At 33.5% G+C, this 117,078-nt stretch overlaps 13 protein-coding genes and 3 non-coding genes across 23 annotated transcripts; 15 read left to right on the top strand and 1 right to left on the bottom strand.

Annotated features, from left to right (window-relative positions):
- Positions 1-4,742: 4,742 nt before the first annotated feature.
- Positions 4,743-21,132, top strand: LOC141535710 (zwei Ig domain protein zig-8). Of its 2 annotated transcripts, XM_074255799.1 has the most exons (6): positions 4,743-5,510; positions 5,611-5,986; positions 12,078-12,283; positions 16,848-17,076; positions 17,432-17,731; positions 19,411-21,132. In XM_074255799.1, the coding sequence occupies exons 2-6, from the start codon at positions 5,926-5,928 to the stop codon at positions 19,509-19,511; spliced, it is 897 nt and encodes a 298-aa protein (XP_074111900.1). In that variant the 5' UTR covers positions 4,743-5,510; positions 5,611-5,925; the 3' UTR covers positions 19,512-21,132. The 2 variants fall into 2 exon arrangements, with proteins under 2 accessions (XP_074111900.1, XP_074111901.1); XM_074255800.1 differs by lacking the exon at positions 4,743-5,510 and having other exon boundaries at positions 5,598-5,986.
- Positions 21,133-54,400: 33,268 nt separating this feature from the next.
- LOC141536394 (uncharacterized) lies at positions 54,401-65,557 on the top strand. Its single transcript, XM_074256874.1, has 6 exons — positions 54,401-55,150; positions 55,215-55,352; positions 59,907-59,969; positions 60,173-60,240; positions 60,674-60,712; positions 64,016-65,557. Exons 1-6 carry the CDS (start codon positions 54,904-54,906, stop codon positions 65,474-65,476), a joined length of 2,016 nt encoding a protein of 671 aa, XP_074112975.1. The 5' UTR covers positions 54,401-54,903; the 3' UTR covers positions 65,477-65,557.
- LOC141535726 (tRNA N(3)-cytidine methyltransferase METTL6) lies at positions 58,483-60,883 on the top strand. The gene is made up of 7 exons (XM_074255823.1): positions 58,483-58,850; positions 58,920-59,065; positions 59,151-59,458; positions 59,649-59,697; positions 59,907-59,969; positions 60,173-60,240; positions 60,674-60,883. The coding sequence occupies exons 1-3, from the start codon at positions 58,494-58,496 to the stop codon at positions 59,449-59,451; spliced, it is 804 nt and encodes a 267-aa protein (XP_074111924.1). The 5' UTR covers positions 58,483-58,493; the 3' UTR covers positions 59,452-59,458; positions 59,649-59,697; positions 59,907-59,969; positions 60,173-60,240; positions 60,674-60,883.
- LOC141536717 (small nucleolar RNA snR60/Z15/Z230/Z193/J17) lies at positions 59,498-59,583 on the top strand. Its single transcript, XR_012480784.1, has one exon. It is a non-coding gene; the product is annotated as a small nucleolar RNA snR60/Z15/Z230/Z193/J17 (small nucleolar RNA).
- LOC141536718 (small nucleolar RNA snR60/Z15/Z230/Z193/J17) lies at positions 59,755-59,841 on the top strand. Its single transcript, XR_012480785.1, has one exon. It is a non-coding gene; the product is annotated as a small nucleolar RNA snR60/Z15/Z230/Z193/J17 (small nucleolar RNA).
- Positions 60,009-60,095, top strand: LOC141536714 (small nucleolar RNA snR60/Z15/Z230/Z193/J17). Its single transcript, XR_012480781.1, has one exon. It is a non-coding gene; the product is annotated as a small nucleolar RNA snR60/Z15/Z230/Z193/J17 (small nucleolar RNA).
- A 1,792-nt stretch (positions 65,558-67,349) lies between the features above and the next one.
- LOC141536119 (uncharacterized) lies at positions 67,350-69,474 on the top strand. Its single transcript, XM_074256382.1, has 2 exons — positions 67,350-67,418; positions 67,494-69,474. Exons 1-2 carry the CDS (start codon positions 67,410-67,412, stop codon positions 69,003-69,005), a joined length of 1,521 nt encoding a protein of 506 aa, XP_074112483.1. The 5' UTR covers positions 67,350-67,409; the 3' UTR covers positions 69,006-69,474.
- Positions 69,475-74,117: 4,643 nt separating this feature from the next.
- LOC141535942 (uncharacterized) lies at positions 74,118-77,132 on the top strand. 2 transcript variants are annotated; one of them, XM_074256118.1, is made up of 7 exons: positions 74,118-74,404; positions 74,910-75,176; positions 75,253-75,454; positions 75,535-75,794; positions 75,876-76,160; positions 76,258-76,460; positions 76,534-77,132. In XM_074256118.1, exons 1-7 carry the CDS (start codon positions 74,399-74,401, stop codon positions 76,622-76,624), a joined length of 1,314 nt encoding a protein of 437 aa, XP_074112219.1. In that variant the 5' UTR covers positions 74,118-74,398; the 3' UTR covers positions 76,625-77,132. The 2 variants fall into 2 exon arrangements, with proteins under 2 accessions (XP_074112219.1, XP_074112220.1); XM_074256119.1 differs by having other exon boundaries at positions 74,120-74,404; positions 75,876-76,154.
- A 937-nt stretch (positions 77,133-78,069) lies between these two features.
- LOC141536195 (uncharacterized) lies at positions 78,070-81,022 on the top strand. Its single transcript, XM_074256535.1, has 2 exons — positions 78,070-78,157; positions 79,060-81,022. The coding sequence occupies exons 1-2, from the start codon at positions 78,137-78,139 to the stop codon at positions 80,965-80,967; spliced, it is 1,929 nt and encodes a 642-aa protein (XP_074112636.1). The 5' UTR covers positions 78,070-78,136; the 3' UTR covers positions 80,968-81,022.
- A 2,450-nt stretch (positions 81,023-83,472) lies between these two features.
- Positions 83,473-86,957, top strand: LOC141536395 (uncharacterized). Its single transcript, XM_074256875.1, has 2 exons — positions 83,473-86,536; positions 86,617-86,957. The coding sequence occupies exons 1-2, from the start codon at positions 83,473-83,475 to the stop codon at positions 86,628-86,630; spliced, it is 3,078 nt and encodes a 1,025-aa protein (XP_074112976.1). The 3' UTR covers positions 86,631-86,957.
- A 586-nt stretch (positions 86,958-87,543) lies between these two features.
- Positions 87,544-89,782, top strand: LOC141536108 (uncharacterized). 2 transcript variants are annotated; one of them, XM_074256362.1, is made up of 4 exons: positions 87,544-87,566; positions 87,651-88,560; positions 88,623-89,072; positions 89,152-89,782. In XM_074256362.1, the coding sequence occupies exons 1-4, from the start codon at positions 87,555-87,557 to the stop codon at positions 89,649-89,651; spliced, it is 1,872 nt and encodes a 623-aa protein (XP_074112463.1). In that variant the 5' UTR covers positions 87,544-87,554; the 3' UTR covers positions 89,652-89,782. The 2 variants fall into 2 exon arrangements, with proteins under 2 accessions (XP_074112463.1, XP_074112464.1); XM_074256363.1 differs by having other exon boundaries at positions 88,626-89,072.
- Positions 89,783-90,688: 906 nt separating this feature from the next.
- LOC141536396 (uncharacterized) lies at positions 90,689-91,777 on the top strand. The gene is made up of 5 exons (XM_074256876.1): positions 90,689-90,706; positions 90,774-91,013; positions 91,084-91,280; positions 91,340-91,577; positions 91,682-91,777. Exons 1-5 carry the CDS (start codon positions 90,689-90,691, stop codon positions 91,775-91,777), a joined length of 789 nt encoding a protein of 262 aa, XP_074112977.1.
- Positions 91,778-92,663: 886 nt separating this feature from the next.
- Positions 92,664-93,803, top strand: LOC141536183 (uncharacterized). Of its 2 annotated transcripts, none has more exons than XM_074256517.1 (4): positions 92,664-92,709; positions 92,779-92,831; positions 92,908-93,125; positions 93,260-93,803. In XM_074256517.1, exons 1-4 carry the CDS (start codon positions 92,698-92,700, stop codon positions 93,601-93,603), a joined length of 627 nt encoding a protein of 208 aa, XP_074112618.1. In that variant the 5' UTR covers positions 92,664-92,697; the 3' UTR covers positions 93,604-93,803. The 2 variants fall into 2 exon arrangements, with proteins under 2 accessions (XP_074112618.1, XP_074112619.1); XM_074256518.1 differs by having other exon boundaries at positions 92,684-92,709; positions 92,929-93,125.
- Positions 93,804-94,621: 818 nt separating this feature from the next.
- Positions 94,622-98,882, top strand: LOC141536397 (uncharacterized). Its single transcript, XM_074256877.1, has 8 exons — positions 94,622-94,713; positions 94,797-95,178; positions 95,237-95,535; positions 96,933-97,047; positions 97,139-97,308; positions 97,372-97,473; positions 98,395-98,613; positions 98,739-98,882. Exons 1-8 carry the CDS (start codon positions 94,690-94,692, stop codon positions 98,880-98,882), a joined length of 1,455 nt encoding a protein of 484 aa, XP_074112978.1. The 5' UTR covers positions 94,622-94,689.
- A 612-nt stretch (positions 98,883-99,494) lies between these two features.
- Positions 99,495-100,565, top strand: LOC141536342 (uncharacterized). The gene is made up of 2 exons (XM_074256807.1): positions 99,495-99,506; positions 99,654-100,565. The coding sequence occupies exons 1-2, from the start codon at positions 99,495-99,497 to the stop codon at positions 100,461-100,463; spliced, it is 822 nt and encodes a 273-aa protein (XP_074112908.1). The 3' UTR covers positions 100,464-100,565.
- Positions 100,566-101,853: 1,288 nt separating this feature from the next.
- On the bottom strand, positions 101,854-115,045 carry LOC141535837 (1-phosphatidylinositol 4,5-bisphosphate phosphodiesterase). Of its 4 annotated transcripts, none has more exons than XM_074255985.1 (20): positions 114,613-115,041; positions 111,344-111,396; positions 109,893-110,186; positions 109,710-109,769; positions 109,373-109,510; positions 108,561-108,640; positions 108,239-108,374; positions 107,978-108,078; positions 107,671-107,837; positions 107,222-107,432; positions 106,803-107,061; positions 106,372-106,566; positions 106,053-106,254; positions 105,801-105,958; positions 105,406-105,612; positions 104,952-105,324; positions 104,748-104,891; positions 104,468-104,645; positions 103,792-104,242; positions 101,854-103,376 (listed from the first exon to the last, which is right to left on the bottom strand). In XM_074255985.1, the coding sequence occupies exons 3-20, from the start codon at positions 110,061-110,063 to the stop codon at positions 103,308-103,310; spliced, it is 3,300 nt and encodes a 1,099-aa protein (XP_074112086.1). In that variant the 5' UTR covers positions 110,064-110,186; positions 111,344-111,396; positions 114,613-115,041; the 3' UTR covers positions 101,854-103,307. The 4 variants fall into 4 exon arrangements, with proteins under 4 accessions (XP_074112086.1, XP_074112089.1, XP_074112087.1 ...); XM_074255988.1 differs by having other exon boundaries at positions 103,792-104,206; positions 114,613-115,037; XM_074255987.1 differs by lacking the exon at positions 101,854-103,376 and adding an exon at positions 103,383-103,577 and having other exon boundaries at positions 114,613-115,045.
- Between the last annotated feature and the right edge of the window lie 2,033 nt (positions 115,046-117,078).

The raw sequence follows: 117,078 nt of genomic DNA on the forward strand, positions 1-117,078 counted from the left end.
TATTATTATTATTATTATTATTATTATTATATAGAACACTGGGAAGAAACGAAAATAGAGAAGAACGGTTAACGGTTAAGGTTTTGATCGTCAGCCACGAGTCATGACAAAACACGAGTAGATAAGCTGCGATTATAAGTCTTTGTGAAGACGTCAGCGAGTGTATTAAGCTTTCCGGTTAGCAGTTAAACCCTCCGGCAATTAGACTGGCAAGAAGAGTATTGTCAAGATGACGGCTGATAGAGAAACTGTTGAGTAATTTACCGTCTTCTCTTTGTGGCGCAGCTTAGTTAACTTTTTGCAACACGCTCTGTCTTACTTGCTCTAGATTAAATTCGAATATAACGTAGGTACTAGGAAATAAATTTTCTTTATAATTCAATCTTTAATTAATCATAAAAAAAAAACATAATCCAGAGAACGTATAATTGCTTTACTATTTATTAGCAAAATAAAAGCACTGTTATTTTCTCGGTAATTTAAAATTAATAGTTTTACTCTCCTCCCTTATCTTTGCCTCAATCAGGTTGTTATTCTATCTTTTCAGTAAAGTATTAACAAGCAGCCGGAGAAAACAGAGATCAAACGTAATCGAATTCTCATCCTCGGTCTATTCGAAAGATAGTTTGGTTGTCGAAGGTAGTTCACGTTATATACATACCCGGCAGAAAGTGCAGCGGCAGCGGTTGCGGGAACGGTGAAAAGCAGGGCAAACTATTCGCGAGTTGGTTGATTGGCTAACAAGCCCATCGAGGGCGCCATCCACCCACCTACTGTAGACCAGACTATAGACGAGTTAAGCAACGGAGCCAACTACTGAGTTGTATCGAGGTCTTTCCTCAGGCAAGTTCATCCACCATCCACGGAATCTCCGATTAATTTATACACTGGAGGTTACACACGATTATCCCGCATAGTTTCCCAACTCATTCGCTTTTAATTATTTTTTTAATTAATTTTTCCCAGTCTATTTGCTTTTACTGCCTCTCGAACAATTGTTAGTTTAATTTTTAATATTTTTTTCGTTTAAACTCCCCATGGACCTGGGCAATAAACATAATTAAACTTTATTGCTGGGAGCTCGGAAAATTTTGGAGAATTAATTAACCTCGGAGTTGATTGTTTGGTAATTATTAAAATCATATTACAATAACTCCTCGAAGCTCGCCGGTGATTTAATGCCGGTATTAATAAACACTACACAGGTTATTTAGAGTTAATTGAACTTTTGCAATAATTCTGGCTGTTAATCAACGGATAAACATCCGTAGGTGCGTCACGTAGAATTGCTTCATATATATTTAGAGAAAGAGAAATGTGTGCTCAGGTAGTTATGTGCGATGTGCGATGTGCTATGTACAAGCCAAAATAGTGTCTATTTGCACTTTACGTCAAACTTGATAATTAAACATTAAATTATGATTCTGCGGATGATTTAATGTACAGAGTAATTTAAGGGAAGCTCATGCACCCGCACACTCTGCGTGGACCCGGTAAGCGACATAGAGTCGCCGCTTTCACCCGTTACCCGCTACACCAAAAACAGCTAACTCAAGTCTCCTGGGATATAGAGCTTTCTGGTTCCTTTACCACTAAGTAACTCTTCCTGATTTTCTCTCACACATTTATGCACTTATACACTCACACCCCTACACAGAATCTTATTATCCTTGAGTACTTTGTTACTCTGTCGTGGATTTTCCCAAAAGTTCATTACTTTTACTTGCTAAAGCTCAATTTTAAACTGTGCACCTATTACAGTTTTCAGATTTGAAAAAATTTATAATTAAAAAATCAAATTATCTTCTTTTATAGTTAAAAAAAAAATAAATAAATAAATACAATGAGCAACTAATTGCAACACAATTACATTTCTAGCATCAAAAAAATTTTTTAGAACAACAAATAAATTACAATGTAAAGCTTTTATACAGCAATACAAGCTTTTATGATAGATTTTACCGGAAAAATTACTTTTTTTTTCTATGTCATTCAATAAAACTGGAACTAATTGACGTATTCAATTAAAAAAAAAATCGCAATCGCAGTTTAAAGAATGGGTTTTTATCTGAATTTATCACAATAGATCAAAAAACTTTTTTTTTTTTCATGTAACAGGTTTAAAAAAAAAAACGAAAAATTTCGTTTATTTATCAAAAAATATGAAACAAAAAAAATATTTCTCAAGCAGTCAATCATGGAAGATTTAAAAAGTACATATTTCAAGCTCGGAACGATATTTTTTTTATCGTGCCCTGACATTTTTCATTGAGATACCAGTGACATGTTTCAGACACTGGGAAACAATTTTTGAAAATAAAAATTCCGTGCAAAGAAAATTCAGGTTCAGTTTTAAATTTATATTTTGATGAAAAACAAATATGGCTCTGTACTAAATTTATCAAAGAAATATTTAAATTTTATTATAAAAATACATGAGAATTTTTTCTTTTGGTTCTTTGTAAATATGATACCACAAAATTGCACTTTGCGTATAAAAATATTATTTTTATACACTTCAAACATTAGGCTATAAAAAATTAATTTTTTAAGAATAAAATAAATCATGAGACAAAATTTTTCTTCAATTGTCCAAGTAAGACGACTTAAAAATGTTTTCTCATTGACATAAAAAAGAATAATCATGATGAGAATAATCTGATGAGCTGAGCAAGCACGTTACTGTCTGTCTGTGTGTTGTGTGTTGTACGTAGGTCATTATATTTGATGCGCCTAGCCTTTTGCCGACAGAAGAATATAATATACCTTTTTCGCAGACAAAACAGAAGCAACACACAACTTAGCAGAACTAGTATTGTGTACATTTCTATTTATACATATAAAGAGAGGAGAGTATAACTATCCGGTATAAGCTTCGCCGTTTATCGTTATCTTCGTTACGTGCCAGTTATGCACAGCTGATGAATGGCTGAATCCACGAACAGAGAAGGCACGAACGTCACGCGAAGCATTATTTACAACCGAGCAAGTCGCGAGTTGTCACGCGCTTAAATTTTTAGGTAATATAATTTTTTACTTTTTAAACATTTTTTCCTCGCTCCCGCTCCCAATTCCTTTCCAGTCTCTCATTTTTTTTTTTTTTTTTTTTTTTTATTTTCTCCTCCAGTAATATAAAACGTTGCCACAAGCTTGTACTGCTCCATCCGTACAAGCTAATTCTCCGCAGATTTATTTCCAAAAATTTTATCCGCTTCCGTATAATAACATAATTACGTAAATTTATCTTTTCTACCACTCGTATAACTTTTCTGCAATGTGAATGAAATTCACCCACCCTCTCTATATTTTCTTCGATCCATTAATAAATTTACAAACTCAACTATATTATTTATAAACAATGTTTCATTATTTTATTCCCGTTTGCTTTTTATTTATTTATTTATTATTTTCTTTTTTTATAGTCGAGTGTTTTCATTCTTGTTCTCATCGCACGCTATGCTTATCAATATTATCATCTTTATTATTGTTATTGTTATTATTAATTTTTTTTTAATAGACGGTTTAATATAATTTTAGACAGACAAATAATTGTATTTTTTTTAAATAATTCACAATAATGATAATGGTAATAATAATAATAATTTGAAAGACAATATCAAATATCACGACATAATAATGTAAAAATAAAATAAAAAAGTAAAAAAAAAAAAATCAGACAAAATTCTTGTCATGAGAAAGGAATTTACGGGTGTTTCGTGATAACTCGGCTACTTAAATAATCCCAGGATAAATTTTTAGCATTCTATGTGCTTAGGGGCATATCCAGGGCGTCATTGGCACCCAGCCCGATCCAGTTTCCCGAGTATATACCTCGAGCAAAGTGTCAAAGAACTCTGCTTCTGGTAACTAGAGTCTAACTGTGTAACTGGTATAACTATATTAAGTATTAATCCGTTAATTCGTTGATCCGTAGATCCGCGGCGTGCATGTTCCGATCCAGGTACAGTGACATACTAAAAAAGCTTAAAGTAAAACGAAAAAGGAGTTTAAACAGAGGAAAGTTTATCTGGATTGGAGGATTTTAATCAAACTAGAATAGATTCTGCGCAGCCAGCTTTGACTCGATAACATAATTTGTCTTTAGTGCCAAAAAATCCCGTCTCAATTATTCGTAAAATAAAACGAATTGGGAATAAAAATAAATGGAAATAGTTTCGAGGGTACAAAAGAGTCGATACGATCGAGAAGCAAAAGTCTGAGAGAAAAAGAGAAATAGAAAAAAACGTATACAACTTTAGTATCTAACACCTAGCACTACCTATCACGTTATTCTGTTTCTGTTCGGAAATTTAGGAAATTCGATCAACAGTCACACTAATACCGTTCCGGACCGCAATTGTTCTCCCGCAGCTTCCGATTCCCCGTGTAAAGCTTTAGAGCCGGTTCTCGGAGCTTATAAGGCCGTGGAACCCGTCATGCTTTCTGCACATATATATTCACTAACATAACACATAAATAGGACACACGTAGCAATGTGTCCCGTATGTCGAATTGTCTAGCTTTTTCGCCCCCTCTATTCACCCTTGCGTCGGTGTGTGGTAGGTCAGATGATTTTGTGTAAGCCACCGTGTAGATGCTGGTGCTCCTGCCTGCCTGCCTACTTCTCTGTTCTCTCTACTATCTCTGCTCTTTCCCACTCCCACTCTACCAAGGGATGGAACGGAAGCGCGCATGCTCTTACGTACAGGATTCATCCCAGTCAGGGTAAATCTGCCTCGGGGTCGAGACGTCGTGCGTACTCCCGCTATGTATACCTTCTTGTGGATATTAAGCCGCTGAGAATATATTTAATAATCATTTTTTAACAAATAAATTAATTTTTTTTTTCATTTTCAAATGTGCTGATTTATTTTTTTTTTTTAATTTCAAGTGGAAACAAAATTTCTTCAAGTGAATTATTAATTTGTTAATTAAAAATCACATTAGAGTGCAAGTTTTAATTTATTAGTGAAATTATGTACATAAAACTAAAAAAGGAATAAAAATAAAAAATAAGTAAAAAAAAGGATATAAAGTGGAGTGAGAATTGGTTTGAGTTGCCAGACAGTATATACTAAGTAACAACAAAGTTTGGCAATAACCATTCACGTGTGACAACCACCGTTATCGTATGTGAGGACACACCAGTTACTGTTACTGTTACAGTTAAAGTTACGCTTACATTTATAGGATAATATACTGTTATTGCTTAGAGCATTCTGTTAATGTACTCACACTCATACTCATTTATTGGGCCAAGAGCTGAAAAAAGTAAACCGAAACCCCCGAGGGAATACATATAAAAAATAAATCGAGTTTGTTATTTTTATTACACTTGAGTAACAGCAATAGTTACCCGTGTAAATGCAATCAAGTGTGCTCGGGTACACGGGGGCTGAGACAAACTTCCCGTGAGTGATCTACGGGCTTAACGACTCCACCTCGGATAATATATTCCGATTCCGTTCAAACGCCGCCGGGTTATCGATGTACTCGGTGTGATCTTTCAGGTGATAGTTTTTTTTTTTTTTTTTTTAATTTGTTATTTGAGAAAAAGGAATAATATATTTTTTTTTTTTTTTTTTTTTTTTTTTTTTTTTTTTTTTTCAGTGCGGTGTGTTTTGCTAAATGTGAATACTTTGCATTAAAAGATGACTCTGAAAATGCTCAAGTGCTCTCGAGACACTCGTACGAATGTGTTGTCATTTCTCGGTAGTTTGTAGTCTTGTTAAAGTTTCAGTTTTATAGTTTCCGAGTTGAGTTCTAGAGAGAAGGAGGAGGAGCAGGAGGGGGGAAGAGCTAAGTACTGAGCCCGTTATTCAGAATTGGGGATGAAGAAAATTATCAAGAGGATGTGGGTCATTTGAGTATTGTTGTGTTGTGGAATATAAAAGAAAGTTTAGAGATCATCCTAGTTGTTGCGAAATGGCTTTGAGATGGCAAGCGAGGCTATCTATTGCCGCTATACTTTTTATGTGTACTGAAGGTAATTTTTATCTTTCATCATCTCTGCTCTTTTTATTTCCATTCATTATGCTTCCCATTATTATTATTATTATTATTATTATTATTATTATTATTATTATTATTATTATTATTATTATTATTATTATTTTGTTATTAAATGCTCAGGGGGGTTATCCCCGGAGTCCGATTCTCCGAGGGCCCAGCCTGAGCTCCGTCCGTTACTGCTGGACCACTCCGCACAACAAGGCGGTTAGTGATCACAGCAGGCCAAAGTCATTTCCCTTAAGAGACGGAGAGAACCAAGTAAAACAGCCTTCTGCATCCTAACTGCCAAGAACTCAGCTTTTGATGAGCAAGCTGGAACTATGGCAAGTGAGGATACAAAAGACTGCTTCATCCCTCCTAGGACGCCAACAATCAGGACGACAAGCTTGACACGGTAACCTGGGTAAAGTTTACCAATTTCAAACAGGAGATCCTGATATATTTGTCTTTTGTGCTCTTCTTTGGCTGAGATGTTGTATTCAGCCGGGGCCGAGAACTCAATGACATAAATGTCATGAGTGGCCTTGTCGAAGAGCACAATATCAGGTTTGTTGTGATCTATCCGCCGGGTTGTTGCAAATGGCATGTTCCAATAAATTTTGCAACTGTCATTCTCAACAACCTGGGGAATATCTCCTGGCAAATAAGGCAGCACTGGTGTCACGTCAATACCGTAGCAATGACGAAGATAGTAGTACAGTACTCTCAGGGCAGCATTGTGACGCTGGATATATGCACCTTATTATTATTATTATTATTATTATTATTATTATTATTATTATTATTATTATTATTATTATTATTATTATTACTAAAGTTTCTTTCGTCCATTAGCTGTTATAAAATTAAAATATGCTAATAAAATGACTTTGATGTTTATATATTTTACAAAGATCCCTCTGAGAGTTTAATTACACAATGGTTACTGAAGTTTTACCGGGTAAACAGCTACAACGAGGATTCTTTGGCTTTATTACAACCAATTAAATGCTGTTACTAATTATTTAAAGTTGCTGACGTCAGAAGCGAGGAGGATCTGCGACAGTTAATTGTACCAGAACGGAAAAAAAAAATAAAATAAATTCGCGTTATTAAACCTTTGTTCAAGTAAATAGAAATTAAATACTCAAAACAAAACTTGTTGCTACTAATTGTTAGTACATTAATAGAACGATTTTTTTAATAGTTAATAAACTGTGTTAAATTTTTCATTATTCAAAATAAATAAATTCCTAAAAATCATAAAACCTTTTTTCTTAAATCTATTTAATTTTTTATTCTGTCCAATTATTATTTCACGATAAATAATACATCTTTTTTAATAAACTCTTATTAAAAATTAAAAATAAATAAATAAATTTTCGAAATAAATTAATTTATAAATTTTTTTATCAGTATATGCATTAGTAGATTAAAGAGTTCACTTTCTCAGCATCATTTATTATAATTATAATTATAGGGTTAATTTAATTTAAACGGAGCCAATTTATAAACTGTCATGAAATTTGTTATTGTCGAGATAAAGATTCGAGACGAATTAAACAGCGGATTTAGTTTTTCAGTGAGTTGAGGCGAGCTTTATCGGACAAACCTCTGAGAAAGGGGCTCGAGTGTATAAGCACGTTATTATTGAGCCTGATTACAGACTGCATCGACATTTTAGTGGATAAAAAAAAAAAAAAAAAAAAAAAAACCAATTGGCGATTGCGTGCACGAACCTTTTTAAATTTCCACGGTGAAATGGAATGGGAACGCATCTTGATAACGAGTTTATTAAACGGCTAGATTTATATTACGATAAATGTACATTTAAAGGTACTACAGAAATTTATCAACTAGGAATTTTATTCTATAATTTTTTTTTTTTTACATCACTCACTATTTTATCTTCCACTCGGAAATTAAAATTTTTTTTATTAAATCTAATTTTTAGTTGATTGCTGAACGAAAATTTAATTAAAACATTTTTCCACCATAGAATAATTTACAAAATATTACTCTGATTTTAGTAAAGAATTTTTTAATTTATTTATATATTAATGATTGGACGCAGCAATTAAACTCGCAAATTTTTTAACAGCTTTCAATGAATACTGTAAAATAATAAAAAGCCCTTGGAAAAATAAATTTCAGTGGCGACTGCATCGCAATAAAAATCTTTGATGTAAAAAAAAAAAAATAAAAATAAAAAAAGAAATAATAAAAGATGCTTGTAATAAAATAATTTGCTCTCATTAACGAGCAAATGAATTTACGACACAACTAAAAATATTGCACAGAGTTTTTTTTTAATTGCATTGCTTTAAGTTAAAAGAAGCACCCTCGACCTGCTTACGCATTTATCCGGACACTTTTACAGAAATAAATTATAAATAAAACTTTAATATATATATATATATATATATATATATATATATATATATATATATATATATATATATTTGGATAAATGACATAATTTTTCGATAAAACCAGTCTGAAGCCGAACAAGAGTTTTATATTTATTTAACAAAATGTTTCCTCAGTTCATCGGGGATGAATTTATCATTTATATTAAAAAAGTAACGAGTACGAGGGTGAAGGGATTGCCGGTGAAAATTTCAATAAAAAATATTGAATAATAATCTCCTTTAAAAGTTTAGTATTTTTTTATAAACTTTATTTCGGGCAATCACTTGAAAGAGAAAAAAAGTTTGTCGCGAAATCTCAGCGCGATCTAAATATTCAAATCCTCGTCATGGTAACGACGCGCACCGAAGTAGAGCTTTGCTTGTAAAGAAGAGAACCAAAGAAGAGCTCCGATAACTTTATACATATATATTTAAAAGTAGATAGCAGATAGTGTAGGTCCTGAGGGGCTTATCCTCGAAAATCTCTTCCCTCGATACTTTCTCTCCAGTTTTCTTTCTTTTTTTGCGCCGGGGTATTTAATTTTGAAATTTCTGAAATACGCCCAAAGTGTTTTTTTAGCGTATTAAGTCTGTAGATACGAATTAAATCGATGGAACGATCGTTTCTACTCGTAGAGCAGCGGGAGAATCCAACAAACTAAATGGAAGATTTACGAGCGGGTCTTATGACCTCGTCGATGTCGGTGAGTCGAAAGCTCAGGTGTAATTGTTTATGTGTTGGTCCTGGTGTCGTACCATCGTCATCGACCTAATACTCTCTGCTTTGTATGATTCGGTATTCGCTCTATTCTCTATTTCTCTATTTATGTGCCCCTAACAAATGTCCGACATTTACGAGCATGTCAGCGCACAGAATAACGTGATCACGACAATCTAAATAGTTAAATATAAATTTAACAAATTATTCACTATTATTTTTAGTTTATATCCCCCCGAGCTCAGCGCCGTTATTTATTTCTTGTCAACTTCGTGATTAACAAATTTTATTTACTGTTATCGCTACTTTTTTATCTCCGTCTTTTTATTTATTTTTTTTTTAACGCTAATTTCAAATAATTACCTTGACTTTCAACCGAATTATTTTGTTCTCCCGTGATAATTTAACATAAATTTTTGTTTTTAAAAATCATGAACTTTATTTCACTTGTCACGGATAATTTATTTTAATAATTATACCACTTGGGGATTTAAAAATCAAGGGGCGAGCCCTTGAGACATTCAAAAATGAATCATATTTTTTTTTTTTTTTAATAGTTCATGAAATAATTTTTTTCTTCGAAATGGCAATTATTTTTATATTAAAATAAAAAAAAATCTATCTATTTGAATAAATAATTAATTTAAGTTAAAGTATTTTAATATGTAAAATAACTTGATAAATATTAACTACTTTTATGATATTGAATTTATAAAATATGAAAAAAAGATTTTACAAAAAATTCTTTAAACAACAATGTAAATAAATTTAAATAAAAAATAAATTTCCTATAAAAAGCTTGGACGAACTTTTTCCAGTCAATAGTTGGCCGCAATTTAAATAAAAGGAAAAATAAAATAAAAATTTAGATTGATTTATCCGAGGCCTAATTTCTCTTGCGGTATTGCAATAAATAAACTCAGGTGTTTTTTTTTTTTTTTTTTTTTTTTTTTAATTATAAACGCTAGCTAATAATATTCCGAGGGGTTAGAAATGTGTAACATGGATATGGAGAGATATAGATATAGATATAGAGAAGTAGAGAGTGGAGCGGGAGTTAAATGTCCCATGTGTGTGCCAAGGTTGTCAAGCTCCAGGATCCTAATGTTAATTTATGTTAGCTGGCAGCGCAAATTATTCTCCGCATCCCTGATGAGACTCGTGCAATTATGCTTTCTGTAATCGATACTCTCTGACTCTCCGGTTTATGAGTAATAAGGCGGTCAGATAGTACACCGGATATCCATGTCCAGAGATAAAAAATACTCGGTTCAATTACTGAACCCCTTTTTAAATGATATCCATTATTCGTTATCTGTGAAACCGAACCGAACCGAAACCGTACCGGGAAAACATTGTTAAATGTTATTCCATCTTTCCATCTACATTATTAATTTTATTGAAGCGACGCCGAAATACAAATAAACCAATAGCACTCAAAAAGTCAATCATAAAATTAAATGTTTGAATTATGTTATAAAATAATGAATTAATAAAAAATGTCAGGGCTCCCTTTATTTTCTCTGTTCTCGATAGGATGGACGATCAATCAATTCGCCACTTGAAAATTCAAATTTCATCGAATACTCAATGACGTATTGCGATCAAGTGCATGTGATATTGACTCTTATAATATTAAATTGCTGTTTAAAAATTTTTATTCACTCAAAAAAATTTATTTGCTGAAAAAACAGTTTAACATTCTTTCTCTATTCCTCCCGTCTTTTTATCAAATAAATTACTATTATAAAAAAGATAAGTCTTTTAATAATAAAATATTTTTAAAATATTTATTACGTTGTCGGATTTAATTTTTAAAAGCTAATAAATTATTATTGTTAAAAAAATATCTAGATTTTATAAAAAGTCTTTTTAAACAGAAACAAAAAATGTTGTTGTTATTAAATATTTTTAATTCTGTAAATAAACTATCATTCTTTTTACTAAAGACATTTTTTAAAAATTATTTTATATCTTACAAATACTTTATTACTGTAAAAAATTCTTGAATATAGTATAACTGAAAGAAGCTTATATTTTATGGGCAAATAAATACAGATATTACTGATATGTAAATATTTTTCATTTAAATAAATTTCACTTGATAAATTATTTTTGTTCAAAGTAAAAATAGCAATAATTTTTTATTAAATTCTACTTTAGATAAATAAATTTATTAAATTAAAAGTTGAGTAAAAAATGAAATTCCCTTTGTCCTTAAAATCGATGAAATAATTTAAATAAAAATGATTTTAAATCAAAAATATAAAATATAAAATAATTTTATCAATAAAAATGAATTTAATCTGATAAAAGCATAAAGCTAAAGCTTACTGACCTGTAGAAAAACTAAAATCTCATTTAATACAATCAAGTATAGGTTGGAAGAGTTGGATGTACCCAACGATTATTATTTCATGCGTCTTCGTCAATATATTTTTTTATTTAAAAAATTTTTTATTCATCCCGTAGCGTAGAGACAGTTGTGGAGAAATAACGTATGCTCGTTATCCATCTCCACTTCGGTCTCTTTCTATTTCTATTTTTTATCGTTACCAAGTAAATTGCTTGGAGTATCCTGGAGCTTTGGCCGATCTCCTCGAGTCTCCCCCTCGCGTTCTCTGGTCTGCTCTTAAACTCGAATGCGAATCGCGAACTCGACCTACTCACTGGTGGTGCTCGTTGGATCAGCGATTTTCTCGACAGTAACTCTTGCGACTAATGAGAATTCTGGTTTTTCTTCTGGTTTCAAGTGTCGAGCTTGTCGACCTTGCTGAGCAAACACATGTAGGCTTTTATTTGATAATATAAAATTTTATTTTTGACCAGCACCCAGCAGCCAGCGCCCAGAAGATTCTAAAGAACTCTAATAAAATATTAACCCTTTGCTTTATTTGTCTGTTCAAAGGCAGTTTCCGGGTAATTGAAGCTAACCAGCTCCGTGTTCTCTGTTTCAGACACGCTGAGCCTGAATGATGGGATGGAGAAGCTCGAGCGACACCCCGGACAAGGGAGGCCACGCCAACAGATGATTGATCACTCGATCGGCATCAAAACCAAACCCGAACCCACTTTCGACTTTAACCAACCCACTAATGTCACCGCGCTCATAGGCAAGACTGCTTATCTCACTTGTCGAGTCAGACATCTCGGGAATAAAACTGTGAGTCTTTTTTCTTCTTCATTTATTTTTAACAGAGTTTATTTGGAAGTCAGCCTATTTTTTATTTATTAAAATTAAATATTCATGCTAATTAGTCAGTTAAATTAAAACCGGCACGCTGTTTTATTAATAGAAATAGTATTCATTAGTCTTGAAATAAAAAAAATCTCCAAGGGATAATTTAGTTGCAGAAGTAAATTATAAGAATTTTCTTTTCGAAAGTAAATAAAGAAAAATTACAGAAACCTATAGAGAGGTTTATTCGCCGGTGTTTCGAACTTTTCAAACCTTCGAAACAATTCGAGGGTAATAAAATTTTATAGCCTAGTTCGAGTTCAGGATCAGACTGCCGAAGGGTTTATCGGTTAGAAAATTTATTAGTATTAATGAGCTCATTACTCGACTACGTGAGGAATCGGGCGGACGTTGTTCGCTTTTACGAGTTGAAAAGTTAATAGAACCGATTTTTTTTTTTTTTTTTTTTTTTTTTTTTTTGTTGAATAGTAGCTGATTGAGAATTTTGTAAAACATACTAATTATCTTTTTTTTTTTTTCTGGCAAATTTATTTTAAAGAAATTAAGGACACATTTTCCTAATTATTTTCTCAAATTTTCTGATAAAGAATTATAATAATTACTTACTTAAAATACTAGTAAAGATTTTTGTAGACGAATTTATAAATTCACGGTAATGACAGTTTTCCTAAGCAGACAAATAGTTTAATTATTTTTCCGATAAACCAGAGTCGTCTCGACCGCGACAACTTTTTTTCCGACCTCACGATTTCCGACTTTAGCGGCTAGACTATCTTTAAAAAAAAAAATCTAGCATTTTTTTTTTTTTTTTTTTTAATTACATGAAGTACTATGAACTCGTAACTAAACATTTGATTAAAAGACCCTATTAAATGACAGCTCGGCTTTAAAATTCAGCAGCGAGTGTTTGTCACTTCAAAAAACAAAGTAAACCAATTAAATGCGTAAAATAAGCGTCAAAATGAAATTACCCTTTCAATATAATATAATTGATTTAGTATAACTGCAGAGTACTCGGCAGAGTAGTAAAGTGTAAAGTGAAAAGTAATTATCTAGAAATAACAGTATTACATCAACCCAATTGGACATTTATCGACGCTCGGGTCTGTTGCTACAATTCTATTTTGTCAATACTCGGTTCTCGGTTTCGTTCCGGCTCAACTTGACTCGACTAATCCCAATAACACTCTCCATAAATTCCGAAAACGAAATTCCCGCTCCGATTATGTATTAAAATTAATTCACCGCTAGCTTTACTTTCTTTTTTTTTTTAATTTATCACCAGCTCATTAAGTTCCGAGCTTTTTTTTTTTTTTTTTATAAATGGCCTTTGGAAAAATCTTAAAGTAAAATTAGGTGTAATAAGAGTGGAGAGCTAAAGATTACTTAGTGGTAACGGCCTTGGGCTTTCTAGTAATAGTTATATATATATATATATATATATATATATATATATATATATATATATATATATATATATATATATATATATATATATATATATATATATATATATATATATTTATATACATATAGTTAATGATAACTCTGCTCGGGGGCTTAACTTTACGGCTGAATGAGCCGCGTAATCCATTGACTATCCTCTATTAAATACTCTGGTTAGTTACAATAGGTTATAATTTAAATAAAAATTGCTCTTCATAATCAGATTTCACGCACTAAAACTTTGTTTAGTTTTCTGTTTTTATTCACCAGTTTAGTTCATATTTTTACGAATAAAATGAAACAAACAACTGAACAGTAACTGCGAATAACAATAAAAATAATAGATTTTTCGAGAGGCAAAAATCAACACATTTATGCACCATCAGTTTATTTTTCGACATTTATCGATTCAATGTAACTAATGTACCGTTCGTCAACTGACTATTGATATAATAATTTTTTAGATTTTAATATACAAAGTGCAAAAAAAAAAAAAAAATTTGATTTCCATTTTGATTATTAAAAAAAAAAAAAAAAAAAAAAAAAAAAAAAATACAGAAGCAGATCGAAAAGCCATCATATATGTTAACTTATAAATAACTTTGATGTCAGATTATTTGAAATAAAAAACTCTCGATTTAATTTATTCGGCATGTCTCTGCTGTCGGGATTGGAAAGCTCCGCAACCTGGGTTTAAAGCGAACATGCGAATTTAAATACTATATATGTATATAATGGATAATGTTAATAAAAAGTTTCGATACACGAGAACGAAACACCCGGACTTTATTCAATTATTTTTATACTTTATAGTATATTTCAATTAAATTTTGTTTGTTATTATTTTAAATACTGAGCTTAATGGTGTTTCATTTGGAATTTACTGAAATAATATTTTGCTATCAATAATTTCTCTTTGGTATTTATATTTAAAGTTTAATATTGTAATTGTTCGCCGATTTTGAATGAATAGGAATAACAGAGTTATAATCGGTTCATGAAACAAGTAAATAGTTTAGTTTGTTGCCAGAGGTTATGTAACTAAAAGTGTATAGGTCACTACTAAATAATGAGCAGCACTGTACTGATGAGATGAAATTTGAATTTACTGAAATAGTAATATCACGTACATTTTGTAATAACGAGACAAATACTCTTGATTTTGTATTCAAATTTTACTCTCGAATTCACATTCGAGAAATATTATTAGTATTTAAAATTTATTCTAAGTGTCAGCTATAATTTTTTATAATAAAAGAAATATTTTTCTGCTCTAGATTATTTTTTTAATTGATAATCTATTTGAAATGAAAAAAAAAAAAAAATGGTTATGGCTCTACACCGGATTTTCGAATAAAAAGTAAATAAAATAAAATATGTAGTTATTTTGCAATAAAAAGATAAAGTTAATAACTAGTAATAATATAACGATCGGTCTATTTATCCATGGGTTAATAATACATATTTTTAGATAAATAACGAAACGAACGTATAAATATTGCGTCGAATTTGGTGTCCGAGTATTATTTAAATAATAAATATTTAAATAAAATGAGAATGAAAAAGTGACAAAATATTTGCCATCGATGGTTAATTTACACTAGTGAGTGTAAAATTTAGACCATTGCGGGAAGAGCGGCTCTGCAATATTACGTATTTATGAATAAATATGTACATATTTATTTAATATTGATATGAAAGAGAGAAGAAGAGAATGTGAAGGAGAAGAGAAGAGGATTGGGCTCCGCATGAATTCATTGATCGAATCGGTTGAATTTTTGTCGCCCAACACCCGACACCCGACTCGTATTATCCATTTAAAATCGGATTGCGCACCAGTCGCCAGTCACCAGTCACCAGGCAATATACAGAACGCCGTGGAATATTAATGGCCGGTGTGTTGAAAATGCCCCAGAGGTGAGTCTAGTCGCAACTGGTATATAAAGGCTCCTCTGATACTGGCAAAGACTCTGACGCACGTCCTCAATGTGGAAAATACTTGAAAATCCTGAGGGGTTCGTCTTGACGCAACGTTCCTCGATATTCGACCTCAAGAGCACTCGGTATGCATCGATATTTCAAATAGTTATTCGATGGGTACCGAGCGAGCCGTACTCTCAATATTTACATCTTCTTTCTCCTTCCCTTTATATTTTTAGATTCTTAAATTCTTAGATTCTCACTTACAGCCAATTTCACCCCCGTTATTTTATTTGTATAATTTGTTGTATAATTTCATGCGGATAATTCTCCCGCTGCTCGTTGGAATATAAAATTAATTCTCTCACCCCCTTTTTCCTTACCCTCGTTAGATATAATATTATTCTGAGCGTACAGAGCGAGAGAGTTTAAAAGCGTTTATCTGAAAAATTTATCGCGAATACCGGTGTCACGCCAAACTATTTATCCCGTCATGATCAAATTTCAAATCGGTATCCTCGAGATATAAATTACCAACTAATATGCTAATAACCAATTACTCTTTTAATATTTATAAATCTTTTACCATTTAAATACTATCCTTTATTCATTTATCAAATATTATAATAGTTGGCTGATAAACTACTCGAGTTACGTCAAACTGTTTGAGAGACGTACATTGACGTATTAATCCATAATTATTGACTCTCATATTCATAATCATAATTATTAAATTCCGAGTCATAACCCGGAGTACTTAGTCGGGATAATACTTCTCAGCTACTTACTGTTCGAATAAAATATTTATTATCCTATTTAACTAGATCATTTCAAATTAATTTCACTTCTGGGATGCTCATTATCATTATTATCATCTCTCTTTAATACATATTTGCTTTTAATTACAATTTAATACTTGCTCACGTTTTTTAACTAGCAAATTTCCTCGATATTATTATTAACAAAGTTACATTATATTATCTACATTTAGATAATATGGTTATACAATGTTATTTTAAGTTAAGAGAATATTTAAACTTGATTTAATTGAGAATAAATTTAATAAGTTTTTTATTTTTTTATTTTATATCTTATCTTTTATAAAAAAATTGCTAATTATAAATTTTTGTTTTAACTTTATATGAATTTTTTTTCTGTTCAGGTCTCGTGGGTGCGATTAAGAGATATCCACATTCTAACAACGGGAGCGTACACTTATACGAGTGACCAGCGATTCCAGGCCCTGCATAGACAAAATACGGGGCATAACAGCGAGTGGTCTGAGTGGACATTGTGCATAAAATGGGCCCAAGAGCGCGACCAGGGTATTTACGACTGTCAAATATCAACGATCCCGTTAAAGTCCCACCAATTTTACCTGAACGTCGTCGGTGAGTAAATGCAATAGACAATAAAATACAAAATACACACAACACAATATAATATGATATTATAGAATATACGATAGACGATACAAGACAGAAGACAGAAGATAGGGGCTAGGGGGATGGGATACTATAATATCGTATGGTATGATGTTTGATGTTGTGTGTATTGAACGAAAACAGAAACAGAAACAGAGATACACAGATCAGTAGTTTACTAGCCAGAACACAATAGAGTACAAGACAGTACAATGTTAGAGTTGACGAGACTAGATGACATTGTGATAAAGCTTTAACCGTGATAAAACAGCGTTGTTTACTTGATGACGTAAACATGAAAGCGGGTTGTTTGTTGATGCAGTTCCCACGGCAACGATTCTCGGTGGTCCGGAACTGTACGTGGGTGCCGGGAGCACGATAAACCTGACATGTGCAATACAGTTCAGCTCAGAACCCCCAGCCTACATATTTTGGTACTACGACGGCAACGTCCTTAGTTACGACAGTCCTAGAGGAGGTGTCTCTGTGATAACGGAGAAAGGAACTGATGTTACCACCTCCTGGCTTTTAATACAGACGGCACAGCCCTCCGACTCGGGCGAGTACAGCTGTAAGCCCAGCAACGCCAACACTGCGTCCATCCGAGTTCACGTTGTCAATGGTGAGCTTTTTCTTTATAATTATCTTTAGAAATAAGTTATATATAACATGTATAGTTTTTATACTAGAATTTTCACTACTATAAAATATTTTTCACTAGTTTTATTATCACTTTTTTTTTTTTTTTTTTTTTTTTTAATAAAGTAGTTAAAATAAATAAAGTCAGACACGAGTCTATTGTGATCGAGTAACCCAGTGAGGGATAAAAATGCTGAGTCGAATGTCGAAAGTCAAAAGGCGTTTAAATAAAGGGAACATAAAGAGAGTAGAGCAGAGTATAAGAATCATCGGATTTACGGGCTAGGAGTTCAAGTACTGCTCGTAGATATGGCACGAACGTGAAGGAAATTGCATTTCGATTCATTTTATGGAGCCACGCGGCACGGACCTAGGGTTGGGTTGGGCCTTACCTAACCTAACCTACGCTTTATAATATTATACTCTAAGTGAAGCCGAGGCTACTACGGCGTGTAGTTGTGAGAGTCTTTGGGTTTATATTCGACAATGCAGGACTCTGACTCGAGAAGATCTGCTGTTGGTAGTTGCTCTGTGTGTGTGTGTGTGTGTGTGTGTGTGTGTGTGTGTGTGTGTGTGTGTGTGTGTGTGTGTGTGTGTGTGTGTGTGTGTGTGTGTGTGTGTGTGTGTGTGTGTGTGTGTGTGTGTGTGTGTGTGTGTGTGTGTGTGTGTGTGTGTGTGTGTGTGTGTGTGTGTGTGTGTGTGTGTGTGTGTGTGAATCTGGGGATACAATAAAGGATAGAAGATGGAGGATGCTTTATGCAATTCCCCACGGTCTACTACTGGCGCTCTTTCCATTCTCCATTCTCGGAACCGTAGATCTTCTGTGGGTACCAGTACTCAGTACTCACTACTCACTATACTGGACTTAAGAAATTTCCTCGGAGAATATATTGATAAAAAATTTATAGAATCCGTGTGTGCTGCACATTCCTGAATTACTTTTTTACATTTTAAAATTGCTTTGCCCGGTTCGAGTTCGGGTTTATATTCTTTCTGTCATTTATCGTGGTTACTAGGCGTAATATAACTACCGGTGATCCTTCGGGGAGAGAGAATCAACAATATCTTTGTTGGGATTTGCGATATCCTGATATCATATGCCAATAAAGGTGATATTGTTGCAACGAAATTGGTAATACATGAATATATATTGTGGGATGGGCTCTTTTATGTGATTTATTCCTCGAAAATGATACAGTAAATCTCAAAGCTTATGTCTCTTTGTGTTGTGATTGCCTGGGATTTATCGGTACCAAAACATCATCCAAACTCTGTTTTATTTATATGAATATATATTTTTTTTAATTTGGCTTATCCTTTTTTTATAAAAATATTTTTAAGGATCAAAATTTGAGCCCTTGATTTTTATATTTAAATTTTTCCATTTAAAAATGATGTAGCTTTTTTGGAAATATTTAAAAAATGGCTCCAAAAAGCAGCTCGTCTTACCAAAAAGAGTGCAAATAAATAAAAAATAAATTTTATCGGTAAGTTGCGTAATTTCGAAGATAAAAATAGTTGAATATTTTAAAATCAATAATAATTGTATTTTATAGAACTCAATGAATTATAAAATGCGATGAAATTAATTACTTATTAAAAAATTAAAATCAAGAGAAAAAAAAAACTAATATCTAATATAGATAAAAACGATTGTTACAGGTGAACGTCCAGAAGCGATGCAAACAGGAACAGCAGGGCCTATTTTATCCTCAAGCTGCCTCCTGGTATCGCTCATCATTTTGTACATATCTTCAGTGTAATACGACTGGCACAAATAAAATAAAAAATAAATAAATGCTATATATAAATAATAAATAATAAGTAAAAAGAAAACCGATGAGGTTAAGTACTAAATAAAGTAAGTAAGCTCGTGGAAGGCATTAAACGACTTGCCGTCGATGTCGATATCCTGGGTAACAAATAAACTATATAATAACACACGTGTGGTGATACGAGTCTCGGCTTATGAGAAAAGCGCCAGAAATAAATAAGTTAAGAGCAAAAGTCTCAGGTTAAGATGACAAAGTACCTCTTGTATTATATATTTATCCGTTGTCTCTACTGAGACAGTTTATCCTGTTGATTGATTCACGTAAGCCTTTCAGTGCAAAATAAAGAGACACTTTTTTAAGAATTATCTTAATCTTAATCTGGATTATTTTATTAATATGAGTTTAATAATCTAAAAATTCGTGTAGCGGTTGAATCTGACATTTAGTAATATAAATTAAATAGATTCGACTAAAAAAAATAATAACAGCCTTTTATTATTTTATATTACATCTATATATTTTATAAACCGGCGGTTTTATTATATTTTTTATCATTTTAGTTTTATTTCTATTGGCATGTTGGATAAATTGAACCGACAATCGGGGTTTTTGCAGCAACTTTTCCATCAATCATCAAATTGAATCGGGGGTACAAAACATAACACGTTCTCATTCCCGTTCCCGTTCCCGTAACTATTACTGTTTTATAGAATCGCTTGGAGGACAGAAAATACAAATTTCCCAATAACCCTCGACACGACAAGTTAAATTATGATATCGTAGGTATATATAGATCCATGAATGTTGTTCCCATTGTATCGCTTCCAATTTATTCCGTGGAATAACGATGGCCCGTCACTCGTTACAAACTCGTTAATCGGTCTTCATGACGTCCGTGCACGCGTCCCACTCTCTGCTCCTTCTCTCTGCTATTCACAAAATCGTTTCCACGTAATTCAGCTCAACTAGACGGAACACGATAAGATATCCAGATCTAGGAGCTGGATAACGAGCAAAGATACCGAGATTATCATCATCATCATCATCATCATCATCATCATCAATCAATCAATCGATAAACTCCAACTAATCCCATCCTACATCCTTCTTCCTTCTTCTTTATACTGCCGATCAGCATCAGCAACCTTCGTATTTGTATATAAAATGTTAACTAAATACAAACAAGACCATAGACCGTAGACTGAGAACAAGCATTATCTGATATTGTATATACCTAGTTAAAGTCTTTTATATTTGTACGACACACTGCTATGTTGGCTGTATTGTATAGAGCAATTAGCGATAACACAACTAAACAGATCGATACTATCCAGCTGATATGGAGGTCCTCAATATGTATTCGTGTATGTAATAGTTAACCGCATTTGCTCCAGCCTGGCTCTACGCGTGTTAATATACACATTCGACACGTGTTGAGTCTGTTAACGATGATAACCAAGCACAACACATTCCATATAACACTCTCCTTCTCTGTTATTAACACTTTTATTAATGCCGTATTAATTTTCCCTTTTTTTAGTTTTTTAATTATAATTTACAATTTTCAGAAATTGTTAAATATTTGATAAAAAAAAAAACTATTAAAAAAATTAAAAGCTTGACAAATATATATATATATATATATATATATATATATATATATATATATATATATATATATATATATATATATATATATTATAAGCTAAACAGGTCCTCAAATTTTGGTTAAGCTGAAAGGATGCTCTGGTGAGTAATAATAATATAACATAAATACCCGGTATTGACATTGAATGCCCGTCATTTAATAGATAAATTGTAAATAATATTTGTATCATAAATATTGAGAAAGGAAACGTTACGCCGGTGATAAAACTGCATGTCAATCTTTCTAGACCGTCAGCACTACACATTTAAATATAAATATAAATATAAATATAAGCATAAATATAAATATAGATCTAATAAGAGTAAAGGGATGAAGAGTATATGCATAAGTGATAAAAAATAGAGGTTTAAATCATGCGCTTCTCATGACACTCATTTTATATCGCGGAAAATAAAAACATTGGAATTACATTGGACACGAGGCGATCGTGGTGTGCATTACGAGTTTAAATAAATAAATAAATGTTAACTTGTACGTATGTATGTATGTATGTATAAGTGTTGGTATGTACGATAAAGGTGTCCTGTGGGTTTTGTTTTATTATATAGTGTTACATATTTGAATTTAAAACGTGTATTACAGATTTTTCCGGGCTTTGTTTGAATAAATAATTCTGTTGTGCATTATTTAGCGTGATTGTGTATTGTTTTACGTGGGGCTGTGATGAAGTTTCCATTTTTTTTTTTGTTTTTTAAACTATCCCGTGATGAATGAGATGAGTTTCGTGTTTTTTTTTTTTTTTTTTTTTTTCCAACTCTCTAGTGTACGTATGAGTGCTGGTGCAGATGAAGAATTTACATTGCGAATTCGATTTGCGCTTATGCTCATTGTAGAGCAACTTTTTAAATAAGTTCGTGCTCAAGCAAAAATTCTCCCTAAGTGGCCACTTTAAGAAACACTTTTATTCTCTTAAAAAGTACGCTTAATGCTGTGTTATTTTTTTTTTTTTTTTATTCTTTAAATTTGTAACAAAACTACTAAAATTTTTCATTACTTTCTTTGATTGTGCAAATAAATTTTTTATAAATGCTAAAGTTGACAGACATTTTTTTATAAATAATTTTCCGACCTTAAAGTGTTAAAAATAAAATCGCGGCTTTGAGCAATTGAAAAAAAAAAAATTCAATGACTTTATTGTAAAAAATGTGGATGAAAAAAAAAAAAAAAAAAAAGTAGAGCTTTGTCTAGAGTGAGACGAAAAATCTTTTCGTTGTTTTTAAGAAAAAGGATGAAAAGAGTGTACAAATGTGAGGATATCGTGTTGTAAGGAACAAAGCCGTGATAATAACAATAACAACAACAACAATAATAATCGTGTCAGATAAGATATGGCGAAATGTAAAAAGAAATAAAGCAAAGACATTGCAGAAAAATATGAAAGTTTTTTTTATTTTTTTTTTTTTCGTAATTTTCACGTTTTCCAAGTGGAAAATACACTGATAAAATAATAATATTGATTTAAGAAAAAAATTTTAGCTAAAAAATTCTAGAATTTTTCTCTTCAATAAAATAATTTTTTTTATCAGTGTAGAGTAAGCTTTTGTGTCGCGGCGTAACGTCACCACTAATAAATAATATCATATATACACAACGAGTGTGTTTTCTGTGTCGTGTCTAAATTCAAGAGTTAATAAAAATTAAAAAAAAAATATAAATATAAATATAAACATACTAGACTTAAGTATAAATATAAAAAAAAAATTAACAATTGATGGTAATGGAATGGCATACATTTATTGCTGATAAGAGTATAAGAGATATCGTTAGATTAGATAGGAATAATTTATTGTACATAATAATTATCACCGACAATGTTTACTAATAAATGAAATGAAAAATAAAATAATAATAAAAAGTAAACCTACAGTAAACAACTAAAAGTTTATCACCCAAAGTACTGAAAATCCACTCTTTTATTTCTCCAGCAGCAAGATCGACGTTTCATTTGTGCTCGGATGGCTTTTGATTCTTCGCAATTGTTCTTTTTGTTCATTTTCCAGGACTACGGCTCCTCTGTTACTTTTATTTATTATTTTTCAACGATAGAATAACGGAAAAGCTCATACTTTTACTCCTACTGCTTATTATTTCAAAACTCGATATTTATAATAAAAGTTGATGCTTCTGGTATTGTTATTACTGTTTGAGGATTCTTGACCAATAATAATGTTTTCATAGCTGCAATATTTTCCCTTTTTTTTTTTTTTTTTTTTTTTTTTTTTTTTTTTTTTCATAAACTTTATTAAAAAGTAATTGAATTAAAGAAAATAATATTAAATTTGAAATTGAATTTGAATTTGAATTTGAATTGGTAAAAATACCTTTGAGAGGAAATGAGGATTTAATGCATGTAGACAACGGAAATTATTTTCATTCGCCTCTCATGGGTAGTACGGATGGTAGTAAGTAGAAGGCAGAAAGTAGAAAGTAAATAGAGGAATGTAATAATATTGATAACGGCAATAAAAAAAGGTCTTGGCAATTCGCGTCGTCTCCATTCTCGAGTCGAGTTAACGACTTTAGAGTTTAGTTTTCGCGGATAGGGCTGGGGCGACCCAACAACTTTTTAGAGTCCTGGATAAAGTGGGAGTAGAGATCGAAAAGTACGTTCACGTGGTCGGCTAGCATTTAATAACCGCGTTTGGCCAACTTCCAAATGAACGCTAACCAACCGCGTAGCCCTCATCCAAGTAAGCAAACCTTTGCTTCTTCATACTCACCTCCTTCATCCTTTATCCTTTATTCTTTATTCTTTCTACCGTTGGCTACAATTCACAAGAGTTTAATTGCCACATACATTTACCCTGAAAGATTTACAGTAAACATTGTTTCGCAAAAGCTTTTTCATTTAATTCAAATATCCACGAAATACAACCCGGCTCGAAAAAATACTCATGAGAAATCAGTTCTTCTCGCTCTTACGAAGAAAAAAAAAAAATAACAGAACAAGGAGTATTATCAAGGACAGTTGAAAAGGAAAAAAAAAAAAAAATGCTTTCTTGTTTCAAGTCTCGAATACGAAACAAAGAAAGGTAAGTGGAACAAGATACTTCTTGCGCATTCCTACCTATAAACACTGAGTAACCTTCTTTTCTCCTCTTACAGTGCAACCCAGCACTCCTTAGAATCCTAATTTCGCAAAACATTCGGGTTGTAAGCAATCAAGACTTTTTTTTTTTTTTTTTTTTTTTTATATGAATTAACTCTTTAAATTAATTTTATTTCTGATACTTTTTATCATCAAATACTTTCAATTGAATAATAAAATATCAAAGTTATTTAAAACGAATTAATTATAAAAGTTTTTCCCCTTAAAGCGACAAAATTTAATAAAAATTTATAAAGCTATTAAAGATTTAAAATTATAAAATTGTTTTAGAGGTAAAAAGTATCTGAATTTTTTGTCTGTTTTCATTTTGGATGAGTTTGCACTTTAGAGAGCAAAGACTAGAGGCTACTCCAGCACGTGTACACAAGAACTGTGTAAAAAAGGATGTGTTGAACCTACACACGTCCTCAAAGATAAAGGACCCGTACATACAAGCACACAGGCACACAGGCACACAGGCACACAGGATCACAAGAAAGCTTGAAAAAAAAAAAGGTAATAATAAAAATAAGGAAAAAGGGAAAAGGGAGCAGAGAAGGATAGACGATAGACGATAGACGTCGAGAGCCAGAAGAGGTTTTATAGTCCTGGTTAGATGGCCCAGAACCTGCAAAATAAAATAATAAAAAAGAAAAAATACGAGGTAACGGTACATGTATAGCTGAGAAAATGCTTCGACGCATTACCGTTACGCTCTTTCCATTAACCCCTTCGTATCAGAGACTGTTGGTCACTTCAGGGCATCAAGTACTTTTTTTTTTTTTATATTATACTCTAAACTATAATATATTTCATTATCATTATTAATATTATTATATTCTCAAGCGATCAACTCTCTCTCTCTCTGATATTTTATTATTTAATGTCATTTAAATTTTTTAATGTCGTTATTAAATCCCTGGACATTTAACGGGACTCTTTTAGTATTTGTTTACTATTATGCTTGACTTTATGTCAACTTTTTTACGCCCAACATTTATTATCGTTTTTATTAATACAATAGTTATGTAATTTTATTATAGATATATAAACTATATATAAACCGGCAGTAGCGCTGTGGTGTGTACTGAATATAATTAAAATCCCCGTTAAAACACGTCGCGACGTACGATAATAAAACGACGTTATATCAGAGCGTGAGCTGTAGACCGCCATATCGTGTCTACTTTCAAGCTCTTTGTGGTTTTGGTCATGTTAATTATTCTCATAATAATTATCTAATGAATAATGGCCTCTGGGACTTGTTTCGTTCCTTCTTTATAATTTATTTATTTCACAATGTTATTATACACTCCTCGTTCCTCGTTGTTGTTGTTGTTGTTGTTGTTGTTGTTGTTGTTGTTGTTGTTGTTGTTGTTGTTAAATATTTTTATTTCCAGCCTATACGAGTTTATGTTTATAATTATATTTACTTTTTTACTCGGTTAAAGTAATTTTAAAATAAAATATATTTCAATAGAAGAATTAGCAATGATTCTAATTAGAAGTATGCTCGTATTAAACTTTAATTAATATTGAAAAGAAAGGAAAGGAGTAACATATACGCAAGTGTTGTAATTATCAAAATTGCCAAGTTGAATGTGAATTTAGCAGCTTCAAAGGTACCAACCCAAAGATATTACCTTCTAAACTAATTCAAACTCTGGCTTTTACGCAATCCCTTTTGCATTAGACATCCTCATTTCGATTATTTAGTCATTATATATTTCTATAAATTATTACCGTAATTTATTATTTCATTCTTCGAAAAATAATTACAAACATTTAATTCGACAGATTTGTGAGATAATATAAAATGTTTTCTCTAAGTTAAAAGTTTCCCCTTATGGTTGTATTTCCAAGGATTCTCACGTCCGGATAATTTATGAATTTAATAGAAGTCTCGAGGTGAAACAGAGGAGAGACTATATATCATATCAAATAATAGAATAATAGAATGTCTGTGTATCTAATGTGATGACACTGAGGTTTTAAACTCTGAAAAGTAATTTTCAAAAGATATATTTAAAATCTACCGTAGTGGTTTGAAAAAGTTTCAATGGATTTTTATCCTTATCATAAAAACTAAACAAACAATTTATTTTAATTCGAGATTGTCGCCAAAGGACTACGACAATAAATATATTTTTTATCGTTCCGGGACAGGAAAAAGTGTAGAGTGGTAACGGAAGAATTGACAAGTGTGACAAGTGACCGTAGACCGTATGGGAATTCTTATTCCATAGGTATAAGATACATTGTCCCTCAGCTCTTACCGAGTAGGGATTTGTCGGATTTGGAAATACTTTTTACGGGCGATTCACGCACCGGCATAGGGGCTCTTAGATGGGATAGCGCTGAACGTGTGTCTCTGCTCGGAGAACCGGACAAAAAAGACAGACATTTTTTTTATAGCTCCTCGGGGTCTCTTACGGATATATCGGCCCAGCGACTTCTCATGTCCCTTGTTATCGTTTGCCGAAGCGAACTTTTTATTCCTATCAGCCATCAGCCATCAGCCATCAGCCATCAGCCATCACCGTTTCTTCTTTTGGCAACATCCTAAAGGACACAAGTTATTTCGAAATTTGATTCCTGTCCTCGTAAACTTACACCAGTCACACTAGACCTTTACGGCGGAGTCAGCATGTCAAGAAAGATTAACCTGGTTCTGCTCTTACACACCGACTCATCTATATCTAGATTACTAGAACCACAATCAAATTCCTGAGTAAAACGACTTACCCTATTTTAACTGGCGATCGAGTAGTTAGAGTTGATAATGTTTTATTAGTTTTTTATTAAAAATTTCCAACAGATGGCGCATGATCGGTAAATCTTCTCACTGTAAGAAATTTAAGTTTGAGAAAATGAGTTATTTTGTTTGTCATTAATCAACTAAAATTTGTATTAATATTAAAAAATTTGTACTCAGTTAACTTAATTATATAAATAAAAGAAAATGAAATGTCGTGTTTAAATAAACATTTTGGAGTTGATAAGGAGTTTGTTTATTTAAAAAAGGTAAGAAGGTAAAATAGCTGGTAGCGCTTTAAAATATAGTGAGAGTAAATAAAGGTCGTATAAAATAAACAAAGAGAATAAACAAAAATGTGTATAAAGTTATATTGTATGTTTGTTTAATCCTTGAGAAAATGGAATCGGAAAATGAAACAAATAAACAGGGAGCGCGTGGTGTGTACACGCTATTTCTATCTTTTTGAGCGTATTGATTTAACATAGAAACTAATCCTTATCGAGACAGTAGCTGGTGATATCTGGGGGACTAGACTGGGAGTGGCTGGCCCTGAGCCTGAGTGTGCGAATACCAAGCTCTCGTGGATTAAAGTTATATAGAACTATCACGAGCAGAGAATTCAGTAGGTTCCAAGCTGCTCCCGCGTGCACGACAGTTAGTAGTTTACCCATTTTCGAAACGTACACTAAACTAATTCCGACCCGAATGTTCACTGTCTTGGTCTTGGTCTTGGTCCTCGCCAAAGCCCTGGGAACCTGTAAATCTATAAATCCCAATTTGGAGAAGTGGACGCACAACTTAGATTACGTCTTCCATTTGAAATTGCTATCTGCCATCCATGGGCATAATTCTTACCTACAAACAAAATAACATCTTCTGAATTATTTATCAAAGCAATACTACCAGTATACTCTTGTTCAGCTCAAGATCCAAACCTCCAAACCTCCAAACCTCCAAACCTCCAACCTCCAACTGGATTGCTTCAGAATATAAATATGCACATGTATTGTAGATGTGTTTATTATACGGCATCTAGCTGACAATTTAAACGACGTGAATTCAATCAGTGATATTTGATGCAGAAGCCATTTAATTTTACCCTCTCTCTCCAGTCTACTCCAGTCTACTCCATCCAATCGTTTGTAGTGTTAGTGTTTGTGTTTGTTTGTGCTTGCTAATCTTCCGATCCTCTTGAAAAAAAATTCATTCACTTCTTCTTTTCTTCTTTACAAGTTCTATTGAATCTGATCAAATAAATAAATTTAAACTTTTTCCCCGTTCTACTTTTTCTTTTCATACTCATTTAATTATTTATTTCTCGTGCTTCCTCCTGAATATTCATACGAACAATCAGGGGTAAAAATCACCTCTACTTATTGACTTTTGTGCGACAGACAATCGATGGCAATCGGCTCGAAAACTAATTATCGATCGTCCCGTTACAAAATAACAAGCACTCCCAGTGCAGATAATTGCGACTGATACCACGCTTTTTTCACCCTGATAAGCTAAACTTGATAGTAGTTTTATTTCTATGAAAAAAAAAAAAAAATTAATTGTCGAAAAATTCCGAAAATTTAGCATACGAGCAAAGACGCGGGTAAAAGTTAGCTTATTAATAAAGGAGTCAATTAGATTTATTATTTCGAAACTACCAATAATACTTGAGTTCATCAGAGAGGATTGTTTATTTGAAGATAAATCCTCGACATAGTATAAGAAAAAAAGTCAAGAAAATAAAATAAATAATATCAGTAATAAGAGACTAGTGAGAAATCCGACTAAAAAACAAAAGCCTATTACCCCGTATTACCTTAAAAAGACAACTTAATAGATATACGGAAGTGGACATGGAATATAGAATCAAAGATTATTCTGTTCAATCCTCTTTTTTAGTTAAATAAAGCAATTTAAAAATTTTTAAATTATAAAATTTTCTAATTAGTCCAACAGTAGGAAGGTAAAAAAAGCTATATACTACGCAGTGTAAAATATAACCTGGAGGTTTATTGAGCTTAAATAATGAAATTTAGTCTGTTGCTCGTAGTAAGTACGTAAGAGCTTTTTGCGCGATATACGTAAATTAAAGAGAAAAACTGGTAGCACTATAAACCTCTGGTTTTCATCAAGCTTATGCGCTTATATTCGAGAAGAATAAAACTTTAAAAAGTGTAATAGCTGTAAAAAGTACAAGAGCAACAGAGGAATGAAGAAACCAGAGGAACATACAGCTGTAACTAATAAAATTTTTTGAGGAAAACTACCGCTTTCATCACTAGAGAGGTTTAATTCGAAAATTTTCAAAGTATATACTCGTATAATGCCAAAGTATTAACAACTCACGTTTCGTACGTCCAAAAGAAAAGAGAGACCCCGGGTGAAACCCAAACCCAACAGTACTTAGGTATTTTCCATGATAGTCGGCTAATAGAAAGCACCAGCACAATTTAATTTTCAGTACTTCAACAAATTGTCTGGGTATAACTAGTGAATTTTCATCGCACCGGGAACTAACTACACGCTCCCCACAAAATATTATATTATATCATCCTATTACTCTCTTACACTCTTACCCTTACTTTTATAATACAAACTCTGTACATATATCGTATATCGTATTGGAGAATACTCGCAACTGGAGAACGACAATTTTATCCTTAACTTGTATGTGGGAGGAAAATATTTATACTCCCATAAATCCGAGAAACCAACAGCTAACGTCAGGTATATATTTATAAAGAAAAAACTCGGATGATACTAAAGTAGAAACAAAGGAAAATTCTCAGCAGAGTCTCAAGCCTAAGGTAATCTTTCGATAAAACTTCCTTTCAAGTTCCCCAAAAATAAACCCCAAGTTTTTAATTTTTCTCCGACAAAATATTTAGCTCTTATTGATTTCACCCGAGATTTACAGCTCCGGATAACTTTCCATTTAATTAATTCTTTCGGGTAAAAAATTAATAAACTTTTTCAACGATGGAGCTCGAGTATATTTAAATTCTTTAAATCCACAAGCTTCGCATTCAACCGACAGCTTGGTTATTTTTAAAAATATATCGTATAATTCGTTGCTGTGAATTTCATAATTTTTTGCTACCGCGGTAACGCAAAAAAACCTTTTCGTCAATAATACATAACCGAGACTTTTATGTGTAATATTTTTTTACATCGCCCTGAGTACTCTTAAAACTCTGCGGTGGGTTTATGTTTTCTTTTTATTTATTTATTTATTTATTTTATTTTTTTTTTTTTTTTCAAGGTTATGTCGTTAAACACGGGGTTGTATTTTAAGAATATTAAAGTCAATTTTCGGTAATATTTTTTTTTATTGCCGCGGTTTTATTTATTCAAGGTTTGATTTACGGGTTAGAGCGGGCTAATGGACATTTATTTGATTTTCAAGATGAAAAATACTGGCAATATTTGTGAAGAGAAAAATCCGAGGTTGGATTATATACTGAAGGATAAGTTGAGTAAGCCGAGTTAACAGATAGCGAAAGGGGTTACAGTATTGCCCGTGAATTAAGAAAACTCACCCTCGCGGAATGATGAGGCGCTGACGAATGTTTGGGTTTGTGGGTCAAAACGTTGCAGAGAATTTTTATTCAATAAAACAGTGGAATTTTTCTCTTTAATTTTTATTTTTATGTTGGATAAAAAAAAATCTAAAAAAGTAAATTTCTCTGTACTGAAAATAGAAAACAAAAAAAATACTTGACCGAGCGTAGAATTCCGTCCTCGGATGTTTGTTGTAGATTGATGCGCTCGGAAATTATAACGACAACGATAAATATGTGTAATAGATAGATAGATACAGGAGCAGTATCAACACATTATTAAGTAGAGTTTCTCGAGAGCATACGAAACGATTTAATTACAGTAATCAATCGCGGATAGTTAAGCAAACAGATCGACTTGGATGATATTGAATGCCTTCCAGTGGATTTATATGGATCTATAGCGGCGGCACAATATGCCGGATATGCTCCAGTCTCTTTGAGTGATCGAATAACTAACGAACCAACACAGTATTATCATAATAAATTGAAACTATATCTCCGATTGTACTTGATTAATTGTTCAATATTCCAACTGCTAATGTGTTTGTTATAACTCACGGCAAATATTTTAATTACTGGTTAATATTTAACCCTAAACTGACACTAGAAACAAAAACTCAAAGTAATAAATCAAATCTTTAAAAGAAAATAACAGTAGCAGAAGAAGAAAAAATCTATAAATTTTTGTATATTCCATGACGACAAATGCAATTGTTAGATTTATATGGAAAATATTGATAATAATTAAATTGAGAATTGAGAAAACTAGGGCGGAAAAAGTATGAAAACGAAAAGATATTCGATTTCATGCTCTCCGAATTCTGCCTCCCTTTCAAGTTTGCCGTGAAATTCGGGTTGAGTTACATATGAGTATAGTTATTGCTCAAAGTATCCAAGTAGAGGGAAAATTTTCAGTTCTTCGGAAAGTAGAGTTTGACCTGACAACAAAACATCCCGGAGATTCCAAACATTATTGGCATGACAAGCATTATTCGGGATTTGAAAGTATAATTTTTTAGATTACCGTTTTTGTTCACTCAATGGCGTTACATTAGTATCTTTTTTTTTGTTGATTCACTTTTCACAAGAGGTAATTTCGATGATAATGTTACGGTTTTGTTTATTCTCGCCCGAACAAATAAATCAAAGCGAGTACTTTTAGTTTGAACGTGTTTTTCAAGGCTTGCTTTTTCATTTTTATTTAGTTGTGTTCATTAAGCATTTTCGCGGCGTCTAAAGTCCAACTAAAACTTTTTCTTTGGCCAGTTCCTCCTGTGAGTTTTTAAAAAAAGTTTTATCAACCACATTCTAAATATAAAACGAAAAATTAACGTGTTTCCTTCCACGTTGGCGATGATTAAAGTCCTCGAGAATTTCGAATCAATTCCGTATAAAAATTTAAGACCTGGAAAAATAAACTCAAAGAAATTATTTAACGCCCCGGTGATTCTCTACTCATATTTATATTTATAAATATTAATACCGCAGCGATATATTAATACTTTTGAGGCGTGCTATTTACATTACCATCAGTTCGTCGAACAAACAACAAATAATTCTCGAATTTTTTAAAAATCAACATCTAGTTCTTCTTTCAAAGGACTAATTTCCAGCTTGGATAAAATCTTACAAAAAAAAAAAAAAAAAAAAAAATTGCTAAATGATATTTCCAGCAGATGAAATTAATTTAAGTACGTCGAGAAGGCATCAAGCCGAGCAAAACCCACCGGAGGGTTACAATCGAGGACTAACCGAGAAATCATCAGTTGCCAAGAGGCATGTAATGTCGTCGGATTTGCAATTCCATTATATAACAGTCTCGGTAGGTGGATAGGATATACTTCCAAGATCGACCACCATCAGACATTTCTCTCCACCATCACTTTTTCCTTTTCCCTTATTCATGCATATCTACATCCTATCTTTGTCTCTTACCAGGATTTATTTACTGACGCATCCAATCATCCACTCACCATTTTATCCTTTTTTTAAAACACTCTGCGTCAACGAACACTATCTCCTACTATGGCTGGCTCCACTTCTTTCTATCCACGTTTACATTCTGCAACGAAAAATTTCTCTTGCTCTCTGGGGCTCACTCTACTTCTTTGTACACTTTCCGCCCTTCTGCAGTGTACTCATACGGGCAATATTATATCTACATTTTGTCTCTTTGGTTGATTTTTTTTTTTTTTTTTTTTTTTTTTTGTCATCCATCTCTTCCATTTCTTTCTATTATTTCTATTCAAAATGTGGATCTTTCTTTATCTTCACATCGCTAGATACTACTATACTGAAGATTTGAAAAGTATATTTGCTTTTATCTTCTATTGATCATAGAAAGCTTAAATGTGATCTTGAAATTATAAAATTTTTTTTTTTTTTTTATTTATTTATTATACTCTTGAGAGCGTATTAAGGAATAAATAATTGAAATGATTAAATTTTTAAGACATGCGACAGTAATATATATTAGTGTAATATTTAATGGAGCGTCAAAGAATATGAAAGCCATTGAAATAGAGTAAATCAAGAGAAATGTCTAAGTTGGTGGGTAAGACCAAGAGGCTGGGATGGAGGAGTTTGAGTGGTATATCAGTAGATTGGCGTACTACATAGGTTGAATATTAATATGCAGAGAGACATGTATGTTAATAGAAACCTCTCTGGAGATAGTTGACATTCAACACTTGGAATTGGGTGCTCCTGCTGGCTAATGCAGTCAATATCATTCGACTATGCTCCTATAATATATATAAATTATTTCAGCCAATCAACAATTAATTTCACTTTAATTTATTTCTCTCAGGAAAAATATTGAAGAGTTAAAAAGCCACAAGAACAGCCCCATGTTGCCCATCAAAAAGGAATAATTTTGAGTAGAGGATTACATTTTTAGTAAGAGTGGTACAAACAAAGTGATAGGGTTTACTATTGTCGCGCCTTATTGTGTGCAGTTTGCATAATTTTTACGAACGCACAAACCAACAAACCTCAGCTGGGCTGGCTCGGGTGCTTATTGCTTACTGCTCGGGTCTCGGGGCTTGAAATACCTAAGCGAAATTATATTTCAACCAGTTTTAACAGCAAGTACTTTCAGCGTCTACAAATAGAAGTTTCCAGGCAGCTATATGCTGCACTGTACATCCGTCATGTAAAGTTATGCTAAATGAAACACACCCGCACCCGGTTAGTCGCTTCGCTACAAAACTTCTGACTACTTAAACTCGGAATAATCGAGTACAATAAGCCACTCATTTGCATTTTAAATAAATAGATTGATACCATCTCTGTTATTATATTCTCATATAAATAAATACTTGTATTACACCGATTTAATCCTGTAAATTATTATTATTATTATTATTATTATTATTAAAAACCTCCAAGATACTTAAAAGTATCAAATCAAAATAAAAATATCTCAGATTCTCCATTGACTGAAATTGCAACATGTGGTATTATACGTTTATCGTATAAATACTATTATGGAGTTATATGAAGGACGCTCGAGTTAATAAGTGTGTCATCTCTTGGCCACAAAATGGTAAGTAAAACAAAATTAGTTTATAAGTCATTTACCAGTTCCCAACATCCTTTATGGTGTATTATATTCCAAGACAGTCCATATAAATAAATATATAGGTGTATATAAATTTGATAAACTAGAGAAAGAAGGAAGAAACAAAGATCGTATCATTCCGACTTTTATAACATAATTTCGTTGTACGAGTCTCTAGATTAAATTCATCTAAAAATTTTACGTCTAAGTAAAATTATTAACTAGTTAATAGACCGGTTAAATGTATTAAATAAAAAGTATGGATTTATTTAATTGAACCGAGGATTTTTAAAGTTTTGTTTTTTTTTTTTTTTTTTTTTTTTTTTTTTTTTCAACGTTTGGTTGACAGAGCTGAGTGCCGCGTTCTCAGTTGCTAAAGTACAAACTTAACACATTTATTTTGGTATCTCAGAGAAAAATAAATTAATATATATTTATTTGAGAAAAAAAAAATAAATTTGTATGACAATCGATTAAAATTGTCGACAAAGTCTTATTTAATTATTTTGGATACTTCCGATGGCTAATAAAACAGAATAAAATATAATAAAATAAAGAATATATATCTAACGAGACATATAAAATAAATAAATTAAGTAGGACAGTAAAAGCTTGGAGCTCGTAAAACATCAAGAACTCACTGACGTGCGACCTCAAATGAAGCTTTTGTAGCCATTTTCCTCGCGCTACTCTATGACCCGGAAAGTGTTTCACCAAAGGTTCAAATAAGAGAAGAGAAGAGAAGAGAAGAGAAGAGAAGAGAACTAACTAACAGCTCACAACTGCATTTCTCTTTCGCTGGGTGCCTTTTTCGACCTACTCCGACTCGAACTCAACTATCCACTGTACTGCTGTTCCGCAACTCGAAGTAACCTTAAAAAAAAAACCCTGAAAATAAAAACTCGAGTCGAAAAATTCCTTTGTTACACCACCGCGAATTCGCAACCAAAAATAAACCTCTCTTTATTTTCCTCTTTCAGAAGAATTAACCTAACCGATTAAATTTACTTACCACCACGTATATAGAATTATGTAGATGATAATAATAAAAATAGCAGCAGCAATTAATTGAGTTTGGTTTCTTATTAAAGCGACGAAAGCTCGAGGCTAAATCAAAACCAGGAATTTGTGTATCTAATGATAATGGAAATGAGCTTACGACGAACCAACGAAAACTAATACTACCAGCATCGCCTCCCACCTTCTTCTGGATGCTAGTGGAGGTACCAACCAGCGAAGGCTCCAGGCATTTACGAGTAAAACGGTACACTAGGCAATGAAGCACAATTTAATGTCAGCAATTTGAGGTAGAAGATTGCAAGCCCGAGATTCCCTCGAGATGAAACGGACTACTGCGTTGTTACTTACACTTCTGCTGTAGTTGTGAGGGGAATAAAGCACTTGATCGCTGTTTCTGAGATGTTAAATCCGCCACGTTGTTAAAGAATCTTCATACTTCCTCTTGAAACTATTTTTTTTTTTTTTTTTTTCATTTCATTATTCTTATTTCTATTCTCCGGTTCGGCTTTAGATTTTGTATCTACGTTTTTGCTCCAGTGTACACCCGATAGAAATCTGCTGAGAATTGAATCGATTCTCGTGAGTCACGTTGAGCGAAACGTCGCTGAATTTAATTTACTTCGTCATGATAGCGGCATATTCAACGGGTGAAAAAAAAAAATTATAAAAACGTGCTGTGAAATATAAATATATAGACTCGTATTTATAAATAGATATAGAAATACAAGATGAATATTTTTTTTATTTATCGTAAATCCGGTTGCTTGAATGCCCTCGGCTGTCAATCAGCTAAAATTAATCCTCAATTCTGAATAATCAAACGTGAATTTATATTTTAATATCAAAGTTGCTCAATTTAATTAAATTTTCGTCATTTAAACAACGTTAAAGCATGTTTCTTTTAATTAATTACCAGGTAAACCGACATTTTAATTTATTTAAACATTAGATTTAATAATAATGACATTGTACGTCATTGACAGCCACCAGAAACTCGTCAAACAAAAATAATCCTTGTAATATTTATTTTACAAATATACAATTTTATTATTATTTATATGCACATAACAAAGTTGAGAGACCGTGTAGCTGGGGATTGTAAATCATTACGTAAAAAGTTTTCCACTCAGATCCAACGCGAAAATTAGCAGTTATTTTGTTAAAAAAAAAAAAAAAAAAAAAAAAAAAAAAAACAACCGCAAATAGTTTTAAACCCTTTTTATATTACATTTTTTGAGTTTTTACTTCGACCGTTAATTTTTTAGCTCCACTTTATTGATTAATGTTTACATACACTGGAGTATATGCGGAAAAGGAATAACAATAAATTTTTTTATGGAACTCAAAGTTAAAATTAGGTGTAGTATTGTTTTTAATCAATCTATTAGATCAATAAAGTTGTTTAATTGGTTTTCGAGAGCGATTAAGCAGTCTGGAGTCGTCGAACCAGATCCAAGTGATCTGAGAGAATTTACAGAGAAGCATGTCCGGGTCAGTAGGATAGTAGGGTAGAGAGAACCTTCTGATCTAGGGTAGATCAAAGGTCCAAGCTGTCTAATCGGGTGATAGGACTCTGACCCCTCATATCCTGTCTCTCCGGAGCGTCTCTGCGGCCTCCTTCGCAAGTCCACAGTGAGGATAGTGCAGCTCCGGTCAACTTCAGAAACGGCTACTGAACCAAAGCTGACTGAAGTAAAACCAACATACCAGTATATATCTACCCACCGAAGGACAAGTTACTTAAACAAATGCTAAATCCAGCTGCTAGTGCTTCTACGTCATCTCTAAATGGATTAAATAATTACTCCGGTACTTCTATTCGGATAAAGAGAGGACGTGTAAGCAAGCACTCCCATCAGAGCTCACTACATTCATTACACAGCATTACCATTAGTTGAGGTATTGCTTTCAGCAAATTGCCAACGGCTAAAATTTTGTTCAGTAACTCAATGCTCACTCTTAGTAAACTAATAAAATAATTTAATACCTATTGTGATGATAATTAAATTTTTATACTTCAAAAATATGCTCTAGGCATAAGTATTTATTATCGTTACACGCGGAATTTCAAGTTTACAACTTCGAGATGGATTTTTTTTTTTTTTTGTTTTTTTGTTTTACCAAATGTGGATTACTCGTGTTACGTAAGTATTCACGTTGCTTCGAAATGCTAGATTTTTCATTTCAATAAAATTATTAAACTAATTCGTAAAATACAATATTCTAGCGGATATGTGATTTCAGATTTTTCGTATAAAAAAAAAAATGTTTACTCATAAATGCATATTTTCAAGCAGTTATGGTTTTGTAATAAATTTATAAAAAAAGTAATTTCAATCCTCATACAATAATGTATGGAATTTTCCAGCAATAAATAAATTAACTTAAAATTTTCTATTCACAGGATGTTTGATCGAAATACCAGTCAATTTTGGAAAGTAAAAAAAAAAAAAAAAAATAAGCACGAGGAATGTAGTGATGAAAATGAAATTCGAACATCAATTTCAGAAACCGATGTAACTACACAATTTCACAATTAGAAATAACGATCATCCTACAACTGAAATTCAGTGAATTTTTGAGTACTTGAATAGAAAATCGATATTAATAAACACAAAATATAAATATAAATATTTATCGAGCGTTATGACAGGTATTCAAAAAATTCCAAGCGTCGCGTGGTTATGCTAAACGTTCCAGACCGGGAGCTGTAGAAATACCGGGCCAGCGAGTTTGCAGTGAGCAATCTGATGTAAAAAAAAAAAAAAAAAAAAAAAAAAAAAAAAAAGATGAAGATGATGATGATGATGATATTGACAGTGTGCTCAATAATACTTGTCAGCGTATTATTTATGGAGGAGAATCTCGCGGGGAGCGTCCTCAAAGCTCGGAAGCTTATTTAAGTTTAAAAGTGCGATTTTATTTATTCATCTGTTTATTTGCATGCCAGGTATTGAGCATTGATGGAGAATTCAACAGCAAGATGAAGGAAATGAGAAAGATGAGTGAGATGAGAAAGATGAGCGAGATGAGTGAGATGAGAAGAGAGGTAGCAATGTGCTGATGTGTTGCCGCATTAGCTGTCTTCCTTCCGTCTCTTGACAAGGTATACACTTGATAAAGTTGTTCCGCCTAAGACCACCATCAATCTTAGTCTTCTTGCAGTTTTCTCGCGTGCAGCCTTACTAACATATCCTTCTTTTCTTCCAACACCTCAACCTCTTTACACTTACACGTCTGCTTTCTCGTGTACACAAACGTTTTACTTACGCTTCCAGTGCGCTCCGTGACACCGCTCCAAAATAAAACAACCAAACGGCAACTAAAAAGAGACAAATGTATGTGTGGGTGCAAATCGCCGCGTAAATGCGCTCCAGCTACCATACATAAACTCAACACCCACCTCCTGACTCCCAACATTCTCAGTTCCGTGTTACAGCACCGGCTTGCTCGTCTACTATAAAGAAACAGAACAACACCACACGCGATGACACCGCTCTGGCTGAAAATTTTTTAAAAATAAACATACCACCTAAACTATTTATCATCCTGTTCTTTATCACTGTCACTTTAATATTCAGACAATCCTTCACGCAATTGTTTACCTTTAATCTTTCTCTTCATCAAACTTTTATTTAGTTATTAAATTAATTTACTCTAATCTTCACCTTTTGACACTAATGTATTTATGTCACGCCTTGGCATTCCTTGTTTTGTTAATTTATTTCTATAAATAGTTAATACTTTTAATTGTAAGCTTTAAGTCTCTGTAGAGAATCTAAATTGTTAGTAATTTATGCGTGATTAAAGAATTTGGTTAATAAAAGTCCGAAACTGGAGGAATTATACAAGTAGTTGTATAATAATAATAATAATAATAATAATAATAATAATGACGAATAACGTTAAAGTGTAAATAAAGGTTGATCGTGACTTTTGGGCAGTGAGCTTTGGGGTTAAAGCTTACCGGCATTAACAGTAATTTAGATACAGGCGGTGAAGCAATTAGGAAAACGAGTCTGATGATGGTTGAATGAGTTGAATGAGAGTGCATTGGGTTTAATGGCCTACTGCGTTCCTCGGTTCGTCGGTTATAGTTCTCTCGGTTCCTCGTTCTCGTTCTCGTGCTCTGTAAGCCTCAAGCGCCTACGAGTCACCAATTTCCACGTTTTAATGCCTCATGCCTACATCTACTACACTCCCAATGAAAGCGATTTGTTATTTTCTCCACTATAAATCCATTCTTTTCTCTTTTAAACGCTAAATTACGGGATTCTTTACCCTCGACAATTATTAAAATAGTATTATTATACCGCAAGAGATAACAATAATCATTGTCTCGTTAAAAAAATTTCCATACACGGCCTTATATTCGCTTATAATTCAATAATAATAATAATAATAATAATAATAATAATAATAATAATAATAATAATAATAATAATAATAATAATAATAATAATAATAATAATAATAATAATAATAATAATAATAATAATAATAATAATAATAATAATAATAATAATAATAATAATAATAATAATAATAATAATAATAATAATAATAATAATAATAATAATAATAATAATAAGCGATGCTTGCTACGTGGCCTCCAAGCGGCGCATCGCGGGAAACGCAGACCATAACATCAGGTCTGTAGGCGAACGACGTAGCCCGTGCAGTGGGCCAACTACCCACTGCATGGAAATAACTGAGTTACCACAAGATACCAACTCAGAAGTACTCCCCACAACCGGTCCTTTTCGGATGAGGACCATTCATCAGGTGGGAGGAGCACGCCGGACCCGATGAATGATGACGACCCTGGCGCCTTAAGGACTTACTTTAAGTGGACGGAGGAACTGAGAGTCGATCTCTTGGTGTGCTACCAACGTAGCGAGCCGGGGGTGAGCGGCTATATGGCCCGGATGCACACTCTTTGGAGTGATATGCATCCGGAGCTAGCGCATTTTACGCCCAAACACCTGCGTAATTATGCCGCTCATCTTCGGCGAAATAGAAGATCGCTTGTGCCGGACAGAAGGCAGTCTAATAGACTTTCCTTTCCGGCGCAACTACACCAAGAGCGACGCCGTTCCTCCTTGGACAACAACAATCCCTTTGTAGGACGGCAAGTAAGTATATCTAAAAAGATAACTTACTCCCAACAACAGCTTGACGCGGTAAACGAAGATCTCCGTGCAAACATCCTGGAGGATTCCACCCTGCTCACTGTGAGCCAGGTTGTGTATGGTGCAGCAGTTTCGGCTTTTCCGAGAGAGAGACAATGTCTCTCGATCGAGGCAAGGTTGAAACAGCGCATCTCACAACTTGGCTTGAAAATTGACATGTCCGGAAACAGGTCTCCCGCATTCAGTGTGTGATTGAGTACGACACAACTCAAACACCATACACGCCCCGAATTCGGCGCATTGCTGCTGAACTTCGGTGGCGTCATCACACACTGAACAAGAGTACTCTTCATGTCATCAAGGAAGAGTCTCTTAATAAATTGCGGGCTCTAGTGGCTGCTAAAAAGTCATTAGAGAAAAGGCTGAAGCGGTTGGTCGACAACTCGTTGTTTCGATCCAGCCCTTCACGGTTTCTGACACCAAAGACCGATGTTACCGGGAATTATCCAACACCTGAGCGGGTGGAAGCTTTTGGACTGAGTTGTATGGAGATCAACCAAACGTGAACGCCAACACTCCAGCTCTGCACGACTTCAAAGTATTCTGTCGGGAACACCGTCGACAGAATGCTGATGAAGAGAGCCCTGCAGTCAGTGTGGATGAAGTTCGTTCAGCTCTAAATGGCAGCAAAAATTGGGCTGCCCCGGGACCAGACGGCATTAATGTCTTTTGGTGGAAGAAGTTTACTTCTACCCACCTCCATCTGGCCCGCATATTTACATCATACATTAGAGCTGACGATCCGATTCCGGACTGGCTTGTAGAAGGGCGAACCGTACTGATACCTAAAAAAGGTGACTTGTCTGACCCTAAGAATTTCAGGCCTATCACCTGCTTGAATGCGGTTTATAAAATTTTTACAAAAATTTTAAATAACCGTATCTTGCAGCAGATAGAGCCTGTATGGCAACAGATATATGAACAACGTGGCAGTAAAGAGGCCTGTCAGGTTGCAAGGAGAACCTGATAGTGGATCGATGCGTCTTACAAGATGCGATCTACTATCAACGCAACCTGTCAATGGCTTGGATTGACTATCGCAAAGCATTTGACTCAACTCCACATGAGTTGATTTTATATCTACTCAAATGCCTGGGAGTCAATCCCGAAATAGTGGAATGTATTCGGCGTACAATGCAGCTCTGGCGAACGCGATTTCACATTGGAAGTGGAAACGCATTGCACGTAACCGGAGTTGTAGAGTACAAACGAGGGGTCTTCCAAGGCGATTCCTTGAGCCCTCTGCTGTTTTGCATTTCACTGCTGCCTATATCTGTTGTTCTCCGTAAAACTCATGGGTACTCTGTGGGGCCTCCGGGTGATCGAAACTATTCGATTACCCATCTGCTTTACATGGATGATCTGAAGTTGTATAGCGCTGATAAAGATCATCTACAAGCGGCCCTCAACATCGTAGCAGAGTACACACGAGATGTCGGAATGTCTTTTGGGTTGGACAAGTGTGCGGTCGTACATCTGGCGAGGGGTAAGTGCTCTGATACTGGTGATGATGTCGAATTAGTGGATGGGAGCGTCTTAAGCCAATTAGACGCCGGGGAGTTGTATAGATATCTAGGAATGGAAGAGCACCGCATGCATGCGGTCTCTGAAGTCCGAACAACTCTCCAGAGCGAGTATGTTAGGAGACTCCGGAAAATTTGGTCCTCCGAACTTTCCGGCAAAAACAAAGTCTCAGCTACTAACATGCTCGCTGTCCCAGTCTTACTATACTCTTTCGGTGTCCTGAAATGGACCCGAAAGGATTTACGAGATCTCGACATCAAAACCCGTAAGATCATTAATATGAATCGGAGCATGCACCCCAATTCATCAGTCGCCAGATTATACCTCTCCCGGTCCATCGGTGGGAGAGGTTTGCAGAGTTTGGAGCGGCTTCACGACCGTTTGGTCCTGGGTTTAACTCACGAAGTTGTCCATTTCACTGCAGACGAGGATGACTTTCTTATGCAAATTGTACATAAACATGAAAATGCGCATAAGGGGTCATTCTTGTATAAGGCAGCAATATATGCGGCAAGAACCCTTGGTCTTGGAGAAATAAACGCTCTTATGGAACTCCGAAAGGAGGAATTTAAGAGCGTCATCAGGAACGCCGAGGAAAAACTACTCCTTGGCGAACTGATGGACAAGTCCATGCACAGCGTGTTCTTTAAACACGTGCGTGATCATGGCTTGTCCATCCAGCTGACGTTTTCCTTCTTAAAGTCAGCGGGCCTGATGTCCGAGACTGAAGGGTTCATATTTGCCTGCCAAGATGGTGTCATTAACACTCTTGAGTACCGTAGCAAGGTGCTCCAGGTGCAGCTTCCGGACACGTCCTGTAGGAGGTGTAGACAACATCCGGAGACGCTTATGCACCTTTTGTCGGCATGTCCAGTGCTGGCGAGAGGTGCATATATCCAGCGTCACAATGCTGCCCTGAGAGTACTGTACTACTATCTTCGTCATTGCTACGGTATTGACGTGACACCAGTGCTGCCTTATTTGCCAGGAGATATTCCCCAGGTTGTTGAGAATGACAGTTGCAAAATTTATTGGAACATGCCATTTGCAACAACCCGGCGGATAGATCACAACAAACCTGATATTGTGCTCTTCGACAAGGCCACTCGTGACATTTATGTCATTGAGTTCTCGGCCCCGGCTGAATACAACATCTCAGCCAAAGAAGAGCACAAAAGACAAATATATCAGGATCTCCTGTTTGAAATTGGTAAACTTTACCCAGGTTACCGTGTCAAGCTTGTCGTCCTGATTGTTGGCGTCCTAGGAGGGATGAAACAGTCTTTTGTATCCTCACTTGCCAAAGTTCCAGCTTGCTCATCAAAAGCTGAGTTCTTGGCAGTTAGGATGCAGAAGGCTGTTTTACTTGGTTCTCTCCGTCTCTTAAGGGAAATGACTTTGGCCTGCTGTGATCACTAACCGCCTTGTTGTGCGGAGTGGTCCAGCAGTAACGGATGGAGCTCAGGCTGGACCCTCGGAGAATCGGACTCCGGGGATAACCCCCCCTGAGCATTTAATAACAAAATAATAATAATAATAATAATAATAATAATAATAATAATAATAATAATAATAATAGGCAATTAATAAACTAATTAAAAGTTCCGACGACTGGCAGCCAAAGCAAAAGCAAATAAGTGACGTTAAAAAATGGTCTAGGTTATTATCCAGCTCACAGGTCACTGATATGTCTGACTTGATACAAGTATATCTACTTACACGACACAATCAACTGGCGCATGATGCTTTTATCTCCAGCCAGTCATGTCCAGTGCTCAGTCTGTCCAGCTGCCATACCGATACCGATCCGATATTTCTTTTATTCGTCGCTGAATAAAGGATCATTACACTCTAAATGTCACTCTCTTTTCTCCTTTCTCCTTCCTCCTTTCTACTTTATATTTTCTCTCTCTCTCTCTCTCTCTCTCTCTCTCTCTCTCTCTCTCTCTCTCTCTCTCTCTCTCTCTCTCTCTCTCTCTCTCTCTCTCTTTGCACACAAGACAATTACGCAGACTTCCATTATCAAATATACAGAATCAATTTGGTCTTTCAATCGGGCAGTATCGCGGATACCGTCTTGAAAGCTCCAAAGCTCGAAGGTGACCACTTAGCCTTCTATTTCTGTATCTGGTATCTTCCATCGACGATCGTCAGATATTTAACGATACTCGGGGATTGTTCGTACAACAATGGCCACTGTCTGCTAACAAAAACCTCTTCCGACAGTCATTCAGATAAATAAAAATAATTAAAATGAAAATAACATAACAGTATTATTAATTACATTATTAACCGGCTCTTGTTGTTTTAAATTGATTAAACAGAATTGATGATCCGGATGCTTGCTGACAGTCGAACTGATAGCGAACGATCCACGGGATATATAATTAATTAAATAAAATAAAATTAAATTAATTAAAGTGAAATTGTTTTTTAACTAACCGAGTATCCTGTAATCCGTAATCCGTAATGGAGTTTGAATTTTCAGATCTGTCAATGGACTGTCGGAAGTTGAGTTACTGATCTAACAAAAGAACTAAAAATAATAATAAACTTTGAGGAGAAACTAACTCTGAGAAATAAAATTTCAATTTCAATCGGCAACTTACGGATTTACCAAGTGAGTTATTTAATCAGTGTTTGAAAACAAACTTGGAGTTTTTTCGTTTCCCAACGATAAGGTTCTACTCTCAATGAAACTAAGGCGTGAGTTTTATATTTTACTCATATCACCCGAACTGGATCTTATTCTTAATCTGTCCCAGCTACACGGCGTACCTAATTAAGAGAGATTTGTTGAATTGTTGACTGTTGGATTTTTTATTTTTTTCTTCGCTGCTCGACGTAATGAAATTGCTCATAAGTAAAAATCGCTGTGAACGTGGAGGATGAAGACTAACAGGAGAAGAGTGGCCTCGAGGACCAACACCTACATCTACACCGAGGTCGAGCGTACTTTCTAGGTAAATATCTTTCTTCTCTTTTAAAGTTATCTCTTGCTCGAGAAATAGAACCAGAAGAAGAAAAAAAAAAAAAAAAAAGAAGTGTAATTGCTGACTATTTTCAAAGATTTCTTCCGAGATAATTACTTTTATTATCAATCAGGAAGTTGTTTTGATTTGATTGCACAAAAAAATGGTAATTCTATGGGCATCAGTATGCGTAAACGTCGAATGGCGGGATTTACTTTTCCAGACACGCTTCATCATCATCATCTTCTTCTTCTTCTTCTTCTTCTTCTTCTTCTTCTTCTTATTTTCATCCTTTATCCTTTATTCTTTATTTTTATCTTGCGGATAAGGGGTCATCTCTACATTTGAACCTATTCAAGAATTCATTACGTCCGATTCTACTTCACTCGGCAGTTGGCGAGGGTGATTTACGTGGTAGCAAAACCAGAACCAAATCCAGATCCAGATCGAGATCTATTCCAAGTTGCAATTGACTGTCCCGACATGAAAACATTCGATTGAGTATTCAAGTCCCGCTGCATCGAGTAACTTTATTTTTCCGAGATTGCCTGGTAACCGTCTATCGTCTGTCGTATATTTTTTACCTTCAATCTTTCACCAGAAAGTAAATCATTTGATAATTAACTAAAGTATATGAAAATTTTGACTATCTATTCATTAAATTTAATTTCTTTATTGAAAATAATTTAATAACAAAATTAATATTTTATTTTTCTATTAAAAATTTGGAATCCTGGCTGTGGACATAAAATACGTGAGCTTCCGTAAAAACTCGGATACTTACCGGAAGTCGTAAGCTCAAAAGAGGATAAATTTATCTAGTATTTCCTTGTTTGTATTTAACTATTAGTATTAGTATAAATATTAGTGTATAGGAAAGGGAGGGAAGGGAAAGTATCGATTTGATTGGAAGTGGTATTTTGAACAGTAGTTACTGCTCGGGAGCTCGCAGTAAATATTACCCAGAATATGTACGACTTAACGGAGAGACAAAACGATCTGTTATGGAGGCAGGAAGTTAACAAACATCTAAATCCTCACGAGCACAACACACTGTAAATCTCGGACTAATTTCGAGCTAGGAAAAACTGGCCGCAGGCCAAAATTACGAAAAAACTCCAAACCGTATAAATAAACGAGTTCCCGGTCTATAGATACTGAATTTGTTATATATTGTTGTATTCTCTGTTATATATACAAGCTTTCAGTTTTGCTGTCTGGTGTTAAAAAATTCTCCGGGTAAATGTCGTTTGTTTTAAACTATAAACTATACCCGGGTTGCTTTTATCGATCCCCGTTTATTTTTCTCTGAATAAATAAACGTGGGTTGCGATTGCATTAAATTTAAATTGAATTCACCCACGCGAGCTACCTGCTCCTACTTTTCCTTCTGCTAGTAATTAACATACTCTTATTCTCAGTCTCACTCTTTCAATAATTAATCAACGGGAATTCATTGTTTGGATTTTATTTTGACCTGCTCGAATTTTCGGGCTCCAAACGAGCAATCACCAGATTTTTCGATAGAGTGACAAGGACTTGTTTAATTTCCCAGAGCTTCCACAATTAAACTGATAAATAGAAACCTTTTTAGTCGGGAATTAAATTAAATTACATAATAATAATTTTAAAGTAGTAAACAGTATTAAAATTTCTTGAGCTCAGAATCACTGGCTACAGTTTGACGGCATAAATTTCGATAACGCTAATAAATGTGCTCGCCGTTAAATTTTTAGAGCGCATTATCTCATTTATAAGTAAGTGCATTTGTAATAATTCCGCCGGGTGATAAAATAAATTTATATAAATTTATGGAATGGTTGTTGGGTTTTCAATCGATTTAAATCTAAGATTCGCGAAAAATAATAAAACCAAAATAAGTAGGAAGAAGTAGGAAGAAAAATGTTAATGTCGGGATTAAACGGGTGTAGTAATCTAATCGGACAGAAGGAGGGTGCTTTAACAATTGGAAGATACGTTTTAAAGGATAAGAAGAGAAGGAACGAGAAGGAGGAGGAGGACGGTAGGTCTACCGAGGGAAAATGGTGAGTTATTATCTGGTGGTAACAGAAGGCTGTGATATATATACCTTGCCCCAAGTTAGGCCCAAAGTATTTATCCTCGGCAATACCAACTCCGATTAAAGTTAACTCCGAGGCACTTATCTCGCCCCCTCTCTCTTTCCCTTAAACCCTTACCCCCGCGGTTTTCGGTCTTTGTCTATTATATCTATCTATCTTTTCAGCTCAGACAACTACGGTTAAACTTATAATCACGTCGGGCTCGAGACTTGCCGACAAAGACAAACGAGAAAATACAACTCGCGTCTAGACTTTTGCTGCAAATAACCATCACCGTTTGCATGAAATGAATTAACTAAATGCTACTGACTATATATTCTACTTCTTAAAACATTAATAATAATAATAATAATAATAATAATAATAATAATAGTAATATTACCACAATGTTATGCTGGAATAATAAGAGGATCTGCTTTCAATTGAACCCAACATTATTACCCTATTCAAATTGTTTAAATGCAATATTTAACAAACAACTTGTCGCTATTCTCCGTTACAATTTGCTCTAATTATTATTTTAATAAATTTATAAAGTCAAAAGTGAGAAAAAACAAGGAAAGTTTTTTTTTTTTTTTTTTTTTATTCCATAGAGCGGGGGAGGTTTGTCGCGCGAGCAACGTCAACACAGGGGAGCAAAATGAATTAATAATGGATTTGGTGGCGATGGCGGCGAATTTCCCAGGTGACGTTTCATGTACCGCAGTTATAAATACGTTTATAATAATTATTATCACCTGCGACGAGGCGCGACGAATACTCGCCGTAATTAATTCCAGTATTATAAAAATACCATGGGGTTAATCCGATCGGGGAAATATGCTAGTTTTAATAATTACGGAGATAATTTTTTATATAAAATATTAATTAGAAAATTATCTAGGCGTTTACTTTATCAATTTATTCATTTTAATTTTAATTTTCATTTTATTGTTAATGAACCCGATACTAATTTTGTAATAGCGGTATTTATTATTCTTGGTGAATAGTTTAAATTTAAATATTTAAATAATTAAATGTAAGGACTCGGTCACGGGAATTAATCCTCGGTGGTTGTATAAATAATGAAGGGAAAATAAAATAAGTAAATTGATGAGGGGAAATAATATTTTATTCCAGTGATCAAATGTACAGTTAACTTCTTTTGAAATATATCATTATTTTTATTCCTCTAGTCTGCTCTGAAAGAAACTGGTGAAACATTTATTTAAAAGTTTTATCTATTATCTATAGCAATTCACGTTCTTTCACAGATCATTAAACCCAACGTCGCTGTCTCCAAGCTGAATTTTATTTTTATTTGTGTCATACCCACAATAAAAGTATTAAACCAGCTTTACTATTTTTAACGTGTCAATAAAACAGTCATTTATAAATATGTATAACTTGTCTATTTAACAGTAAAACTTAATAAATATTAATTAAAAAAAAAAAAATAGAAATGTTGATGCGAATTTAATAGAGAAAGTATAAGACGGGGTATGAAATAAAATCTGAGAAGGGTGTTATTATATTTACGAGTAACAACAGCCAGCGCACTTAGGAGCTTTTCCTTAGCAGCTTACGGCGTATAACAAAGAGGGTTAAATCGTGGCTAAGATATTACGTAGCACCTCGTAAAAGTCTATTTAACGAGCCACAAAATCGGTGGTGTTGAACCTCCTGGCCTCATAATTCTGCGGTCTTTCCGCAAAATCACTCACTGCATGAGTAATTAAGGATAATCGATTTTTTTCGGGTTATTATTTATGCGCGATACACCGAGCAAGCAAGTAAGCAAGCAAACAAACAAACAAACAAACTCTCGCTCAAGCTCCTATTTTATGAACATATGTAATAGGATAAATTAAAAAAAAAAAAAAAAAAAAAAAAAAATTGATTAAAATAAATAAAATTTTATATTTCAATACGATACGAGAGTTTAAAAATGAAAATGTAGTATTAGATTGAGTATTAAACGAAAACATATTTGTAAAAGTTTACCGTGAAAAAGTTTCTCAGAAAAAAAGAAAATAAATAAAAAAAAAAAAAGTGTATTTTTAAAGAGCTTCTGCGAGCGGTAGGAGTACGCGTTCGATCTTGTTGTTGTTTCTCATGCATAAACAGCACACGTCCTTCATAACTATAACCATCTTGTCGTCGAGGAAAGTTTCCAAGATTGTACATTGCACATTGGAGAAACAGTCCACTGCACATAACATAGCAGCGCCTAATACTATCAAAGTATCTGTGAGTCTCGTCTAGTTTGGGTCTGACTGCACTCGACATATTCCACTGACGGGTTGTGTACTAACTTGGCTATAACCCTTTTCCTTCCTTCGAAGTAGAAATAGTTGTAGTTATTTCAATTTAACGTCAACTCGGCTCGCTCTCAAACAATAAAAAGTTATAAAATAATTTGTTTAGCAATAAAATACCGAATCCAACTGGAGTTGAGAGCTAAAAGCTCCAAGTTTAAAGCTTAAAGCTTTACGCTAAGAGCTCGACAATCAGGACAAAGTCGAGATCAATTTAAAGTTTTAATTGAGAATGAAACAACACAAATAAAATGATAAATCTCGTAAACTTATACGGATGTTTAGATTAATTAGCGCGGCAAAATTTATAAATTTATAATTAATAAATTAATTAATTTAATTTACAGAGATTAAGTTATTCAAGTTCGAGTCTAACCAGGCTACACTGAATGAAATGCAAGCGGGAGCTATAAGATTGCTCAACTGAAAACAAAAGAGAAGAAAAGAGAAGAGAAGAGAAGAGAAATTACTAATTACGATGTATAGACACCGGAAAGGGAAATATAACGAGGACTAGCAGCAGTAAGACCTGGGTTATCGTCTATTTCAGCTACACAATTTTATGTTTACATGTGTGTGCTGTGTGTGCTGTGTGTACTCGAGTACACAACGACTGAGTTTAGTTTCAGACCGAAACTCAAACGAGGGTACAAATTTAACATAGCTGGCAAGTGCCGCCGTCTGAATTCATAAACGATCCACTCTCTACACTTCATGGATAAGATCTTTCCCCTGGGAGAGAAATACCCCGCCACTGAAAGAGCATTCATTCTCGAGGCTCTCATCATAATAATCTAAATAAATTTCAAAGCTCAAAGCTCAAAGCTCAAAAATTTATTTATCGTTTCTTTACTTCAAAAATTATTAACAGGCAATTTTAATTAATTTAATAATTAGCAATCAACGCTCGCTAAGATTGACGCCAGTGTGTCCTGAATTCTGAGAAACTGGTAAACGTTTTTGGAATAATTACTCTCGGATAATTTTAGAGACACAAAGAGAGGAAGGACGATCGCAGGGAGAATATAAAAGAACGAGTGTAGACACGTTTTGCATTTAGATCTCCGATTTAAAAGATCCTTTGGCTTGTCTGCAGTCTCACTACAGTCTCTCTACAGTCTCTACAGTGTCTACAGTACTTAGTCTGTTCAGAGCGAGTAAAGAGAACAACCAAATGGTTAAAGGGTGTCGGGCGTAGATTAAATCGCGTACAAAAGGCACGTGAGGGAGTTGCGAGTGAAATAGCTGTAAAATCTCCCGGCTTAGCTTACTCGGCATCATGTCAGCAACAGTAACGTCTGCTCTTTACTTTTTATATCATTTAAATCGTTTAACTTTACAGCACAGGCCTACAATACTCTAAACTATTGTCAACTATTTAAATTAATTTACTCAAGCTTTGATTTATTAATTTCTCTGTTTAAACTGTTACACTTTTCAGGGGATTTTAATTTCAAATGGAAATAATACTTATAAATATTTATTTACCTCTTTGTAAATTTTAATATTCAGGATTTTTTTTTTTTTTTTTTTTTTTTTTTTTACAATATGACATGCAACTTATTGTACAAGCGAGCGTAGATTTGGTACCAAGTAATGGTGTATGAGTCAGTCGAATTGTCATGGTAATGGACCAATCATTAGATAATGAATATTCAACGTTATAGAAAAACTGGAAAAGTTTCAAAGGTACTTTGCATGCAGAGGATCAATTGTCACCTCCGTACTTTTTATTTGATTGTTTTTTTTTTTTTTTTTTTTTTTTTTTTTGTTTAATATGTAAAATGGTGATAAACTCCAAAAGTGTAAGTTTTTGTTTTAATTTTTTATTGAAAACAGTAATCAAACATTATTTAAATTGCAACCAGGTTAAACAAAAAAATAAATTTATATTAAATGGTTGTTTAATTTAGCACGCTCATCAAACGAATAGTGTTAATTAAATATATTGAAGAATATTTTATTACAGACCATTTTAAATACATAAAATATTGGGGTTTGGTGGATTGAGAGCACTAATTATTGAAGTCTTTATTTATTTGTTCATAGTTGATGAAAAATTTATTAATTAACTGGGAAAAAAAATATCTCATTTATTGAAAATTAAATAGAATATAAATTAAATTACGTAGAAAAAATTAAAAAAAATGAATCTGAAAGTGTTTAACTTGAGTTGAGTTTTAATTCACAACAAATGTGAGTTGTGATAACGAAAAAACAGCGTCAGTGATTTAATTAGAGTTATCCAAGTTTATGAACAGGAGCCGGGAGTTTATTGTTAAATGTTTGCTTTAAAAATGAATAAATAAAATAAAAAAAAAAAAAAAAAAAAAAAAAAAAGTAACGAAGCTGTTAAAACCAGGTGACTTGGTACAGCTTTCCTCCAAGAGCGCCCGAGTATCTGAACCGTGGATTACAGTAATAAATTATGCAGTGTAATAATGTTTGCCCGGATTAGCAGCCTTGTGTCCTCTGCCGGTGTCCCCAGGTTCCAATATTTCACGATGTACTACTACATCGAGTCCACTTTCCTAGTGAAAAATCTCCCAGACAAGAGACAAGATACAAGAGAGAAGGTACTGGTGCATTTTACTCCATTACAAAAACTAAAGCACCTGCGAAGCCGCTGGCAGACGCCAAAGGCCAAGCTAACCTAAGGAAAATAAAATACAAAGCTTAATTTCAATCCTCCGCTCTACAATTTCTACAGTCTCTACAATCTTCCCGTCCAGTTAGTCATTTTACAGATATTTTTTATTTTTTCTTATACATAACTTTTAAACATCAACGTCAGCGAGTATCCTTGTAATGCAAGAAGGAGGACGAAAATAACAATAAGACAGCTATATGTATAATATCTGTATGTATGTATGTATGTATAAAAGACGGGGAAGGAGAAAAATGTAAATGGAAAATAGAATAATAATATTCCCAGGGGACAGATCGAAAAAATTAGCATACTGCAACAAATCTCGGGCGGCAGACATTTATTGTTATTATCGAATTAACTATGTACAAGTTGGGCTTTGGCTAATATAAATAAAAGAGGCTTGGTATTTTGTGATACTAGCGTATGCGCATGATAAACCACTGAGAGCTTTTTTGTTGGTGATAAAAAAAAAAATAATATTAGGTACTTTACGACAGTGGTTGGAATCCCGAAGCCTGGATGATATGTCGCAGTATACATCTTTAGATAAATTTTCAGTAACTTTACGGGCATACTTCTGCATGAACATTACATTAGACAAATAGTTTTGTTTGTCAGACGGGCGGATGATAATCTGGGTCACGATCAAGTTGCTCGTGAAATTCCAAATGTTGCGGGAGGAAATTCAGATGCAAATTTAATCCAGTTCGTCTTGGTAGTCCATGGACTCAAAAGCGCAGGAAGCATCCAGCATCCAGCACCAAGCACCCACCATCTAGGAGGTATATAAGCCAGTGCGAATTGTAATTGCGCTTTAATTAACTCGTAATTTAAGGACGCAGCTTCTAGTTGGAGGATTTTGGAAAAGGGAGTGTCGAATTCTGTTAAAACAGTGCCTTTAGTAGTAGTATAGGGGAGGAGTAATTCGAACTATCCTCGACTTGGTGGCAGTGTACTATCATGATTGTTACCGGGAATAGAGAACAGGGACGTTGGTCGGTAGCATCCTCAGTGCCGGCGAGTTTCTAGAGAGATTTCCACTCCTCAATTCATATGCAAATTAAAGCACAGAGAACGAGAGAACGGGCGACCTCCAGGCATTGTTCAACCGGAGTTTGGTGTCTCGGGTTGACTTACTACATGAATTTCCCGAAACTCCTCGGTTAGGAGGGGAACGGGGGGTGTCGACTCCGTGTAATTGATACTCACCCTTGTTACGGTTCTTTCCTCTGCTCGGTGCGTTTGCGTTTGCGTTTGCGTTTGCTTTTACGTTTCGAAGAGTTCGTTGATTTACTGGGGAGCCAAGACTAATATCTTGGCTGTTTTATTCCGAAAGACACCCACTTTCAAATAATAAAGATAAATTTTTATTTTGAGCAGTCGCACTCGATCACCAAGGTCTGTTCTCGCTTTTTTTTATTTTTCACTTTTTTCACGGTTTTTTTTTTTTTTTTTTTTTTTTTTTTTTCGGTAAGATGACAAGGAGTTTCCGTCGCATTATCACCGGCCTCTTAGGAACTATTCATACTTTTCTGCCCCGGGGATTGTCTCGGAAAAAAACCCAATCCTTATTTTTATTTTTTGCCCTTCTCAGTCTTATTATTTCTAGTGTCATTATCATTATTATTATTTTTTACTGTTATTTATGTTATATTATTAATAATCCTTTGGGTTCTTTGTCTCATTTTTATCTCCAGTGGATTACTATCTACCCTGGGATATAAATAACGACTTGGGGAATAATTATCATCCTGATTGGTTATCTTTATTATTGTTGATAAAAAATTAAAAAAAATTTTCGATTAAAATTCACGTGGTGAAGAAATATTTGATACGCGAGTCAAATAACAAAGTACATTTAAACTTTTTTCCGTCGGAAATTATACATATAAATGGAAATATTGTGTATCATTATTATTATCATTATTTTCGGTTGGGAAAAAAAAAATCCCGGCACTTCTGTCGAGGTTCAATCCCGAATAAAATTAACATGAATGAAAAATCTTTTATTTAAGAGGCATATATATATATATATATATATATATATATATATATATATATATATATATATATATATATATATATATATATATATATATATATATACGTGGGTATGTGAGTAAATTTTTTTCCCATGATACCTCCAGCACACCTTCAGTATTTAAAATGGAACTAAGCTCAGAAGGCACGTTTGTGTGACTTTATTATAGTTTTCAAGTGGGTTTTCTTGTACTTGCACATGCTCATGTTAGCCCATCATCCTCCAAGCTACCACCAGAAAACCCATCTCGTTATATTATAAATTTATAAATAAAAGACAAGAGATATATATATATATATATATATATATATATATATATATATATATATATATATATATATATATATATATATATATTTAATTATTATAAAATATAATATTCTGTGAAAAAAAATTACTCGTGTAAGCTGAACCTCCGAGCACGGTGAATCCTACCAAAAACTTTAATAAAGTCTGTCTAAAACCAGACATGTGAAACCCTAAACTATTATACGACTTCACTAGTCAATACAGCTTTATTTTTTAATTTAAATTATTGTTTAATAAGCAAACAATTTTATTTTTATATCAATAATTTATTTAATGAAAATTTAAAAAGAGATAAATTTTATAAAACAAAAAGGAAAAAGGAAAATATTGTTTCTCAAATTTTTTTGAGTAATATTAAACGGGTTGATCCATTTAATGATGACGAAAACAAACACGAAGAGAATAATTCAGTGAAATTGAATTTTTTGTTGAAAACGAAATTCATTAGACGATGGAACTTGACCAATACGCACTCGAGCGAGTAACTTTTTAATCCGTTAGACCGTTTTATTCGGTGTAACACAAAGAACCCGAGTATATAAGCCCGCGAGCTAAAAATCTAATTCAGTATCGACCCAGAGTCTCCAAAGTGTTCATAAAGTAAAATAGAATAATAGCAAAACCAAAAAAAAAAAATAAATAAAAAGTGACCAAAAAATGGCATTCAGACTTTTAGGATTATTAATTTTATCAGCGGTTTGCGTCGCTGTGAGAGCGGAGGGACACGCGCACTCTTTCCAGCACTTCCATGGTCCGGTAATCGGCGATGACCAGGAGATAAAGTGGGTTGACAAGCATGGATACCATCACAAGGATTCTGTTGCGCATCCTCACTACGAGTTCGCTTACGGAGTCAAAGATCAACACACTAACGATTTCCACGGGCAAAAGGAGCACCGCGACGGTTCGTTTTTTTTTTTTTTTTTTTAATTATTTTTATTTTATTAACTTTTCTATTCATAAAATAGGGAACGAAGTGTCGGGTGAGTACACCGTTCAAGAACCCGGTGGTAATATCCGGACTGTCAAGTACCATGCAGATGATACCGGTTTCCATGCTCACGTTCATAATAGTAATGGAAATGATCACGGCGATCGCAGAAGATAATTAAAAATTTTTTTTCCTCACTCAAATGACTTTATCATTTGGATTCTCAACTAAATAAATATAATCTACTTTAATCTGCGTACTTTTGTTATTATTGTTTATTTATTCGCAGCTGATAAAAATCCTCGGCTGTCAGTGAATTAAATTAAATAACAGCTTAAGGATATGTGAAATTTTGAATGAAATAACGGATACATATTTGTAAAAGAATATTAATTAAATAAAATGCGAAAATTATTTATCTGTCTGAAATGTGATCGTCGGTAATTAAAAGTTCGCCTGGCTTTTACCAATTATAAAAACTAATTTATTTAATTAGCGCGTGAATGCATCCCAATTAATGACGTTTATTGTTTGATAATGGAATACTGTTTATTATTGCCAGAGAAATACGGAAAAGACAATTGGCTTTGTCTCGACTGTGAAATGTCGCCACTCGTCATATCAATATATAATGTGCCCTCTCTTTCAAAAAATAAATACTGATGCTTGATCTAGATCAAAATTAATCACTCGTATATATATTTTCAAGTTTTAATTGCCAATGTAGGTAGTAAAAAATTTATAATTTACTGAAGGGAATCGGATGACATTTTCAACTGTAATATTAAAGTTAAGAGGCTCGAAAATTTCCAATATAAAATTTAATGACACTCATAGAACGATGTTAAAATAAAAAAGGTTGTCAATACGTCAGTCCCTGTAACCCGAGTATTAAAAACTATGACAAGGGATTAAATATTTTTAATATTATAAATTTCATTGTTATTATTTGAAAAGTAATTTAGTGAAAGTTTATTCGCAATATTTTAATACTTTTAAATCCACCGATCGAGTTTTACGGATTCAATCTTTGTCTGCAATACAATTTTATTAATTCATTTTTTTATTTTTTCTGTCCTCCTGTCTTGGAATTGAGAAAAGAAAAATAAATAAATGGTACCTAATATCCGACTCGCTCTGATTTGTATGTTGTCGATATTTATTTCAAGACGTGGAGTCGCATAAAAATTAACTTCTCAGCCTTTTATCGTTATTGAAATATAAACTATTATTAGAATAATCCCAAGTTATTAATAATAATAATAATAATAATAATAATAATAATAATAGTAATAATAAATTAAAATTTAGGAATATCCTATGTTAATCTCAGTTAAATTACTCCTCTTTGTTTGCCGGAAAAATTAATTTACTGAATAATACAGTAAATCCATCGACCAGTAAGAACGTTATCGATTTTATCAATAATTATAATCCTCATGCATTATTATATTCTTTGATGGACATCACTCCGGTCAACAATTATTATAGATTAAAATAAAACATATCAGAGTTTGTTTATAAAGTTTATAAATAATTACAGAGGTTTTCAAAAAAAAATCCGAGCAGATGTCTTGAAAAGTTTAAGCTTGTTTTTGGTGGATTTGCAATCGATTGGAATTGTTAGAAATTCAGGTGTGTTCTGATGTTATGAGCTTATTTTTTTGGAACGAGTGTACTCGAAGTAAGTGAGCGATATTGGGTGAGTTTTCGAGTGAGCTGGTGACCCCGCGCCAGTCCTGAAGAGAACAAAGAGCCTCGTGGATGTTCAGATTGAAGGGTGAAAGGCCAAAATTTTCATCGACCGATTTCGATTCCAATTCCGATTCTGATTCATAATGTATTATATATTATACTCCCGATTATCTCTTTTAAAGTATTTAAAAAATTTACTTGTTTTTATTATCTGGATACTTAAATAACAGAATTTTATTTTGTTTTCTGATAAATTTAAAAAAAAAATTAACTACCGAGTATACATCATTTATGGCCTTAATAAAAAGTACTTGAGAGATTAATCTTCTTGTTTGAGTAATAAAATGGTATCGTGGATCAAAAATTGAAGTTTTATCAAAAATCATAAAAAATTTTGTTACTTTTTTTTGTAGCCAACAAATAATTGTAATTCATTTATAACCGTCATAAGCATGAAATTTTTCATCACCTCTATAGTTTATCGTAATATATCTAAAGATATAAAAATATTTCCCTTGGGTAAAAAATACGCTCGTCTCTCGAGATATTACTTCAACCCAGTAGATAGTTCTTAATGCCATTTTTCCTTTAAAATGGCTTATAGTCAGTCAAAGTCCTAAAAAAAAAATATATATATATATATATATATATATATATATATATATATATATATATAAATCGTTATCAAAAAATCGAATCATATTTATTACACAGAGTTTATATTATAAATTTTTCACATTTATTACCTAAACTTCAATCATAAATTTCTATCATTCGTTGAACTAGTTACTTATTACTGAAAATTAATTACATTTCCAGGTTTAAATAATTTTCATTAAATATCCGAAATGAAAAGCTGTATATTGAATCAATGTTATAGTTTAAATAGCCCTGTTTAGTACAATGAAATAACAATTATTATTATTATTCGGTAAATTTCCAATAGCTATACCGGTTGAATGATAATTGAAATTGATATTTTTTTATATAATAACATCAATATATGTTATGCAGCATTAATAATTAACAAAACGAATTAAAACTATATACAGAGAGAATAAATTAATTTTGTTATTTTTATTTAATTTATTATTAAGAGAAGCTAAATTGTTTTAAATATATATATATATATATATATATATATATATATATATATATATATATATATATATATTATTATTTCATTATGCTAATAATATTTATGTATGTAAATTTACCCGAAAGATTGAAATTTTAATATAAGAATAATTTAAAAAAAAAAAAAAAAAAAAAAACACCAGCCTGCGTGATAAACGAGTTCGATAAAAACCCGACACTTTGCGCCATCTGTCAGCGTTGCCTATCAATAATTAACAATTCTTTGGACTTCGTGCATGATCGTCGTTTTCCGATTGACGAACCGAACTTCCTGGAGCGTGCGCTTTGTCTCGGCCATTTCTCATCGAGATTCGCAAAGGTGAGTACTGATAAACTTAGCATCTCTAAAATTAATCCTTTAAAATTAAATATTTATAAGTTTAATTCCCGATCAATACTCTCCGACTAATTTTACTCCGTACTATACATTTAAATATTTAATCAAGATTTAATATTTAATAAAATTGATATAGGATTAATTAAAATGGAAGATTCGAGTTCGGACATAACCTCTGGCCACGTGGCCAAGCAGTTGACTACAGCGGAAATAGATAAAATGCGGGCTCAAAATTCTCGATTGGTGCCGGAAAATCGCGCAATGATGCTGGAAAAAGACGCGAAAAAATACTGGGACCTGTTTTACAAGAGAAACGACACGCGGTTCTTCAAAGACCGTCACTGGACGACACGTGAATTCGAGGAATTAGCGAACCGAGGTGGATCAATATTCGAAGTCGGCTGCGGGGTTGGGAATTTAATTTACCCCTTGTTGGAAGATGGATTAAATTTTAAGCGCATTTATGTCTGCGATTTATCACCGCGAGCTATCGATTTTGTCAAGGTACACTTTCATTAATTAAACCTCCATTTAACTCGGCAAAAATTTTAATTTAAATTCTTATTCTTCTAGAGTCATTCCCTCTACGACCAGAATAAAATAAAAGCCTTTCAAACTGATATTACCACGGATAACTGTTTTTATCAGATCGATCAACACGTGGATATTATTACATTAATATTTGTCCTCTCGGCAATTCACCCGGATAAATTTAACATGTAATTTAATTATTATCATCATCATCATCATTATTTAATTAATTATTTTGAAATTCAATTATTAATCAACGTATTTATTTTATAGAGTCGCTGATAATTTATTCAAATGCATGGCCAATGATGGAGTCCTCCTGTTCCGTGACTATGGCCTCTACGACATGGCTCAGCTGAGATTCAAACCAGGACACAAAATTGCTGAAAATTTCTACATGCGGCAAGATGGAACCAGGAGTTACTACTTTGCAGTGGAAGAACTCCAAAAGATCTTCGAGTCCGCTGGGTTTGAGACCATCACCTGCGAGTATGTCCACAGGCGCACGGTTAATCTCAAAGAAAAAGTTGACGTTCCTAGGATTTTTGTCCAAGCAAAATTCAGGAAGCTTTGAAGTATGAGTAAGTTGACTTTTTTATTTAGAAATTTTTTTTTTTTATACAATTCAATGATTATTTCATAGTTCAGCTGATTTAACATTGATGCAATACTTAGCAATGTCTTTCGCTCCTATCTGATGATTTTTATTGTACAATTTAATTTTGTTTTTTAATTAAAACAGTGCTTAATAAATTTTTTATTTGCTTACAGAACTCTGGGTTTAATGAAAAGCCGCCTGGAAAGGTGAAACTGTAGAGAGGTAAATAGAAATCATTTAATTAAAAAAAAAAAAAAAAAAAAAAAAACATTGAAGCTTTAATTTTTAATGATGATTTCATAGTTCAGCTGATTTAATATTGATGTATTACTAAGCAATGTCTTTCGCTCCTATCTGATAATCAATAAATAAATTAAAAGTTATTTATAATATACCCGAATGAATTTGTAATGTGTCTATTTTCTCCCCAGATTTAATAAAGGACCACGAGATCAATTTGACGTCAAACTTGAAGAAGATTCAAAAGTCAAAAGGTAATTTTAAACTTTGATAGATTAAATATTTAAGCTAAATAAATAGAAATGATGACTTCATAGTTCAGCTGATTAATCATTGATGTATTACTTAGCAATGTCTTTCGCTCCTATCTGACCAAAATAACTCTTTAAAGTCATGATACTTTTTTTTTTTTTTTTTTTAAATAAATGATTAACAAAAGTATCCATTTATGTTCCAGTTGAACGGTCTCTCCCGCACTCACGGGCGTCTGAAATTATTAATCAAACCTCTGGCACCTATACTCAGGTACGTTGATATTCAATAAATCAAACACTGTAGCTTTAATAATCTATTAAATGGATAAATCAATGATGCATATCCAAGGAATTGAATACTTAATGATATTAATAATTTTAACGTCACTACCACTGACTAAATTAAAATATATATTTGTTATCATTGTAAATTAAGCTACTAGATTCTCAATATTGGAAAATTATTTCAGATGTCGATCCAATTGACGAGCTGTTCCAATAATACGGCTCACCCATGGTAAATATTTATTCTAATTAGTCAGTTTATAATTATACGAGCTTTCATATGATGAATTTACGCACTGAATCTTTCATGAATGATAAAAACATTTATGTATTAGCTCTATCTGATAGAATTTCATATTAATTTATTGATAATTTAAACTCAATTGGGAATTTAATAATTAACAAAATTTTTATTTCAGGTCACTTGGCTAGGATTCAAACCTGCGCAGCTTCCGCCTGTTGGTCACCTAAAAATTATAAATTAAATAAATTAATGGATTTTTTCAAATAAAATAAATTATTTTTGTAATTAAATAATTAACCTTGACGTCTTCTGTGAATTAATTTACCTAGAGGACACTTTGTACAAAAAAGACAGAGAAATAATATAAAGACAACTATTAAAATAACAGCAGCTATTAATCCGCTGAAGCGTTTCCTATATTCCCTTTAAAGCAAACAATATTTATCAGTTATCTCTACAAGGCATCAATTATGCAGATTTTATTTATGGATTAAGTCAATAAAAATTCCATTGAATGAAAAAAAAAAAAAAAAAAAAAACCGATAATCTGGTGGTGTGAATCTATTTTTTAAAATAGATACAGATGTCAGGAAATCGGATTACTCATTCCATAAATTATAAAATTATTTAAATCGATTTTTTTTTTTATTAAAAATTCATTCATAATCGTAATTTATCTTACCACCGGTGGAATTCAATAACCGGACAGCAGTAGTAATAGTCCATTTCAAAATTATAGCAGCATGTGTCTTTGAATGGCCTGGACGGGTGGTTACACACTTTTTTGTTCGAATATTCCAGAGTTTTACATTTAATATCTCTTGCGTTTAAACCTATCACTAAAAATGTAAACAATTTATCTGAAAGGTCACCGCTTAAATGGAATTTTTAAGCTTATTTACTCTCGCTTTTAAAAGATTATATCTAATATTTTTGTTGACTGAACAATTACTAATTTATTTAGAAAAATTCTCAAGTACTTTTATAAACATTATTAATTTAATGAGTATACCTTTTAAAATTATCTCTCTTTATCGCAGAACCTCTTTATGCCCCATAAAATTTTCTATTAAATTTATAATTAGGATTCTCATTATGTAATGTGAATATTTTAAGGCTAAAATCTTTTTATAGAGTTTTAACTAATCGACGTTTGTTCATAATATAACCAGAAATAATTAATTTTTTAGATGAATCTGAGTGGATTACCGTAAAATGAAAATTAAAAATTGATACAAATATACATAAAATAAATTAAAATAAAAAAATAGTTTATGGAGAAGTGAATGTAAATTTATTTAAACCAAAAAAGCCGGTAATTCCATTTATGCCTTTTCGGAATTATAGAGATGGGATATTCATCGGCATGAAATGGTCAGAAAATTTATCTGCACAACAGATGAAAAATCCGAGGCTCGATATGCAATAGAGATAGTTAAAAACAATTTTTTTATTTATTTATTTATTTTTTTTTTTTTTTTTTTTTTTTTGAAAGTATCTCAAATGTCAGTTGTTAATAAAATTGAATTCACTTTCGCAATTGCGTATAGAGAAATCCAGAAAAGCGCTTATGTTAAAAATGAAAGCAGCAAGAGCGGCAGACGGCCTGGATAAAATACGATATATCTATATTAAATAGGATTTATTATAAATTTATAATTATAACTATTCAGTATAATGTTGTGTTATTTTTAATATTTTATTATTTATTTTTCACGGCACTTACCGCAAAGCATTAGCATGATAACTACTCCAATGAAAGATTTATCTGAAATGCATCTCAATGTAGGAGCATACTTCAGAGCCTCAGACATATTTTAAAAACTTTCTTATTATCCTTTTATAAATAAAAATTAACACATTATTAAAGTCCCATTAAACCTAAAAAGTACACGCTCGGAAACAAAATGAATAAAAATATATATATATATATATATATATATATATATATATATATATATATATATATATATATATATATATATATATATATATATATATATATATATATATATATATATATATATATAATAAACAAGTGAATAAATTCAATAGATTATTATATCAAAAAAGGAGCTAGAAAGTGTCGCAATAACACTTTTGAGCATCTACTGTCTGTACTCGGTATTAATTAACCGGCGTGCTCTAGAAATTGTTCAACTATATAATGTTTTTTTCTTGTTTTCTTTTTTTTCACGAGTAACTTTCGGAAATTTGCTGTTTGTACATCATTAAAAATACATATATAATTGTTATTTAACGAGGCAATTATCTTATGTTTGCCGAATTTCTAACACTCGGTATATTTGTATTTACCGTTTGGTGAGATTACATCAGGAATAGAGTTAATATTACGTTGATAAACAAAGACCCCGTGGTTTACTTGGATTAATGCCAGTATTTGTGGTTGCTTAATATATATATATTTACAACTGTCTTTTACTTTCTTTTCTCTAATCGGCATTTTTAATTCCCAAAAAAAAAAAAAGTTATACCCAATGTAATCTCAATAAATTACTTCAGCTTCGGCGAGCAGCAATCAATCAAGTTAAATAAAAATTCACTTAGTCCACCTTAATTTATTTATAAATCCGAAATTATGAGTCTTACTTGATAATAAAAATTATTCAAGTTCATAAAAGTCAAGTTTATAAATAAAAATATTTAACCGAATAATTATAAATTAATTTGAAGAAATAAAAACAATGACATGCGATTACCTAAATTACTGACCTTAATAATAAATAATAAAAATATTTATAAAATAAATTTCTTTTAAAAATATTACACAATAAAAATCTCGATTTTAGAATTATATTATATATATTTTTTTTTTTTTTTTTTTTTTTGAATTACTTTTACTGTAAGTTACCGTGAGTTGAATTTAACCATTCTTATTTACACAAATAAAATATATGATTACGTACATGGACACCTCTCTTACTTATTTCTTGAATTTATATCTATGCTGATTCAATGAAATATATATTTCCTTGTAGCTGATAGATAAAAAATAAAATAAATAATTGTCAGCAGATCTCTGATTTATTAAAAATGACGTCAAAACGTTCGAGTGAAACTTTAAAATATGATCGGGAATCTCCTGAAAGATTTCCGAATTGCTCATCGATATAACAATAGATGTAACATTGTAACAATTGTCAAACGGTAACAGAATATTGTTCAAGAGTTAGTTGTACTGATGAAAGCGACAAACAGAGTTAAGAAAGTCTATTGTAATTCGAAGATGGTCGTGACCCAACAGTATTTATATATGTGCCGGCATATCACCGGTTCAATTTAGTCACCTCGGAATTGTTCATCAGCAAACAATAATTAGTTTCACGTCATTACTCTGAGTGTCTGAGTGTCAGTACACCAAGTTTTAGTTAAAAGTTTCAAATAAATTCAGTGGTTACTATTTAAAGTGTCTTTAATATGAAGCTTCTGGTAAGACCGCCCACTAACACCCCTTCTAATATATTATAAATAATTCTGATAAATAATTCACTTGCAGATAGTCTTGGGGTTGGTTGCGGTGACGTTTGCCACCGAAAATAAAACCTTAAGTACTAGGAGTGATGATATCGATCTAATAGACCCAACCGAGGAGGATAACAGTGCGGGCATTCTCCAGAAAAGAGAATCTGGATATTTATACTCGCGACCTCGTCCGTCTTTTCCCACCAGGATTAAAAACATCAAAAATAAAAGACCCAGCCGTGTGGTGCGACCTTTTATGACCTATGGCCCGCCTAAGAGTCCGGCTTATTCTCTATCGAAAAACAACTACCAGAATGTTAATTTAAACCGTCCGAATCCGCAATACCAAACTCCGGATCCGTTAAAAATTGTCGAGTTCACGAAGCCCAGTCCCATCGCTAGTCAGAACGAGGAACCTTTCAAGGCAACTTCTGCGAATTATTTACCCCCGAAAAATCAAAAGCTTCCGACACATCCCGCGACTTACTTCCAGCAGTCTCAGAATTTCCAGAGCCAAAAACTCTTGCAAAATCCTCCAGTGAGCAGCCAAATTTCGGATGCTGCCCAATTTTTGAGACAGAACGCCCCAGCAATTTCGCAACTGTACAAAGCGCCGGCGATCAATCAAAATTACGAGCCTCTTCCTGAGCAGAATCCGACCATAAGCTCGCGGTCTCACCAATCGGAAGCTCTGCCCTCGTATGCTTCCGGAACTCTGGAGCCTTATCGGTCTCTCGAGCAGATCCAGTCACTAGAAAAGGATCAACTTATAGCGGGGCTTCGTCAGCAACTGGCAGTCCAGGACTCTCAGAGGTACGCCACAGAACAAGGAAACTTTTTATCAAACTTAGACACCCAAAGTAATAAGGGTCTTATCGGGCAATCTGTTTATGGGCCTCCGACTCCAGGTGACCAATCAAAACTGGGAACTCAAAATACCAATCAAGGAAACTCTGTTCCCACATCTCTCGGACAATCCGGCGCATTTCCGTTTTCTCAGTACGCGGGGGGACTCACGCCGGTAATTGGAGGGACAAACTTTGTGACCGGTACCAGTTTGCCGACTTTCTTTGGATCAAACGCTCCGGGACAGTTCGACTCGCCCACTCACTTCTCTCTTCCAATTCCCAGTAATAACAAGCCTCTGACGCCTGTGAACATAAAGCCTTCTTTTCCGTCTCTGCATCCAGTTTCTGGTGCTGGTGGACATTATCCAGCGCTTGATCCTCATTCTCAACTTCAACCACTTCCTCACCCACAGCCACAGCCACAGCCCATTCACCCAATTCACCCAATTCACCCAATTCAAACCATCCATCCAGTCCAACCCGTTCAACCCATCCTCGGAGTCCAGACAGTTCCTATCAGCCCTGTAATTTTAAAACCCGTAAAACCAGTCTTCCCGGTCTACTACCCGAGTGTTCCCTATGTAATACAAAAGCCGTCTTTGGCAGCCCCATCCTACTCTGTAATAAAATCCGCTCAAATTTGGTGATTATCTCATTATTATTGTTATCAAACTACTTTTGTAAATAGTTTTTATTTTTATTTATTTATAGTAAAAAAAAAAAAATAAAGAAACATAAAATTAATTACTTGTTTTTTTGGTAAACACTTTACGAGTATGACTATATTAGGGGCAATGATGTCGATGTAATTAAGAGTGGCACATCACCTAATATTTAACGTTGGAAAGTCGACAGGTAGACGTGAAAATTGTACGGCGAACGTGCTCATTTCTTCCCGGGTAAAAAAAAAAAAAAAACTCTCACTTAAGTTCAGTTACACTTGACTCCCTGATCGACGTGCTGTATTATTTAGATCGCGACCTCGAAAGTCATTTAATGTATTCCAGCCACGCGCCCTTGTCTCTCCTGCATACTTAATACACACAGATCAAAAGATTAATTTTATAAATGTCACTACTTTAACAAAATCAACCAATACCCACTCTCCTCCACTCAGTTCACCCATTTTTACATAATTAATACACCTTAAATTCTCCTCTTGAAATTATAATCATTAAAGTTAAGTGTAATTCTAATTAGCTTGAGTGATATGCATTTGATATTATATTCAAAGTCAAGGTTTGACATTCATATGTTTTATTATGCTCTTGGCTCATGAGTGTCTCAACGGAAGTTGCATTCACTTTCTGCTACTGACCCAAATATACGCCTTTTCATTTTAATCCACTGAAATATATACTTTTACTTATATATAAATATATCTATTAATTTACTGTCGGCTAAATCAAACCACATGGGGATTTCCTACAAGTATATTGACTCTTTAGTGTTTTATTTGAGAAGTGAAAAAAAAAAAACAACAATTCAAAAGTACCACACCCTATTTTTAAATAGAAATTATCTTTCAATTTAATATCACAATACACTCAATTAAACTCTCATGCCATTGACTCCAAGTTGTTTATCGAGAGTGAAAGGTTAAAATTACCCTTTACTAAGTTAAACGCTCTAGCTCTATTGAAAACTTCAATTTACAGATGAAATGATAAAATAATAACACAACAATAACAACAACAAAAGTTCTGTCTTAGTACTTCCGCTTGCTAAAAGATTGAAAGGAGGTCGGGATATATATATTTATAAAGTAAAAAACGTTCCCGTGAATTTTCATCTGGAATTTCAAATAAAAACCCCTCATTATTATATGTTATATGTTATACATCTATATCTCACAATTGAATATAACTTACACAATTCATACATCTGACAATTGAACTTTCTTCATTTTAAAGTTACGATATCGGAAATTTGAAGCGGTATCTCTTAATTTATTCATAATTCATTTGCATTTATTATTTATGCATAATATCCGTTTGTCACGCTTTAAATAACAATATGATTGGAGATTTTATCCTGGGAACTACCGACAGCCCGATAAAAAAGTAACAAAAAAACACATTATTATAATAAACCACAAGAAAAGTAAAATCGTTACTGTTAACATAACTTGTCGGAGCCATTGTCTCAGTTTGTAAAACACAAACCGTTTTGTTCGATTGTTTTTTTCTCATAAATATAAATATCGATGTCTTTTTTTCATTTGGCTCTTATATACATAATACTGCTCTATAAATATTAAATCGTTGGAATGCATTTAATTTTATATTCATGTTTATGTTTATGTTTATACATATGTATTGATTGAAATTAATAGCTGCGACAGTTTATCAATCTATTCAAGGTGTTAGTGAGCGTATGTAGATGTAATTTTTATTTAGATTTTACCTTCACCTAGACCTCTCATTTCTCCCATATATAAATAAGAGGGGATCCGGATATAAAGGCTGTCCCCTCGATAGTATAACTATCACTACCGACACCAATACTCTTAATCACTTGCTAGCCACTGGAGTGAATTTTCCGTCGCTTAAACTAATAAAAATCACCCCTTAAAAGACAATGCGACTGGTAAGTTATTTATATTTATAAAATAAATCTTTCATTATTATTGCTATCATTTAATCAATCCTTGTGTTGTGACAGATATTGATAACGATATTGGCGTTAGTGTCATCTGGATTTTCGCGAGACTTTCGGAACGAAAGACGGCTACGCAAGTATGGACCTCTACCTTTTAAGGACAAAAGAGGCTCAGAATTTAGTCACCCAGGACACTCTTACTTAATGCCGAGTCACCCCAATGGACCCTACACTGGAGGAAGTTCTAAAGGCTACGAGGCTTTAGGGGGTTATGGGCCTCCGTCTGGTTCAAAAGGCTACGAAAGTTACCTCGTATCGCCCTCAAAAGACTATGAAAATTTGGGACCTCCCTCTTTAAAAGGATACGAGGGTTTAGGAAGCTACAGCAAGCCGACACCTTCCAAAGGATACGAGAGTGCCAAGCAAGGAAGCGGAGAAGCCGGTTACTCTCACGGAACCTCAGGACAGGGTGGGTTGAACCTCGCTGCGTTGACTCTCGGTCAATCTTACGTACCAGCTTTGACAGCTGGCAAAAGTGGACCAGTTACTTTTGGATCACAAGGCCAAGCTTACATGAGCCAACTGTACTCCTCTCCTGCTCAAGCTCTCTCTTCTATCAACCTCCAAGGTCTCCACGGATTCACCAGCTCTCAAGGTGTCGGCATTCCAGTGATAAGTCTTGGATCTGGGTACTCTTTACCTGCTGCTGCTGCTGCTGCTGCTGCTGCTGTCTCTACTCAGAGCTACACTCTTCCAGTTTCTGGCCACGGGCTGGTAATATCAGCTGGCCATGGATCTTCTCACGCTCAAAGCGCCCAGTCTTCTCCAACACCAGCTTCAAGTTACGAAACTTCTTCTTACCAAGTGCAAAGCGGGTTAGGCCCCAATTACCACGTTCCATCGTCTTCTTCGTCTTCTTCTTCTTCTAGTTCTAGTTCTAGTTCTGGTTACCAAGTTCAAGCTCCGTCGACCAGTCCTAGTTATCACCAACCTCAACACGGACAAGGTTATCAGGTTTCAATAAGTCCAAGCTATCAAATTGCCTCGAGTCCCAGTTACCAATCCAGTGGAATGTCGGCCAATTCCAATTATCATTCTGGATCTTCAACTTCTTATCAGCCTGTTCCCTCCAGCGGGTCTTCCGGAGAATCTAATTACCAATCATCGTCCTCTTCGTACTCTGAGCCAAGTTATCACTCGGAAAATAGTTACTCAAGCCCCTCTTACACTGTTCCAAGCACTAATTACGGAACACCTTACGCTACTCACCAGAAAATAATTTACTCACCCCCTTCTGGGTACACTGGGCAGTCCTCTTATCCTCCGATCAGTTATTCGAATTCAGCAGTTTCTTACGGGCCCGCTGAAAGCTCTCAGAGTTCTTACTCGTCCTCAGAATCGTATTCGGCACCTCAGTCCCAGTTAAATACGTATTCGGAAAACCAAGGTGCTTACTTAAACCCTAACCCGATGTACTTGAGCTACGCGTACAAACCAGGAATATATAGAAATGTAAAGGCTGACCCGAAATACGACACTATCTCATACTCAAATTCAGACCAGCCGATGGAATAATTCTTGCCAAATTTTAATTACCTATTTTTTGTTGGTATAAATATTACTCAATATTTATTAATGTATATTTAAGCGATTATTTATATAATTGTTATCGAGTATTATATATTTTTTACGTGATAATTTAATTAAGAGTTTTTTGTTTATCAAAAAATTTTTAAATATTAATATTGTGAAATCTCGTAGATTATTAATAACTTAAAATATTGCTAAATAAAAAACGGTGTATAAGAGAGAAAAAAAAAAATGAATCATATGTATCATGAATTACAAAAGTAAACACCTTTCTAAATATTTATTAGTTGAGAAAGTATTATAGAGTATGTACGATGGAAAGTACTCTATTTTATTTATTAATTCGATATATTCCTCTTTTTAACTGCTGTTATTACTTATTACTGATTTTCATGTATAATTTAATTAACTGTTTTAATTTGTCATTAAATCATATATATGTTTTAAATGTACACCAAAAAGTTCAATAAATAAATAAATAAATGAAAAAGAAAGAGCTGTTGAATTATTTAGATTTTTTTTTTTTTTTTGACAAATAGGTCAAGTGGTTATCCAGCTTAGCTTAGCAATAACTCTGAAATCATTGAAAGCTCATTTTCAATGATTTTCGCGTTATAAATAGCCGGTATAAGCTTACATGCTAAAAGTGATCGGTACGATGAATTGAATGGGCAATGCACCTGACCCACTTTTAACGAGCATACGCATATATTTATTTATTAAAGTATTTTTAAAAACCAAAAATAACAAAAGTCCATATGCGTGGATGTTTATTTAAACATTATTATTAAAAGTTATTCATTTTATGATAAAAGAATAAGTAATTTCTCGCAATAATAAATAAAACGAACAAGAACCAGAGAGGTCTGTCTTAAAAAATCATGAAAAAATCAACTTTTACTCTTTACTGAGGAATCTGAAAATCATTAGTTGACTTTCAGATCCAAGTGAAAGACTTTTAACAAAAAATTAAGTTATAAATATGTATTAATCAGCACTACGATTAACATATGAATAATAATAAATCTATGAAAGTATGATTAATTGATTGATAAAGGTAAAGGTATAATTGTTGATTTAAAAAAATTGTTATTTTACGAGGCGTGGTCTTAATCTATATGTATATACTCTTCCAGAAGTGCTGCTAGATCAGGAGAAAGTGAAGCAATAAGGATTTTCTCTAAAAAATTAAAAAAAAAGAACACAGGATGCCGGTGTAAGAGCCAAGACCCGCAAAAAGCAAAAAGAGACAAGACAAAAGGACAACACCGTTTATTTTTCAATGTACAGCTGGGGTTCCTTTCTTTCCGTGATAGTGATTATATTTGTAAGGTTCGTGGTATCGTACCAACTAGACCAAAAAAAAAAAAAAAAAAAAAAAAAAAGTGGACGAGCAGTAGAGGGCATTATCGGGAAAGTGATTCGAACTATCGAATAGGGAGTTTGCGTACAAAGATGGGAACACGTCCGGTATTTTATAGTCTATCGCCTAGACGTACCGGTCTATTCTGTATTTAGTATTAATGGACTGGGAAGAAAACAATGGACTGTATTTACCTGGGAGGCGAGAACAAATGAGACATTAATTTGGCTTGGAATAATCAATAGAGAAACAGAGAAACCGAGAAACAGTAGAAACAGTAGAAATAAGGGGAATCGTAGACAGTAAAAGCCTCTTTCACTATTAACTATTTGTATAATGCAAGGAAAGAATCCAAACAAGAACTGATAATATAAGGCAGCCGAAGAAATTTATTACCCAAACGAGTTTGATTATATTTTCACTAGTTTAACGAGTCAAGTCTCAACTCTGATCGAGAGATCTCAGCTCATTGATCGTCTTCAAGTCAATTCAACCGTCGTTCTTTCCATTACTAGCTTCATTACCGTCAATCCTCACAATATTATTACTACCAATTGCATACGAGCTATAAACCCGTGTTTACACTTATACATATAAGATCAGGGAAAAGTTAAACTAGTTTTCGGAATTTTTCATGATTACCTTACCACACACTCCAACAGTATAAAGGAGAAATTCAATTTCAGAGTTGTCATTAGTCCTCGAGCTCTTCTACAGTTAACTCTGTTATTGAACTAAATTATAACTTTGCTCTGACTATTAATTAATTTTCATATTTAAATAACTTGTGACCATGAAAATCATTGTAAGTAAACCAAAAAAATTTTTTATTTATATTTTTAATCAATAACTGATAATGTGATAATATCATTTAAACAAAAAGTTAAAATATATATATATATATATATATATATTAACCTCAAAGGTTAAACTATACAATAATTTGTTTTTGTTCCAGATAATTTGTCTCTTGCCGGTGATATCTGCACAAAGATACCGAGGACCCAATGAAGACCCGTTTCTGCCGATTTATCCTATCTACCCGTACAATCCGAAGCTGATGAAGCGTGGCATAGAGAAGGATTTTTTGTCCCAACTAAACCCAGAAGTTTTTGCACCAAAACACACGCCCCGTGACTTCTCGTACGTTAATTATTATTCTGGGAACAATAACCGAGATCAGAGTACGACCAGCGGTTACTCTCAGGTGTACACAACAATGTCGACAATTAATTTACCCCAAAACGTTAATTACAACAACAATCCCTCGAGCCTCTACAACTATCCACTGACTGTTTTAGCTCAGCCTCAGATGTACACCACGGCGGGCAATTATCCTCATTACCACTCAAATTACCAACAAGCCTACTACGCTCAGCAAAGCTACCCTAGTAAGAGCCAGGAGAAGCTACGCAATGAGTCAATCTCCAAAGACACCTCTTTCATCGACGGAACCAATTACATAACCATCGTCAAGGACCTCAAGGACTTGGAGACCCAGGCGACTGCTCAGATACCCAACGGCTCTTACAGACTCCTCGGATTCGAAGGAGTCCAGCGTCCTCCACCTCCATCTCCACTGGCTCCTCAACCAACTGCCGCTGTTTCGGGATACAGGTACCAGCATCTAGATCAAACGATGGCCCAAGCCCTGGGAAGACTTCTCAGCCAGCAGTCCGCGATTTCCACTTCAACAGCTCCAACTTACCCTCCAGTTGCTGAGAATCACTACGATCCAAACGATGGATACCTTTCGCAATCTATTCAACAGAGTTCGCCAGTGATTGCCAAAACAGGACTCGCTTATGTGATGAATCCCATGCCTCTGAACATTGTACCACGACATATTGCCCGAGAACAGGACTACCAGGACCCGAGGAACCAGGTGACCCGGCCAGCAGCCACTCAAGTCTCTCTGGAACCCTCTCAAGGTATCTACATACCGCCAATGAAGATCAAAAGCCCCCTTCGGTACTCTGATTACTATACGCAGGCTAATAATCCTGTACCGACGTATCCTCCCGCGGATCAACCGACTAATCCTGCGTATGTTTCTCCTGCTTACGCGGGATACACCGGGATGACCAGTCCCGAGATGAACTACAGGCTGATAGACAATAATAACAATTATTACGCTACCAAAAGAAACATTAAAATGTCTTAGATAATAATAGTTAATAATGTGAATCTTTTTTTTTTTTTTTTTTTTTTTTTATTTTTAGCCTAGTTATGTTTGTATTTATTTTTATTGTTACTGTTATTGTTTATGGTTATGCTCATTTTTACAAAGTTGTTTATTGAAATAAAGTATTAAACATGATGAGAATTTTGAATACATTAATGGATATAAGATATATCATAAGCATAAGAGAGTATTATGTTTAGTTATATATGGTATATATTAAAGAGGAAGACTTTCTATCTCGATATATTTGATATCTGGATGAAAAAAAAAAAAAAAAACAAAAAATAGATATATATATATATATATATATATAGATTGTAGATGGTATTTATTATGTAGAGAATAACAGAATAACAACTTGAATCTGATTGTGGCTTGAACCAGGATAAGGATGGTCTACTTTGTTTTTTACCATTCTCTCAAAAGTATGCGGTAGTTGATTCGTTCTTTCTTGGTAGTATTTATATAAATACATATATTTATATGTGGCTACTCATATCCGTGGATGGACACTGTTTACTTTCACGTGTTTTTTGTAGTTCATATTCCAGTAAATTTAATTTAATCGAGAATCAGACTTGGGACCAAATTAGAGCTGTTTTGATGCCAACCAAAGAAAGGATGATTTGTCATGGCTCTGTTTTTTAATTCACTGGCCCCGAGTCTCCTCGATTGTTCTCAGTAATTTCAATTATCATTAAAACACAACTTATGAATTAAATTTTTAATTCCACTAATTAATTAATTTCAAGTCAGCGTAATTAATAAGAAATATTAATTAATTTTTTTTTTTTTTTTTAAATTGATAATTAAATTGGGAGGTATTTTTAATTTTAAAAAACGTTTGTTTAAATAACAATCCATAATTCATTCTACCGGCTTGTAATTACGATGAATTATTGGACAGGAGTTGAATAAGCTAAAAAACTGACGGTTCCTAAAATTGACAGCTTAATTTTACAGTAATTATTTTTCGAGAATAATTAAATTTAAATATTATGTATTTATATTTTAAATTACGAAATCGATCGTTATAGAATAGGAACCTTACGAAAGTGGTAATTGGCTACGATAATTACTCATCACTATATATTATTATTATATATATATATATATACACTCGCGGTCTGATATTAGATTCAATCGATATTACAATTTCCCATGTTTAAATTCCCTAACCACGCATTAATTAGTCATGACTTATGAGTTACACTCAACTATTTAAATAATCAAATATCATTTATTTACTTATCGATGATAGTAATTATCCAGGAAGATCATACATACGACTGCTTCCGTGTTACTAAATATACATAATATTACAAAGTCGATTTATATTTATATTTTGGGGGATAAATCATCGATTCAATTTGTTAGTTTTTTAGTTTCTTTTACGGATTATGAGTAAAAACAATGATAAAGACTTGAAATAGACCAAAGCAAGGCGTGGATGTTGTATATAGTGGAGTAACCTTCTAAAGAAAGTGGCCTTGCAGTATTCTCGGTGGGCTAGGTACATTTATAATAGAATATAATCGAGTGTGTGGCCAGGAGGAAGCCATTGGTCCGCGAAAGATCGTCAAAGTGAACGGGGAACTGGGTGATTTCCTCGTTGCTGGTGGATGGTGGTTGATGGCTCCAGTTGGATCAGTACTAAATTATTACGTTCACCATATAATAGCCGGAGAGTGAAGTGTTGCACCTTAAGCGGTCGCTCCTGGCTCTTTTGATCGAGAGTAGAAGGGGCTTTGCCTTTATAACCGAACCTACTTGCTTTTAATTTTGTAGTTCAGCTAGATCTTTTGTGTCGTGTACTATTTTTCACTTTAAATGATGGTGGGTTTTAATTAATATGCAGAGTATAATATAATAATAATAATAATAATAATAATAATAATAATAATAATAATAATAATAATGCCCTTAGCCCTTAATCCTCGATATATCCTTTATCCTTGTCAGATAAACTTTGGTGTTACGATAAAAGGATTTTATTTTTATTTCTGTCAGTGTGTTTGGATGCATGACTTTTGTCAACAATAAAATTGACGTCTCTCGTCTAACAGACTTTTTACTTTTTATTTTAAATTGGTGCTCAAACAACATTAAAGGGAAAAAATAGTAGTCTATATACAGCAAAGAGTGGACAGTTCCGGATGCAGCATGTATATGACCTAGAATTAATATTATGATCGGCTAGTGAAAGTGGAATTATTTTTTCGTTAGCTTGTTTAGGTTTTTGCTGTTAGATAAAAAATTTTAAAAACAAATTAATAGTAATAGAATTTATTATTTAGCTAGCAGGCGGATTGATTGAAAGATTTATATTTTTTTATTTCAGCGGCTGTGGGGATACTACGCGGTAGTAGCAGGTTTATTATTAACAACAACCGCCGCGGAGAAAAAAGTTAATCTCGAGGATATTAAGAGGGATAATCTCCGCTCAGAGGGCAGGACCGGGAGTTCCAAGGGGACCTTACAGCAAAAAAGCTACCAAGTTAAGCCGGAAACAGATAGTGAGGATTATCGATCAAGTAGTCAAAAGTACGAGGCTGCCAGAGAATTCGGGTCGTACTCTTCCAGAGATAAACCGGAACACCATTATCATGTAAGATACACATTATACATATTATATATATTTACAAAGATTAATTATTAATATTTTATATTGACTTACTTTATAGGCTCCTGATAGTTATATGGAAGCGAACCAGCCGAGCTTTGACTATCAGCATCAGCCAGAGGATAATGACAATGCTCAGTACACAGATTATCAAGAGCAGGATCCAAAGCAATATTATTTTACTCCGGAAATAAATGTCGGGAATCGGTATCAAATGATTCAGCAGAAAGTAGCCACTGAGAAAAATTCTAACGGATATAAAAGTACTTGAATTAATTTTTTTTTTTTTTTTATTAATGTAGACAGTTGAGATTGTTCTGATAATTGACAATTATTATTAAAGGCACTGTATACATTCCAATGAGCCAATTGTTGGCTTACTATGCGTATTTGTCGGGTCAAAGGTCGCAGAATAAGCCTTTGCAAGGTGTAGGAGCTCTGGGAGGTGAAGGGAGTCACCAAATATCCGTTCCTGTCTACACATCGGACCCCTATGGTCGCTCTCCTGTTTACATGTCCTCAAAGTTGTCATACAAACCTCAACCGCAGTATATTACATACGCGTCCCAATATCCATCGCACACACAAGCCGTCCTTGGAAAGGTAATTTTAATTATAATTACAATTATATAATTGAGAATAACATCAGTTTACAAATTTTCATTACTTTTTTAAATTAAACAGAAGGGACAATCGAGTAAATTGTACTCCCACGTGAGCTCATCCTTGAGCGGCACGCAACCGCAGAACAGCCAGTACTTCCATCAGGAATTGATTTACCCGGAGCAGTATTCGACAACAGGAACGCACAAGGTGCAAGAGGACGGTAAATCGTATACTCAAACCGATTCCCAACCTCCGAGCAGTCATTTGGAACAGTATTACCGATATATTACCCCGGAACAGTTGCAGTACTTGGTATCCTCTAAAACAATTTATCATCAACAGCCAGAGTACCACCAGGTACAGGTATACTTTATATTATATTATATTATATTATAATGTATTTATTAGACTTAACATTTAATTGCCGTTCAGTTATTTATTATTATAATGACGTGAATAGAGTCTTGAAACGCCAGAAGACAGTCTGATGCCTCCGCAATCCCCGGCGCAAAATTTTAAGTCATCGTACCCATCAGCAGCCAGTGAAAGTACGCAATTACATTATTTGCAAAACCACCTGAGTCATTCATCCTCATCAGAGCCCAAATCACTTCTTGATTCTTATGTTCCCAGTCACATTATTGCTGCGCAGGATGTTGAAAGGTAAAAATAAAAATAAATAAATAAATAAATATATAGAGCTGATATTGTTTTATTTTTTTATTTTTTGTTTCAGATATCGCGAGAGACCAATTAAACTTGAAAGCGGCTTCCTTCCATCCAAGATAAATTTTATCCACTCGTACAAAAAACGAAAAACTCAATAAAAATATTTTTTTATTATTAGACAAGTCTTTATCTAGTCTCGCAGAATTTGAAAATTACATTTATTTTTTACAGCAAAATAAATATAATAAATAATAATTAATAATAGATTAATATATATGTAATAAAAAATTTCTCGATCCATAGATTTGATAATGTACGTGTTATATTATACGTATATATGTTATATTGCGATTTCTAATTCGGACGTAATGCGTATAGTGTGTGTCTGAAATAGTATTTGCATAATCCAGTTGTAATATCCAGTTTTATAACGCTATCGAGTAATCGATTTATTTTAATAATTTAATTAACAACAATTAAATTCTAATAACATTGAAATTAACTAAATCATGAGCATAACGCTTAATGGTTCAAGAGATATCGATTATCATTACTCCAATAAGAGATTATTTTTATTTTCTATTTTTACTTTATATTATTCAGGCTAACTTAATTAATTAATATATATGTAACTCGATGAATATAAATAAATATTAATTGTAATTTTAATTTAAATAACCATTGTTTATTTTTTATTTATTCATTTCACTTTCGACAATTATTATTGTCGTTGATTTATTGAAAATATATATTCAAAAAATTTAGTTATTGATAAGGAGTTATTATTAATTATAAATTATAAATAAATAAATACAGTAGACTAGTCAGCTGACAAATTGAGAGTTGGGATGAGAAAGCGGTTTAAGTGATTAGCCAATCATCAGGGCTTACTTGCCTTGAAATATTTCAATAAAAACCAACAAATAAAAATCCCGACCTATCAAAATACACTTAATACATTCACTAATTAAATAAATGGATAATTTTAATTGTAAATAAATAAATAAATTGTTAAACGCCCTACTTAAAAATAAACGGTTTATTATTTTAAAAAATGATTTATACAGTTACTTGAATAGTTAATTCAGCAAGTGATTAATAATAAAATAAAATAATAACAAGTTATTGATGAATGAGTAAAAGTTGTTAAAGCCAGTTAAAGCTTCCCTATAGTGAATATATGAAGCGAGAGAGACCGAGACGGTGATCGAAAATCGATCGGCACGTGGTTCGTAAGATGGTATTGGCAGATGTCTTCCTGGTTTGTTGAGTGTGTGTGTGTGTGTGTGTGTGTGTGTGTGTGTGTGTGTGTGTGTGTGTGTGTGTGTGTGTGTGTGTGTGTGTGTGTGTGTGTGTGTGTGTGTGTGTGTGTGTGTGTGTGTGTGTGTGTGTGTGTGTGTGTGTGTGTGTGTGTGTGTGTTGAACGTCTCACTAAAGTGAAATTGTATAATGGATGGGATGGGATGCCTGTATTGGTACCTTGGAATCGTCAGACGAGTATGCTCTGGTCCCAGCTCATGTGTGATCGGTGATGGGTGATGGGGAGCGAGGGCATATAAGGTGGGATGCTGTGGTCTCTACTCGATCAGTACCAAACGCACTCGACCCAATCGAGTTAACAGTTAATCGTGACACTCGACACTTTTTTATTATTTTTCTTCTCTATCGAGATGCAATTCTCTTGGATATACGTAAGTCTATTCACTTAATAAACAATAACATATTTATTTACAACAGATAATTCAGTGTGTTAGAATTTTTATCGTCCCTTAATTCATTCTCCACCGTGTAATATTTTATTGTTTTATTTATTTATTTCCAATATTTTTTAAAATTGTTTCCTGAGATTCGAGAGATGTAATTACGGTGAAAGTGTTTCCGATTTTCCAAACACGCAAGATCGTTCGGTTTAAAAAACTGGCAGATGCTCATCCTAAAAAAAAAAAAAAAAAAACACACACACACACACACACACACATCTCACGAATCTTTCTTTGCTCAGTGAAAGTTTCTAAAGCCAATTGCTCTATTATTTTGTCAACCGAATGTCACACAGAAGAAAATAACATTTTATTCTTAGACGTATTCATTAAAATTCCATGTTTTTATTATTTTACAATTAAGTTAAAAAAATAATACCAGATTTTCCAATTAAACAAGGTCATAATATTGAAAGGTATTTCAAATTTAAACGGTTAATAAAAGTGAGACACTGAAAAAGAGGCAGTGAAAGTAACGATCTCGATACAGATTTATATCGGTGTCGTTCAATGACTCGGAGTAGAGATGAGAAAAAAAAAAAAAACCCGGCAGCAGGCGAAGTGAATGTTGTTGCTGATGGTATCGCATTAACAGTCTATTGAGGTTACCTTGACTTTCGTGTAGTTTGCTTGACCTTACTCATTGACATATGACCGTGTCAACGAGTCCACTTGCTACCTGTACCAATAAATCAAATTAAAAAGTTTTTATTAATTAAATATTCATTATAACCATCAATACTGTTGACTTGTTCTTTCTGCCTTCTGTAGTTCGAAAGTTTTTAAATGCATCCGGGTCATCAAGTTTTGCTAATTACTTTTTATTTTCCCAGGTATTTATTTTGGTGACGTTGGCGAGATGTGAGCCCGAGCCTGAAGCGGACCCACCAGAACAGCTTAGCGACGATTCAGCTAATTCAACAGACACTGAAGAGCCAGAGTTGAAGCTTGACAACCTATCAGGACCGCTGTTTCTCGTTGAATTTATAAACGAAAACTCAACAGACGAAAAGTCAAAGCGGACGATAGACAACAATCTCGGATATGGCTATCTGAAAAACAACCTGTTCAGCGGGAAGTACAATTACTATTTTCCAAATGGAAAAACAGGAACCACAGTGACCATCGAGGAGTCGTTAACTCCCTTCGAGCCGAAGACAATTATCGAGACGGAGAAACCCCCCACAAAGCTAGAAGGCGACTGGACCGCCAGTTTTCCGCCTAATCAGCAGGTCTTCGGACAAAGGACCAAGCTCAGAAAGTACAATCCCTCAGACTACACCCACCAGAATCAATATTCAACTACCGCAAAGCCCAGTATTGCTTACACGACAGTTCGTCCGGAATATAACCAAAATGCGTACACCACAGCTAAAACTATCTATCAAAACTCCTTCTCGGCTTACTCGAGCACTCCCAGCCCGAATTACAATTCAGAGTACGTTGCTGGACTTCACCCTCCAGGAGCTCTCAAGGCAACCACTCTGATGCCTCCGTTGTCAGACGACCCCGCTCAATTCAATATTCCGAGGTTCATTGTCGAGAACGGGATCAGATATGAGAACAAAATAGTCTGGAAGTATCCCGACGGAAGGATAGCCGAGCCGCCTTCGTCCTTTATAAATCACTACTCAGAGTACTTTGAGCCCCAGAGGACCAAAATCAATCACCAGAACGCATTCCGCGAAACTACAGGATTTAGAAACCCGAATGGGCATCAACCGAGCCACATTTACAAGAATAATAATAATCTCAATAATAATAATAATAATAATAATAATAATAATAATAATAATAATAATAATAATAACAACAACAACAACAACATTTACTCACAACGTCCGGCGACATTTCCAAATGACCAAGAATCATTTTCGCAACGTCCAGGTGGTACTTCTCAATCACAAGCTTTCAACCTCTCTTATCAGAATAATTACGGCTACAGACGTGGTAATAATAACAATAATAACAATAATAATAAAGATAGGTTTGAACAGAGACCGTACTTAAAGTACGCAGTAGACAGCTCAAATCCAGAATACACACCAGCACCAAACAGTTTGCCTCGAACCACAGAGTCTCCGCAAATACTCACCCAAGGAGGACAACTCTCACCGCAACTTCTCAACAAATACAAGCCCCAAGTCCAGCAGTACTTGTCTAAATTGTTCACAAGCTCCAAGGAGTCCAACAAGCCCTATGATTCCAACAGCTTCATTGAAAACAACTACGAGCAGCTGCTAAATTACAATCCTTCAATTTCTCAATACGTTAAAGATCCCTCGTCAATTCTACAAGCCTACCCGACCTTTATTCAATCAGGAAAGTCTCTCGTCCCGGTGATTATCCTCAGAGTTGATGGAGTTCGTCCAGTAGAGCAGCAAACGCCTAACATTAACCTAAAGTCGCTGCTTCAGCAGTATTTGTCTCAATACGCGAGCCAAGGAAGAAATCCAGGGAACCACAAATCCAATCAGGAGTTCCGACCCAGTCCTGTTGATGATCTGACATACTTGACGGAAGCGCTCAAGCGGTTTTCATCCAACTCTCAAGAGCCCACTCGGCTCGCCAATCATCCTCTCGAGTATGAATCCACCCGATATACTCACGAGTCCAGTTACGACACTATTAATTCTGAAGTAAAGCCAGCTGATTCCCAGAGGTATAATAAATTCACTAAAAAAAACGGACAGAAAGTTAAAAGCGTTCAGATAATTGATGGTCCTCATTATACTAATTGAAATTATTAATTGAGTTCCAATCACTTAGCATTTTATTTACGAAATTTCATTTAGATCTAGGGTTCTCAGGTCATCTGTTTTTAAATTTTTTTTTTTTTTTTTTTTTTTTTTTTTTTGGTTGATTGCTTGGTCACTAAGTAGATAAATAAGTGCCATTAAGTGACGTTTAGTTGGCTATCTATAATTATAATCAATAATAATTATGCTCATTCGTTTAAATATATTATAGATTTTATAATTAGTATTAAGACGGGTATGTGCAATAAATGAATATTAATAAAAGATGGATTTGCTTTACCAAATCTTGACACTTCATAAAGGTACCTTTCATTGTAAAATAGATTTTATGTACTTAAAATAAATACTGTTGTTTTCTGTGTAGATAATTTGTTTTATTTTATAAAAAAATAAATTTACCCGAATAAAAATATTTATGACTTTAAAAGAAAATCACAGGTATTAAATAACCGATAAATCATAGGTTGTACTTGTTAACGATGATGATGATGATGATGATGATGATGATGATGATGATGATGATGATGATGATGATGATGATATCTTTGGGCTTGCGTCGATTAGCAGTAATTAGTAGCTGGTAAATAAACTAAGTAAAATAATAAAATAAAAGTTTAAAATTTTTAAGTATACGGCAGAGATGAGATCGAGAGAAGGATAATTTTTTAGTTTTCACAAGCCTGGATGATATCGCGAAATCTAACAACTATGCAGGCGTAATTAACAACAAACCGTTTAAACATTGTGGGCATAAGTGCCTTGCTACTCGATCTTTTTATAATTCTGCAATACAAAATACACTCAGCAAGCCTGTCTGAATAGTCACAGACAGGCTTGAGAAAATGAATAGTTTACGAGCATCGTCATGTTAATGCGTGTGTTTTAGAGCGAGCAAATCCTGTCTAGCATTGCGAAAGTAATGACCGTCAATTACGAATTCGTTATTTGTTTCTCTGTAGCTCTGTAGTTAATTTTGTTGCAGGGATTAATCTTATTTTTATACTTTTATACTTTTATACTTTTAAGAAGATCAATTTGTAGCATCCGATCTAGAATACCTTATAGATCTAGAGTAATATGATTTGGAGAGCAGCCGATTGATTTATTGATATCAAAATAGTATAACTGGCGGGAGAGCGTATCCGGTAGTTGACTGGTATTTACTATGAGAATTATTTATCAGTCGTTTTTTGTGAGGATGTACGGATAATTTGCCAATTAAGTGAAATCTATTGGGCAATATTAGACGTTAGCTGTTTTCTATCGGGCGTGATGCCGAGGTTCTGCTAGATGATTTTAATAATACCCAGGAATATAATCCCGATAGATAGACATCCTATTTTAAGAATTTTTTTTTTTTTTTTTTTTTTTATTTATTTGTATGTGTTTTACGGACAAGACTTTTCCAGTTGCGGTCGCGTGTCGTGAATGAAAGTATCTTCGGGGAGGGCTTACGTACATTAATATTTAGAACGATATTTTTCACTTGGTTGCCGGAGTGTATAAAGAAAATCGCGCATTTGCTATGTGGCTCAGTTCTCTCGTGGAAGTGAATCTCGTATCATCACTGGATAAATCGTTTTATTTTTATTTTATTTGTTATTTACTCTGAAAAAAACATATTCGTTCAGCCCTAAGGGAATGTGTTATTCATATTCGTGATACGTTTATTTTATTTTGATTTGTTTTAAGAGTTTCGTCTAGCCGCAGGCCAGTGGTTAACGTGCCAATGATGTTGTCTTACTACGTAAGTTTCTTAATTTACTATCATTATATTTATTTATTTATCCAAAGGTCCCTTACTTTATTCAAAAGCTCTGAGGAAAATTAGTCAAAAAATTAAGCAAAAAAAATTTTTAAAGTGATATTTTTGGTAAAAGAATTTTTCCCTTAAACCAAATAAATTATTTCAAGTGAAGCTTTAAAAATTTGATGAGGAACAGGACACAGTTTGATTACTCTGAAAAGAAACTCTCTAGCTTTCAAAGAATAAATAGTACATACAGAGATGTTAATATCTTCCGTCATAAAAATAATAAATAAAAGATTTATTGAAATTTGATATACATAATGATAATTTGAAATCGGTGAGAAAGTCTATAGGTTTTGGTTCCCTGCACATTCAGTTCTTGGTAGGCTCAAGTCCAGCATGTTCCACTTGTTACCATTTTACTTTTCCAATTTGCTTTTCTTTTCTAGGTCATCTCCTTGGCTCGATAATTGACAACCTCATTAATTTACCTAACAACTATTATTAAACCTAATATCGCAACCTTTCATTTTTTTCAGGTAATTCTGTTATTGCTGTACTGGCCGGCCGCGAGGAGTGATGATTCCACCTTCAAGGTGGATCAAGTAGCATTAGCCTCTGAAAGTTTAGACATCAAGGTACCAAAAAACGAAAACCATGAAATTGCTGGCTCGTTATCATCCTCCGAGCGTGACGACATTGTCATCAGTTTCGAGAATTCCAACGGATTTGTTCCAATGACAAGCTCTACTGAGCCTACCGAAAAAAAATATTTTTCTGCCGAGTCCACGATCAAAGAGCCATTCATAATAAATGTCGCCAACTACTCGGAACTCGATTTCTCAACTGAGGCCCGCATTTTGATGAATCTCCAGGGCTCTACCACAAACAGACGTTCCTATGATGTGGACAATGACGAAAAAGAGTTTGAAATTTTAAAAGTAAACTCTAAAACACCAGCTGTTGTTAACTACAATGAATTCTATGAGACGTTTCAAAAAAATAAAGATTCAAAAGCTGCTAAAAGTCCCACTAAAAATTTTTCTTACTTCCGTCAGAAGGAACGTATGAAGCAAATTAATGACTATATATCTTACCAAGACGGTAATTCTCAACAACATCACTCGCTAATTCACCATGACAGCCAGGATGTACCAAAAAAAACTTATGAGCTGGAGAAAGTCCACAATTACCCAAGTGCTGCATCTGATTACGATATTTTCAGCGAAAGTGTTACGAGACAGAGATCATCAAATTTGCCGCCATCGGGTTACGATCTGGAAAATACTCGTAGCAGTTGGAAACCCGCTTCGCCAAAGTATCAGAACAACCGTAACACTAAATCCCCTCCTATTGTCGTAGATTTTAATGAACACAGTTACACCCAGCAGTACGTTACTAAGACACCTCAGCCGACTTCGACAGACCCGTCATTCAAGTACCAAACAGACATGTCAGAGGATCGCTACGACCGAAACGAAGACTACTCAAAAGAGAACACAGATGACTATTATGAAATAACCGAACGTCCTCGGAGGCTTCACAAGAGTCGACGAAAGCCTTACGAAGCCTCCCGTAAACTCCCGAAGGAGCACCGCGGTGATTCGAGTGAATCGAAGAAACAAACCTCAACGCGTACAAAATTGAACCGCGGTAAACCAAAGCAAAATTATTGGAATGAGGAACAGCCGAGCCAAGAAAGTTCCGAGGAGAATACCAAGGAGGAGAGAACTAAAGACGATAACGCAAGTTGGAGTCAAGTTGGTCCTAATGTTGAATTCTCTCAGTCGAACGGAAATGAAGTCGGTCAAATTGACAAGCCCAATGTTTTGGTACCGGTTAATTTGAATCTCGTTCCACTTAGCAATTTCGATCACGCAACTGCTCTGGGCAATAGCCAAGGCTTTGACATGACCAATGTTGGGATGCCTGGATACGTTTCTTCTGGTTCAATTGTCAGTACTGCAGCTCCTTTACTCACTAGTGTCCAGCCTGTGGCAGTCCAAAACCTCCCTCAAGACATCAAACATCAGAATATCGGTTACTCTACAGTCATTCCAGACATTGTTGTTGGCCAAAACTCTTTTCATAACCCCGTACAAACTGTTCTTGTCCAGCAGCCAGTCCGTAACAATTACACACCTAGTATAAAAAATTACTATCCCAGTACTGCGACACCTATGTTCACAATGACACCCACGCTTCAAGGTTTTTCCACGATCCAAAGTACAGTCGCTTCAAAATCTGTCACGCCAAATATGCAATTGTTCTATCCACAGTCAACAATTTCAACTGCTCAGCCTCTGTATCAAACGTCTTCTCATGCTAATTACAACATTGTCGTCAATCCTAATGGTCTAAACGGGCAAAATGTCCAACATACTACTCCCAGTTATAATTACGGAGCTCAGTCAGATTCACAGAAGAAAAACAATCAGTTCTTAGCTTCAGCGAGTTATTCTGTCGGAAATAGAGGCCAGCAAGCTCAAAACAGTCAACAGAATCAAGCCCAATCGAATAATCAAAACAACAATCGGTATGCCAGCTCTCAAATTAATGCTCAAGTCGTCAAACCTCAATTGCTTCACGGTTATATCCAAGCTGGCACAGGGATTCCGGTCAATTTTAATCAACAGCAAATCACCAATGTAGGAAACAATATTTTAGAAAATACCAGGAAACAACTGCAGCAGCTCCAAGATAATGGACAGCAGAATCTTTATCATCGGATCCACTATCATACAGCTTATGGCAAAGATAACGCTGTCAGTCCCAGTAACACAAATGTCAATACTGTCAATGCAATTCAAGTACCACTTGTAAAAGCCCAATTACCAGTAGTAGAGACTCAGCATGTTGAAATAGTAAATCCAAATTTCCAAGCCGTAAATTCAATTCATGTGAATCCATTCTCTGGTGCAGTAGTTACCACGCAAATTCCTATTTACAGCACGCCAGCGGGTCTTGTGACTCCAACAGCTGGACCCATCGCCATTCAAAATTACGTCGATTCACTTACACAAATTGGAGCACAACAGGCTGTGCAGCAAGAAAACGGAGCGATGTACAACCCGATGAACTTTATTCCTAATATGGAGGTTGTTAAAAGTCAGACGATGCTGAACGGAAAAAACGCGGAATCCCTTCCTCCAAATTTGAGCCTGGTCCCGATGATTCCCGGGGGGAAATTCTCTAAGCACTCTCACGAAGCTCAAGCAGAGTTGATCACCAAGCCGAAATTAAGTTCTGACTTGGAGAAATACGCCAATGAAATGTTCAAGGAGTCTCTTCGCACAATTTACAATACTCATAAATGGAACAGTGACAAGAGGGTCAGAAATTTGACTTCTATTGACAGCAACGATCTGGAGAGGCTCAGACAGGAGCTAGAGCGATACAGGGCCGTAAAACCTGGAAAGGAAATTCTTGAAGCACATCATTCAGAGGCCCACTATCACACAGCAGACCCTGGACGTGGTAGAAGACCTGGGTTGACTATCGCCGATATTGAAGAGCTTTTCAAGACAGACTTCAAACCCCAGTCCTTCTCCGGGGACTCTCTGTCTTCTGCTAGCAAGCCCAGCTTGAGCAATGTCAAACTCAGCGACTATCTTACGCCTCCAAAGGTGAATTCATTTGTTTCAAAGAGTCCTTTCGTAGACAGCAAGCCGGTGAAGAAGCGACCCTCAAAGAGGCCTCACTCTCGACCCTCCTCTCGACCAGGAAATTTAGACACATCAGCGAGCAATTACGTTTCACACTCGTACCGACGACCACACTACGGGCGCGGTTCTTATCATGGTGATTATCGCGGAGCGGGAACTTATTTAGACAATTATCCTTCTCTTACGACTTCATCGCCTGATTTGGATTTTTTACAGTTCAGAAACGATAACTACATGGACTACAACCACCCTCGCATGCACAACCTTATGGGGCTGCTGATGAAGAGCAAACAATTGCCCAGTAGGACGACCTTTAGCTCGATAGATGACAATAATTACTCATAGTTTATAAGTTATGATCAACGTAGAATGTACAATGAGGCAATGAAGCACAATAATCAAATAACCTCAGCTTCTTTTCACCCCCTTCCAAGGCTTAATAACCATTACCAATGATGTCATCCATTGATAAATTCTCTAATACAATCTGGTGTCTAATTTTCTTTTTTTTTTTTTTTTTTTTTTTTTTTTTTAAATCTAACTCATTAGAGAATCAATTAAAAAATAGATAAATTAATTTCCAAAGATAAAATTGGTTCGTCTAATGTACAAATAAAAGGAATGCTTCTGCCAAAGCGGAAATATACGTAAATCATTGATTTAATAATTAAGTTTATTTATAATAACAATCATAAGGTAATGTTTATTATTAATAAGTTAAAAAAATTTATTAACAATATTAATAATATTAAAACTAATGTATAGTATATAATGATTTATACTGTAAATAAATAGATATTAATAACGTTTTAGAAGATTTATTTAATGGGTAGAATGAAAAAAACATATTTTTATTGATTTTCTAGAAATAATTTTTTGCCAATTACCCTTCCTAATAAATGGACGACAGTAAACTCTGTAACGGTTCACTGGAAACAGAAATCTTAAATCTTTTCTGTTTAACAATTGATATTAAATTCCTCTCTCACTTTTTATCTTTCTTTCTTTCTCTTTCCTTCTTCAAACTGTTTTTGTTAAATTTAGAAAAGTGAGGTGCTCCGTTGGACGTTTCGCATCACTAAGTCTACGAATATAAAAGATCAAGAAATAGATCAACCGCTGCTAGTAAGATCCGATCTCTAGTGCTGAGAACAATGGCCATCAGGGTACGTCCTGTTAAATTATATATTTATTAGTTACATTAACATTTTAATTTATTTCAATAAAAGTGGTGCTTACTACACTTACAGATTGTTTGGTGTTTACTGCTGATTGGAGTTGTCAAGGCTAATTCAATCTCGACAACCCCTCAAACGACATCTTCCACAGAATCATCTGTAAAACTTAAACCCAAAGTGCGACGTTCTAATTTTTACTTACCGTCATCAAATGGTGCGACAATTCCCTCTTATAAATTATTCAACACAAATATGAACATAGACGGGGTTCGAACAACGCCTACTTTAACCTCGTTCAGTCATAGTTTTCCTAAAAGTGAGTTCACAAAATCCCCGTTAATAAATTCATTTACACCCTATGAGGTTAATTCCTTGAAACTAGTTCCGGAAAATTCTAAAATATCCGCAAAAGTTTTTGACTACAAAAATCCTAGTTTTTATACAAGCTCGAGTTTCCCGAAATTGAGCCAACGTCCCTCAGCGAGTTCTGCTGGTCAATATGGAAAAAACTATCCCGAGATAAAATCTATATCAATATCACCCTTGTTCTCAGCTTCAGAGGTTACTTCCGGAGGGTTTAAGCCCATCAGTCCACCCCAGTACCAAAGTAACCATCAGCCCAAACTTTCTGAAGCCCTGAGGGGTTACGAGGACTCTTATCAATCTTACGGTAATCCCACGACGTCTTCCCTAGTATCTTCTCTCGAAAACTTCCAAGCGTACCCTATTCAGCCTATTCAGCCGATTCACCCGACAGTTAAAACTAATTTACCTTTCACGCCGACAACCGCTGTCTCGAAAATAAGGAGCAGCGATAATTATCAGCTGCTTTCTGCTCAACCCCAATTACATTTCACCGCGGCGATTCCTCTTCCCCAACAGCCTATTTACCATTCCCAGCCCTTTGGGAGAATAAAAACCGATGTTGAAGTGATCACCAAGAGGCCACAAATTCCATTTCCCGACGATAGTTCTGAAGAAGGTTAGTTCATTTATTCTCTCTATTTACTTTCAATTATTTACTCGGTAAATAATTTATTTCAGTAGATTTCAAGTCCACGGGAATTCCCGTCTCTGAAGAATCTTATGAATCACTACAAACAGTTAAAAATTTTAAGAATGATAACCGATATCAGTTACCCGAGTCTTCTATTTTTAAATCATACGACGAAGCCTTCGGAAAATTGTACCACACGTCAAAAGTTCCTGTTGTGCATGGTACTCCGCGACCTCACACGCCAAAGTTGATAGAAAAACCACCCCAGTACGGAGTCTCGAGCAGCGCTGAAGCTGAGAAGCAAGTTTACGAGCACTCTGACGAATATTCTTCGGCTTCGAATGAAAATTATCACCCGGGAGGCAATTCCAACCAGGGAAGTCACCAGAAATACAGCCAAGAGGGGAGTGATTTTGAAATACCTCACTTTGAAAACTTTGGCCGTGACTTTAAACAAGATTTCGAGGAATCTTATCACTCAGAACTTCCCCGCGAAGGTATTTATCATTTTTTTTTTTTTTTTTTTTTTTCTATCAACTGAACTGAAATTTACAAAATAATCAATTGTTTTTTCAGAGTACAAACAAGTCAGAGAAGTTTCAAAGGTTGATGAAACGAATTCGCGTCCGAAGATCAGTTCCAGCGGTCGAGAAATGGTCAGATCGCGTCGCCTGAATAAACCACGTAAGAGTTACGCCGTTGATGAGTCTGCGGGTGTTGAAACGACTTACGAAAGGATTGTTGCAAAAAATCCCCAAGAGTCTTCGGAGAGGCAAGTTCCCGTGGAAAACTTTGGTTACAAAATTCCGAAAAGTTCGCAGACGACTGGCTTCAATAATGAACAAACCACTGAACCGTTAAAGCCGATTTACTCAGTAAAAAAATCAAGGAATCAGGGCTCCAGGAACTCTGAATTGAGGAAACAAACCTCCTACCAATTTAACTCTCCGTATTCGAGCAGCCAGCCAAAGTCGCTCGATCAATCTCCGACTGTTGAAAACGTCTTAGTGCTGCCGTTTATCTACAAAGATAATCTCAACAGCAATTATCATCTGCTGAACGATCCAGTTGGTTAATTTCTCTTAGTTGTTAGTTACAAATAAAAACACCAAATAAATAAACTAAATAAATATTGTATTTAACTCTAGATTTAATATTCCATTTTTTGTTGTAAAAATGTAACTTTTATATATTATTATACTTTTCTTCTCTCTCTCTCTCTCTCTCTCTCTCTCTCTCTCTCTCTCTCTCTCTCTCTCTCTCTCTCTCTCTCTCTCTCTCTCTCTCTCTCTCTCTCTCTCTCTCTCTCTCTCTCTCTCTCTCTCTCTCTCTCTCTCTCTCTCTCTCTCTCTCTCTCTCTCTCTCTCTCTCTCTCTCTCTCTCTCTCTCTCTCTCTCTCTCTCTCTCTCTCTCTCTCTCTCTCTCTCTCTCTCTCTCCCCGACTCCACGCATGCGTGAAAACAATTTCTATTTATCGACTTACGGTCATTCGTCATTCGGTCATATTTGAAAAAAATATGAGCTTCAAAGTCCAGAGGGTCCAGTTTCTCCAAATAAAAAAGGGCAGGCTAAAGCATAAAGCATAAAGCTACTTACTAATTATATTGGAGTTTACTTTATATATTTATAAGCTCCTAACCAGGATAAATAGATTTTATCTCATAAAAATTTATTTAATATATATCACAGGAAATAAATGTGTATTATGACTTATAACTTCAGTATACTATAGAAAAGAATGATTATTTGGTTGGGCAATGAAATATGAGGAGAGTCTTCCGGGTGAGATTTCAATTCTGATAAAAGTAGTTATAGTTATATTAGATCACGGGTGATCAATAAATTCCAATCACTGTCAGTACAGAGAGCGGACATATATCCAAGATTGAAGATTGGCTATTATAGCCACCGCCTTGTCCTCACTATCATTATAAATCGCAGTCTTCAATTATCCTCCAATGTACGACCAATTTTGATCGCTAAAAATAATTGTTTACTATTTTATAATTAATTTCGTGATTACCCAAACCAGGACATTTTATTCCCCGGGTATATATATACTCCGGTTGACATACTCTGGACATCAGTATCCATCACTGGACAATCTAGAAAGATGAAGACTGCTTTATTGGTAATTTTTCTATAATAATCTATTTTTATTTTTCTATAATAACTTTTTGAAAATTATTTTTCGTTAGATTTTGGTAGCCATCGTGGTTGTAGCGAGTGAGGAATTAAATTCCGAATCAATAAAGAAAGAAAAGCGTGGATTAGCTTTTCTGGGGTCCCCAGGTTTTGATATTGTTGGAGTTCTTCCAGCTTTTAACCAACCTTGGCTTCCAGCTGGCTTGGGAAACTCTTATTGGCCTGGACAATTTTCATCGGACCTTGCTTTAAGCCAGGTTCAATCTCAAGCCACTCACAATGTCGCTCTTCAAGTAATTTTTAATTAATTAATTTCATTTATTTGCATTTTTATTTACTTACTGGCAAATATTTTAATTTCAGGCTTTGAAAGAGAATTACCCAGGCACACCAAGCATCACCTACTCTCCGGAAATAATCAGAGCAATCCACTCAGCTAAAGAAGCGAATCACAACGTCTTGGTAGCTCAACATCGCGTCGCTGAGGCAAAGCAAGCTGCCCTTATCCAACAAAAAATCGCTCTAGCCAAAGAAGCCGCTGCGAGAGAAGCAGCTGAGAGGTTGTTTTCATTAATTACAAGTTTATCTCGAATTTTTGAGTAAATTTTCTCGCTTACAGGTCAGAGGCGATATCAGCGCAAGCACACCATGAAGCCCGGGCAAGTGCTCAGCAACTGGTGGCTCTCCAGCAAAGACTTGCCTCTTTAAAGGATTCAGTAGCTGCTGCTCAAAGGGTCGCCGCTGCTCGGGAAACTGCAGCTGCTGCAGCCATTCAACGCAATGCCGCTGATACTGCTGCTGAACTTCGCAAACAAGAAGTTGATAAACAAATCACCCAGACTGAGAAAGAAGCCAAGGTCGTTTATTTATTTATTTTTTTTTTTTTTTTTTTTTTTTTTTTTTTTGATTTCTAAAAATCAAAATAATTATCGAATGAATTAATTTTATAAAATATTTTCAGGTTCGTGATATCGTCGCAGCTAAAGAGAATGCGATTGCCAACGCAGTCCAGCATTCTGCCGCTTCAAAAACAACTTACCCGCCCTGGGGACGATAAAAATTCGCTTATAATCACACTAATATCAATTATAAATTCATATTAATGATAAGATAATTATAAAATTACTTACTAGGTGGTGGTTTTTGTATTTATTTTTTATTCAGGCATTGATTAACTATTTGGTCTTATAAAACTTGTTTCTTATGAATAGAAAATATCTCTATTGAACAGTGAATAATTATAATTACAGTAATAATAATAAACACCTATAAATCTATAATTACTATAAAAATAAATGATTGGATCTACCTTTCACATCATACGGATTTTTATGGGTTTATTTTTATCCTCACCTTTTTTATCCAGTATATTTTATTACACACTCTCAATCCTTATTAAGTTAACTAAACGAGGATAGTAAACTGTTGAATGTGTATAGTCTCTTTTCATTCCGTAAATGTGTAGCTAAGTATTATAAACACTCTCACTATCGATCTTATTTTCTTCTCCACTATACACAGCGTATCGTCACACTCATTTCATTTATCTAAAAGATTATACTCCGGTAATTGTAATTAAATTAAAGTAACTAGAGTTTATTTTCTTTTTTAGTAACTATCGCTTTCAGACAATTATCCAAATAAAAATATAAATAATAAATGTTCAATAAATTCCAGGTGGCAAAAAACTGATGAGTCTGATTAATTATAATAGTTTTATATATTAAAATAGGAAATATATGAATATATATGTTTAACTTTTCCTGAAATTTTTGAAAGTGTAATGAATAGTTATAATCGTATTACGATATTAGAGGATTTGCAAGTAAAAATATACATACTTGATCTCGATGACAAACTCGGTGGGAGAAAGCTTCGATATCGGATATAAAAACATGTCCTCGATACACTTGGACACTAGTATCTGTTTGACTCTACATCAATATCTCTATTAGTTTATTAATTTATTTAACAATAATGTTATTAATAGTAAGTTTTAATAAACGATAAAAACAAATTTAAAATTTTGTTTCTGTTTAATTAATTTATTTTTGACAGGTTTTATTTTTTACTAATGTGCTTGCTTACGAATTTAATTCACCCTGGCAACCGTGAGTTGTTTATTATTATTTTAATTACAAAATTTTATCAAATGACTTGTAAAATTAAATGAATTAATTTTTATAGTTACGGTAATAATATAAAAAGTATCGACTCAAATAATCTGGAAGCGGATGAACAAAATTACAATTTTAATTACGAAAATAATTTCCCGGAGGATAATAATCAGTTAAGACCGGGTAATAATCCCGGTGATTATAATCAGAATCAAAATCATCAGTCGGTGGTTAACAAACATGTCGAAGTAACGAACCGACTTATCATTCCTATTTTCAAACATATCGGTAAAATATATATATATATATATATATATATATATATATATATATATATATATATATATATATATATATATATATATATATCTATTGATATTGTTTTATTATTGCTGGTGAATCATTGAAGCATCTAATTGCAGGAGTGCCGTATCAACATCGCTTCGAGATTCAGGTACCACACGCGATGCCTGTCGGTGTTCCGCAGCCGTACCCGGTGCATATTCCAGTGCCCCAGGCAGTCGCTTATCCCGTGATAAAAACTATCATCGTTCCGGTTGAAAAAAAGGTTCCATTTGAAGTGGAACGAATCGTTCCGGTCCCTGTGGAGAAGCCGGTACCGATCGCGATCGAAAAACCAATTCCTATTCCGGTAGAACAGCCCTATCCGATCCACATTCCCATCTACAAGAATGTTTATCACCGAAAAATCAAAGGTCACAACAGTCGGAGCAGCCGCTCCCAAAATCGAACTTACAAGGGATAAATAAAATAAAATTTATAATTAGTCTGTATTTGTGTTATTGATTGCTGTTATTTATAATTATTATTCTTATGATTTATGAGCAGTAAAATATTTTTATGGCAATTAAAATTTAAATTAAAACTAACAAATCAACATTACAATTATTTATTGTGATTAAAATATATAAATTATTATAATTGCGTCTGTAATATATTTTCTTAATTAAAGAGAAATAATTAATTATATTTATTATATGAATTAGATCACGTTCACCTCTCTTCACATTCGTAAATTTTATTCACCTATCAATTTTGTTTAATCATAATACTGAGAGCGAGTGATTTATTGCAAATAAACGTTGTCACTCTATTATTCAGTCACGCTGTTAATACAATAGCAATAAACAAACTCATTAGAATAATAATAATAATAATAATAATAATAATAATAATAATAATAATAATAATAATAATAATATTCAAGGTCATTATATCCGCGCGGACTCAGTGAAGTAACGGTCAGTGTTAATGACCAGCGGCAATTTTCACGGTGAAGGCTGATAGGAACAGCATACAAGTGATTGTTCACGTCTCGCCGATTAACTCACTGGCATTCTATTGTCCTTTCTCTCGCTTTATAAACTCTATAAACTCTATAAACTGTATACACTACTATCACTTTGTACTTGCCGAGAGCAACCATCTCGGTAATCACCTTCGTCTCCTTCTACATATTTAATTCAAATGGTAATAATTTGTACTTGGGGATTTTTCCTCTCTGTTTAGTTATATTATTTACATTAGACGAAAACGGAAAATTGTATTATATCTCTTAACTTAAGAGCTAACTAGATGGTAATGCTGCTGTTAAGTATCCGAGCAACCAGCAGAGAAACAATTGCCTCTGGAACTAACGTTACAAATAATGACAATAATAATAATAATAATAATAATAATAACAAGTTAAATCAAATAGTGGTGCTGCGAACGATAAAATTGTTTAAAAACATCAGTGAAAGGCATTGTAGTATATTAAGACGCGAATTTGCAGAAGATCTATCAGTTTTAGAACAACATTTCTTAGACAACCTCGTTAATAAAATAAAATATGCACGCCTTTCATTATATTTTCGTAAGTTTTATTCCAAGACAATTCTCTAAAATTCATATTAAATTAATTACTGTAAGTAAATTAATTAATTTAAAATTTTAAAGATTCTGGGGCTGACAACTTGGACATCAGCCTTTTCAATGAAAATTTTATTCACCGATTTGTATGGACGTCAATTTGTGATGCCACTAATATCGATGCATCAGCAACTTAAGAGGTCTGACGAGACACCCGCTGAACATGACACGGAATTTGGACAAAGGACCGAGGGAGGCTTCCAACCCTCTGTTGGAAACTACGGGGACCAAAACCACGACTATTCCTCAAACTTCCATAGTTTTGACCAACATGAGGGTTTGAGTAATGAACCAAGCAACGAGGAATTTAATTTTAATCATCAGGACAACGGATATCATGAAGAACATCAAGTATCGGAACATGTCGAAGTGTCGAAACCCGTCTCTGTGCCAATTTACAAACATATTGGTAAGTTTACTTAACGATTGATTATTGACAAGTGATGTATTTATTTTTATTTTTTAAGGAGTACCGGTGCCTCATGAAGTGAAGATTCATATTCCACATCCAGTTGTAGTAAATGTTCCTCAGCCGTATCCAGTAGCCGTACCAGTGGCGCATCCAGTACCGATTCAAGTTATAAAAACTGTCGCGAACCCTGTCGAAAAAAAGGTTCCTTTTGCAGTGGAAAAACACATTCCAGTACCGGTGGAAAAACCCGTGCCAATAACCGTCGAGAGACACATTCCGGTGCCTGTTGAAAAACCCTACCCCATTAAAATTCCCGTCTACAAAACTATCCACCACGTCGCCAAGTCTCATCATGGATAATAATTTATTAATATAATTGTTGTATAAATAATAATGTTGTTTTAACTTTTATGAAGAAATAAATAATAAAAACAAGTTGCTTTAATTTCCGTATGTTTTTTTTTTTTTTTTTTTTTTTTTTTTTTTTTAATTGTTGAGTGAAAGTTTTTTTTTTAATCTCACTTGCGGTGAGTGATATGTTATTTAGGAATTATGATTAATATACAAAATTATACATTTATAAATGAGATTCTTTTATTGAGTGAGCACACGTATTTACTGAGCTAAGAGTGAATATTTTTCAATTTAAATAATGAGCTTTAGACTGTTTATTAAAACGGTTTCTGAATAAAGGAACAATTTGCTTTAAAAAAAAAAAAAAAAAATTAAAATGACACTTTCCCATCATTAATCATTTTTAATCAGAATGTCGGATCTTTTTTTTTTTTTTTTTTTTTTTTTTTTTCCGGTCTTTGGTTAAAAATATGAAGAAAAATTAGATGAATTTTCGGCTAAAAACTGGAGAAACTAAAAAAATGATGAGAGTATAAACGATTCGTCATTGTTGGGTGTCAAAGAAAAGGCGGAAAGATAGAAAAAAAAAATTAGTGGCGAAAGTTAATATCACCACAGTCACACTAGTGATACTATTAGTGGCTCTAGATGTTATTAAGACAATCTCTTTACTCGCTGAAGATTGAGATTGGGGAGACAGTATCCCCCGAGAGAAAGAAAGGATTCGCGGGGTATTGTCTTATAAATACATATTATCTAAAATCAACTCCCAAAGCCTTTCTAATTTCGATAAATTATTTCCGAAAAGATAGTGATGATAAATTTAAAATAATATAATATCCACTATCGGATCTCAAGATTTAAATTACTTCGTTTATCTCGAGCGGTGATTTAAAAGATACAAAACAATTTTATTTAATATCCTGTCGGCTAAAAGAGAGTTACTTCCGGTGTTTAGTTACTTTGGCGATTTAACAATTACGGAATCACAAAAAAAAACTCCATTATTAACTTTTAACTACTATCGACTTATCTAGTTCAATTCTAATAGAGAGATGAATTTTTTGCAAGTGTAGGCGTCCTTTCATATACAATTACAATTACATTTACATTTACAATTAACGTGTCTCGGATGGTATTTCAAGGGGGCGAAAGTGGTGTAAGTATATTTCCAGTGAAAGGTGACCAACAGAATAATCGGACGTATATAAAGCTTGTACTTCATATTGGGTTAGTCACTATCTTGTGGTACTCCAATCATTCATTATGTTTTCTATTGTAAGAATTTTTATAATAATCATTTTTTTTTTTTTTTTTTTTTTTTTTTTTTTTATACACTGATAAAAATTTATTCTTTCAAGTTTATCAATAGAATAACAAAGTACTTTTTATTTTAGGTTTGGATGAGCGTTGCTTTTATTGCTGTCGCTTCGGCGAGTGACTACCATGAATCTCACAGGACCTACGAGGAAAAAGTTAACCCCGTTGAAGTTCCAGTTTACAAGAAATACGGTAATTTTTTTTTTTTTTTTTTTTTTTTTACTTTAAAACTTTATAATATTCAATTGAAAATCAATGTTAAGATTGAATCTTTCTGTTTCAGCGATACCTATACCACATCCAGTAGCGGTTAAAGTGCCTCAAGAAATAAAAGTACCCATGCCACAACCATATCATGTACCTGTGCAAATTCCACAGCCTTATCCCGTAGAAGTTATCAAGCATGTTGATGTTCCTGTTGAAAAACCTGAACCTTTTGTTGTTGAGAAGAAGGTATTCATTTTTTTAAAAGAAATTATTAAACGATTTAGTGAATTAATAATTGAAATTTTGCAGGTACCTTTCATTGTCGAGAAGCCATACGCTGTGTACGTGGATAAAAAATATCCAATCACCGTTAATAAGCCATATCCAGTGTACGTTCCCATCTACAAGCACGTTTTCCACCACAAGCATTAAATTAATCATCATTAATTACATGTTATTAATTTTATTGATTAAATATTTATCCATTTCTTGACTCATTAACTTTTCAATGAACAGTATTATAATTTTATTATTTTTACGCTAATAAATGTTTTTATAATGCCAAGATCTTTGATTTATTTTCACCACACCATTGTTTAATTATTTAATTACTTTCACTGCTACAACTTATCATTAAAGTTACCTTTGATTAAGCTCAAGGTCATCTCACCCTCCACGCCTTTATTATTATTCATTATTAATTAAAAATTCCCGGCGCAAATGAAAGCCATTAAAATTAAAGATTTAAATTTGTTATTTTTATATTAATTTTTCTACCTTCTAGATCGCTTAGAAAGTTATAATTTACTTTCACTTGGTTGGATATTATAATTTAAAAAATAATTATTATTTTTTTCTTCTTCCTCAATGCCGTATCTTCAAAATAAATTTTATTAATTGTCAAAAAAAAAAAAAAAATCAATAACTGGTGAATTTTCTCAAGAATGTCTTGTGAAATTAGGTCGCCCGTTTCTCAGATCTTTAGAAAAATTTTTTATTATTTTTACCACTGGATTTTCTTGCAATTAACAAACAACATATTACTTTTACTCTTACATTTATAACTAAAAAACGTCGATACTTTTTGCAACAGATAAATATTTAATATTTATTTATTCATTAGCTTTCTTGAAAAATGAATTTTCCCGAGTAGAAGGGTGAAAGTGTATGTATAAAGCGTCGTCAGTATATATACAACTCGCCCGTGACTTTGAAATAATTTTAGTCCCACACTTGTCTTAGCTCTTCTTGTTATCTCAGTAAAATAACACAGTGTCTAGCTGCATTGTTGTGACATTAAAAACATTGAGCGAATTAATTATGATGAACCAGCGGGTTATTGTTTTTCTAGCTATCTGTTTTACAACAACAGCTTCCGAAAATCACAACATTCCACAGCCAGTTATCGTTGGTGTTCCGAAACAAATAAGAGTACCGGTACCCGAGCCTTATCTAGTCGAATTGCCAGTTCCTCATCCATTCCCCGTGGAGGTAATTAAGCATGTGGAAGTCACTGTTGAAAAACCAGAACCTGTTGTCGTTGATAAAAAGGTAGCTATTTTTTTTTTCTTTTTCTTTTCTTTTCTTAATTAATTAAAAAAATCTATCAAATCTCCAAGAACCATAAAAATAATTAAATTGCTTACAATATAATTAATATAATTTTTTTCTAATAGGTTCCGTACATTGTAGAAAAGCCATTTGCTGTTACAGTGGAGAAACATTTTCCAGTAACAATACCAAAACCATATCCGGTCCATGTTCCAGTCTACAAACACGTCTCTCACCATCAGTTTAAGTCAAAAGGACGAAAGCAATAATTATTAATAGTTATTAATACATATAATTTAAAGTATATTAAATTCAGAGCGATGCCATGTTAATATTTATAGAAATAAATAAATAAATAATTTAATTTAATTGAGTTTACTATTGCGTAAAATTTAATATCTGGGGCGTATTTTTATGACAAGGAATAATTGCGTAAGAAATTAATTAATTTCATTAGAAACGACATCAATAAATAGTTATATAGATATATAGAGAAAATTACGTGGTTTTGAGGATAGAGAATAAAGGTACGTTGGTACAAGCCTTGGATGTGTTTTTATATCAAACGTAATTTAAAGAAAGAAAAAAAAAAAAGGCTCCGACGTAATCCCTTTGCCGGAGGGTAAGGCTCTTATGGCAGTGGTAGAATTTATTCAGGAAATACCGGAGCAATAATTGCGTCACTGTCCTCGTTGCCGTTTGTTCGCCTTCTTTTAGACCAACTATTTTTTTCCCTCTTAAGGGAATTTCGTTAGGCGGGTCGCGGATTAGTTGAGGCTAACCGCGCCCTCCGTATGTCTCACTAAGTTATAAAAGTCTTGACAAGTTTACTCCCGAGTTCAGTCGCGCTTAATCCGTCATTTTATTTTCTGTTTATTGCCATGAAGCCATTAGTAAGTTTTTTTTTTTTTTTTTTTTTTTTTTAAATACATTTCTCATTATTCTTTCTTTTTATTTAACAATAATTTTTCACAATTAGTCTCGACTAATATTATATATTATAACTCTATAATAATAAAAATTTCATGTGTGTTTGTCAGATAATCAGCCTGATATGGCTAGTGGGAGTTTCTGCGACGACTGTTGAGGTTCTTGACGTTAAAGCATCCTCATCAAAGTCCTCAGAACCCGAATCAGCAGCTGCAGAAACTGTTAAAGACAAACGGTATGCTGTTCACGACTCACCCTTGTACTCTCACTCACCTACACCATGTCCGCCGTTTTTCCCGCATTACCACGCACCGATGCCAGAAGTCCACTATCCAAAGCCAGTTTACGGACCACCAGTCCATCCGAAACCCATCTACGGACCGCTAATTCATCCCAAGCCAATCTTTGTGCCAGAGTACCATTATAAGCCAGTCTACAAAATTCCCGAACATCCTAAACCAATGTATGGGCCGCCGATTCATCACCACCAGCCAGTCCAGCTGATCCACCAGCCCGTCTATCAGTCGTACATACCCAAACAGACGGTGTCTTACATAAAACCCCACGTGTCCAAGCCAGAGTACCACTACTTACCCGCAAAGCCCCATTACGAGAAGTCACACTTTGCGTACGCGCCCTCTTACCACCCGATGAAGCAAGAGTACCACCACGAGTACAATATTCACCAGACTTACCACACTCCCAGCCACTACGTCAGCAAACCCGGGATCATCTACAAGGAGCCCATTAACGATTGCAAGCCCTGCCATGAGCATCATCACGAGGCTTATCACCACCACCAGCCTCAAATTATCCACCCTCCGCCCGTTTACGCAAAATCTCAGGTTCATTATCTGCCTACGCATCATCACGTGTCGCCTATTATCAAACCACTCGTTCATCATGCTCCTTGTCCATAATTATTTTTATTTTTATTTTTATTATTAAATATTGTTGGAAAAATAATTTATGTAAAGAGAGTTTTTTATAATTGTATCGATCTCGGAGGAATAAAATTTTTAATGCAATTTATTGTATGTATTATTGAATAATATTTTTCAGGTGGATAAATTTAACAATAGATAAAGTAAAAATTTTAATTCTCAAGGTTTTTTTTTTCTCGAGATTTGATTTTATGTGACTCGTTACGTATTTAATGGGTGTTGACATGGTATCCCACGAGGAGTCTCATTGTGTGTCTGATGTACGGGATACTTTTCCCACTGGTAATTAAAATTAAATTACAAAGATAATATAAAATAGTAAATAGTATATTTATATTTGTAGGGATTTCTATTCGACATTTCATTTGTGAATCAAACAATAATATATATAAAAATAAAATAAAAAAAAAGAAAGATGTAATACATTATTATATTTTATTGTGAGAAAAATAATTTGTCGAGCAAAAATCGAAGGTAATGAGTGTGGTAATTATTTATTATGTAGACGAAATTACACAAGGTCCATCTATAAATTTTCCCATATGCGTATTGTAAATTGTAACTCTATTGTAAACATCCGGCGATGGAATTTTGTATTCACATGGATGCTTTCGAAATAGATTTAGTAAGTAAGGTATAAAATCTGGAGAACTCTCCTGAGAGACTCCAGTGGTTTGTGTCTTATGGTGGTCTCAACAGTGATTGATGCAATGGCTAAAATTATTATTGTGAGTGTTTTTATACAAAAAAATATGATAAACAGTAGCTTAATTAATTATTTGGATTCGTTTTAGCTTTGCCTGGCTGTCATTGTTGTCGCAGAAGCTGGATTGATAAGTAGTCATAATTTCCCGTATCTAAACTCCGTTTATCATGGCCACGGTGCGACGAGTTACCAAAATGTTAATATACAAAATCACTTGTCGGTGGCAATTCCTAAAGATCTTCAAGTAGACGATGGCCATGAGCACGCTTATGGTTTTAAACAGCTTATTTTATTTTATTTTATTTTTTTTTTTTTTTTTTAACTCACTCTTTGACAATTGCTATAATTTTTTTCTCCATTTTAGATCACAAAATTGAATTAATTGACGCACCGGAGCACTCTGAGTCTTCGTACGGTTCCTCAGATGGTAAATAATAATAAAAACGATGAGTCCTGAATAAATATTTGTATTAATAATAATATTTAATTAAATATTAATAATTTTATAGCTTACGAAGAAGACTTACAAGTGGCTTATCGTTATCACCCAGATAATTACGAGCACTACGATAACCTAGACTACGAGTACCATTAAATAAATTAAATTAATAAAGAGGATTGGATTTATATTTAATTAAAAAATTAAAAAAAAAAGAAATATTATTTAGCTGTAAGAGGCCTACGATCTCTTTATTCCTCATCGTTAGAATCAATATACAGATTTAAAATAATTAATAATCAATTTATTTATATGTAAATAACATTACGATAGCGAAAATCAACAATGTAGAACCGTAAATCGCTAGATAATATTTATTATTATTAAACTTATAATATAATTAATTATTTAGTCATATAATATGTACAATGTCATTTGCCAATGCAAAATATACACGTACAATAATAAATACATACTTCTTTATACCTTTTATTTACTTTTGATCGATAAAATTTTCGTTTTATGCTATAACAATAGGTAATATATATATATATATATATATATATATATATATATATATATATATATATATATATATATATATATATATATATATATATATATATATATTCATTATTTATTATTATTTATTATTTATATCAGAATCTACAAATTCTTTAATATTATTATTTATTGATTCTTCTGTTTTTTTTTTTAATAAAGTTTTGACGGCGAATAAAACACGAAGCGACCGTCTACGTGTTCCCTTGAAAATTACTCTAAAGACTTTTGTTTGACTAGATCACTTTTTATTTAATTTAATAATATATTTTTTATCAATTATCAATTAATTATTATTGACTGCTCGATCTATATATCACACTACAACGTGGAATATTTATTTATTATTAGACTGTTATAAAAAAATATTACCAAGAGATAAGCTACAATTTTACATTACCAATAAATATATAAATATATACGTAAGTGTGTCCACCATATATCATATCATATATATTTATATTTATATCAATATATTGATAGTCTGTTTAATAAAAGCATCCGGCATCAGCAAATCTTAAAAAATATTGTCATAAATAATAATAATAATAATAATAACACCAACAACAATTATTACCTACAAGTGAGTTTAATATCTAATTTCTATATTTATATTTATAGGGAATTGTGCATAGTAAATAAAATATTCTACACACATATTATGGCACAAAAGTGGTCAGACGACTTTTTCCATTTAAAATAACTGATAAAAATAAATGACCGGACACTCTTGCTAAATAAACTATTTCAATTTGTTAAATATATATTTTTTATTTTTATTATTTCTATTAGATTTGTTTGTTTTTAGGATATTGTTGATTTTGTTTTTGTTTACTCTCCACGTCGAGCGATTGATGCAAGACAGAGCTAGGTACACGAGACCGCACTAACGCAAAGACTTGTTCCCAATTCCAATAGTTTAACGACAGTTATAAATTATCTGAGATTTATTTCATTAATTTTCTTTAGTTATTTTCTATTTAGTTGTAGTTTTATTTTCAGTTTCAGTTTCAGTTTTTTTTTTTTTTTTTTTTTTTTTTTTTTATAAGCTAGTTTGTTTAATTGTAAATTTATCCGAAGGGAAATCATACTTTATCTCTATTCGGCATTTTGATCACACGTAGAATTCATTCTTTGGACCCAACTCGTACTCAATCTGCTGATTCTTGTGCATCTCCATCATCTGGAATTCATTTATCTTCATTAAATCGTTTATTTTCTTCTAATTTATCAATCATTTTTATCAATATATTTATTCCAATCGCTATTATTATTTTTTTAATCGAATTAAAAGTGTTAGTTTCCCTCTTTCTCTACATTAATAGCATGATAAACTTTTTTTCACTGATTTTGGAACTTGATAACTTGTAAACAGAGCAGAGTTCTGTAATAAACAATACATAATTTATAGATAAAATTTTATTATCCTCAACAAAAAATTTCTATAGTTTTTGGAAAATATTTACAATTTTTTCAAGTATGAGTTGTTAGTTTTAAGAAACAATTTTAACTACACTGATAAAAGAATTTTTTAATAATTAATAAACTCTCTTATCAATGTATTAAAAAAAAAAAAAAAAAAAAAAAAACAAGATTACCCCATTCATTTCCTTTTGCAATTCCTCAAGCTGTTCATTGTGAATCATTTTGAGCTTTTCCCTCTCGCGATTCTGAACCATTTGTGCGAATTTCCTCTCCTCCATGAACCTCTTGGTGTTGTTCTGTTGCTTCTCGCGTAGCCTGCCCTCCTTGATGCCGCGACTCTTTAGGGACTTGTCGTTCATCACCTCCTTGGTGCTTTCGACAGAGAGTCTGGCCTGCCTGGCGTTGAGCTCCTTGATTTCCCTCTCGTGCCTGGTAGCCAGGAGCTTGCACTGGTTGGCCTGGGCTGCGAGACAGAGCTTCCTCAGCTGCGTCCTCCGCTCCTCGAGATGACCCAGAATCATTTCGCGCTCCTCCCTACGCTGTCGCTCCGTCACGTTTGACCACTGGCTCGTCTGCTCCGAGACCGCTCTACGAACGATCGGATCCCTCGATAATTCCGCTTTGCTGATTTTGTTTGTTGTTATATAGTAACAAACGTATTTTTTTACATCCAATCATTAGATGACTCGATTGTTTTCATTTTAATTAAAATTAAATCTCAATTAAGTTAATTTAAAAAATTTAGAAGGAGAGCTTTTATTATCTATTGCTCGTTTATTGTATTATCGTAAATTTTAACAACCGAGTCAACTATCAGCAGGTTGGATCTTTGTCAGAATAAATACTCACTTTTTTCCCTTGATAAGCTTCTCAATGGCAGCGCACTGCTGCTTCTGGACGGTATTTCTTTCCTTCAATTGGCGTTTTTTGAAAGACTCGAGTTCTTTCTGCTGCTTACGGACTAATTTTTGGTAAGCTTTCTCTTGGCTTAATACTTCCATGGTTATTGGCTCGAAATCCATTGTTTCTATATTCCCAAAATAATAATAATAATAATAATAATAATAATAATAATAATAATAATATTAAGCATTATGTTCATTAATTAATTAATTGAGAAATAATAAACCTCTGGGTTTGGCGGCTTCAATGGATCGTGCCTGAGATGAGTCTCCCGATATTTTGCTATCTTCATCTTGGCCTCGAGTACGGGGTTGCGATGGAATTTCTGTCTTTCTTGGTGCTCGTGGCGCCGTTAAAGCGTCCATAAATTCTAAACATTAATAAATAAATAACTTTTAATAGTTAACAATAGTATTATTATTATTTTTACCTTGGAATCCATCGGGAACGTAAATTTTTATTTCAATATTACAAAAGAGCATAGGAAGTGACATGGGAAAATTAGCCTCTGTGCGTAGGGCAATGTGACGGTAACCCGACTGCAAACCATCTAGAGGAACAATCCTCTGGCCGAGGAGTTTTCCGTTTGACTCATCGTAGACCGCAAACCTGAGAGCCGCGAGGTCGGGCAGTACCACTTTCCGGAAGAGAAAAGGCTCCTCATTGTAGACCGGATTTAGACCGTTTGCGGGGACCACTCGGGTGCGGAATTCCTTTCTGATAGTGTCTGTGGGAAGCCCGTACATCTCCACCTCGACGTAGGTACCGACTTTTTTGTCAGACAAAAACTGTCCCGCGATAACCTTTGACAGAAAAATAAAAAGGAAATTAGTATTTATTTTTTTGATTGATTAGATAATTTAATTCATTAAAAAATCTAATACCTGGACACTGCATGAAGTTGCTATGACACCGTCAACTGGGCTCTCGGCAAATGGATCGAAGCTTCGATCAGCGCGTCTCATAAAATCGGGCTTTAACAAGTAGCCTGACGATCCGTTATATTCGAATTTCCCTTGGTTCAATTGCATCGGTAGGTCGGCCGTTTGAAAATTCAACGAGACCATTTGGCACCCGGCATTCCAGAAGACCTGACCATTACGAATCGCCACACACACACACATACATACACACACACACACATACACACACACACACACACACACACACACACACACACACACACATTTAATACATTTGATACATCAGTTCAAGGCTTTTTATTTGTTTAGTTTTTTCATTCAACAAAATTAGCTATTGATTTAAAAGAATAGAATACCTGAGGCATGTAGTTTGATGAGTCGGCTCTGGTGCCTTTCGGATAAATTCTGCTCATTTGCCGTTTATTATAATTGACAAATTCTATTGCCGAAGTCTTAAGATGATTGAGGCCAGTGTTTTCAGCGAAGGAAGACATGTGATAGTGCATGTTTTTTTCTATTTGTTGTAATAAATAAAATAATAATAATAATAATAATAATAATAATAATAATAATAATAATAATAATAATAATAATAATAAAGAGCTTACGTTCGGCCTCGTCGAAACCTTGAAATTTTATGGGTTGTGCATAGTTTACCATGGAAGATAGCCAGGGATGGACGTTTGTTGTACTACCGGTGTAAGGCTGCACGACAGCCAATTCAATGCTGTCACCTAGACCTGCTGGACCCACGCCAGAATTTGATGAGTTTTGCTGCACCGCGACAACATCCACTACTGCAGAATCTACCTAAATTAATAAAGATAAATGTTTAACTATTTAAATAATTGTAGATTTTATTTTTTGACAATTGTTTAATTGATAAATGACGACCTATTAATATTAAAATATTAGCACAAAAGTTACCGATTGCTGTTCAACAACTCCGGCAACAACAGCTGGTGCACTTGCGTCCTCTTTGATTTCATCCTCGATAACAAATTGACCTTGCTTAAAGAGCTCCAATTCTTGCTTCTCAACCTCTGGTTTCAGCCGTTTATTCTTGATAAGAATCTTACGCTTGAGAAGACTCGGTGGTGGTAGTGGGACACCAGGCTCCAACTAATTCAATTAATCGAGTACATCACGTTTAGTTAATTTAAGTAAAGAGGAAAAAATTTAAGAGAAAATCCATTAGTAAAACCACCTTATTATAATATGATTAAATTTATTCATTGCATCAGATATTTAATCCTTTTAATCCAGTAAAATAAAAAAAAAAAAGTAAACCAAAGAGAATTCTTCGATTTAGAATAAAGAGAAAAAAAAAAAAAAACATAATAAGTTAATATAATTACCGCATAATCTTTGAGTGGTTCTTTTAGCAACAGGTCGCCTAATATTTCATCACAGTATTTAGCTAATTTGTACTGCTGGGTTTTGCTACAATGATTCTCAAAGCTGAGTATCACTGGGTACTCTGAGGTGACAAATGCAGTGTCCCGAACCGCGTAAATAACGTCTTTGAAAAGAATTGCCGTGCACATTGCTTTTCCGTGGGTTATAATTGGCTCCTCATCCTCTCCTTTTCCATCCCAACAATCCAATTCAACGCATCTACACAACCAAATATATTAAATATTTATTCATTTATAACTAATATAATTAATATAATATTTTATGGATTAATAATAATAATAATAATAATAATAATAATAATAATAATAATAATAATAATAATAATAATAATAATAATAATAATAATAATAATAATAACCTGCAACCAGCGAGTAAAACCTGACGATACATTTCGACGCTAGACTTGCCGCCAAACTGTCTGCCGCTCAAATAAGTATTATGACTTGAATTAATATAATAATGAGATAATGGCTGATCCATGTCCATGTAGACGTCCAATCTGTCGAGGAAAACTGGAGCGTTTTCATCTGACATTAAATACCTGATAAATCCATCCTTAGTCATTGTTTCTGAGAAGAAATATAAACAAGTTGAGAACGGGTCAGTCGGAAATAGTACCATTATATATATATATATATATATATATATATATATATATATATATATATATATATATATATATATATATATATATATATATATATATATATATATATATATGTATAATGTATATTGATCAATAGTACTGACGTTTTTTAATGTCTTACGGAAATGTACAAATAAAAATAGTAATAATAAAAAACTCACTTTGATTTCTATAAGTCTCATTCTGCTCGTAATCATTAATTATCTCAAAAGCCCGTTTGTCGTCATAAAGGGGATACAAAATTTCATTTAAAGTTGGGTCACGTTGTTTCTCATTCAGAAAAGTTATCAATTGTTCCAAATTAATTGTATCTGCTTTGCCTTGGGTTCTAAAATTAGTTATAACGTTGTTGTTGTTGTTGTTGTTGTTGTTGTTGTTGTTGTTGTTGTTATTGATAATTTGATTTTATTCAACCCAAACAATTCAAAGGTTGTTTATTTTAAAAGTTATCATCATTTTAATACTTACATGGATTGAAATAATTCTTCGATGTCATTCCTTGGGCATATTTTGTGGTAGAGAGCGTAAAACGCATCGAATGTAAAATCATCCGGCTCTATCACATCATTCTACAACATATAATAAACATATATACTGTACGGATAATGGTTATTATTGAGGGAGAATTTTTTTAACGGCCAGATAAACTGAGGATGATATTGATCTGGACTTTTTCGAGGGTAAAAAAAAAATCGGAGAAGAAAAAGAATAAGAAGAAGACCGTCTTACCTTGCCACTCGGTAAACCTAAATCAGACAGACACTGATAAACCAACTTCTCAGTCTTTCCAGAGGCAAAAGTTCTTGCAACAACCTTCACAGGTACCTTCCCATTGGGATCAACCAGCATCCTCAGTCTCATCCAACTTAACAGAAAAGTTTTACAAAACCAAATTTAGTTTCATCATATTATTTACATCACGTCTTTCGAGCTACATGTAATTATTTTTTTTTAATTTTTTAATTCCAATTAAAAACAAAATTGTCTACATTTGTATAATCGCACAGACACGAGTAGGACAAATATGTTGATAAGATTACCGCATACTTACTGTTTTTTTAAACAAGTCAGCGGACATATATTGTTGGCTTTGACATTATGAGTGATACGTCTCATTCCAGCCAACCATATCTACAACAATGTTTTTTAATAAAATAATGTAATCAAGTGGCGATTTATACTTTTATTTAACATTAAAATTAAAATAATTATGGGAGCGTTGACAGTAGTCAGTGATTAGAATTTTGTCAGGGAATTGTATTAATGTCAAGTGAGTCAGCTAAAAAGTTGGCGTTCATTCATTTAACGACGATATCTGTCTCTATAATTGTCAACTGAAGCGTGTATTTGGTATTAGTATTATTATACGTAAAAACGTAAATAAAACGAATAAAGGAAGTTAAGAAATAAGCGATATTATGTTCTGTCTGTTGTGTCTTATTATTATTATTTTTTTTTATTGTTTAGTTAATGTACACCAGTGGACAACAGAATATAAATTGATAAAATTGATTTAGCGGTTCAGTTGTAGATCGTAAATCAGTAACTCCCACGCTTGGGCGGCAATAAGTCAACTTGCTATTCAAATTTATTTTAAAATAGAATTATATGTGTATATTTATCAGTTTTAGTTTGGAGAATTTATATATACCACGTGCTCGCTCAGCTTGTATATTTTAAATTTAATATATAAATGTTATCATTAACACATTACAAGCTTACAAGTTTACAAACTACTTTATATATAACAAGTTTATTGTATTCTCCGAATATATAGAATAAAATAAAATAAATTTTTACACTAAACAATTCCTTGGATTATAAAAACAGTTGATCAAATATAAATGTCAATAATTTATATACCTTAGCAGTATTAACATCGGGACAGACAACATGTTGGTAATTAATATTTGTGTAATCAACTCCAGAGCATATGGCAAGGCTTTTATCGTCAAGTTGTTCCCCGTGTTTGGCAATCAGCTTGTCGTACACCTTTGGATCCTATCAATTTAAACATACTTATATTATTATTATTATCATCATTATAATTATACTATCACTATTAAAACCACAAACTACAGTGATAACTACTGCTCGAGAAGTTTACACCCACGGAGGCAGAGTGATGAATAATGAATAATGAATAATAATGATAATCACATAATACATCACTAATTGTTATAAAGTTAATACTATTCACCTTGGGTACACCTCCAGCCCGTATGTCGCTCACTTGACACAGCTCGATGACGTCCCCGTCCTGTTAACAATGCACAATACAAGGAATATAAGAATATAAGTAGTTTCTCTCATCGATATAATAATATTTAATAATTTACATTTTTAATAATAATATTTATTAGCTATTAATTGGTATTAATACCTTTCCCTCGCTTTGCCAGTAAATGAAAAAGCCATATTCGTCGACCTTAAAGAGGCAATTAAGTTCAATTTCAGTATTATCCTTCTCCTCAGTCCATCTATCAAAGGCACATCCCTCGCGGAGAGCCTCCGGTACCTCGATCTGCCAATTAAACTCAAACCTCTTGGTCATATTGTTGATATTTTTATTTCGATTAATTTTTTTATTTATTTATTTGTTTATTTGTGTAACTCTCTGAAAGCTGCTCGGCAATTAGAAAGCCAATGGTATAATTTAAACACTTGTGCTCTGCTTCTGCAACAAATAAATAATTTTGTGATAAAAATAAATAACTAAGTGAATGAGTGAGTTGTATTAATAGTTTGTTAAGGGGAAAGTTTATGGGTGGTTGATAATATAAAGTAAATTTGGGAACGTGTGATCGGATCCGCATCAACTGGAGAATTCGGTGGGTAATCAAGCGTTAACCCTCTCTGGGTAAGGTATATTAGTTTAGAGATACAAAATTATAATATTTAGGTCTCCATATAAGTCGATTGCTCAACCTCGTCGTGTCTGATGGTCTACTAGTATTATATAGCACTCGTGTGTACTCTTGTACTCTTGTACTCTTGTACTCTTGTACTCCTCTAAGTTGCTTTCATGTTCAATGGCCCGCAAAATCGCTATCGAGTTGTAAAAAATTTCAACGTTATGTTTTTCAGTATTATTATTTTATTTTTATTTTTTACTCTCTTTAGTTCTCGAACGCCTTTTTAGCTTTATTGCCGCTTATTACCTTTTTTCTGACCTAAAAGAACGCAAAAAAATCCTCTGCTTTATGTATTTACTGTACTCACTTGACAAAAGATTTGTATCCGCTACAAACAACTTGTCAGTATTTTTTTAAAAACAATTATGTTACTCTTTCATCTTTTTTTTTAATATCAACATTTTTTTTTTTAATTTTTTAATTTTTAAAAATTTTTTACGACATTTTGACACTTAATCAATAGTCTAAAATTCATAGTTTAATATTTATAAAGTTATCGAAAATTTTTTTGACCTCGATTCACAAAAAAAAAAAAAAAAAAAAATAAGTCAACTGTATAGGTATTCAATTGTGGTTTTAAAAAGTAATTTAAAACTATAACGATGGTGTTGATGAAAAATCCAAAGTGAAGGTCGCTATTGTTATTGTCAAAAGAGCCGCCAATTAACAAGTAATATAAAGTCAATTGTTCCCAGGCATTGTTTAGTTGACAATTATAAACAATCAAAGTAAATAAGATGAAAGTTAGTTTGGACAATATTTGAGGTCATATTGAGAAATGGATTTAGCAAACGTCAGTAAATTAAACATCTTGAGAACTGCAGGAGCTCGGGATCTATAGCTCATGGATATTCCAAGATATATATTTAGTTGTTGTATCTGTATTAGTATTAAAATTGTAGATATATATTAAACTCACCGTTAAGAACTTTTCTTTCGAGTGGAATATCTCATTTTAGTTTGTCGCTGCACCTGTGAAAAATTAAAAACAAACTCATCACCATCAAACGCTTTATATGTTATGGCTTAAACTAAACTCATTACTTTTTTTTTATCATCGGATCATTATCATCGGAGTTTTATTTCTCCTTTTTATAGTGCGTCAGAGCTTCCCTCCATTTTATTTTCGGTTTTTTTTTTTTTTTTTTTTTTCGTTACTTTAATCTGCTAATTTGTCACCTGTCTATCAGTTAACTTTCACTCTTATAATTCTCAACAGAAACAAAAAAAAAAGAAAAATATACTTTTGAGCATTCGGGAGAATTTAAAATTTATCCTGGTTTGTTTAAAAATAAAACGATATTTTATGGTTTGTTTGCTTGGTTTGTAAATCCGGATATCCCCAAACGATAAAGCACATTATAATAACAATAATAATAATAATAATAATAATAATGATTATTGTTATTTAAATTATATAGTATAGTGATTAAAGAGGATTATTAAGTAGACAATGAGTGTAATATGAGAAAGATAATGACGTTTAATAGCGTCAGTGTCACTGGATTTGATGTACATAAATAAGTTATAAATGTGTAGAGATGTATGGAGGTATTGAGAAACAGTAGCTGCTGTTTAAATCTTGTATCTATATTCGAACATCACTGAGGTGTTAAAATCAACGATTTATCATTAAAGTATATGTGCAATATTATAGTGTGTATATTATAGAGAGGCAGAGTAAGAGACCCAGAGCGGAGAATTAAGCCTTGGGGTGGGTGTGGATGTGGAAAAATTATAAAAGTTTGTACCGTGTTTGCATTTCAATGCAGGAATATATAAATGTATATGTTATGATGATAACTACAATGGTGATTAATCCTTGAAATATTTGTATGTATAATATATGGGACAATATACTTATTATGACGTAAGTATAATCCCATGAGTTTAGAGAACGAATTCCGGATTAATGAAATGACGTAAATGTCATCGTTGCTGTCAATAATATTATTCAAATATATGATTAAAAGTTACTGTAAGCGATGTATTAATTTAAATATAATATTATTCATTATACTATTTTTATTTTTTAAAACTTTTGTTGTATTGCTGTTGCCATGGAATTTAAAGTTTCGGGGTTTAAAAATAACAATGAGATTTTTTTATCTTGGAATATAAATTCTCGGCAAATTGTTGAAAACACCGATAAAGTGTTTTTATAAAATTTTACAGGTAATTCAATTTTTTACAAAAGGCTTGATATAACTTTAGATATATAAATCCAATAACTCAACGGAGATATCTCATTTTAAAGTAAACTATTGAAAAAATTCAAAGAAAAATAATCAAAGAATTTTTTTTTTCTTTTTTAATTGATTCAGATAAAAATAGTTTTTCTCCTCCCAACCAGTAGTATCATTCATTAAATAAAACTTCCATATCATTTTCTTTTTACATTAAATTGTTAAATCATTTTTTTTTTTTTTTTTTCTTAATAAAAACTTAAAAAAATGGAGTTTTGATGATAAGTTGCATTATTTTCGGCAAGGTCATCACTTTGCTGGCAATAATTTATCGAATCTCGATAGCGCGTGGTCCATCGATCGAAGACTACGAGATAAAGTCCATTGTCATCATGTCTCTGGGCCACTACTACTACTACTACTACTACTACTACTAATACTTGGACAACATCTTCTCACGTAAACTATTACCTTGTACATCTACATCTATATCTTGATCTGTACCTCGACTACTAATACTACTACCGGTAAAATTCGTCGTGTCTGCTCTAGCTTTTACATACACTCTTACTCTTGCTCTGTTTCCAGCGCACCCGTACAGCCTCTCTCTATGTCATATATATATATATATATATATACATAACAATTCAGCTCTACTCTTTGCTTCTCGATGACCTACTATAAACACCAATAATAGAATACGGAAGATGATTAATCGTATTCGTCGATACTTAATTAAATGTTATTGCTTGAATAATCTCGAAATAAATCCGATATCCTAAAAGCGTCCTTTTCTTTTTATATCACTATCATTGATATTATTGTAGATCATGTCACTAATTAAATGCCCTCAACTTTGTTCGATTTATATAGGATCAGTTCTGTTGGATACGCTCATCCATTGACCCACTATTTTTTATCGACATCACTGATAATAATGTATATTTATCTTTTTACAATTTAAAAGTAATTAATACCTCTGCATCGTGTTTAATCATCTATTTATTTTTAATTAATCTAATAAAAATTTCAACCTGTAAGAACAATAAAAAAAAAAAAAAAAAAAAAAAAAAAAAAAAAGTAATACTTTTATTGGTGAAAAAATAAAAATGTGAAAAGTCAAGGCTTTTTATAAACAAAAAATAAAGAAGGCTGTCCGCAAGTATTGCGAGTAATGCTATATGTGTATTTCGCAGTGCATAATACCTTATAAATATAAATGAAAATTAATCTGGAATATAAATCGTTTAATCTCCGAGTTATGACTTATGACTGAGACGGATGATTTAACAACGGAAATAAAATAGTTAAGTTTTAAGAAAACAACAACTATTTAAATTAACTTGTAACTATCAGATAATGGGGTCAATAACATTTTGTGAGGCTTAACTCGTAATCGATTCAAATCTACCCCAAGTTTATCATAACTTTATTCAAATTTTTGATATATATATATATATATATATATATATATATATATATATATATATATATATATATATATTTAATCCTCTGTCTCTTGGTTAAAATTTAAAGCTAATCAATAACAACTAATGTTTAGTGATGATGATGATGATGATGATGATGATGATGATGATGATGATGATGATGATGATAATAAAAATGATTATTTTTATAGTATTTTTAGCATGACAAGGTTTGTACTTGAGAGTAATTTGATTCACTAATTAATAAATCATCCGCCTAAATGGCTGACACTTTATCCGTATCCCCTGACTAATCAAATGTAACCGAATAGACACGCATGAGCAAAGGATACATATACACCAATCTATCCGGACTTTAGTGCATAAACTGTGTCATAAGTGCCATCAAAGAGCATACTAAACTCATTGAGATAGAGATAATACACCACCTTTAACAGTATAGAGTTTATGATCTATCTATTTAACACAATAGTCACTGACAATCTGTCACTCTAAATGATGAATAAATTTAATTTTAATAAAAACAAAATAATAATGTAATGAAATAGACTTACAGGCCAATGAATGATTACCGGCCGTACAGCAGCACTCGCGAAATCATCTCTACTGGTACCCGTGCGTGTCACGCGCGGGTTTAATGTTTGAAGTTGCTTCAACCAGTGACTGATAGCACTGGACACTGAATTAATTAAGCTTATTGCGGACTACATTTAATGAGTTGCTGACACATGAGCACAGACCAGATCGAGGATCTCCTGGGGGATATAACGACCAGAGGATTAAGAAGCAGGACCCGCGGTTAGATAGTTTTATAGTTCCCACTAATAAATTCTATAGCCACGCTAATAACGATGTTGTCGCGGCGATACACGGGCAAGCATCGAGCAAGCCTAACTGCCAGGAGGCCAGCAGAGGCCAGGTGCCGTTGAATAGCTCGATACTAGTTAGATATTTCATTCGCGCATGTGCGAAATCCCCCAAAATCGCGACTGCTGCTACGCGAGTTGCTGATATTTATTATATTTATCAATCTACTGCCCAATATTTTTATAAACAATTTTAAATATTTATTATTATTCTCACTAATAAGAAAAATTTTCAGCAATAAGAAAAAGTTTATTTATTGTTTAATTTAACAATTTATTTATTTATATTTATAAATGATATTTTTTATTAATTGTCTTATCAATCGCTGGACTGAGAGATGGTATTATTGTTGATTGTCGATAAGTGGATCGACAGCTGGTTCCACAGACTAGACTTTTATTAGCAGATGGTAATTTTTATAGTTATTGTAAACATTTTTTCTATCAATTGGTAATTAATTATTGAAAATAAAACTGTCGGATTGATAGTAGGACATGAATATCTAATTTATTAAAGGGCAAGGGGATTTCAATTGGCTATTAGCTAAGGAAATACCCCGGAATATTGAATAATAATCCGAGATATTGAATGATTAAATAATTGAAACTGAATCCTCGTTCTCGTTCTCGAATTCCGAAGATCAATATCTATTGAGCTTTCCATAATAAATACAATTTTAGATACTTGAAGGCCTTATATTCTCGTATTATCTCTGTAATTGCGGGGGAAGGGGAGGGGAAGGGGGGTAGTTTTTATTATTATTACTTCTTGATTGTACTGTGTAGTGTATAAATATATTAAATAACAATTAAAGTAACAAATGTTAATAAAACAAAGGGAATTAATTTACGATAGAGAGTTTGAGAAGATTGTCTTTAGTAATTAGCGAGGCTTAAGGGGTTAAACAAATGAAGGAGAGAGAGAGAGAGAGAGAGAGAGAGAGAGAGAGAGAGAGAGAGAGAGAGAGAGAGAGAGAGAGAGAGAGAGAGAGAGAGAGAGAGAGAGAGAGAGAGAGAGAGAGAGAGAGAGAGAGAGAGAGAGAGAGAGAGAGAGAGAGAGAGAGAGAGAGAGAGAGAGAGAGAGAGAGAGAGAGAGAGAGAGAGAGAGAGAGAGAGAGAGAGAGAGAGAGAGAGAGAGAGAGAGAGAGAGAGAGAGAGAGAGAGAGAGAGAGAGAGAGAGAGAGAGAGAGAGAGAGAGAGAGAGAGAGAGAGAGAGAGAGAGAGAGAGAGAGAGAGAGAGAGAGAGAGAGAGAGAGTAATAATACCTCTGATAATGAAACAAGTTGTAGGTATACGATTACCTGGTTAGCGACGAGGTGTCTTGATGTTGGGATCTCGTGATCTCAGGATGGTACAAGTTAGTCATGATTTGTAAGTCTTGAGTTTTAAGATAAAGATAAAGAAGGTTATTATTCAAAAGGGTCGACAGTAGCATTTTCACTTCTAACAGCGATCCGTCTTATTTGCATTAATTATCACGGGTTAAAGTTTTAGCTTGTACTTTGGAGTTGGTGGAGATATAGAAGTGGAGGTGATGGTGGAGGTAGAAGTGCGAAGAAGCTTTGGTTGTTAGTTGTTGCAGCCAGACGAGTGCCTAACGCTCTGGAGTATTATGAATCGACAAGGTGAAAGAGAGAAATAGAGAAATAGAGAAATAGAAAAAGAAAAAGAGAGTTTAAGTGAAGAGGGTTGTCGAGCTGTTTTCCTTGAAGGGTTCTCACCCCAAAATTACTGGCATCCGTGTACTTGCGCGTAAATATGATTAATCATCTAGGGAAATTAGGGGAGCAGCTTACCAAACTCGAAACTCCTTCTCTTTTATCTTATTCTTAAATGTCGCAATTTTTATATTTCTTATATTTCTTACATTTTTATCTTTAATAAGTATTAATAAAATATAATAATTTCTTTTCGCACTTTCCCGATTATTTTTATTTTGTTTCTTTTATGTTCCCGGGCAAATGGAACTCTCGTAAATTTTATATTATTTATATACCTACCATAAAGTATACAACACTTTTAAACTTTTATTTATTACTCTTTTCACTTCCGTAATTATTATCTTTATCAGGTAACCTCATTTATTTTATTAATTCCTGTCATTAATAATATTAATAGCGACATTTATGATGATGAGAAAGAAATATTATTAGA

This window comes from Cotesia typhae, unplaced genomic scaffold (assembly GCF_013202065.1).
Source record: "Cotesia typhae breed Kobodo isofemale line unplaced genomic scaffold, CoteBio_Ctyphae scaffold_152, whole genome shotgun sequence".
Classification (NCBI taxonomy): domain Eukaryota; kingdom Metazoa; phylum Arthropoda; class Insecta; order Hymenoptera; family Braconidae; genus Cotesia; species Cotesia typhae.

What these genes read in the sequence shown, in the direction of transcription:
- LOC141536394 (XM_074256874.1), top strand. Translation starts at nt 54,904, where the DNA reads ATGGCATTCAGACTTTTAGGATTATTAATTTTATCAGCGGTTTGCGTC. An exon ending in GCAAAAGGAGCACCGCGACG is followed by an intron (nt 55,151 to 55,214) that starts GTTCGTTTTTTT and finishes TTCATAAAATAG; the next exon opens with GGAACGAAGTGTCGGGTGAG. An exon ending in AACCTGCGCAGCTTCCGCCT is followed by an intron (nt 60,713 to 64,015) that starts GTTGGTCACCTA and finishes ATTCACTTGCAG; the next exon opens with ATAGTCTTGGGGTTGGTTGC.
- LOC141535837 (XM_074255986.1), bottom strand. Translation starts at nt 110,063, where the DNA reads ATGACCAAGAGGTTTGAGTTTAATTGGCAGATCGAGGTACCGGAGGCT. An exon ending in CATCAAACTACATGCCTCAG is followed by an intron (nt 105,613 to 105,800) that starts GTATTCTATTCT and finishes CGTAATGGTCAG; the next exon opens with GTCTTCTGGAATGCCGGGTG. An exon ending in CGTTCCCGATGGATTCCAAG is followed by an intron (nt 104,892 to 104,951) that starts GTAAAAATAATA and finishes ATTAATGTTTAG; the next exon opens with AATTTATGGACGCTTTAACG.
- LOC141536183 (XM_074256517.1), top strand. An exon ending in TTTAATTCACCCTGGCAACC is followed by an intron (nt 92,832 to 92,907) that starts GTGAGTTGTTTA and finishes TAATTTTTATAG; the next exon opens with TTACGGTAATAATATAAAAA. An exon ending in TCCTATTTTCAAACATATCG is followed by an intron (nt 93,126 to 93,259) that starts GTAAAATATATA and finishes ATCTAATTGCAG; the next exon opens with GAGTGCCGTATCAACATCGC.
- LOC141536395 (XM_074256875.1), top strand. Translation starts at nt 83,473, where the DNA reads ATGACAAGCTCTACTGAGCCTACCGAAAAAAAATATTTTTCTGCCGAG.
- LOC141535942 (XM_074256118.1), top strand. An exon ending in AACCGGAACACCATTATCAT is followed by an intron (nt 75,177 to 75,252) that starts GTAAGATACACA and finishes CTTACTTTATAG; the next exon opens with GCTCCTGATAGTTATATGGA. An exon ending in AAATTCTAACGGATATAAAA is followed by an intron (nt 75,455 to 75,534) that starts GTACTTGAATTA and finishes TTATTATTAAAG; the next exon opens with GCACTGTATACATTCCAATG.
- LOC141536108 (XM_074256362.1), top strand. An exon ending in CGACGATAGTTCTGAAGAAG is followed by an intron (nt 88,561 to 88,622) that starts GTTAGTTCATTT and finishes AATTTATTTCAG; the next exon opens with TAGATTTCAAGTCCACGGGA. An exon ending in CTCAGAACTTCCCCGCGAAG is followed by an intron (nt 89,073 to 89,151) that starts GTATTTATCATT and finishes TTGTTTTTTCAG; the next exon opens with AGTACAAACAAGTCAGAGAA.
- LOC141535726 (XM_074255823.1), top strand. Translation starts at nt 58,494, where the DNA reads ATGGAAGATTCGAGTTCGGACATAACCTCTGGCCACGTGGCCAAGCAG. An exon ending in GAGCTATCGATTTTGTCAAG is followed by an intron (nt 58,851 to 58,919) that starts GTACACTTTCAT and finishes TTATTCTTCTAG; the next exon opens with AGTCATTCCCTCTACGACCA. An exon ending in CACCCGGATAAATTTAACAT is followed by an intron (nt 59,066 to 59,150) that starts GTAATTTAATTA and finishes TTTATTTTATAG; the next exon opens with AGTCGCTGATAATTTATTCA.
- LOC141535710 (XM_074255799.1), top strand. Translation starts at nt 5,926, where the DNA reads ATGGCTTTGAGATGGCAAGCGAGGCTATCTATTGCCGCTATACTTTTT. An exon ending in GACATCTCGGGAATAAAACT is followed by an intron (nt 12,284 to 16,847) that starts GTGAGTCTTTTT and finishes TTTTCTGTTCAG; the next exon opens with GTCTCGTGGGTGCGATTAAG. An exon ending in ATTTTACCTGAACGTCGTCG is followed by an intron (nt 17,077 to 17,431) that starts GTGAGTAAATGC and finishes TTGTTGATGCAG; the next exon opens with TTCCCACGGCAACGATTCTC.
- LOC141536396 (XM_074256876.1), top strand. An exon ending in CTCACAATGTCGCTCTTCAA is followed by an intron (nt 91,014 to 91,083) that starts GTAATTTTTAAT and finishes TTTTAATTTCAG; the next exon opens with GCTTTGAAAGAGAATTACCC. An exon ending in GCGAGAGAAGCAGCTGAGAG is followed by an intron (nt 91,281 to 91,339) that starts GTTGTTTTCATT and finishes TCTCGCTTACAG; the next exon opens with GTCAGAGGCGATATCAGCGC.
- LOC141536397 (XM_074256877.1), top strand. Translation starts at nt 94,690, where the DNA reads ATGCACGCCTTTCATTATATTTTC. An exon ending in ACGTCGCCAAGTCTCATCAT is followed by an intron (nt 95,536 to 96,932) that starts GGATAATAATTT and finishes TTTTTATTTTAG; the next exon opens with GTTTGGATGAGCGTTGCTTT. An exon ending in CTTTTGTTGTTGAGAAGAAG is followed by an intron (nt 97,309 to 97,371) that starts GTATTCATTTTT and finishes GAAATTTTGCAG; the next exon opens with GTACCTTTCATTGTCGAGAA.
- LOC141536195 (XM_074256535.1), top strand. Translation starts at nt 78,137, where the DNA reads ATGCAATTCTCTTGGATATAC. An exon ending in TGCAATTCTCTTGGATATAC is followed by an intron (nt 78,158 to 79,059) that starts GTAAGTCTATTC and finishes TTATTTTCCCAG; the next exon opens with GTATTTATTTTGGTGACGTT.